The sequence below is a fragment of the Microcebus murinus genome, chromosome 2, assembly GCF_040939455.1.
Source record: "Microcebus murinus isolate Inina chromosome 2, M.murinus_Inina_mat1.0, whole genome shotgun sequence".
Taxonomy (NCBI): Eukaryota; Metazoa; Chordata; class Mammalia; order Primates; family Cheirogaleidae; genus Microcebus; species Microcebus murinus.
The window spans coordinates 402,095-540,583 of NC_134105.1; the positions used below are offsets into that span (position 1 = coordinate 402,095).

General features: G+C 54.4%; 6 protein-coding genes and 1 pseudogene across 13 annotated transcripts in view; 3 read left to right on the forward strand and 4 right to left on the reverse strand.

Moving 5' to 3' along the window:
* Nucleotides 1-2,947, forward strand: part of LOC105877362 (coiled-coil domain-containing protein 27) — a 13,104-nt gene extending 10,157 nt beyond the window's left edge. The window contains exons 8-9 of the mRNA XM_076010475.1: nt 1,234-1,338; nt 2,825-2,947. Of these exons, the coding sequence (XP_075866590.1) occupies nt 1,234-1,338; nt 2,825-2,947 (228 nt within the window). The remainder of the gene's footprint in view (nt 1-1,233; nt 1,339-2,824) is intronic.
* Nucleotides 2,948-3,886: 939 nt separating this feature from the next.
* Nucleotides 3,887-7,528, forward strand: SMIM1 (small integral membrane protein 1 (Vel blood group)). 4 transcript variants are annotated; one of them, XM_075993364.1, is made up of 4 exons: nt 3,898-3,934; nt 4,182-4,304; nt 6,341-6,527; nt 6,838-7,528. In XM_075993364.1, the coding sequence occupies exons 3-4, from the start codon at nt 6,418-6,420 to the stop codon at nt 6,962-6,964; spliced, it is 237 nt and encodes a 78-aa protein (XP_075849479.1). In that variant the 5' UTR covers nt 3,898-3,934; nt 4,182-4,304; nt 6,341-6,417; the 3' UTR covers nt 6,965-7,528. The 4 variants fall into 4 exon arrangements, with proteins under 4 accessions (XP_020136827.2, XP_075849479.1, XP_012631234.2 ...); XM_020281238.2 differs by lacking the exon at nt 4,182-4,304 and having other exon boundaries at nt 3,887-3,934; XM_012775780.3 differs by lacking the exon at nt 3,898-3,934 and having other exon boundaries at nt 3,941-4,304; nt 6,321-6,527.
* A 2,353-nt stretch (nt 7,529-9,881) lies between these two features.
* LRRC47 (leucine rich repeat containing 47) lies at nt 9,882-18,388 on the reverse strand. Its single transcript, XM_012775778.2, has 7 exons — nt 17,724-18,388; nt 15,001-15,459; nt 13,845-13,961; nt 13,077-13,192; nt 12,807-12,909; nt 12,369-12,458; nt 9,882-12,210 (listed from the first exon to the last, which is right to left on the reverse strand). Exons 1-7 carry the CDS (start codon nt 18,336-18,338, stop codon nt 11,962-11,964), a joined length of 1,749 nt encoding a protein of 582 aa, XP_012631232.1. The 5' UTR covers nt 18,339-18,388; the 3' UTR covers nt 9,882-11,961.
* A 7,400-nt stretch (nt 18,389-25,788) lies between these two features.
* Nucleotides 25,789-72,346, reverse strand: CEP104 (centrosomal protein 104). 2 transcript variants are annotated; one of them, XM_075993376.1, is made up of 22 exons: nt 71,991-72,346; nt 67,932-68,058; nt 60,500-60,673; nt 60,023-60,161; nt 58,658-58,720; nt 58,291-58,367; nt 54,266-54,434; nt 53,604-53,759; nt 52,090-52,317; nt 49,721-49,918; nt 48,924-49,091; nt 48,087-48,260; nt 45,558-45,734; nt 41,442-41,648; nt 40,930-41,037; nt 38,760-38,796; nt 38,530-38,596; nt 37,834-37,942; nt 34,771-34,909; nt 34,511-34,578; nt 27,480-27,570; nt 25,789-26,590 (listed from the first exon to the last, which is right to left on the reverse strand). In XM_075993376.1, the coding sequence occupies exons 2-22, from the start codon at nt 68,042-68,044 to the stop codon at nt 26,340-26,342; spliced, it is 2,913 nt and encodes a 970-aa protein (XP_075849491.1). In that variant the 5' UTR covers nt 68,045-68,058; nt 71,991-72,346; the 3' UTR covers nt 25,789-26,339. The 2 variants fall into 2 exon arrangements, with proteins under 2 accessions (XP_075849491.1, XP_012631231.2); XM_012775777.3 differs by having other exon boundaries at nt 25,789-26,301; nt 71,991-72,344.
* Nucleotides 72,347-72,457: 111 nt separating this feature from the next.
* Nucleotides 72,458-88,693, forward strand: DFFB (DNA fragmentation factor subunit beta). Of its 4 annotated transcripts, none has more exons than XM_075993385.1 (8): nt 72,458-72,705; nt 73,657-73,783; nt 77,330-77,518; nt 78,488-78,567; nt 81,098-81,268; nt 83,246-83,346; nt 85,786-85,943; nt 86,751-86,868. In XM_075993385.1, the coding sequence occupies exons 1-7, from the start codon at nt 72,592-72,594 to the stop codon at nt 85,895-85,897; spliced, it is 894 nt and encodes a 297-aa protein (XP_075849500.1). In that variant the 5' UTR covers nt 72,458-72,591; the 3' UTR covers nt 85,898-85,943; nt 86,751-86,868. The 4 variants fall into 4 exon arrangements, with proteins under 4 accessions (XP_075849500.1, XP_075849501.1, XP_075849499.1 ...); XM_075993386.1 differs by having other exon boundaries at nt 85,894-85,943; XM_075993384.1 differs by lacking the exons at nt 85,786-85,943; nt 86,751-86,868 and adding an exon at nt 87,120-88,693.
* Nucleotides 87,946-90,131, reverse strand: LOC142869575 (large ribosomal subunit protein eL32-like; annotated as a pseudogene).
* Nucleotides 90,132-95,825: 5,694 nt separating this feature from the next.
* Nucleotides 95,826-101,995, reverse strand: C2H1orf174 (chromosome 2 C1orf174 homolog). The gene is made up of 4 exons (XM_012775775.3): nt 101,857-101,995; nt 98,836-98,949; nt 97,417-97,878; nt 95,826-96,395 (listed from the first exon to the last, which is right to left on the reverse strand). The coding sequence occupies exons 1-4, from the start codon at nt 101,869-101,871 to the stop codon at nt 96,285-96,287; spliced, it is 702 nt and encodes a 233-aa protein (XP_012631229.2). The 5' UTR covers nt 101,872-101,995; the 3' UTR covers nt 95,826-96,284.
* Between the last annotated feature and the right edge of the window lie 36,494 nt (nt 101,996-138,489).

Genomic DNA, 138,489 nt, shown 5'->3' on the forward strand with positions numbered 1-138,489 from the left:
TCTCTCCTGTTTAAACCGGCCTCCTTCTGTCTGGCTGGGTCAGAGAGCGTCACTGAGGCCCCTGCACCCGCATCTCTTATGACACTGTTTCTAACTCAACAGCAGTCCCAGCGCAAATGCCTTGTGAGTGTCATTTTGTTGCCAAGCCACGTTGCTTGGGGAGAATTCTGAGGGCTCCCGCAGGACACAGTGCCGGGACTGATGCGTAAGGCCCCCGCAGGAGTGGGGAATCGAGACTGGACACCCCAGGTGACCGCCAGGCAGGGCGAGGCCCCGGTACAGGGACTAAGCCCCTCGTCCCCGTGGCGCCTCCAGCACCTGGCACAGTGCTCGGCACAGAGGGGGCAGCCAACGACTGCTGGAGAGAAGGAAGGGACCCTGCTCCTTACTCGGGGGCCCAGGGGCTTGTGACTTTCCTGCTGCCACTTCCACCCGTGCCAAGAGACAAACCAGACGTGCTCGCGTCTCGGGGGCGTTGCCCAGCCTCACGGCCTGGCTCGCACTTGGCGCCTCCGAAATCGTCAGGGTTTCTGGACGTTGAGGGCTGAGGAGCTGGGGCCAGGCCTGTTGCTGTAACTTGGGGGACCCTGTCTGAGGCTCCTGGGGCACAGGTTGGAGGGGTTTCCTCTGCAGTTTCCTGGGAGGCGTGATTAGCATGCCTCTGGGGAGGTGGGCTGCAGCCACACGCCTACAGCGATGTTTATGGCGCAAAGACCAGAAAACCTAAGGCCTGTCCACAGGGCCAGTTAGACGCTGACGCCCACAGCACCGCAGCCTCCTGGTCAGCAAGCAAAGGAGGAGGGGCCGCCAAGACGCCTGTTGAATGCCAAACGCAAGGGGCAGATGGAGCTCAAAGGACAGTCCCCTCCACCGAAGCTCCTCTGGGAAGTGGGGACGGTCCCGGGGTCGTGTGAGCATGTGCATTGTTTTGTTGTTGCTGAATTACGTGCAGGACTTACTTTTCCAATTAAAACAAAAACCAAAAAAACAGTTGTGAGGTAGGAAGTCTGTGGGCTTTGGTGCTAGGCCACCCTGGGTCTGGGTTTTGATCGGATACCTTCTCGCTCTCAGGCAGACCATACTGACCTCTCTGACCCCAACGCCCTGACAAGTGAGGGTGAGCGGTGCCTTCTTGGCCTGCAAAACGCCAGGAGGGGGTGGGAGGGTGCAGCCCAGGCACCAGGTGCTGCTCTCTGGCAAAGGCAGGTGACCGTGTCCTACCCTTGCTCACAGCTTGAGAGACTGAGGAACAAGATCATCCAGGCCACCTACAGCAGCCCTGGGGTCAAGGCCTCGAACAACGAGATCTCGGACAATGACATCCTGGAAGCCCTGCAGGTACCTCCCCGGCTAGCTGCCCCCACCCTGGAGGCCAGAGCCCAGAGATCTGCAGCCGGAGACGGGTGGGGAGGCCTGGGTTGGATTCAGGGGACCCCGCGCTCATCCTGCCCGCGTCTCCCTTTCACCGGGACCGCCAGGACCATCCTTTCTCTCTGCTCAGGCAGAGGGACCAGATCGTCCCTGAGCACGCACAGAACTGGCCAGCCTGGGCTGCTCTCAGCAAAAGTGACCAGCAGTGCCCTTTCTGAATGCCCTGGGGAGGGGACACCTGCTCCGTTCTCGGAGGTTCTCCCACAGCAGGAGCCTGGCCCCTCTGCTGGAATCGTCCCCTGCTGAGCCAGGGCCCGGCACAGACCCTCCCTTCTCGGCCTCAGCCTCCTCCCTGACCACGGGTGCCCAGGCAGAGGCTTCCAGAGTCAGGACGCTGTAGGGGATAATGCAGGCTTTGAGGTCACTGGGCAGGAGTGGGTCACCACCCACACCCTTGGGCAGCAAAGCTGTGGGCCCCTCTTTTCTCTCGGCCCTAGATGCTCCCCTCTGCCCTAGATGCTCCCCTCTGTAACCGGGGAGCATGCCTCCTGCAGGTGTCCTGGGACCCAGAGCTCTCTGTGGGGCCGAGCCCGAATACAGTCACTTCTCACCGCAGCTGCCTCTGTTCCCAAGTCCCACACTCCCTTTTGGGGGAGGGTGGCTAAGGACGCCAGCGTGCACCTGTGACCCCCCAGCACCCACGTTTCCCTGGGGCTGCTTCTGGCCCCTGTGGAGTGGGCTGGGCCTGGCCAGGATGCCCTGCAGGGCTGTAACAGTGGGGGAGGTCTCTGGCCTTGTCACTGCTGTCTGGGGAGGGGTGGAGCGGGAGAGGAGAGGAGGGAGATGGGGGAGCCAGGGAAGAACGCCTTTGCCTTCCTGCTGCTGCCTGACATGAAACAGCAACCTCGGAGGACACTGGAGAGGGATGGGTCAACCTTCCTCTGCACAGGACAGAAGGGACTTGAGGGACAGGTCTGCAGACCTCAAAGGTGTCCAGGAGTCTGGGGGTGGGGCTTACAGTGCCAGGAGCAGTGACAAGTGACATGCACTCAGCACTGCCCCTGGGAGCGAAGTGTCTCCTCCCACCTGGAGTTCTGTGACTCCATGTCTGGGTGGAGTGACAGTGACTGGGTGGGGCTTACAATGCCAGGAGCAGTGACAAGTGACATGCACTCAGCACTGCCCCTGGGAGCGAAGTGTCTCCTCCCACCTGGAGTTCTGTGACTCCATGTCTGGGTGGAGTGACAGACATTTAGACCACAGAAATCTGCAAATGCCACAAAGCAGAGCTGTTTTGCTTCCCTCCCCCGAGAGCCAGTTGTAGCTGTTTCCCAGCACACCACTGCTACAGGGAGCCCTCCTGGGGAGGAAGGGGTGGCGTCCCGGGCAGCCAGCCTGGATGCCCCAGTGGGGACTTGGGACGATCACCGTGACGGCTGTGCTTCTTGTCCAGAGGATCATCACGGAGAGAACTGACTACTACAACCAGCTGAAGCAGAAAGGGGTCAGAGTGCTTCCCCTGCACCAGTCCGACACCTCCTTGCCCGGCAAGACCAAGAAGGGGGCCCCCAAGTAGGCCCAGCCAGGCTCCCTGGATGTGGTCAGCCCCGCAGAGGCCTGGACCCAGCTGGGAACAGCCGTCCCTGACCGTGTCCTGCTCTCTGACTCAGAATTAAACCTTGGCGTTCGTTGGCACCGTCTCACCTTTTTCTCAACTAGGACCCACATAGGGGCTAACCATCTTCTGCAGCCTTGGGTTACATCCACACCCCTGTCACTGGGGGAGGCACCCGCTGCAGGAGGCCAGAGACAGGGTGCTCATCCCAGCTCAGCTTAGACGGGACACTGTCCCCACTCCTGCCCGCTGGGAGGGGTCTGGACCCCCCCTCCCGCCGTGGGGGCTGCTGGCTGGGGCGCTCTGGCTGGGGGGCCCACTTGGAAGACGGGTTCCGACCCATCTGCTCCTGGAAGGGAAGCCTGTGCGGAGACTTGTGTCTGGTCACCGACGTTTCCCCGGTGTCCACGTTGCACACTGCGGGGTCCCGGCACGCAACTGCCTGCTAAGGAAGGAATCCGCCCCGCACCTTCCCGCTCCTCACCCCACGTGTGCACGCGCCCTTCCCGCAGCAACGGGCGCCAGCGTGGGCCACTCGCAGGCGCCGCGCCCCTCCCGCCTGCGCCCTCGGAGCCCCCAGGAGGATGGTCCCCGCGTCTGGGTGCCCGGTCCCCGCGCTCCGGGCAGAGGGGCGGGGGCCCCGCTGAGCCTCTGCGCGTCCGGGGTGCAGACCAGGAACGGCGGATCCTCCGGTAGCCTCGCCGGCCGGGACCCCGCAACACTCCGGGACCCGCTGAGTCGGGGGCCGGGGAGCCTCGCGCCCACTGGCCCCGGCCCCGCCGACTGCTCTCCGCACGGGCCCCGCCCCCAGGTTAGCCCCGCCCCCGTCTTAGCCCCTCCCCGGCCGACTGCTCTCCGCACGGCCCCGCCCCCGGGTTAGCCCCGCCCTGCCCCGCCCCCGGCCGGCCCCGAGACGCGTCTGCGCAGCGGCGGGGGGCGCGGGCGCAGGTGAGCCGTGCGGGGTTCTCCGAAGCGTCCCGGTGCGGCCGGCCGGCGGGGGCGGTGGGCCTGGGCGCAGGCTCTGGCCCGCGGGCCCCCAGGCCGCCCCCGGCCGCCCGCAGAGGCGCCGCCAGGCCCACAGCTGCCCGCCCAGCTCCTGGCGAGCGCCCGGGACAGCCGCGGGGCCACTTTCCCTTCCCGGACCCTGGCGGGGCCGCTGTCCTCTCCACCTTTTTTTTTTTTAAAAAATGTTAAGGCTTGAGGCCTCTGCCGCACCTCAGAGCCCGACCTGCCCTGCTGGGAGGAGGCGAGGTCCGCTGGCCAGGCCCTGACCGCGCCCCGGCCCGGAGGCTTCAGCCCCCACGCGGGAATCTCCCTTGTAAGTGTGGGGCGCTCGGAGGCGCTGTGGGCGAAGGGGGCTGCGTGTGAGCCACTGTGTGCCAAGAACTTCCGGGCTCACACCCCTAGGAGGTGCTGGGACCCCCCCCCCCCCCCCCGAGGCTCCCAGGGCTTGGAGGGCTTCCCTGACAGGCTCCCCCTGCCACACCTGTGCCTGCCATGTGTCCTTGGGCAGATGACTGAGCCAGTGAGTGAGGGAAGCCCTCGAGAGCCCAGTTCTGGGCACCCCACTAGCTTTGGTGGCTTTGTCCACCAGGATGACTTGAGAGCCACATATTCTACGTCAGTCATCGAGTAACAGGAACTCGCTACTCTGGGCTTGGACAAATTGGGGTTGACATGGGGTTCACATGGAGAAGCCCATAGGTGGGCAGTTGCTGGTTGGATTTGGAGATCCGGCGTTATCAGGGCTGATGTTGCTTGGATGTCCGGGTAGCAAGGCGGCTGCTGCAGCTCCAGCCATCATGTCAAGGCAGCAAGGAGGTGGCTACAGTTTCTTTCATGGAAGCAAAAACTCCCCCGTCCCCCTGTTGTACTCAGGCCCTTTGCCCACAGCTGGGTGGGTGCCTTGGGAAGGCAGGGCCTGAGGGTATTTAGCCTGGGTCATAGCTGTCTCCTGGGGCTGGCGTATTGCTGCCGGGACAAGACTGGATTCTGCCCACCAGCAGGGAGGGGAACCTCTGGTAGGCAGCTGACCGCGGGTTGGCCAATAGCCGCGGGTTGGCCAATAGCCGACTCCTCAACACGCTGGGAAAGCACAACCTTAACTCCTGGCTCCCCCTCCCCCGCCTGAGGGACAGCAGGAGGGCGCCCCCCTGAAGCCAGGCCTTGTGGCTCTGGGACACCTCCCTTCTCCCCCTGCTTGCCCGGCTTTGGGGAGGGCAAGCACAGCGTGCCGTGCCAGGAGTTTCGGGGTTGGCTTCTTGCAGGTCAGTAGCCCACCTGCCTTTAAGCCTGTGTGTGCAGGATTACCTGGGAGAAAGGTCACTCTTCCCCGCCGCCGGGCGGGGTGGGGTGGGGTGGGGGGAGTCTGCAGCTGCCTGCCCGAGCACCCGCACAGCTGGGGCCAGATGCTGTGAGGGGACACTGGGGGCCCAGCAGACGGGAGATCCAACCCCAACCCCACAGCCTGGGTGGGGGCCCCAACACAGGTCCAGGGCCAACGGGAGGCTCCGTGTGGAGCACCCGGCACGGGCCTGCGGGCAGCCAGCAGTGGGACACGTGACAGCCGTGTTACTGCTCTGCTCTGCGAGTCCCCACTTCAGTCCCGACTCCTCTGCCTCTCCAGGCACTTGGGGTGCCTGGCACGGTGACCAGGGGGTTGGAGCCCAGCAGGGAGCTGGCTCCCCTCCTGCACCCGGCACCCACCGGGTCCCACTGCCTTCCTACCCCTGATGGGCCCAGCACTTAGCACAGTGTGACCCCCAAGCCCCGGGGACACCAGGCGGTGGTGGGGGGAGGGGCCACACTGCACAGGCTGAGGACACAGCTGCTGGGTTGCCGGGCCAGCGGGGCCAGCCGGGGCCTCCTCCCTAGACAGAGAGCGGTCTGGTCTGGCCTGGCCGTGCCAGCCGCCATCCCCAGGTCTCCCACCGGGCCCTGCCCATCCCTCTCCTTGCCAGCCTGCCCAGGGGCCAGTGGGGGCAGTGCTGGGGCCTCACCTGGCAGGGTCGAGGAGGAACTTATCAGGGCTGCCCGCAGCCTGGGCTCACTGAGGGTGGCACCAGCTGTGAGGCCTCCTCTGATAAAGGAAGGGGGGGGAGGAAGGCCCTGAGGGGAGGGGTGGCCTTGGGGGAGGGGGAGGGGCAGCCAACAGGAGGCCTCACATTCCTGAGGTCAGGGCTGGGCCACTTCTCAGCCTAGCTGGGTCGGAATTCCTCCTTGGCCTTCCTTGTCTTGCTGGTGCGGCCCTGGGCAACTGCTTAAGCACTCTGCAGCTAGGTTACCCACTAGGTCAGATGATACTATGCAGTGAGGACCCCCTCCCCATCCCCAGGCTGACCCTGTGCTTTGCAGCAAAGTCAGAGCCTCGACGCCTGCCTCAGTCTCCCCACCCGTGAAGGCTTCCGCCCCTCCCGCCGCAGCCCTGCAGCATGCAGCCCCCAGAGAGCAGCGTCCACTACAGCAGGTGGGATGACAGCAGCCAGGACCAAGTCAGCATGGCGGCCGTGTCCAGCACCGAGGAGCCCTCGTGCTGCCAGAGGTGAGGGGGCCTGGGAGGAGGAGCCCTGCTGGCCCCAGCAGGCTGGTCACTCCCTGTGTAGACACCTGCCTTGTCCCTGCTGCCCGCCTCATCTGGCCACGGTGCCCAGCCCTCTGCTGCATCCGGGCTGACTGCCCAGGGCCCTCCTCCAGACCCTGCTGGCTGCCTGCCCTCAGGACCACCTGCACTGGGGCCCACTTGCCCCGGGACCCACCCTCCCCCTGACCCAGCCCAACCCCCCCGCAGTCCACTCAGGGGGACCCTCCTGCACCCTGACCTGGGGCTCACCTCCAGGTGGTTCTCCCCCTAGGATCTCTCGGAAGCTGTGTAGCGGCAAGCTGGGGGTCACCATGAAGGTGCTGGGCGGAGTGGTCCTCTTCTGGGTCATCTTCATCCTGGGCTACGTCACCGGCTACTACGTGCACAAGTGCAAATGAGGGTGGCCCTTGTGCGCACTCAGGGCTGGCTGCCCACGCTTTAGGGCACAGGCTTGGAGGGACACCCTGTATACGCGGACCCCCCTATATACACATACTCCATAACACAGACCCCCCCATATACACAGACTGTCACATAAAGACCCCCAAATATACAGATGCCCCATATGAACACGCCCCGGTGACAAAGACCCCCGTATACACAGACCCCTCTCATATACGTGGGCCCGGAGGCAGACAGTGCACAGGCACATGCGCTGGCAGCCAGGCTCATGAGGACACCAGGGGCACGGCTGTCACAGGCCCAACACGGGGGTGCACACACCTCGCAGCACACAAGTCCTTTAACCACTTCGGTGCCAGCGTCAACTATCGTCGACAGCCACAGAGGACCGCGCGCAGCCGAGCGTCGACTTTAGCCGACAGCCGTGATGGGACTTTTCTAATTTTTCATTTATCAAAATAAAATTGTGAACATTTAAAAATAACCTAATGAAAACATATATGTATATGTTACCTATTCTGATTTACATGACAAGTAAAGCTGACTGTAAAGTAAAAGAAGCTTTCAGTGCTTTAAAGCTTTCCTGATCACACAAGAGCAAAACCGATGCGTCGTCAATGCACAGCACAGACTACGGTGCGGACTGTGAGTGCCGGCTGTGGGCGAGGTGTCGCGGCCGGTGAGCGCCATGCTGAAGTGGTTAAAGGACCGAGAGACAAACCCTAGCACGTACCACCACCCCTCAAAGGCACACGTGGCTGGGAGAGCTGGTCCCAGCTTCAGCAGAAGTTGCAGGACATGCCCAGGCCAGGCCCTGAGGCCCAAGGCCCTGGCCACAGCAGGTGGCCGACCTGTCCAAGCCCAGGGCCCAGGCCTTTCCTTTGTCGAGGCTGGGATGAGGGGTGCCCTCTGCAGACACCCCAAGCCCACCTCCCTGATGGCCCCCAGGGCGGGGTCCTTCCCCGTTTTCCTCCGTGTGCGGCCTGTGCAGAGCTGTCCAGGCCCTTCTCACTCCCGGTTGTGCAAGGATGGCTCCAGCGGGGGCTGGGTCCCCACCCACCCTTCCCCTGGGGACTGAGAGCAGCCCTGGAAGGTGCTTCCTGCACAGAGCCGGGAGGGGGCCTTGGCCCTTGCTTCCGGGCTGCCCACCTCGCTGGCTTGGCTGTGTCCCCCCGGGGGCCGCCACTGCCAGGGAGGACCCTGGTCTGCCTCTGCTCTGTCAGCAGGCCTGAGCCTGGGCAGAGGCATCATTAAACGTCCGCTGGATGAACTTCGGCCAGGTGTGGCCCCATGTGACTCTCGTAGGCCTATGGGATGGCCTTGTTCCTCCTGGGCAGGACCCCTGTCTGGCACTCAGCCTTGGAACCTGCCCCCTCCTGGCTGGGCCTTCTGGTGAGGACAGGGGCAGGCCTGAGGGCCAAGATGTGGCTGGACCTGTTCCCACTCTGGGGCCACCCGTGCTGGCCACCCCTGAGCCTCCAGTCCCTCTCCCTGGCCACCTGTCCCAGCCTCCGCGCTCTCAGCAGATGCTCCCCTGGGCCGCACACTTGGCCCTCGCCTACCCCAAAGTCTGCCTCGGGCCCTGCAGACCCTGGCCAGAAACACCCCTTTAGGGAAGTGTTCCTCACCCCAGGGTAGGGGTGGGAGACATGGGCAGCCAGTGTCCTCACGGCACGGAGAAGGGAGGCTGCGGGGTGAGATCGTCGTCAGGAGGCTGAGGCTACACTCACCCCCAGGCCAGGAGCCCTCCCAGTGCTCCTCGCTGCGCCGGTCAAGTAAACGGAGGGGCTTGGCCAGGGTGGGCTGGCAGCAGAGACTCCCCATCCCACCCACCTTTAGGGAGAGCAGGCCCACCTGAGGTCTGCCCGGGGCCAGAGGCCCGCTGTCCACTGCCCCAAGGCCCTGGCTGGGACGCTGAGGGGCAGTCCTGGGCTGGGGTCTCCAAGTGATGGTGCGTCGTTGGGAGCCCGCTGCGGGTCAGGGCAGTCTCTGGGCCACTGCCCACCCCTGCGTTGAGGCCCGGGAGGGCAGCTGGAGGCCTTCCCTGGGGCTGTGAACATGTGACAGAGGCTGCATGGCCTCCAGTGGGCTCTGGAGGTCCAGGGCTGGGCCTCTCCAAGGCCTGGGGGGCTCCGGCCAGGAGCCCAGTGAGGGCACAGGACAGAGGGAGGAGGGGTGCCTGGCCTAGCCTGGAAGGAGGGGACGTGACCTGGGAGTTTCTCCAGCTGGTGTGGCACTCGCAGGTGACACCCATGTGTCCTCGCACAGGCTCCTCCCCACCTGGTCAGTGGTGCTGCAGCAGAAGGCAGAGGCTGACACGGGGGTCTGCCCCAGACTCGGCCAGCGCACCCTGGGCCCACCCCTGGCAGATGCCCGGCGTGTTCAGCCGGGGACTCCCCTACCAGCCCCTGGCGGGAAGGCTCATTGGCTAGGCACACAGGTTGCCCACAGCTCCACTCAAGCTGCCTCAAGTGACCTCAGGCCCCATCCAGAGCCTGGAATGGCCAGGGTGGCGGCAGTGGCTCCGACCCACCCCTGGAGCTGTATGCTGGGGCTGGACACCGTCACAAGTCCTGGGCTTGGGAGCAGATGGGACAGGACCCTGCCAAGTGGCCACCCGGCCTCTCCTCCCAGGAGGATCTGCGGGGCAGGCTGGGTGCCCGGGCTTCTCTGCATGTGCCACCAGGCGAGTGTCCCCTGTGCCGCAGGCAGGGGCAGGCGAGGACACGGGCTTCTGTGACAGCAGTGAGGTGCCCCTCGAGTCCTGCTGGCAAGATCTGGGCTGGCGCACTGGGCAGTACTGCCCTCAGCTTCCCCACTTGTAAACCGCCACTGGGCTAGAGTGGACTTTTATGACGCTGCCAGCAGGGACCTCGGGACATACTGGTGGGGAAGGACCACTGGCCAAGGAGCTGAGATGTTATGAAATGTTTTTATTAGCAGTCAGATGGGCAAGAAAAAGAACCTCAAAGCGGTTTCTGCTGCAAGTTAAATATGTCTCCAAAATCAAACACATAACCGCCGCATCAGGAACGAGCATGGCAGGAGCTGGTGGCTTGTCATCAGTGAGGTGGTATCTGTTGCAATGAGGCGCTGAGCCCTCAGTCCCCGGGTGCCAAGAGGGCCTCTCACCGTCCCGTGCTGTACTGGGCCATGCAGAGAAGGGCGACCCCCGGAGCGACTATCCGTGGCCCCCAGGTGCTGAGCTCAGGCAGAGTCCTGGCCTGGGAATGCTGCCTCAGCCTCCAGCCTTGACTGCTCAACAGAGCGTCAGGAAATGACAAGCCGGGGCCACCAACACATGCAGACATGGGGTGGGTTTGGGGGCAACAACACAGAGACAGCAAAGCTGGCGTCTGCCGTAGCTGGCCAGGCGCGGAGCTCAGCAGCCCCCCAGCGGGACTGACGGAAGGCCTGGTGGTGACCTGGCGACAGGGCGGGGTCTCGAGGCGGCCCAGCCTGTGTCGTACAGGCTATGGACAAAGCACCGAGCACTGTCAGTTTGCCCACCGCCTGAAACCCCAGGCCTCTCTGGTCTGGGCTCTTGCAAATGCTCCAAAAAATCATCGGTCATTTCTACAGAACACAGAAATTATCCTTTTAGGTCAAAAACCACTGAACAGGAGACAAACGGTGTCATTAACAAACAACAGCAGGACAGGCAGTTTCGCACGCGGCAGCCAGGTTGTAAGGCAATGGGGCAGTGAAAGCCACCTCCTCTGGGGCTGGCCGGGTCCTCAGGACCCAGGCGCACTCTGCCTCCAGGGAGGGTGTGTGCGTGTGCTCCGGCACATGCACGAGACATGCAAAGACACAGATGGTCCATGACCGGAGACACACAAAACTGGAAACGTCTAGAATATAAAATGCTGAAGAACCACTCCTTTGGCATGTGCTCACTATGATTTTTGGCTTGAAAACCTACATGTCCTCTGGTCACTGCCATTGTCCCTCGGCTGGCTGACAACTACTTACCAACCAACAGAGCCGGTTGAACCTGCACGTCCACCTGGGGGGGGGGGGTTCTGTCTGTCACGGGTGCTACTGCGCAAAGGATGAACCTCCCGGCAGCCCCCACCTCTGCGCGGCCCCACAGCACCAGGCCAAGTCCTGCTGCAGCCTCCAGACCCGGGGGCCGCCTGCCGGAGGGTTGGAAGCGTCTCTACCCCCGCTGCAGCACTCCGACAGCACTTCTAAGAAAAGTAATTCTGCCAACTCTAAAGTCACATTAAAAAAACCTGTTTTTGTAGAAAGATTATGATCACTGCAAGCTTGAAAACACAATGTCCTTGCACATTTCCAAGCTCCAAACGGGCACAATATGATTTAAACAGATGCTACATCATAGAAAAATGATTGTGCAGTTCAAGAAAGTACACGGCAGTCAGCTTCCCAATTTGTAACCGGATACTCAAATCGATTACAGTCGTGCGTCGCTGAGTGTGGAAATGCCCTCAGAAATGTTCAGTGTTGTGTGAACACCATACCGTGTACTTACACAAACCAGACGGCATGTCTTTTTATTTATCTATGTTTTTTCATATGGAAAACCAAATGCCCCAGCACCATGACTGACTGTCAGCCGAGTCCCACACTTGGTCTGCAGTGTCAGCATCGAGGGCCACCTGTCAGGTCTGTCTACACAGCAGGCTCCACCACCATCACGGACCAAAACATTGCTATGCGGCGCACGACTGTACAGTGTTTTTTCCTGAAGTGGAGTTATTTGCTGTGTGTCTACATGATTCAGAACATTTTGAACAGTTAATTCCGATGTTTAGATAATTTAGTGAAAAACGGTAAGATCGGTTTGGTGCCGTAATGACAACATAGCATCACTCACGACAGAGTCATCTGGAAAAACAGAACAAAGAACACATACATACATCTCAAAGAACACGGAGGTGAAAACGAGGATGATGTCACCACGTAGAGACCTCTGTGAAACGGGCGAGACACACAGGGAGCTGCTGGGCAGAGCGCGTCCTGGCCGTCAGCGGACGACGGTCACGTGGGGGGCGGCGGTGGCCAGGTCGGCCTTGGAGGGGTACACGACCCTCAGGCCCCCCTCCAGGTCCACCACCCGGACCTGCTCCACCACCAGCAGCGACTGCCCGTCCTTCCCGGCAGCTGGGTTTGTTCTGGGACCCGAAGGCTGTCCAGAAACTGCGTCAGCTTCGGTATCTGAGAGTGCTCCTTCCTCTTTATTTTCCAAAGTAAATTTGTTCATTTCTGCCATTTTCTGTAAAGGAAAATATCTTTTTTAACCTAGGGAGGAGAGGTGACCCAGGGAAGACATGTGTAACCTGGTGCCACAGGCAGGAGGCGGCCCGGCCGCGCAGCCCGGCGGGAAGACGCGGAGCAGACCGCCGAGTGCCAGGAGACGCGGGGCTCGCTCACCAGAATGAGGGCGTCCATGACATCTTTACAGATCTGCAGGCTCGTGGCACTTGTCACTTCCAGGAACAAATCAGAAGTTGTTTTCTTAATCTTAAAAAAAATGAGAGATTTCAGAAAATAAAGTTACTGAAAGTAGACAACAGCAACTGCAACATTTATCCTGGAGAAAAATCTTATAAAACAGTCTCGTAGAAGCCAAGACTGCCCCTTTCCTAAGGAGAGATACAAACTGGGACGCCAAGCGCCCGACCACCCCCAGCTACCGCGAAGCACAGACCAGGCACGGTGACGCGTGCTCCGAGGAGCCAGGGCCCGCCCTGCGGGCGGCCTGCGTTTCCCACCGCACTCCACAGTGGGACCGCTGATAGAGCAAACACTCGTTTTCACTCTGCACAGAACAGCCCGGAAGACACAGCGCGCTCAAGCGCACCGCCCCACCTTTGTCTTCTCGCTGTTTGTTATGGGCGGGAACGAGATCACGTCGCCGTCCGCGTCCACAAGACAAGGGAAATTTTCTTTTCCATCCAGCAAGTGAAGGTACCTGTGTGGGAAGAAACATAAATCAAAGGCATGACTGTCAACAACACACCTAATGGATGTGCTGCACACACGGGAAGTTCTTTAGACACATTAAGTGTAACGTCAAGGGCGCACGTTCAACGGGCTTCAGAGAACGACGTTCCGAAGCCCGAGTCTGCACAGACCGACCTGTGCAGGCCCGAGACGCTCTGCCGCTTCTTCTGCTTCCGCTGCTCCTCCGCCTCCAGCTGCAGCTGCCGCACCAGCTCCTTGGCCTTGGCTTCCCTCCGCCCCAAGGGGACGATCTATCGGGCAGAAACCCACAGACTCCCCTAGGACCACAGGCACGGAGCCCGCCGGTCCTAACCCTAACCCTCTCGTCCATCTCTACGACAGGGAGGGGCTGACCGCCTCACCCCACGTGACCACATGACAAGAAGCCATATGCAGGCTGTCTTCAGAGGTCGGGTGGGGATCTGCCGTCCAAACACTCGCATACTTCTGAAGCCGAGCTTAAGCCTAAACCAGCCGGCTGATGCGTAACTGGGTTTCCAAAGATCTGTCTGATCTCAGTAGAGACAGGCTGGCAGGGGACCCCCCACCACCCAGGGATGCGGTGCACTGTGCAGAATTCAACACCCAAGAACGGCATCGCGACACAGCAACTCACGCTAAGGTCAACGCCACATTAGGGGTTTTGCAAGTGGGATATAAACGAAAATTTTTGGTTAAAAGTTAGTGCACAAACGAAGGAAACCCCTTTCAAATGACCGCCTGCTTTGCTGGCTATTCCGAAGAGTCATGCAATTGCTTTCAAAAGTAACTGCAGATGTGGCCTGTTTTATTATCTCCTTCCTCGGCTTTGCTAGCAGCAGTGTCAGAGTCTACTTTAAAATGCTTGGCTCGGCCACCAGAATATGCGTCTCTGGAGAGACACCACGGCAAGCGCTGTGGCACCTTGAGGTCCTGCGGCGGCCGGGCTCCGTACAGCAGGGGCCCTTTGACCGTGTGGAGGTCGTGGGTTGCCATGGTGGCCGCTGTCCGCTTCTCACACAGATCTTCGTGGAGCTTGGTCTAAAACACAAAAGCAAAGACAAGCAAAGCTTTCGTTTGCCCTGAACCATGGCCAGGAGTCTGCATTAGACCCTCACCCAGGCCTGCATGGCGGGGGACCCTCCCGATCCTCAGGCCTCTCCACATCACCAACCTTGTCACCTGCCTTTACAAAACAGCTCTTTCCCTGACTCCTGGCCAAACAAGTTTTTTGTGGAATTGTCATCAGAAAGCTATCTTATCTGTTTAACAGCAGAATTTCTCTAATTCTAAAACACAATAATTGAGATTTCAAAGAGCCCATCTTGAACTAAAATTTAGCACTGAATAAATATAAGATTTTAAAATGAAAAATCACCTTAGCATGTTTTTTTCCCAAAATGCTGGTTTTTAAGTTCTAAAACCCTGTTTGATTCCTCCCCAAACTGCAAGGGCTCCGAGGACAGCAACACGGGGCTTCCACGAGGCCGGGCTGCCTCCCGGGAACACTGGGGCTCCCCCCACCCTTTCTTTTCACCTCTGTGAAAAGCTGGGCAGGCGTGACAGAAACAGAACAGACTGGGAAGGCAGTCTGGCCAAAACCTAAACAAAAACTAAACAATTCACGTAAGAATGTGCTGGCAAAAGTTGATGATTTGAATGCTATCTAAAACCAAATGTATATTTATTTGCAGACCTCTGGAAATCTACCAAAGTATCAGCGGACTTAAGCAGTGCCAACTTTCAGCGGTAATAAAGCTGTATGCAGTAACGAGGATGAACTATGAACAATGTCCCTGGAGGAGCAGAGGGCGGAGGGTGCTGTCGATGGCCGGCTCACCCGCTTCCCCAAGCCCCTGCTGTGGACTTAGGACGGGCCATGAGGCCTCCTGGGCCAGCAGGGCGGATCCTCCCTTGAGCCTTCCTCACCGACACCCCTCTGTTCCGGTTTTCAAAGTGAGGAAACTGAGGCACGCGGACACCCTGCTGAGCCCCGCACCCTAGGCCTCTCCCTCGGACGTGCTGGCCGGAGGCATCCCGCTGGCCACACCCTCACCCCCTGAGCATCCCATGCACCCACCTGTGCGGCGAGGAACCGCTTGAGTGCGTTTCCGGGCTGCAGGTCCATGCCCCGCACGATGGCCCCTACGATGTAGGGCCGCACGTCCCTGACCTCAGGGCTCACCCTGACCGTCAGGGGCGCCGGGTTTTCAGAGACGTGCAGGACCCTGAGCAGCAGCCGACCTACATCTCCCGTGTCCGGCTCAGCCCCCTCACCGCCGTCCCGCCTGGGCTTCCTCTCCCGCCTCTTCCTGCGGCTCTCGTCCTTCTCCGCGCCTTCGCGGCCCCGGCCCTTCCCACAGCCGCGGCGTCCGGCCCGCAGGTACTCCAGGATGGACCGGGTCTGGCAGTCGCCGAGCATCTTCTCCAGCCGCTTGTCTCGGAGCTTGTTCCCCCGGAAGTTGATTTCCTTGAGCTTGGGGCAGTCGGCAAGCTCGGCCGGGATTTCGCTTAACTGGTTATTGGAGAGGTCCAGCGTCTATGAAGAGAAACCAAGGACTCCTCAGACGACCTGGACTCCGGGAAGAGACCCCAAGGCTGTGACACCGTGCATCTGTGACTTCCCCCAACTCTGGACCCCGCAAGGACGTCACTGTCCAGGGAGCTCCTCCAATGGGAAGGAGTCAGCAACATGACCACAACCTCTGTGAAGCCTCTTTCTGACTCACACACCTCACGCCTGTAGTTTGATTACAAGTTGGGTACCACAGCGACATTTGGACCAGTCGTTAGGTTAGAGAAAGAGAGGTGGCAAGGGAAAGGGATGTCTGGTTATAAAACGTGAGCTCACTCCAGGAGCAAGTCAGTACTGCTTCAGGTGGGCAACAGGATCCCAAAACAGTGCTAAGATTTTTTAAAAAATTAAACAAGCTATTAATTAAAAGAAGAAATACAGCAATATCTCCAAACAGCATCACTCTTTCTCACACCGAGGCTCGAGGTCACCAGCAAATGCGCGTAGCTCTCACGTGTCACGTGGGAAAGAAAACATGACTTGGCTTCACTGGGGATGGGAACCCCTTTCTCTCACCCAGGAGAGGGCCTGGGCCACCCAGGAAGCCCCTTGGCCCATGAGAAAGTGCTTCCTGTCACTGTCACAGATCAGAGGCAACAAAACGTGCAGCTGGCATCCCAGATGACACGGACAGCAGAGCAGCACCGTCCGCATTCACAGGGCGTCCTTCGAGCCTGGGCAGGGCAGGAGGGCTGCTCACAACAGCAGTAGCAGCAGCCTCCCTACCGTCCCCTCTGCCAGGGGTGGCCCGGCTCCCCGTTTCCTGATCTGGTGCCCAGGCAACTGTCCCAGCAGCAGCCTCAGCCCAAGTTAGGCACAGGATCACACGCTTCTTTCCCACATTCCTCTGGGGCTACTGGGAAGCTGCCGATGGCCCTGCTGGGCTATGCTAACCCCAGACCCTCTGTGAGAGCCCCAAGACAAGGCAACATTGCATGGGCCACCCTGAATTCAGCGCTGACACTCAGTCTGTGTGGCCAGCAAGTGCTGGTCACACTGGGATGGAGGAGAGAGGCGGGGGTGGGGGTTGGATTTAATTCTGAACAGAGAGGAGTCGGGGGCTCCAGTGACTCAGAAGACTCCATCTGCTTGGGCTGGTACGAGGATAAGCGTGGCGGGACTGTCAAGCCCCAAGTGGAGGAGACCAGAGAGGAATCTGTGGGAGCTTCTGCCTCAAGCAATCAGGCTGCTCAGAGCCCCCAAAGGGACAGCAGAGAGGAAGAAAGGGGATGCCGTGAAAGCCAAACAGGATCAGTGTAAAAGAGGGAACAGTGCCCTGCAGGATCGGAGAAAGGCTGGTGGCTCAGACAAACCCAGCAGAACTGTCACCACTTTGTGCCTTCCAGGCAGGATGGGTTGCAGCGGGTGGAGGGGCCTCAGCTCAGGCCTCCCTCCCATCCTGCCAGGCACAAGGCAGGGCCTGGCTGCCACGGGAATCTGGGTGGCCTGGCAGAACATCACGAGCTGTATCGTCCCCAGTTTCCCCAGCCAGCACGCTCCCCACCCTCTCTCAGAGCCCTGACTCCAGCGTGTCACAACAAGTCTGGGCTATACAGCAGCAGGGTGGAACCAGCTGGGGCCGCCAGCTCAACAGCATGGCATGGCTGCCTGAGAGCCACATGAAGGCCAGGTGAGAGGTCCCCGTGCAGCAGGCTGTCCACAGCTGTGTGCACCCGCCAGCTCTGGAGACTTCTGGCTGCCCTAAGGGATTCAGGTCAATAGGCCTGAGAGCTCCACTGGGGTGAAGCCTCATTACTACATGAAACCCCAGCCAGTGGGGTGTTCTTGCCTCCACCGGCCCCAGGCACGTCACATCAGGCCTGGAAAGCAGCAGAGGCTGGGGCAGCTTCAAGTCTGCGACCTATTCAGAAAGTTTTCCCAAGAAGGGCCAAGTGGGCTTCTTTCAGGGACAAGAGGGAACCGCTAAAGATCTGAGGGGCATGCCCAGTTTGCTAACAGTGATGAACTGGCGTGGCAAGTGTGGAAGTCCAGGTGCAAATGCAATTGCGGTGGCAGTTCAGAGATCACCGAGTGTGTGACTCTGGTCAGGTGGAGGGGGAGTTGGGGACGACCTCCTAGAGATGATGCCACTAGAGCTGGCTCCTTCTGGCACAACAAGAATTCCCCAGGCCCAGGGCGTCACCGGGGATAGCTCAGCCCCGAAAGGGGTTCCCTCTCCGGGGCTACTGCAAGCCCCATCCCACCCTGCCCGGGCAGCCCCCGCTGACCTTAAGCGAGGCCAGGTGGGCAATGTCGGGGCTGAGCTCTCGCAGGCAGTTGTCAGCAGCCGCCAGTTCGCTGAGCAGGGGCAGCGCGCCGGGGCTGAAGAACGCGGCAGGGAAGGAGTCCAGGCAATTGCCGGTGAGGTTGAGGCTCTGCAGGCGCGGGGCGCAGCGCGCCAGGTCGGCGGGCAGCTCGCGTAGCCGGTTGCCGCTGAGGTTGAGGCTCTGCAGCTGCGGGAGGCCCGGCGGCTCGGCAGGGCCCAGGCCCTGGCCCGGCGGCAGCGCCTCCAGCGCGTTGCCCGACAGGTCGAGCACCCGCAGGGCGGGCAGCGGCCCGAGCTCCGGGCTCAGGCCGGGGCCCAGCGCGTTGCACCGGAGCACCAGGCTGTGCAGCTGCGGCAGGCCCTGTGCCAGGCCCGGCCCCGGCGCGCGCAAGCTCCCGCAGCCGCTCACTTCCAGGTAGTGCAGCAGCGGCAGGGTGAAGAGCCGCGGCGGCAGCCGCCCGCCGGCCGCCCGCACCCGCTCCTCCAGCCCGGGCCCGGTCAGCAGCAGCTCCCGCCGCCGCTCCCGCTCCGCCAGCTCCAGCTCCGGCCAAGCCTCCGACACGGCCGCCGCCGCCATCGCGCTGCAGCCGCCCACAGCCACCCTCCCCGGGCGCTTCCGGGGCGCAGCGTATCACTTCCGTTCTGCGCCGGAAGAGGCCATAGAGAACACGCCCGGCCGCTAGCGAGCCGCAGTGTGTGCCATAGAGAAGAGGGTCTTCCGTCGCGAGCGGCCTGGGCCTCCCATGGGGCGGGGTTGGGTCGGCTCGTTTCGCTGGGGAAGTTCTGCACGTTTCCTGGACGTGACGGGCGGGACGGCCCCTCGGCGCCCGGCTGTGAGCTCTCCGCTGGCCACCCTCGCCGCGGCGCTCGGCGCCGGCCCCGCCGCCCCTTCCCGAGCGCCCGCCCTCCGCGCCCTGCGGACCCGCGAGGCAGAGGCTCGTTCGCTCGCACAGAGCTTTCCAGGAAGATTACGCGCGCACACGTAACCGGGTGGGCTTTGGTGCCAGGGGTCTGTGTGTCTTGTTATGCACACACATGTAACCGGGTGGGCTTCGGTGCCAGGGGTCTGTGTGTCTTGTTATGCACACACACACGTAACCGGGTGGGCTTTGGTGCCAGGGGTCTGTGTGTCTTGTTATGCACACACACACGTAACCGGGTGGGCTTTGGTGCCAGGGGTCTGTGTGTCTTGTTATGCACACACATGTTACCCTGGTGGGCTTCGGTGCCTAGGGTCTGTGTGTCTTGTTATGCACACACGTAACCGGGTGGGCTTTGGTGCCAGGGGTCTGTGTGTCTTGTTATGCACACACATGTAACCAGGTGGGCTTCGGTGCCTAGGGTCTGTGTGTCTTGTTATGCACACACACGTAACCGGGTGGGCTTTGGTGCCAGGGGTCTGTGTGTCTTGTTATGCACACACACACGTAACCGGGTGGGCTTTGGTGCCAGGGGTCTGTGTGTCTTGTTATGCACACACATGTTACCCTGGTGGGCTTCGGTGCCTAGGGTCTGTGTGTCTTGTTATGCACACACGTAACCGGGTGGGCTTTGGTGCCAGGGGTCTGTGTGTCTTGTTATGCACACACATGTAACCAGGTGGGCTTCGGTGCCTAGGGTCTGTGTGTCTTGTTATGCACACACACGTAACCGGGTGGGCTTTGGTGCCAGGGGTCTGTGTGTCTTGTTATGCACACACACACGTAACCGGGTGGGCTTTGGTGCCAGGGGTCTGTGTGTCTTGTTATGCACACACATGTTACCCTGGTGGGCTTCGGTGCCTAGGGTCTGTGTGTCTTGTTATGCACACACATGTAACCCTGGTGGGCTTCGGTGCCTAGGGTCTGTGTGTCTTGTTATGCACACACACGTAACCGGGTGGGCTTTGGTGCCAGGGGTCTGTGTGTCTTGTTATGCACACACATGTAACCAGGTGGGCTTCGGTGCCAGGGGTCTGTGTGTCTTGTTATGCACACACGTAACGGTGGCGGGCTTCGGTGCCAGGGGTCTGTGTGTCTTGTTATGCACACACATGTAACCGGGTGGGCTTTGGTGCCAGGGGTCTGTGTGTCTTGTTATGCACACACGTAACGGTGGCGGGCTTCGGTGCCAGGGGTCTGTGTGTCTTGTTATGCACACACATGTAACCGGGTGGGCTTTGGTGCCAGGAGTCTGTGTGTCTTGTTATGCACACACATGTAACCGGGTGGGCTTCGGTGCCAGGGGTCTGTGTGTCTTGTTATGCACACACGTAACGATGGCGGGCTTCGGTGCCAGGGGTCTGTGTGTCTTGTTATGCACACACATGTAACCGGGTGGGCTTTGGTGTCAGGGGTCTGTGTGTCTTGTTATGCACACACATGTAACCAAGTGGGCTTCGGCACCTGGGGTCTGTGTGTCTTGTTATGCACACACATGTAACCCTGGTGGGCTTTGGTGCCAGGGGTCTGTGTGTCTTGTTATGCACACACATGTAACCCTGGTGGGCTTCGGTGCCAGGGGTCTGTGTGTCTTGTTATGCACACACACGTAACGGTGGCGGGCTTCGGTGCCAGGGGTCTGTGTGTCTTGTTATGCACACACATGTAACCCTGGTGGGCTTTGGTGCCAGGGGTCTGTGTGTCTTGTTATGCACACACATGTAACCCTGGTGGGCTTCGGTGCCAGGGGTCTGTGTGTCTTGTTATGCACACACACGTAACGGTGGCGGGCTTCGGTGCCAGGGGTCTGTGTGTCTTGTTATGCACACACACGTAACGGTGGCGGGCTTCGGTGCCAGGGGTCTGTGTGTCTTGTTATGCACACACACGTAACGGTGGCGGGCTTCGGTGCCAGGGGTCTGTGTGTCTTGTTATGCACACACGTAACGGTGGCGGGCTTCGGTGCCAGGGGTCTGTGTGTCTTGTTATGCACACACATGTAACCGGGTGGGCTTTGGTGCCAGGGGTCTGTGTGTCTTGTTATGCACACACATGTAACCAAGTGGGCTTCGGCACCTGGGGTCTGTGTGTCTTGTTATGCACACACACGTAACGGTGGCGGGCTTCGGTGCCAGGGGTCTGTGTGTCTTGTTATGCACACACATGTAACCCTGGTGGGCTTTGGTGCCAGGGGTCTGTGTGTCTTGTTATGCACACACATGTAACCCTGGTGGGCTTCGGTGCCAGGGGTCTGTGTGTCTTGTTATGCACACACACGTAACGGTGGCGGGCTTCGGTGCCAGGGGTCTGTGTGTCTTGTTATGCACACACACGTAACCAGGTGGGCTTTGGTGCCAGGGGTCTGTGTGTCTTGTTATGCACACACATGTAACCAAGTGGGCTTCGGCACCTGGGGTCTGTGTGTCTTGTTATGCACACACGTAACGGTGGCGGGCTTCGGTGCCAGGGGTCTGTGTGTCTTGTTATGCACACACACGTAACCAGGTGGGCTTTGGTGCCTGGGGTCTGTGTGTCTTGTTATGTACACACATGTAACCCTGGTGGGCTTCGGTGCCAGGGGTCTGTGTATCTTGTTATGCACACACATGTAACCCTGGTGGGCTTCGGTGCCTGGGGTCTGTGTATCTTGTTATGCACACACATGTAACCCTGGTGGGCTTCAGTGCCTGGGTTCTGTGTGTCTTGTGTACAGGTAATGGCAGTGGGCTTTGGTGCCTGGGGTGTGTGTCTTATGCACACACACATGTAATTATGGTGAACTTCGGTGCCTGGGGTCTGTGTGTCTTGTTACACACACACAAGTAAACTGATGCAGGTCATCAGTTAACAGATCACTTGGGTCTTGGTATGTGTCTAGTGACTTGTCTCTGATTAACGGACTTCCTTATTTTAAAACATTCCAGGCCTTTAGGCAAAGCTTCATTTCTTTAACCAGTTACAAAGCAAAGAATCTTTAAACCCACCTATAGCCTATAGCCTGTAATCCATGTTATGAAATGTCCTGCTTTTTTTGGGCCAAACCAATGTACACCTTCCATGTATTGATTTATGACTTTCTGTGCAATTCCTGTCTCCCTGAAATGTATAAATCAAAACTGCATCCCAACCACGCTGAGACCACTTGCTCAAGGCTTCTTGGGCGTAGCTCTCAAGAGCCATGGTCACACATATTTGGCTGAGAATAAACCTCTTTAAATTATTTGACAGAGTTTGGGTTCTTTTTCATTGACACTTGTATTTCATTATTAGTGTGGAATCGAACAGATTTTAGTTTTAGGAGCTGGATGTAGCCTGCAGACCTACAGCTGCAGTCTGCATGTCCTTGCTCTTGGGAACCCTGCAAGAAATTTCCTTAATGAATGGTCTGTGGGACCAGCCCTTCCCAGGGACCTGAGGCCTTCACCCTCCCTCTTGCCTAAGGAGTCCAGGGGTGGGGTCCTGAGGTTATTTTCTTTTACAACTTTGTGAAATGTGGTATAGACATTAGGCATATGATTGGGTACGCATGGTAGGCAGAATGGTGCTCCCCAAGATGTCCATGTCCTCGTCCCAGAACCTCCAGGACATCCAGTTACAGGGCAGAGGGGAATTAAGATTCCATATGGAATTAAGGTTGCTAATCAGGTGATGTTGAGGGTGCCCTGGGTTACCTGGCTAGACCCAGTGTGCTTACAAGGGTCCTTAAGAGCAGAAGCGGGAGGCAGGACAGGGAACCAGATGTGGAGCAGGGGGAACAGTACACAGCCCTGCACTGCTGGCTTTGAAGGTGGGAGACCAGGCCAGGAGCTCAGGAGCGCAGGTGCCTCTGGACGGTGGAAAAGGTGAGGAAGTGGACTCCCCTCTGGGACCTGTGGAAAGGCTCCAGCCCTGACAGCACTGATCTTAGCCCATCGAGACCCATGTCAGAGTTTTTATCTACAGAACTGTGAGGTGATAAATTTGCTTTAAGCCACTAAACTGGTGATAATTTGTCACTGCAGCAATAGAAAACGAATGCAGCAACCATATTCTGAAATTATTTACCACTTTTCATTTACACTTTTTAAACCAGGCTAGTGAGGTGCATATTCCTTCTTAATAATATGTAAGAATTCTCATTTCGGCGATACTCATTCTTTATGGGTTATAAATATTTTCTCCCAGTTTTCCATTCCTTTCAGGTGTCTTTTGATGCTCAGTTTTTAATTTTAAGATAATCAAATTATCAATCTTTTATAGTTGTCCTTTTTGTCTTATTTAAAAAAATCCTCATCTAATTCAAGAACAGAAAAAAATTACATGTATTTTTCCTATTGAAAGTTTTATGCCAGCCAAGGTGGCTCACACCGGTAATCCCAGCACTTTGGGAGGCCAAGGTGAGAGGATTGCTTGAGGCCAGAAGTTCAAGATCAGCCTGGCAACATAGTGAGACTCCAGAACCTCTCTCAGGAAAAAAAAAAAATTAGCTGGATGTGGTGGCGCACGCCTGTAGTCCCAGACATTGGAAGGCTGAGGCAGGAGCATCACTTGAGCCCAGGAGTTTGAGGTTACAGCGAACTGTCATTGGGCCACTGCACTCTGACCTAGACAACAGAGAGACCCTGTCTCTCTAAAAAAAAAAGCTGATAGAAGCTTAAAACCCTATAAATCTACAGACGTAATGCTGACTTTGTACTTATTTGAAAAGCAAAATACCCTCCTTCAAGGAGGGAAAAACACATGCAGAGACTATAAAGTGTAATCCTCTACTGGGCACAACTAGGGAACTTACAGAACATTCTTAATTTATTCTACAGGATGAAGTTGGTCAATAATTTTCTCCATACATAGCTTAAAATTGTTTAGCTTCTTCAGCAGTGAACCCATTTTGACAAATAACTTATTTTAGGGGCCAAATTCTCTCAAGGCAACCTAATATTCACTGCCTCTTTTCTCAGCAACTTTCAATCTGTTTTCTAAGGTTTCTGAGCTTGTACTTGCATGTTTATTAAAGTAAATATAATTTACAAATTGCTTGTTGATTATAATCTTGAAATAAAAGTGACAAAACATTTACTGATCTTTTTATTATATTAATATACTCAGGTGAATTAACCCTTAAGCCCTAAAACAACAAAAATATATTACTTATTTTATAATTCTGGTCCTTCAAATAAAGACAAATAGAAAATTATGTTAAAACATTAAAAAGGTGCAAATTTTCATTAAAAGTATTTACATTTGTATTCTAATGCCAAATTTATAGATACAATTCTTTTAAATTAGATTTAAATTAATTATTCTTAAAATATGAACATAATAGAAATAAATATTAAATATCCACAACACATTCATGAGTGAAAAATTCAATTATTAGTGTTGCAAATTTAGATATTTACTTATGAATGGCCAAGGGATCTTACAGTTCCTTTTAATTTTTTTATCCTTTATTCTTGGTCCCTTAAAGTATAATCACTCTGTAAAGCTCCGAGTAGCTACTGACTGCTGCCAGAATCATTTCGACATAAACACGTGATTCTTCTGTAACCAGCAAGAGAGTAACCTGTTTTAAATGAGCCCAAGTTTGTTAATCAACAGAAATGAAGTATTTTTACAAATATCTTAAGTTACAATATAGAGAAAACATTACACATTTATTTTTTTAAAGTTTTGATTGGAGAGAAAAGAATAATTCTTAGTTAACTTTTCTCTTTATTGTTCTATTTAAAGAAGTGTTTTATCTGTACTTTAAAAATGAATTAGAAAATTTGAGGATCATTTTACAAACATCTTGGTGTCTGTAGTTTGTCTAATAAACTTTTAAATTATTTCTCCTGTTATACTTTAAAGACTTTTAGTCAAGTGTATTTTTAGAGGTTATTTTCCTGGTTGGTCTTATTCTCACTCGGTATTTTCAGTTGACCATACCAGAAGGGGTGGTTTACCAAAGACGGATTAATGCAATCATGGTTACTAACATATCCAGGGAGTACGCTGCTCAAATATCTGTTAGTGCTTGTATTTGTTTCACATGGTTGGAAATTAAAAAATATTCATATCCTAACTGCATAATACAAATCTCATCAACCCCAAACATTTCTGACTGGCATTGTGAAAGTCTGCCCACCTGACACTCAGGAAGAAGACACAAGCCCTGGTCGCTGGGTGGGGGCAGGGGAGAAGTGACAGTCCCTCAGTCTGCAGTAGGCGGCACCTGGGGAGCAGATGGCGGTGGACGAAGACGGCGTTTCCAGGCGGTTTCGGACAGACCCTGACTCCCTCTAGCCGCCTGGACGACGTGTGTCTAACAAAAGTCACTGGGAGGAAACTCATTTCCACAGGACCACAGGACGGGAGGGTAGGTTAGGACACGCTGAGGAGATGGTTTTCTGAGGTTCAGTTTCACCGTTTTAAGCAAAGTTTTGGTATTTTAAACATACTATGGACTGTTTGAAAAAAGTCAACTTACAGTTCCAATTACAATATGCATTTGAAAGGGACCAGATGACAGACCCAGACCAGAAAGATTTTGAGCCTGTGGACCTGCACTGGACACTCTGCTCATTAAATAGAAGTGGACGATGTTCCGGGCCAGCATCTGAACTAGGCTGTAAGAGAGGCTTGTTCTGACTGACACGTGGCCGGCCAGGCGAGGACAGGGCAATCGGGTCGTTTAACAGTGTTTTCTTTAGGGATTCTAAAGCGTGGAGAATTTGAAGCACCTCTGAGCAAAGGCATGACACAGGCCTACATCGGTGTCAACCTCAGTTCCAGGTGGGGCTGCGGAGCTGGGGTCAGGTGGGGGTAGTGTCTGTGGCAGAGACAGTGCTACTTAAGAAGCATCTGGCAAGGTATGTGCTGAAGTGGGACCAATACTTGGTAACTACTTTGTAAGATTTTCTTTTGTACCTTTATTTGTTGTGGCAGTGGAGCCGTGAGTTCTGCAGATACTGACACCCCACACCCGTGACTAAGTGCACCCGGCAGAAAGCTTAGCAGGCAGGGCCCGCAGGGAGAAGGCGGCGCGGTCAGACGCCTGTGCACGCCCACACTCCTGGGACACTGCCCAGCTGAGCCACAGCCCTGCGGAATCTCCACCACGTGTGACAGAGACCAATATGCAAAAGGTTCATGGTAAATTTTTTATGGAAATTGTTCCAAGGAATTAAGAAGAGCGGATGCCACACGTGTGCTGGCCTGCTTGGTGGCTGCGGTGCCTCCCATGTAGTGACGTCTGGCTCTCTCCAGACAACGGCTACTCTTCTGTTTCTGACGAAGGCCTGAGAAAGTCAACCTGAAGCTTAACACAGTGTGGGGAGGTCCTGGCCCTGGGGCACAGGCTCTTTGGTCAGTTTCACACACGTCGTCTGCAGGAGAGCTGACAGGACGTGACACACGAGGCTGTGCATGGCTGGGAGCCGGGGGGCAGTGTAGCCAGGGTACGGGGCGCCACGGCCAAGGAGGAGAAATGGTTCAGGATCCGGAGACTCGCTTAGTCCCATGGACACAGACGGAATGGCTGTTGTCATCGCTTTGTGTACGTCCTAACAGAGCTTTTACTCAGGCCTCCCCTTGGGGTCGGGATCTTGCTTCCAACCTTCGATCCTGAGGAGCCTGATTTGGCTACTGCTGGGCCTTTCCCTGCAGCAGAAGCACAGGGCTGTGTTAGGAGGAGGCTTTTACAGTGGATTAGACACAAACCTGTGAGCCCAAGGGGCCGTGACAGTGGCTGTCGCCCATCTCCAGGAATCAGGGCTGAGGCTGGTGGGGTCAGCATGGTGGACAGCAGTCACCAAGTCCACAGGGGCCCAGCTGATGGTGGCAAGCGTGAGCAGCAGCTGTGCTGGCCAGAAGGAGATGCACACGGGGGCCCGGCAGAGGGATGAACACCCGGCACAGGGGCACAGGCAGGCAGAGCAGAGCCGTTCACCTGGTGACAGCCCCAGAAACAGCAAATGAACAGCCCCATGACCAGAGATGACCTTCCTGGCCAGGTGACTGCAGGCAGGCCGTCTCTGTGAGCTTTCACTAATGGAAGAGGTTGGGATGGGGACATGTGGGCACCAGGCACACCCTCAGCACAGGGCCTGGCACCAACACACGCTGACACCCCTGCTTTATTGTGTAGGGATCACTCCTCAAATAAAGTTCTGTCTCCAAAGGTCTTTGTTCAGGAATAATTTTCTAATGGAAAATAGCACGTTTTCCTGCAAGGCATCTTAACTCTGACGTAAAACAGTTAAAGTTATGATGTATGGTTTAGGTGGTGGCATCCTCCATGGGGCTATTTAACATGTTGTTTCTAAAAACTTTGGAGGCCAGGCTTATTGGCTCACACCTGTAATTTCAGCATTTTGGGAGGCCAGGGTAAGAGGATGGCTCGAGGCCAGGAGTTTGAGACCAGCCTGGGCAACATAGGGAGACCCTGTCTCTACCAAAAATAAGAAAAATTAGCCAGGCATGATGGTGTGCACCTGTAGTCCCAGATACTTGGGAGACTGAGGCAGGAGAATGCTTGAGCCCAGGAGTTCGAGGTCACAGTGAGCTACAATCGCACCACTGCACTCTAGAATGGGTGACTCTAGACACTGAGACCCCATCTATTAAAAAAAAAATACTCTGGAGTTGGTGAGGCAGGAAGAGGGTGAGGCTCAGAGTGTCCTGAGAGTGCCCAGCAAGTCTCTTTCATTGCTACTGATTGGCTTCACCTGTGAGACATGTGGAACGAACAGCGCAGTTTGGTGCATGTGGGAAGAACTGGACGCTCTTTTGAGTAGTCAGGATGGAGGCCTGGAGACCCCCCGCGCACCCACCCTTACCTGGCTGCGCCGCCTGGGCCTTCTGCAGAACCTGTGTCTTGCGCAGGTTCATCGTGCAGCCGGCAGGGCCCATCAGGTGAGCTTTCCACGCCTACAATGAAAGAGGAGGCCGGGGCTGTTAATCAGGGCGCGGAGGTGGACCTGGCGTGCTTCCAGACCCGGGACAACTCGCCGTGCAAGACAAAAACGAGAGGCAGCTATGCCGGCAAGAGCCCTGGAGGATGGCTCTCGCCGTGTGCGGCCCTCACGTGTGCCTTAACCGCTTCTGTGCAGGGTCCACCTCGGGGAGCACCCGCTCCTGCAATCTGGGACACAGGTACCTAAGCACAGCAGGTGAGACGTTCTCACGCAAGACGGCGCAAGCCTGCTACACAGGCGCAGTTTCAGCACGGACAGCAGAAGGCCCGCGTGGGCGCTGCCCAGGCTGGGAGACAGGCCCCTCCTCCCTCACGCAGCTGCACTCCCTCGTGGGGTCTCCAGTCCTCGTCTTTGCTTCTCCTTCCTCACGCCACACGCACACACACCCCTTTTCCTTAGTCACACCACACGCACACACGCCCCTTTTCCTTAGTCACACCACACACGCGTTGCCCGAAGGGCGTGGTGCCTACAGAGGCCTGATTTCCTCGGCAGCCTGCTCCTCTCCCCTTCAAGGTCATGTGTGAGCCATGCTGTCCGCAGCCAGACACAAAGAGGCTGCCGCTGACCCCCAGGCCTTCCCAACACCTGTGCTGTCCCAGTCTTTTCCCTCCTGTTTAAACACCGGCCAGGCTGCTGCTCTAGCCACTGCTCCGCGCTGTCTCTCGTGCTCTACGGGATCGTCACGGTCCCTGCTCCCCCATCTGTCTTCCTCACCAGCCAGCTCCATGTCCCTAGCGCTGTGGTGCCCCCAGCAGCACGGGGCACACTTGCTCACCCCTCCTTGGTGGCAGGGGACAATTACCCTGATAGCCCCAATTTTTCCTCTTCCCAGCATAAAGGTGGGGTCTCCCTGCGCCCCCTTGAGTCCTGGTGGTGGCTCACTTTGGCCAATGGGGTGGCAGATGGGGGAAGGCTGGGAGGAACGGCGCCACCATTGCCATGGGAGAGCTGCACCCGGGCTGGCTGCTGGGGTCGGATCTGGGAACAAGACAATCCTAGAGCAGCCGGCAGCTGGCACCCCAGACACAGGTGTAAGCCTGGTCAGGATCTGCAGAGCCACCTGGCCCCTGCAGCCTGTGCGGACAGCGGAGCGAGCAGGTTGTGGTCGCCGGGGACGGCAGGGCGCTGGACGTCTGTGACAGGCTGTGCCCGAGTGGCCTCCTGCCCGCACTTTGCCATTGACACCTTTGCCATCTACCTTTTCCTTCCCATCCCCCCAAGGCTCTCCATCCTCTCTTGTTTGGGACAGCTCACCGGTGTCATGGTCACCACCCCTCACACACAGACAGACCCACGCTGCCACGGGCAGCCCCGTCTGTCCGAGCCCCTGACTGCGCGACTGCTCCCCTTCAGCCTCCCACTCGCCACGCCACGCTGGAGGGCCCCTCAGAGCCTGTCCAGAGGGGAGAGCGCTCTGCTCCCACGTGGCCCATGCCTCCTGGTGGCGCCTCCCGCCTGCACCCTGACCGCTCTGCTGCGGCCTGTTCTCGGCTCTCGCAAAGCAGCGACAGCACCTGGCGATGAGCCGCGTCACTCAGATAACGTCACTCCTCTGCTCCTGCCCTGCTGAGACTGTTCCTCCCACTCACCTGAAGAATAACGGTCAACAATTCTTCATTTCCTGCTATGTACTGCTATGTATGGTGTCCTTTGCTGAAGAGGTTTTTAGGTTTTTAAATTTAATAGTTTTATTATAAAATGTCATTTTTATTTTTATTTTTTTTGAGACAGAGTCTTACTGTGTTGCCCAGGCTAGAGTGAGTGCCGTGGCGTCAGCCTAGCTCACAGCAGCCGCACACTCCTGGGCTCAAGCAATCCTCCTGCCTCAGCCTCCCGAGTAGCTGGGACTACAGGCATGCACCACCATGCCCGGCTAATTTTTTCTATATATATTAGTTGGCCAATTAATTTCTTTCTATTTATAGTAGAGACGGGGTCTCGCTCTTGCTCAGGCTGGTTTTGAACTCCTGACCTCAAGCAATCCGCCCGCCTCGGCCTCCCAGAGCGCTAGGATTACAGGCGTGAGCCACCACGCCCGGCCTAAAATGTCAGTTGTTAAAGTGTGCAGTTTGGCAGTGTTAAGTGCATTCACACCATACTGCAACCTGCGACCAACCTCCAATCTTCATCTTATAAAACTGAAACTCTACCCCGCAGACGTTCTTATCTTTGCTGTGACTGAATTTATCAACCTTTTCCATCAAGGTTTAAGCCTTCTTTAAGAAATCCCTTCCTGTTCTGAAGTCACAAAGATACTCTTATCTGTCTCGTCTTCCACTTTTGAATTCTGAGTCCGCCTGTGATTTCCTTGTAAGCCGTGTGGAGCGCGAGCGTCCAACTGCACCGTCCCCACCTGGCATCGTCACAACAATTCCAGACCTAAGACTTAGCACGTAAGGACTGCAAAGCAGATGTCATAACTATGTGTAAGGATTTAGGTAAAAAGATGATCTTAATGTCCATCAGCTGATGAACGGGTAACAAAATGCAGAACAAAGTTCCTGCCAACACATCTGAGGACATGGGCAAACCTTGACACCACCAGGCGGGTGCAACCGGCAGGACACGAACGGGCACACGCTGGATGATTCTATTTACGTGAAAAGTCAGGAATGGGCAAATCCATAGAGACAAAAACTAGGTTGGTGGTTCCCCAGGGCTGGGGAGAAATGAGGAGACAGGCAGGGCCAGGTTTCTTTTGGGGTAATGAAAACATTCCACAGTTGTGTGGATGGCTGCACAACTCTATAAACATACTAAAAACTGTTGATTTTTATACTTTGAAAATGGGTGGACTCTAAGGTATGTGAATTGTATCTCCATAAAGCTGTTTGGAAAAGATGATCTTGGTGAATCCTGGCAGAGAACTTGAGCCTGTAAAAAACTAACCAGCCAAATGCAGATTCTAGGACTGAAACGTACAACATTAAAAATGGAAATTCACTGAACAGAGGATTGGAGACAGAGGGAGAAAGGTCAACGAACCATCCACGTAGAACAGAGAGGAAAAAGACAACAGCAGAAACAACTCAGTGACCTGAGACAACACCTGGCAGTTTAACATCCTGCCCGTGAGCGGAGTCCCCGCAGGTGAGCAGGGAAAACGTTTGAAGAACTAATGGCAAAACAATTTCCAAATATGGTGAAAAACATCCACTTTCAAGCAAAGTGCTCTGATAACATATTTCAGAAACCACCGTCTCTCTCTTTGCCATTCCTTTTGCTTGTCCTGCGCTGACGATGGGTCTGGTTGTCACCTGCTGACGATGGGTCTGGTTGTCACCTGTGGCATGTGTATCGTGCCCTGTAAACCTGTATCTTGCTCTCGCCCTACTATCCTATCTTCCTCTCCTCAATAAACCTCATTTTCATGCTTGCCTGAAAAAAAAAAAGCAACAAAGAAACTACTGAAAGGCAGGGACAGGGTAGGAGGATGCAGGGTGTGGAGACCTCACGAGTCATGCCTGTCCAAGGGCCCTGCCCTGCGACTCGCTTCCATCCAGCAGAGTAAGGCACAGGTGACAGGAAAGTCACCCTTGGCTACTTGATGCTAGCTCAGAAGGATTCGCAGTGACAGGGCCTCCTGCTGGCCTGAACACCTGGGCTGCGTGGAGGAGCCCATGGGGCAGGGGACTGTGGTACCTCTGGGCACTGAGTGTGGCCCCCAGCTGATGGCCAGCAAGAGCTCGGGGACCTCAGACCTATGACCACAGGAAATAATCTGCCAGCTGCTGGAAGGAGCCCACAGGTGAGACCAGCCCAGCTGATACCTGGATTGCAGTTGCGGGAGACCCAGAGCAGAGACCCTCCAGCTGTGTCCAGGTTTCTGACTCAACAGCTGTGACTGTTATCTGTGTGTGTCGCTGGGTGTGTGGGGACATGTTACTCAGCATGGATAACTAAGACCTGGGGAAAACGATGGTAAGGCGAGTAAGTGGAAGAGGACATCAGCTCACATCAGATGCTGGGGACAAGCAGAGGAGGAAGGAAGGGTGGCACCTAGCTCATCTTAGTGTTGCTCCTAGCAGGAAACCAACAGACAATAACCAACAAAGAGGGGACTCCGGTGTTACGTGCAAGTATCAGTATGGGCAACAATTAATGAGCACACAAGGGCTCCTAAACTCTAAAGATAAACTGAGGAAGAGAGAGTGTGTGCACATGAGAGTGCTTACGTCTGGAAAAAAGGGGGATGATATATCATAAAGAAAAATCATCCTCTGTGAGTAGGCGGGGAGGTAACTAGGGCAGGGACAGCAGCTTCGATTCGGGCTTCTCTGGAGGTGCCTGACTATAGACTTGAAGCCATGTATCTTATATAATTATAGAAATTAATTTTTAAAAATCCCCTAAAAATGGAGTATCAAATGAAACAGATAAACCTGTGCTTACAGTTGGTGGCGCAGCCCACTGGAGCTCTCCCAAAGGAGCTTCAAGCACAGCCACTGGACCCTACGTCCCTGACGGAACCCCTGGTCAGGAGGACAAGCGGGACAAACCTCATTGCAGCAGCCACCTCACTGCCGTGGCGGGTGCTGCCATTCGAGGCTGCGCTACGGCAGAGCGGGCCACAGCTAATGAACCGTCTGCGACATGCTACTTCTGTGTCTGTGGGGCCTGTGGGAACCGGGCTCTTGAGGTGCAAGACATGAGACACAGGTGTGAGAGGGTCGAGCTCGAGTAAACAAGGTGACTGCGCCGTGTTCCTCCCGGCTCTGTCCACCGAGACGCCCAGCAACGCCACCCACCCTACAGCAAGGAGCGCGCGGCCCCCAGTGCCGCCTTGAAACATCACTTCCTGCTCAAGGGAACCGGGCCTCCTTGATGAGGGGGCTGATTCCAGGCTGGGGCGGAAGGTACCAAATAGGTGGGTGCTGTCTGAGGCCACGCGGGTCACATCAGAAGGCTCAGGAGCCAGCTGAAGGGACTGTCATCGGCCAGAGAGGGCACGGTCCACACACCACTAAGGACAGTAACTGCAGTGATGGGAACACTTCAAATAGTTTAAATCCAAAACAAAAGCAAATTAGCGACCACTGGAAGATACTAGTGAACCAACTTACTATTTTGGAAACTGGTAAACAAAGGAAAATAATTAAACGGGCCTCCTGCCTTTCCAATGCAAAGCCTAGCCCAGGGTCACCAAAGAGCAGATGAGCTTCTGCTTGGAGAAATGAATGAAGCAAATGAGTGCAGGAGGAGTGACAGAGTGAGATCACGGGGCTGTGCCATTCCTAACAAGCTGTTGGGTCTCGGCCTGCACACCGGTGGTGGCTGTCATGGCGCACACCACGCACCCCCGAGAGAGGAGCCTGCCACTGCCTCGAAGGAGCCACCCAAAGAGAAAAGTCAAACCCGTTCACATCTGATGAGGCCTACAGACCCCACCTCCACTCCACAGGAAATACAGGGGACGGAGGAACACCTCCATGGGGGTACAGTCAGCAAATCGAGACGATGGAAAACCCTGTAGGAAAAATGGCCTCTTTTCCTCGTCAAAGTGTAAGGAAAAAGTGTAGGAGAAAGAACCTATTTAAAAACATGTCAACCAATCCCAGTGTGTGAGCCTTCCATGGGTCCTGGTAAACAAGTGCTTCTGACACACGAGACAATTGACAATGTGAATGAACAAAGCGGGGAAGGCTGAGCTAATGCTGCTGTGGCCGTGTAGCAAAGCCCTCATTTTGCGAGCTCTGGACTGGAGCATGTACAGAGGAGCAGTGTGCTGTCTGGGTTTGCTTCAGCACAGCACGACAGGGAGCACGGGGGGGTGGGTATAGAAGAAACCACCCTGGCTAAGTCGACAGTGACTCAAGCTGGGTGACTGGAACGCGAAGGGCACCCAATGTTTCTTTTACTCTTATGTGTGCTTTGTGATGCATCTGAAATTTTCCCGTGGAGGCAGACAACTGCACAAAGGAGCAGCGACACAGGGCTGAGAGAGTGGCTGGGGCAGACTGTTTTCCCTCTGTTTGGCATATGAGTTTCTACGGTCAAGAGATAGCTGCAGAGATGGCTGCTTTGAGCCACCTTGCTGGTACCCCACCTCAGAAGGCGGGGCAAGGCGAGCCCAGCAGCAGGATGCAGTGGGTGGACCACAGGTGGCAGGAGCTATGGGGGGGTGGAGTGAAAGCTGCTTAGCCAGATGCCGTCTCCAAAACCGGGCCCCAAGCAGGCCCCCAGGGCTCACCCCGTGCCTGGCACCAAGAGGTCATCGTCAGCCTGTTGTGTTGGACAGAGCAGAGAGCCACCACAGATGTGGAGCCTTGGGTCCCCTAGTCTGTCCTTGACGCCTCCAGCAGCAGAGAAGCAGAACGTGTGGGGAAGGACAGGGTAGGCATGGAGGAGCCTGCCCCCTCCCCACCAAGTCTGCTGGGTCACACGCACAGCTTGTGCTGGGACAGGGAGGAGAGCTTAGATAGGAAGTACAGCTGTTAAGCCAAACTGGGCTCCAGTTATTAATTAAAAGGGACCAGAGTTTTACGGAATCTGGCCAAGATGCCATTTAGGGCCCCAACATCTATATGAAAGCCATGACCAGAACAAAATAAAACCACTCCAAGCTCATATCCCAATGAGCTGAGACTCCTTGAATAAACTGCTTACCAATGTCATGGAAAAATCACCTGAACATGTAGGTAAATGGAATAACTGTTCCCAGAATACGCAATGTGTTTTACTTTGGCTGTGGTCCAGCACTAACAACAACAATAACATCATCATCATCATCATTATGTGTGTCAAATTACTTCATCGTCATCATCGTCATCATGTGTGTTAAATTACATCACCATCATCATGTGTGTTAAATTACATCACCATCACCATCATCACCATCATGTGTGTTAAATTACTTTCCCGTTGCTCCCTTTCCTGAGTGAGGCACTCACCTCTTCTCCAGGTGTGAAATTCTCATGGCACAAAGGACATCGGTTTGCCAACGTCTCTGACTTGGCTGCTGAAATGATTTCAGAAAGATTTTGTTAGTCAGGAAACTTGAACGGCAAGGGGAAGACAGGACGCGTCACCTGCCTGCCCGTCGGACGCTCTGTGACCGCGCCCGGCCCTTGCCAGCCCCGCCGGCAGCTGCACTTTCTCCAGGGAGGAGGCCTGGTGACCAGAGGGCACGGAGCTGAGCAAAGGCACTCACGGTTGCAGTCCTTGACCTTTATGTGTCTGGGCAGCTCTTCCTTTAAAACAGCCTCGCTGCAACGATAGCACTTTCCAAACCTGTCTTTTTTGTCACATTCCGTCAGCAGGTGATCCGTTAGGCTGGAAATCTCGACCACCTGGATTTCGAAATGCAGAAAGAAGCACGTTGCTGAGAATTCTGAGGTGTCCTGCCACGGACACCGACACGTGTTCCCCATGCCTATGCAAACCCAGCACAGGTTTTCTGTGCTGCCGCTCACACGTGAAGGGGGACCGCGGTCTTTTATCTTTGGCACTTGTCCAGAGCGTCTGGAGTCATTCATTACACTTCCCTGAAGACCCTGCGTCCTTCCTTTCCTGTCACCTTAGCATCATGTAAAGGTCACCCAAGGTGTGGGATGGGGGAAGTGACAGTAGATCTGAGTGAGACACTTGTACTGGGGGCAGAGTAGCTCAGTGGTTAATGTGTGGCCCTGGGTTCAAATCCTGGCTTCTCACTCTTTCTAGGAATGTGCATGAAGAGGGCTAAGAGGCTGCCTCGCCACTTCAGCAGGAATGACTCCATGCCGAGGGCCTCCACACAGTGCTGGAGATGCCAGTCGTCCACACGGGGCTTTTAAGAGCGTGCACTGCTGATCTGAGGAGTCGCCTCTCAGAGGGCAGGATCTGCCCATTCAAACTCTTCCCTGTAAACTTGAGAGTCCCAAGGTAAATGAAAGAAGTTCATTCTCCTTTCAGTTTTCCCTCTTTATTAAAATAAGGTGCACTGGTTTGGATACGGTTGTTTGTCCCCACCAAATCTCACGTTGAAAGTAACCCCCAGTGTGGTGGTGCTGGAGGCATTTGGGTCATGGGGTGTGAGACTATGACTGATGCATATATAGGTTTTCACCCACGGTTTCCGGGTCATAACTCCCATTGCTCTTGTTATGATGTTGGGCGCTGCAGGCCTGAGAAGCAGAATCTCTCTGACCTCCTCCTGCCCTCCTTTCACCTGCCCAAGGCAGGACCCCAATCTGACTGTGGGTCGTAAGACCCTCATTCCAGAGAGGGTCCTGCCCCACACCCAGGAGGAAGGATGCTGCACAGGGAGGCCAGGAAGAGTCTGAACAGATGGGCCTTGTTGGGTGTCCCCATCCAGTCTATCAGGGTTAGACCGTACCCTTTTGTCCTGTCACAGTTCTACACAGTTGTCAATCATGCCTAGCCAATGAAGTCTCCACAACAGGCCCAAGAGGATGGGGTCCGGGTAGGTTCTGGAGAGCTGAGCACACGGAGGCTGACAGGAAGGTGAGCAAGAACTTATCCACGTGCTGGGAGAGGGGTGCACCCCAACTCTATGGGGACAGAGCTTCTGCGCTTGGGGCCCTTCTAGACCTCACCCTATTAATCTCTTCGCCTGGCTGTTTGCTTGTATCCTTTAACATTCTTCGCAATACATTGGTAAACGTGTTTTCCTGAGTTCTGTGAGCAGCTCTAGCCAATTAATCAAACCCAAAGAGGGAGTTGTGGGAACCCCAACTTGAAGCCAATCGGCCAGAAGTTCTGGAGGCCTGGACTTGTGGCTGGTGTCTGGGTGGGGCTGGGGAGGGTGGCAGTTTGGGACTGAGCCCCCACCCCGTGGGATCTCACACTGTCTCCAGAGAGGCAGCGTCAGAATGAACTGGAGGTCATGCAGCTGGCGCCCACTATAGAAACAACTGCTTCCTCGGTGTGTGGGGAGAAACCCTACGTTTGGTCACACAAGTCTTCTGTGTTGATTGTTGTGGAGTGAGAAAATAGAAAAATTTCTTTGAGTGTTTTTAATTTCCTCTCACAGGGCAGATCCCTCATGAATAGATTAACCACCCCCCCCAGCTCTCTGCTGTATTAGCTCCCTCAACAGCTGGCTGTCAAAATGCGCCTGGCACCGCCCTCTCTGGCCATGTGATCTCAGCACACCCTGGCTCCCCTTGACTTCCACCACTGCAGATGTCCAAGCTTGAACTTTCCAGCCACCAGAATCACAAGACCAATAAACCTTTTTTCCTTATCAGTTACCCAGCCTCCAGTATTCCTTTATAGTGACACAAACGGACTGAAACAGAAGACCCATCGCATCACAGAAGAGATTAACATTTTAGGCTGGGGAAATATTTCTTAAACAGGACACAAAAAGCATAACCATAAAAAAGACTGGTAAGGTGGACAACACTACGATTAAAACCTCTGTTCATGAAAAGACACATTAAGACAATGAAAATGTAAGGAGTAGAATGGGGGAGGATGGTCACAACACATGCAACTGACAAAGGCCTCACACCCAGGTGTACAAAGAAGGATTACAAATCAACAACAGAAAGGATGGACAACCCAATTTAAATGGGCAAGAGACTAGAGGTGTTTTAGGGAAAAGGACAGCCAGTGGCCCGAGGACAAATGGATGGGTGCTCCGCCTCACTGTTGTGGGGAAACGCAAACTGGACACTGCCAAGCAGCACAAAGCACTGCCACTGTCGTGCTGCGGGCACCAGCCGCTCTCACAGCTGGTGGTGGGCTGAGCTGGCAACACCCTCTGGAGCATCACGTGGCATTGGCCATAGCTGGCGTCAGCGTACCAGCAACCACGGCCAGGCACAAACCAGGAGTCACCCACGTGTGCTCAGAAGACGCAGACCAGAACGTCTGCATAACACGTCTTGAACGTTCTTCATGACAGTCCCAAACTGGACAAACCAGATCCCACGAACAGAGTGTGGATGAATAAACCGTGGTCTGTTCAGACAACGGACACGACAGAAAATGACCACGCACCGTGAGACTCCATGCCTCTGGGGCGCAGAGAGCAAGACACACCACTGTGTGGTGTCAGCTCAGGCGCTGAGGACGGTGGGGAGGAGCTGGGTGACCGCGCTTCCCGTGTGAGATCTCCCGAGCTGTAACCCTTAAACAGGCGTGTGCTGTGTACGCTCCAGTGACTTTCCTCACAACTTTTCCTCTGAAAATGCTAAGACTTGGGGTATGTTTGTGAGTCGGGTGTTCAAGCTCCTGCGGCGGTGAGGCCCCATGCCCACGGCCTCACCTGTTTGCAGTGGTTGCATCTGGCCAGCATGAGACAGTGCTTCCAGTAGTGCAGGTCCAGGCCTTCCTCTGTGAAGGATTCATTCCTTTCTCCACAGAAAATGCACAAACTGAAAGGAAGCAGAAGAGTAGGAAATGACGCAAAGCTCCAATTCAAATGGCCACTCTGCCCCACCGCATGAGCAACTCTCCCTAATCCCAGCAGCTCCCACGCTGCCTGCCGCCGCATTGCCTCGTCTGCGTGGGCCGCTGGCCTTCCTCAGGGGATGGCGGCAGAGGCTGGAGGGGCCCTCTGTTAAAGCTCCCCAAAAAGAGTCTTCACCAAGTAGGTGTTAGAAAGAAATGAGCTGAAGGTCCCTTCAAATTCTAACTTAGCATGATCAAGCAGAAGGGATATTTTAAGTCATAAGACAAAGACAAAGACATTGCCCTTAAATTCCTTATAGATTCGTTTTGGCCCCCGTACAGCAAAAAGGTATTTTGCTGCTCTGATATTTGCGCCTGTAACAGCAATTTTGACAAACAGGCTGGAAACTTCTGTTGGGGTAAAGACAGGGGAAGTTATCGTGACTGATAACATGCTGATTAGTTCAGAAGGCAATTTTCCTAGCCTTTAAATTGCTGGAACGAGCCAGTTAATTTACACAATCACAAAGACCCGGGTTCCCGAGTGGGCAGCCTGGGTCGGCTCACTCACTTGTCTAAGTAGTGCTTGTCTGCGATCTCCGGAGCTTCGGGCGGGGCCGCTCTCCTTCCTTGAGTGTCTGAAGAGATTAAAAGGAAACAATTTAAATAACTTTTTGTAGAAATTGACTTCCAAAATTTCAGTAACCAGTTTGTTGTGAACCATCTAAAAACATCACACACGTTAAAAAGGTGGCATCGTTTTACATCAGGCCCTGCAAGGTCTGGAGCGCAGGTACGTACCCTGATTCTTCGGCTTCACAGCGCCACATTCTTTCTCCTGAGACACAAAGAGAGAAAGGTCAGGGACAGAGGGCGGCACTGTGGGCAAGAGTCTAGCCAGGGTATGTTTCGATTCTGAAAGCACATTCCTAGCTTTAATTTTAGAATTTCTATCAACAAATAACAAAGCTTTTGGAAAGAGATCTGGAGGCTCCCTCCCCTACCTTTGTTTGTAAGCCCCACCACCCATGGAAACAGCTCCAGCTGAGGCCACCAATCTCCTCCATGTCACCACTTGTCACCACCCTCTCACGTGGCTCAGTGGCTCGCGAAGTGGTTGGTCCCCCCTTCTGAGTCTGGCCCCCAGGACACCTGGTTTCCTCCATCTTCACTGGCCTCTCCCTCAGACACGCCTGGCTGCCTCCACAGGACTCTGCACTCCCATCTCTCCTCTCTTCGGTCTGTGCTACTCTAGTGGCCTCTTGTCCAGAGCCCACGTTCCTCTCTGCATAAACTCCACATTTCTAAAGCAAACCCGCCGCTCTCCCTCCCAAGCCTGCTGCGGTTCAGTGTCTTCTCAGATCACGGAGTCCTGTCCCGAGACATTCAGGCCACGAAGCCTGCAGAGCTGTGACTCTTCTTTCTAGCCTCTCTCAGACCCAGCAGCAAGTCCCGTAGGCTCTACTTCCAAAACACAGGCAGGATCCAACCGCTTCTCACCATCTCTACTGCCAGCACGGTCATCTCTTGCCAGGACTATGAGCATGGCGTTGAAAGGGATCTCCCTGTTGCTCCTCATTCAGGGGCCAGATGGACCCTTTGACGCCACGGTAAAGTGACTGACTTCTGTCCAAAACCCTTGGTGGATTTCTAAGCTACTCTTCCTACAGCTCATCTCCAACGTCCAAGCTGCTCCTCATGCCCCAGCTGCACGGCTTCCCTGTTGTGCCAGGCCTGTGTCTCTGCCCACTGCCTGCTATACTTCCGGAGCCCAGACAGTGCTGGGCACAGAGCAGGGCTCAGCAAACACTGAGTCAGTGAGCAGGGACTGCGAAGGCGGTACAGGAGAGCTGTGTGCTGATCGTGCAGTCTGTCAGCACAGGTGACCCAGGACATGTCAGTCCTGGTAACAACAGCTTCTGAGGTGGCACTACACCAGGAGCCACAGCCGTGGGGTCCTGGGTGGGCTGAGGGCAGCAGTCTCTTTAGCTGCTATGGTTGTTTCCTCACGTGTGTACCATTAGGAATAACAATTAGCATGTGCCTGACCCGCTTCCAAGGTCGCTGTGAATCTGCCACCTGAGCCAGGGACGTGCCCTGGGTCGCAGGCCTACCAGCCTCCTCCTCCTCACCTCTTCTCTCCTTTTCTTATCATTCTGACGTTCTGGCACTTTGCCATAGGAAGGCTCAACATATATTCAGGCTGATTTTGTTTTTTTCCTGTTATTATCCATTTCATTTTAAGACAGTTGTGGTAAGAACACGCACCGTGAGATCTGCCCCTGCCAGCTTCCTGGGTGCGCAGCGCGGTGGTGCTGACCGCAGGTGGGAGGCCACCAGCACCCGCACAGCTGAACCTCAGGCACTGGGTGGCAAGTTCCTGTCTCCCCACCTTTTCTTTTATTTTTTTTAAAGAAGTTTTCTTTCCACTTAAGAAACTTCATCACAGTATCAGCGTTATGAAACAGATTTAAATCCCAGAGGCAGGGCAGTTGAGGCGGCACACGTCTACATCCAACCAAGCGACATCTGAGTACGACGTCGTACCCCACTGAGTACGGTGCCTCCCGCAGGCTCACGAGCAAGCGCTCCCTGAAGCAGAACATTAACCTGACACCTGCCTCTTTTAATGCACTGAAGTCAGGTCTTCATATTCCAGCTTATTTTTCTCCTTTTCCCCTGAAGAGGACTGGGGTGCTGAGGAGGAGAGGAGTTCTGTGCCCGCGAGCCCCTCCCTGAACACCGGCAGCAGCCCCTGCCCACTCCAGTCTGGACAGGAGACGGAGCAGGCAGTTCTCAACTGCCTGAATCTCATCTGATTCCAACTACCTATGGAGCACGTCTTTGAAACAATAAAGAATAAAGATATCTTCTTGCATAATCCCATGAAAAGTAGAACAAGTACATTATGGATCTACATAACAAGATAAATTTCAATTAAAACCATATTGGTGAAAGGTTAACTTCCAACCTGGACTTCAGCCTCCATTTCTTTCAGTGCTGCCAACTGCTCTTGCAAAGCTTTTATTTGTTCTTTCCTTTGTTTTTCTGCTTCTTGTGTAGCTGCTTTTTTCTGTGCCTGGTAAGAAAATTATTTTCCCATTAGAATAGCTTTTTAGCATAATCTTAGAAATTGGGAGACAAATTATGGCCTATAAATTATGTTTCTTATATAACATTCACTAGGATTAATAATATAATTAGGGTTAAAAGTAAATTTATCAGATTAGTTTGATATATATTCCCTGACAGATAAAACTGCAGGCGTCCTCACGGCTGTCTCGTTACTGTTTACTGCCTGGAGCCTGCGGGTCTCACAGGCAAAAACTGGAAGGGCCAGGATCTGAACTCTGAAACCAACATTCTCAGCCACCATGCCTGTGTTTCTGGTGTAAATGGCTCCTTAAAATTATTTATTTGTTTATGTACTAAGTAACTTCTTAAATATAGCATTAGATCACAAATTCATGAAGGTTAACTTACCCTAATTTCAGCATCTGTGGGTTTGCCATCTATTTTAGCAAATCCCTCAAAAATTGTTTTGTAGAGAACATTCTTGCGTGTGTTGCTGTCATCTGGAGGAAGGTATTCTAGAATTAAAGTCTGGTGCTGTTTATACATGTCCAAAATAATTTTAACCGCTGTTTCTCGAACCTCATATACTCTATGCTCCAGGGCACTCACTGAAAACTAAAAATAAAGTTGGGAGGGTTTCTTGTTGTTATTGATTCTTAAAATAACAAAATCATTTTTTTCCAGCATAAAAGAAATATAAGTACATCATAAAAATCTGAAAAATAAAGAAAAGAAAAAAGAAAAACAACAGGCCCAGAATCCCATATATTAAGATACAGAGAATTTTCATTAATTGGCCTTGCACACTTAGTTGAACTCAATTTGTTTTGCTTTTTTCCACTTAACACATTAATAAGCATTTCTAACATTATGTCCTTCCATAAACTTCATATTAAGTATTACAAAATGTTCCAAACATACAGAAGAAAAGGCATAATGAACCTCACGGATCCACCGCCCACACGTAACCAGTGTCAGGATTTCATTAATACCCTTCTTGTGTGGGATCACTGTTTTCAGGAAGCAGGCACTGTGCTGAGGTGGGGTTCCCTCTGTTCGGCTCCCGGGCCACTGTCGCCCGGCCTCTGTGGAGGCGCCCGCTCCCCTCAGGCCATGGACGGTGTCCTGCGCGTGTCGGTTTCACCTTTTAAAGATCTGTGCACGTTCTTTATCTTGATCTATTTCTTTCAACGGCTGTGTGGTGCTCTGCGTAAGGACGTGTCATTATTTGTCTGTTCACAGGTGACATTAGCGTGGGCATCGGGACCTCTCAGCCCCTGGGCGTCCTCACTTCTGCCAGTCTCAGCCTGAGCCAGGCACGCTCGGGTTCCACCCCAGACGTCGTCATTTCCAGTGACCACACCATCTCTGAAAGTCTGATCGTCACTTCCTACCTTTCCGGGTCACTTTTTTTGTACTCCTTCCCCGACAATTCTTTGACCCCACAGGACCTTCGGTCCATCCCCGCCACCTGCTACCATCTTTCCACCATCTCTCACCACCCGCCAGTCTTAGTGGCCCTCTCTGTCCAGCTTGGATATCCAGGCTGGCATTACAGTGCCTTCTGGCATTCACGTGCACCCTCAAGATCCTGGACCCTTTCTCCTTCCTTTGCATCGCAGGTGAAGCGGAATGTGCCTGCGGACCTCAGAGGCATGCTGGCTGCTTCACTGGGGACTTCTGGCCACACGCGCCAGGGGCCCAGGTGCTACTGCGCAGCATTTCTCCGTCAGCCACTCAGACTCCAGGGTGAGCCTCTCCTCTCCCTTCTCACCTCTCCAACCTCCGTCACCCATTCTCAGCTTGGCACTGCCCTTCTCCTGTGTACAGCATGACGCCCTGCCCCGCTGTGGCCAGCCCTCCTGCTGCGTGCTGAGCCCAGCGTCTCGGGCCACGGGAGGATCCGGCTCCTACTTTCATCAGTTCTTTCTTCTTTCCATTTGGATGGTTCCTACCAGCATTTAGATGGACCAGAACACAACTGTGTGCTCAATAAACAAGTTTCCTTCTCTTCCATGGTGCTCCACTGTCTTATACTTTTCAGTCCCTGGCAGGTGAGTACAGACTATCTTGGTCAACATGAATGTGGGTGGCAGAGGCTTAACCCATGGCAACTTCCCATGCACAATCCTCTAGTCATTTTCCTTTATTCAGGAGCCTAGGAAGTCATATGTGGGGGCTGGTGGCATCACACTTGAAGAACACTAAGCTCCTGGATGACTACACGGATTAGAGCACTGTATCCTTGCAAACTGCACTGGACCATGGCGAGAGAGCAAGAAACGCGTGTGGTAGCCACGGGCAGTTTGGCGTTTGTTACTGTACCATGGCTTCCCGGAACTAATGCTTAAACTGCTACCTTGAAGTGGAATTTAAATATGTGCGGCAGGAGAGATGCTGATGCCACGTTATGCAGGGCAAACAGTCACAACAGCTCTGGCCAATTATACAACTCAGAAAGCAGAGCACGAGCTAACTGAGCTGGTAGCGCCAGGAGGAACGGACAGAAATAATTAGGGTATCGGTGTGTTTGGGCTAAAACTTGACAGGCTCTACAAAAGCAAGAGATGAGCTGATGAGAGAACTGGCAGTTTGCAATTAGAAATGAAAAGACTTTGGTCCGCAAGGTGGCTCACACCTGTAATACTATCACCTTGGGAGACCAAGGTGGGAGGATCACTTCAGGCCAAGAATTTGAGACAAGTCTGGTCAACATAATGAGACTCATCTCTATAAAAGATGAAAAAATTAGCTGGGTGTCATGGTATGTGTCTGTAGTCCCAGCTTCTTAGGAGGCTGAGGCAGGAGGATCACTTGAGCCCTGAAGTTTGAGGTTGCTGTGAGCTAGGCTGACTCCATCACACTCCAGCCTGGACAACAGAGTGAGACCCTGTCTCAAAGCAAAACAAACCCCCCAAAACACAGCTTTTGATTTAGAGTGAGAAAGAAAGAGAAAAAAACCCGAAAACAAAACAAAAAAGAAATAAAAAGACTTTGTTTCTCTGAGCACAAAGAGACACACTGGCTGGTCTGAGCAGAGAGTATCAAGATCTAACCTGTGTCCAGGGGAGATCTCTCAGTGCTGTGTTGAAAACAGCCCGTGGGGGGCGGGGAGAGTGGGACAAGGATAAAAGTGGAAAGTCCACTGAGGAGTCTGTGACAATAATCCATGCGAGAGATGATGGTGGCTAGACCTGGGTGGCAGCAGTGCAGGTGTAAGATCCGGTCAGGTTCTGGATATATTTTTAGGGAGAGCCCACAGCATTTGCTGATGGAGTTTGACATGAGGGTAGGAATCAAAGATGACTCCACGGTTTGCGGCCTGGGCCACTGGAAGCATGGAGCTGCCCCTTGCTGAAACGGGCCAGGCTGGGGAGGGGCAAGCCGGGTCTGATTCGGACGGGGCAAGCCTGAGGCTTGGGGCAGTGGTACAGGCCAGGGACATACACCTGAGAGTCTTCAATGAACACACAAAGTGCAGCTGGCTGGAATCACTGAGGGAGGGGACACGCGCACACATCGTAAAGAAGAATCAGGCATGGATGCTTCAAATGTAAAAATCAGGAAGATGAAGAAGATCCAGCAAAGGAACGAGGATGACGAGGCTCTGCGTGCTGCAGGGGACCAGGACGGCGTGGGCTTCTTTCCTTCTGAGTCTAAATCACACCGCTATTAAGAAAACATGATCTGGCCTTTGTGACTATACATTTTATTATGTCAGGTCCAAATTCAGGCATCTGGAGTCAATAGATATATAGACTCAACAGAGGAGAAAGGCTGCGTTCAAGTACGTCACAGCTGCCTCCGCCTCTCGGCACGAGTGCAATGAGGCCAGACAGCTGATCGCGGAGCACCGAGAGCATCACAGTGTGAAGCGTGTTATCTACATGCCTGGCCAAGAGGGTGGCTACACAGTCAGGGCTACATTTTCAACATGTCTGGAATCAGGAAGTAAGGAATTTTTGATTGGCAGAAAATTTCTCTTCTAACTTCCATGGTTTCATTAAGTTGTCTGAAGCACAAAAAATACATACACTTACACTTTACAGGCCAAGCATCCCAAATCTGAAAACCTGAAATCCACAATGTTCCAAAACCCGAAACTTTCTGATTGCCGACATGACACTCAAAGGAAATGCTCCTTGGAGCATTCTGAATTTGGATTTGGGGTGTTCAACCACTAAGTATAATGCAAATATTCCAAAATTTGAAATCTGAAACCCTCCTGGTTCCAAGAATTTTGGATAAGGAGTATTCAACCTGTACTTGATATTCTCTATTCCTGCAGTTGCCACCTCTTACTCACAAATGTTTCTTACGCCTTGTTTCCCACTGTGGACGAAGATCTGTAGGCACCATGCACCAACTGATGGAGTTACAAACGGTGGAAGTGTAGGTGTCCTCCTTTGTTAGATGGGACAATGGCTATTTTTCTGAAATCTCTCATTCATTCACTCAACAAACACCAGCTAGACACTGTGCTCGAGGCACGGTTTTAGTGCTGGGGTCACAGTGGCCACTTACCTTCATCACGTTATCGACAGTGAAGCCAGAGGTCCTGGTGCCCAGGTCTTTGAGCAGCCGGGCCAGGAGGTCCACCTGGCTCATTGCCAGATGCACCGAGGAGTTTGGCTTCAGCGGCTGCACCAGGTAAGATGGAATGATCTGGAGATACTTAACTTCCTTAAACAAGGCCATTTCCTGTAAAAGCCAACATAATTTGTTAATTCCTACTGGAAAATGCTAGAGGAAATTTAGTACAATTTAGCATGATCTTCAAACTAAACATCGAAGGAAAAAATAGGGAAATATGAAATGATAGTGACAAATGGCAGTAAAATCATCAATCTATAAGCTCATGTTTCTATTTAAAGCATATTAGCAATTAGAAATGAAAACCTGGCCTGTAATCCTAGCACTCTGGGAGGCCGAGGCGGGTGGATTGCTCAAGGTCAGGAGTTCGAAACCAGCCTGAGCAAGAGCAAGACCCCATCTCTACTATAAATACAAAGAAATTAATTGGCCAACTAAAAATATATACAAAAAAAAAATCAGCCGGGCATGGTGGTGCATGCCTGTAGTCCCAGCTACTTGGGAGGCTGAGGCAGGAGGATCGCTTGAGCCCAGGAGTTGGAGATTGCTGTGAGCTAGGCTGATGCCACGGCACTCACTCTAGCCTGGGCAACAAAGCGAGACTCTGTCTCAAAAAAAAAAAAAAAAAGAAAGAAAGAAATGAAAACCTGAAGCTTAAGAAATAAAATCATAATCACCTGAAGATTACTGAAAGCTTTACAGAAAACATAACCAAAAACTTGGTTTCTGTTCTCAGTATTACTCAACCCAAATAAAGGTTTTCTAATTTCTAGAATTCTAAAAGAAATTAGTTTTGCTGCTAGAATCATCATCATTTTAGTATTTATTAAATGTCAACCAAGAGTATAACAATGTATGATTCTCCAGTTAATACAACTGAAAATATGTAAGTGATACTACCTATTTTAATATCTCTAAACAAGTCTTTCTATAAATAAGATTTTTATCATTTAGTTAGCCAGATAAAGAGGAATAAATGATAAAATGCTAAAGCATTTAAGTTACAATATAGAAAGAAATCTGTTTTTAATAGGCCTGTAGGTCATACCATCTAAAATAATCTCTCATTTTGCATAATTAATTCCCTATTTGGGCCTACGAATGACTCTGTACAAATGTAAAGGGGAGGAATAAGAGCATTCTTGGATAAGATGGAACAGTAAACTCCTTAAAGGACAGAGGCTGCAAACATATGTCTATGCAAAGTCAGCTAACTGGCACGCTGGTGCACAACATGCATCTTAACCCTGCAATATACTGCTTTAAGATTACCTCAAACAGAGAGGAAATTTTTCACTAACTAACTACTCAGAAATCAATATGGCTTAAAAATAATTAAATGAAGCAATAACATGTTCTGATTTTCAGCATATCTTTTGAAAGACACCTCCAAATTCTAGCCATCTTAGAAGTATGTTGTAGCAGCTCGGCATCACAGCACTTACTTTTTCCTTCTTATTATCATTACTTATTTCTCCTTATTCATTTTTCCAGAAAATCAAACTAGATCCGTGGTTCTTCATATTTTGAAGAAATGGCCCTTTTGAGAACTATGAAAGCTTTGAATTCCTTCCTAAGAAAGATTTGCACACCCACAAAATTTTGTATAAACCTTTAACAAATTCATAGACTTTCTAAAGCCCAAATGGGGACCCCTAAGAACTCCTAGACTAGATGAATTCATTAACTAATTTAGAGACAGTGAAATATATTCTCACACTACTTGGTATAACTGTGTGCTCCAAAACTCTTATATACATTTATCTATATCTTAATATCTCCCAAAATATTTAGTCTAGAGGAGGTACATTTGGTCAAAGAATGAAAACATTTAGATTAAGATAGTTATACATTTCTCTACCCTCAAATTTTTAATTTTGATATAGTTTCCATGTATTTTTATTTATTAAAAATATTAGGCCAGGTGTGGTGGCTCGCACCTGTAATCCTAGCACTCTTGGAGGCTGAGGCAGGAGAATCACTGGAGTCCAGGTGTTTGACACCAACCTAAGTAAGAAAAAGACCCCACATCTACCAAAAACAGAAAAAAATAGCTGGTATGGTGGTGTGGGCCTGTAGTCCCAGCTACTCAGGAGGCTGAGGAAGGAGGATTGCTTGAGGCCAGGAGTTTGAGGTTGCTGTGAGCTATGACAATGCCATTGCATTCTACTAGGATGGCAGAGCAAGACAATGTCTCAAAAAAAAAAAAAAAAAAAAAAAAAAAAGAAGTAAAGGCATATGTTGGATAAGAGAAAGACTGGAAAAACCAAACTCTGCATTTTAATCAAAGTTTATATCTAAGACAAAATTTACCTTTTAGAGCATAAGGACAACAAGATAGTGAATCGTTAAGGATAACTGATGAGTAGAGACAGAATCGTGCAGGGTATTAAGAAAGTCAGCTATCTGTAGGAATATGTTTATTATCTATGGCTGCAAACTCTACGACGAAGTTCAGACCTGAATGAAATTTACAGCCATGATTCGGAGGCGGGCAGAAGAATCCCCAGTCCTGGAGAGCAAAAGGGGGGTGGTCCTCTCCACACAGTGAGTGGTTTCAAGTTTACTCAGCCTGTGTTTAGGGATGTACTGTGTAATGATCATTTTCAACAACTTCAAAGAAGCCTGAAAGACCTAAGAAAAAAGTGACAAAAACAGATGAGCTGTTGCAGTGGAATTCCATCAAAAGTAAACATGAAGTTTACTATTAGTAATAAAAATGAACATCATATTGAAAACTGCATCTTATCTGAAGGGTTGAAAATGGCAAACTGCTTTCTAAATGCTGTGCCCTCCATACAGAGGATCTATGCTTTTGCTGCACTGTGCCGCAGAGCGCTCAACACATTCCCTAGGCACCAAACACCCGACTCTCTTGCTTCACTGGGTGGGCTCCTACATGGAGGTACACAATGGTGTGATTGTGGAATTTTCATTCTTATGGCCTATTCAGAGCTGTAAAAATTCGGTAGTAGCTCCCAAGCTCCACAGGTTTCATGAAAAATAAAAACATAACCTGAACGTTTGTTAGTGGTGGTGAATCAGGCCTCTGCAAACACCTGGCTCTGAAGACCACGGAAAAGCTGACGCTGTTCAGGACCACAGAGGCTGACTCAGCAAAGACAGACTTCACAGACCCTTCATTTACACTCACTCGCACGATCTATTTCTTGCTAGAGAACATTAATTCTTAGTTCTATCATCGAGCTAGAGGTGGCGACTATGCCAGCTGGCCATCTCTCGTGCTATGTGACCTCATCCATGGATGCTGCAGCCAGCGCCAGCTGGGGCACTCACTGGGCTCACAATGTCCTTTATGGCTCTTCTGATGAGAAAGATGGATGCTCTCAGCGTGCTCTTTAAATCTTCTTTTGGTGTTCCAACAGGAATTTCCATCAGCTTCTTATACAAAGCGAGCAGCGCGTCCTCGCGACAGGACCACACCTTGGAGTAAGCCCCGGCAACCTGCCGCAAAAGAGGACTCTCGCTTCACTTCCAGTTACCATTTCACACCACACACCCACCCTCCAGATAATATATGATTTGAAGGCTTTTTTTTTTAAACTAGGAAGAATCTTTTCTAAAAACAGGAATTTTACAGAATACTTATATTTATGGAAATAATTTTTATGAGGAAAATTAAAGACCATTAAATATGGAATATTTATATTCAATACTCTCCATTAGAATATGGAAAGTATTAAAAGCTCCACCAAGAGAAACATTTTACGGCTGAGAACCGGGGGAACAAACCCACTGGGCTGTCTCTAGGGAGAGGCAGCCATTTGGCTTTGCTGTTCTTAACTGGAATCAGTGCGTGTTCAAGAAAAGGGGCTGATGTTTAACACCAGCTCTGCAAATACCAGAAATGCCAAGTCTTCAATGAATACTTGTTCATAAAATCTCTTTAGCTCATGTTTTTGCTGTTTGACATTATTAATAACTAACAAAAGGCTTTCTAATTCAGTAAGAACAAAGCGAAATCAACAACATTACAAATACAAAGCCTTGGGCGTGTTTCCTTCCTCACGTGTATACACACATATGTGCGTGTGGACATGCTATACATATAGCTTCTTTCCCCTTTCATTTACCAAAGTTTCGCCTAACACTTCGATGGCAGTGCTGGCCTCTCTCAAGGCCTTCTCTGTTAAGGGCTCCGGCTCCCCTGAGACGCCCTCTCTCTGAGCATCACCGAAGTCTGCGTCACTCATCTCCGGCTCTGTCAATGCTTCTCCCTGTTGCTTGCGCATGGCTGGAAGGGGCCGCTCGTCATAGGGAAGGGGCTCCACCTGCAGTGAGTGAAGGAAAGAGGACAGCGCTGTGGAGCCGGGGGTGTTCTCCACGCTACCCTTCTCCCACCCCAATGTGATGCTCACCAGCAGGCGATTGCGCTTGCTTGTCTGGTCCGAAAGATGTTGTTTTGCTAAATGTCAGCATCATTAGGTTAGAAAAACTAATATAACAAATAGGATGTTACTGAAAAAAGGAGATAAGACTTTCTTTTCCTTTCTAAACTCATTATAAGCTGGAGGCGGTAGCTCATGCCTGTGATCTTAGCACTCTGGGAGGCCGAGGTGGGAAGATTGCTTGAGGTCAGGAGTTTGAGAAGAGTCTGAGCAAGAGCAAGACCCCATTCTCTACTAAAAACAGAAAAAATTAGCCGGGCATGGTGGTATGGGCCTGTAGTCCCAGCTATTTGGGAGGCTGATGCAGGAGGATCTCTTGAGCCCAGGAATTTGAGGTTGCTGTGAGCTAGGCTGACACCATGGCACTCTAGCATGGGCAACAAAGCAAGACTCTGTCTCAAAACAAAATAAAACAAAACCCTCATTATAGGCCTAATGAAGAAAAGCAATGTAAGTTATGCCTCAATTACTGTCCCCCATTTCAGTTCAGTTGACATAGAGGTTATTAAAGTAAAGGCTATTATGTTATTTTTTCTAATAAGATCTCTGTTGTTAATATTTTCCTAGTTTACTGCTTAGAAATAAGAATCAAGCCTGCTTTTAATAAATATGTTCATTATCATGGGGCCTTATATTTAAAACAGTAGTCAAAGTTAAAGACTCTTTAAACAAGCTTTCTCTGCAGTGCCTGCTAAAACTCTGGACAGACAGTTGTCTATTCCAGTCCCCTATTACGCCAACAAATGTTTACTGAGCACCTAATTCACTCCAGCACTGTTCTAGGTGCCCACATACAGCAACAAACAAGACAGACTTCCTGCCCCCTCAGGGCTCGCTACCTCGTGGGGGAGACAAAGGTGCACAACTAAGCCAGTCAACGTGTGGCAGGAGTCAGATAACTGAGAATAGAGCGAGTGAGTCCTGATTCATTTTCTGGAGCAGGTGTTACTGTGACGTGGAAATGAACAAGAGTAAGTATTCACTCTTAACACTTAATAAGATACTGTGCATACAACGTGCGAGAATAACTTTCTTATCTTCTAAAACTCACTCATAGTTATAAAAAACTTTAATGAAAAATAAAGGTAAAATTAGTCTATTAAATTGAAGTAGTAAATAAAATATAAAAATTAAGCTATGGAAAAGATGTGGCGGGTGCTGCAGTGACTGCTCTAAGACAGGACACGAGTGAGGCGAGCTGACCAGCTCTGCTGCGGACACTCGCTGGGCCAGCTGCCACGCCTCCTTCCTTCCCCGAGTGGAACCCAGGTCCACCTGCCAGAAGCTGAAGGCCCCAAGAAGATGCTGACCAAACATCATACGTCCCTCCTTGGATCCTAGCTGTCACTTCAAAGGCTGATCTAATCAGGGCAAACCCGAGGACTCCTGCTTAGAATGGGACACCGTTTGGTCCCCAGATGGTACAACGTACAGTTTGGGGTGTAGAGCTACCATGACAGCAGCCAGCCCCACGGTGACAGGGAACCTGAGAAAGACAGCTGAATGACAGGAAGAAACCAGGTTTCTGATGATGCTGTTGAGCTACTGAATCAATCTAGCCCTGAAACCCACATGATCTCTTAACAGCTACAAAAGCCAACGAAACCCTCAGTTGCAACACAGAAAGTTCTAACAGGTATAGTAACTATACACAAAACTTTACTGAGGTTTTACTGTGGTTAGTTCCTGTGTTAGGCATTTTGCAAATATTGCCTCTTTTATTCCTTGAACAATGTTTTAAGCAGATGTTTACATATTTTTATAGAGACAGAGGCTCAGGATGAAGAATGGGCAGGACCACAGGCTGACAGGCACCGCAGGGGGCAGGCGCGGCAGGTCTGACTGCAGACAATGTCTCCCACACGAGGTGTGGCTAATAGGCTTATTGCTCATGTTATATTCTACTCAGTGCTTAGTTCTCCTAGAACGGAGGCAGCTTGTCTGTGTGGTGCGCTCACATATCCCATGCCCCGGAATAGCACCAGGCACGACACAGGTCCTCAATAAATATCTGCCGAATAAAGTGAATACCAACCTGAAACCAAGTTACCTACATTGATCTTTGGATGAGGATCTGTGGCAGGCAGTAACTGGTCTGCTGCAGAATGCTGAGGAGAAATAGGTACGGAAAACGACGGCGGCTTTTCCTCTAGGAAAGGTTCTGCAAACTTGATTTCTGTTTCTCTTTCTTCCAGCTGTGGGAGCGAGGGCCCTGGCTTTTGGTGGCAAGGACTACCGGAAGGAACAAGGGGCTGCAGGGGTAAATCTAAAGGTCTTCGCATCTAGAGGAAAAAAGGGACAATTAATTTCAGATGCCGCTACCATATGACCTCATTCTCCCAGATGAATAAGACTTTAGAAAGGCTGTGCTGGAAGAGGATCCTTGGCACAATGGGAAGTTGCAAAATAAAAGAAAAACTTGCATAGTGATAATCTATGTGAAAGTCCTACACAGTCACAGCGCACTCACCTCACTTTTCTCTCCATGGTTACTGTGTGGACTACAGAAGTGACAAACACACCCAAAGTGCTAGCATAGAAAGGAGCATTTGCACAGGGGCACAGCAGTGCATGCGGCATGTCCACATAGGTGCCCTTGGAGAAGCAGGGCAGTGGGGACGAAGCACCTGGGCTGGAGAGCACCAAATCCAAGTAGATTTGGATCAAAGTCCAGTGCTGCTATTTACTGTGTCTGCAAAGACAAGTGACGCTGTGCAATCCCAACAAGCAAAGCTGACTGCGCACTGTGCACTGGGCGTGGTGCCAGGTGCTTCAGACAGGAGGGCTCATTAATGCTTACTGGGTTGCTTTTTTTTTTTTTTGCTGGTCAAGTAAAACAGTGGGAGCGGAGAAGGAACAGAGGAATCCATAACTAGTTATGATCAATTAGTTGTAAACACCACTACACTTAGACTAACCAATGCTTACTGTTTTTACCCTCACTTAAACTGAGGCAGAGAGCTGAGAAGCATTAGTCTGCGATCACATAGCTAGAATGGTGAAACCTGGATTTGAACCCAGGCAGTCCAGCTCCAGAGTGTGCAGTCTCAACCATTATCCTGTGTCTCAGGGCCTCAGCTCCCTGATCCGTCATGGGGGGTGAATACCACCTGTCTGCATGAGTTCCAACAATCAGAGGCAGAATTCCTCATGTGGAACACCTTCTCCACATGCCAAAGTGTTACTATCTCACTTCATCCTCACAGCACTGAGGGGAGACGGGGCAGGGATATCAGTTCATTTCACAAACGAGGAGGCCGGGAATGAGAGCAACTCTCAGGCCAAAGTGGCAGGGCCTCCATCTCCCCGAATCCTGACTCATTCCCGTTCCCTTATTGTGAATCCTCCCGAGAGAAGGTGCCAAGGGAAACATGACCTGACATAGGCACACAGAACTGAACTGATCTGTTACAACTGTCACCTGAGCATTACAAAATCTTTGCGTTTCATCATGAAATCGACACCCAGTTTTATGAACACCGCAGCTGAATCTCTCCTCCCCTAGGTGTCCATCCGCCCACTCCAGAATCCTGCCCTGGGCCCCTCACCTGGTCACCTTTGCACCTACCAGCTCGGCATCCATGAGGCTGTGCAGCTCCAGTTGCTGGTACACCTCAGCGCGGTACTGCTCCATCTGCTGCTTCTTCTCTTTGGCGAGATCGTAGTCTTCTTTCTCCACGGCACAGCGCTTTTCTACCTCATACCTCCCGAGACGCTCACCAACCTGAAGCACAAAGTGGTAGCTTTTTGTTCCAAGTTTGGATCAACTCACGTCAAGTGCAAAGATAATTTTTGGAGTAATGCTTGAACAGCAGAGGCAACGACCACATAAACATCCCACAGGGAGAAGGGAACAAGTGCAAGGAAATGGGACCATGGGCAGCATTCGTCCAGAAGGTCCAGCTGCTTGTGGCTGTGCCAGCGTCTGAGGCCCATGAGTTCATAATGACTTTGGGATGGCTCGTTTTCCTCCCATTTCAGTACTAAGGGTCCCAGCAACAAAGCGGCTGATGGCACCTGAACATGAGTCTGAAGAGGGAAAGCACATGCTTCCACTGACAGTTTATGGGGCTCCTCTGTCCATAACTGCATCTCACTGAGCTCTTTGAACTCACACTGACTTCACAGCCTTTAGTAACCTGCTACTTTGTTTTAACATTTGGTTATGATAATTACACATAAAACTTATCATAAGCATAAAATAGGAACTGTTTTCTCCAGAAGCAGTACCTTTTGCAAATCAGCAATAGCTTGTTTTAGTTTCTTGGCATAATCATAGCGCTCCTTTTGGACGGCTTCACGTTTTCTTTCATCTAATTTGCGTATAATCTGTGCAACTTCTGGATCTTGGTACATATCAAAAGCTAAGTCATCTAGTGGAGAAATATAGTCAGATGTCCTAAAGGGAAGAAATGAATATTTCAGAGCTAATTTCAATCTAGCAGGGAAGCCCTGTGGGCTCAGTGCTGAAGATGCACAGCGAAGACCCAGCGCCCACCCCCAGTTGGGCCATCTCCTGCGTGAGAAAGGGAGGCTCAGAGAAGTCAGTGATGGGCTTCAGGTCATGGAGCTCTTAAGTGCAAGCAGGTCTTTCTCACTCTAAAGCCTGTGAGCTTGCATCAGCTGAACCCCACTTCAGGGCACTGAGCCTTTCTTTGGTGCACGTAATCGTTCATCCGCTCAACAGGTATTCCAAGTGCAGACTCGGGGCAGGGTTGGTTACAGGGAATGGGGATGTAACAGTGAATGTGACTCAATTGCAGAGTAGGAGGAAAAATAAAAAAACCCCAAACAGATGGATGACCAGGCCCCACCCTTAGAGAGTGTGACGTGGTGGGCCAGGGCAGAGTCCAGGCTTCCGTATTTGCGACACCAGCACAGTACTTTCCATGCACACTGCACGTTAAGAACTGCTACCACCGAGCTTTCGCCTGGAAGTGTTAATGCCTACATGCTATCAACCGAGTCCTACAGGAGATCAGAAAATTTTTTCAGAAATCTAAATGATCTTTTTTTTTTTTTTTCCTGTAAGAGACATGATCCTATTCTGTCACCTGGGCTGGAGTGCAGAGGCACAATCATAGCTCATGGCAGCCGTGAGCTCAAGTGATCCTCTTCCCTTAGCTTTTTGAGAGTAGCTGGGACTACATGTGCCTGCCACTGCACTTGGCTAATTTTTCTTGTTTTATTTTATTTTTTTGTAGAGATGGGGGTCTTACTATGTTGCCCAGGCTGGTACTGAACTCCTGGCCCCCAGCAGTCCTCCTACCTTGGCCTCCCAAAGTGCTGGGATTATAGGTGTGAGCATGCCTGGCCTAAATGAACTTCTTAGTTACCTGATTAAATATTACCTTATTCTTCCTTTCAAGTTCTACAGTAGGGCAACGGTCGGCTTTCTTCTGGGTCTAGAATTTAGAATAATAAAGCTAGTATAACCATGCAACAAAAACTCTAACAGAGGACAATTTCAAAGAATTCTAGTCTGCTCCATCAACTACACAAAATAAGCCAGCTGTTGGCTATGACTTGGATATCCTTATATATAGGTAAATTTTAATTAAAATACTATTTTCACATAGATTTAGTTGATTTGTATAATACTAAATTCAAAGGGGACATGGGAATACGTCACCCTTAAAAATCCCCTGGGCCGGGCGCGGTGGCTCACACCTGTAATCCTAGCACTCTGGGAGGCCGAGGCAGGTGGATTGCTTGAGGTCAGGAGTTCGAAACCAGCCTCAGCAAGAGCAAGACCCCGTCTCTACCATAAATAGAAAGAAATTAATTGGCCAACTAATATATATATAGAAAAAATTAGCCGGGCATGGTGGCGTATGCCTGTAGTCCCAGCTAGTCGGGAGGCTGAGGCAGGAGGATTGCCTGAGCCCAGGAGTTTGAGGTTGCTGTGAGCTAGGCTGACGCCACGGCACTCACTCTAGCCTGGGCAACAAAGCGAGACTCTGTCTCAAAAAAAAAAAAAAAAAAAAAAAAAAAAAAATCCTCTAGTCTCTCTTCTGACATTCTGCATGCTGTGAAGGGCACAACCAGAGCTCCAGCCAGGCTGATGACCAGGATGGCTTCGGTAGCTTTGAACTGTGTCAGGTAGTCCCAGGGATGATGGAACAGTGACGCATTTTAGTGTTTCTACAAGACCATGTTAACTATTTTCAGAAACACATATTACACCCTTAAGTCTAAGTCACTTTGCCTTGATGTCCCAGAGGTGAAGACAGAGACTTCATTTGATTACAAACTCCTACAGGGGCTGGGCGTGGTGGCTCACACCTGTAATCCTATCACTCTGGGAGGCCGAAGGCGGGTGGATCGCTCAAGGTCAGGAGTCTGAAACCAGCCTGAGCAAAAGCGAGACCCTGTCTCTACTAAAAATAGAAAGAAATTAGCTGGACAACTAAAAATATGCATAGAAAAAAATTACCTGGGCATGGTGGTACATGCCTGTAGTCCCAGCTACTCAGGAGGCTGAGGCAGTAGGATTGCTTGAGCCCAGGAGTTTGAGGTTGCTGTGAGCTAGGCTGATGCCATGGCACTCTAGCCTGGGCAACAGAGCAAGACTCTGTCTCAAAAAAAAAAAAAATCCTATAAAGAAGAAACGACGTCCTGTGCCATCCGTGTCCCAACGCCTGGCAGCTGAGCAGTGGAGTGCCATCCACCCACTCTGACACAATGCCCTGGGGTGACAACTGGATTCTCACGTCTAGTAGAGCCCCACGCTTGACAGCTACACAACTTCCCCAGCCCCTCGCTTTGCCCATGAAACCCAGGGCACAGGCAGGGCAGGCAAGGCACAGGCTGCCATCCCACTGGCTGACTGGACTGGGACAACTGATCTAACATATAAAACAACAGAAGGAACTTTTATTGGAGATAGAGTCTAAAATGTATCCATGAATTTTGCTGTTTCTGTTTTACTGGCATGAGCTTCAATAAGTACAGAAACCGAGCGCAGTCATGGTGACAGTGCTGACGAGAAGTGGAGACACAGCTATCTGCTTATTAGTGCTCTTTGCCCCCGAGGGTTTCAAATTCCCTTTCGAAGGTAAGGGGTGTTGCTATCTTTCTGTCAGGCGAATGGGGGACCGGAGGTGGAGACCGAGAAGCGTGTGTGGGCAGGCACGTAACTTTCACCTGAATGGTCTCCAGGCACTTTCCCAGCACGCCACACCCACAGTACCCACGACAGCCCTCGGTCTGCACCTCCTGCCACACAGCCCCTCTCCGGCTGACAGGTCCTTGGCCAAAACCAGCTGTGCGGGGACAGGAGGGGCTCTGTGGGAAGAAAGGCTCACTGTTGCCAGCACGCACACTCGGCAAACAGCGAACAGATCCTGAGCAACCACAGAAGAGAATCTACGCCACATTTCGTGCAAACAGAAGAGCCGGGCTCAAGTACTAGTCACTCCGTGCTGGCAGTTTGATTGTACGCAGGGAAAGCGAAATCACACCAAATTGGAAATGTCTATTAAGATATTTTAAAATGTTTCATCTTTTATCAGGAAGCTGCTATCAGAGAAGAGGAGCCAGGAATGGCTGTTCATTCCTCTTCTCTTCAGATGTGGCACCTCTGGAAGGGGTGCCCATGTGTCGCCCACAGTGGGCATGTGCTGAGGTTGCTAAGGGAGCTACTGTCCCAAAGAGGCACCCAGGGACAGAGGAGTGACCAAGGACGGTGCAGTAGGGCTTTTTAGCTCCTCCACTGTGGACCCGCCAAGGGTCCATACACTGCTAGAAAAAAAAAGGCAGCAAAAGAAATAAGTGTCTACAATTGTTAATGTGAAGAATGCTTTAATGGGTAGACGGGAATTAGTAAAAATTGTGTTTTTAAAAACTGATATGATTTGTATTTCTCACTCCCCTAAAGAATAAACTTTTTAAAGCAACCATAAGATGACATCTCTGATAACTGTTAATTTGGGTCAATTACTACCTCTGATTTTTACCTATGAATTTGCCTGTGCAAATAAAGTATCAAAGGATGGCTGATAGCTCTTTTTTCTAAATGTATTTTAGGAAACTTCTATTAATACTTGAACACAAGAAATGAAGCAGTCTCTTAGGACAGTAAGGGAGGGTGTGCTAAATAAAACAATGGCCTTAATCGGCATGTAAGTTTGAGACAATCCAATCAGTGGCTTATCCAGCTCTGCACTGAATGTAGAGGCTCTCAAACCCAGAATCCCTTGGAAATGACCGACAATCCCGTGATTCTGAGGACAGGTAAAGGCACTTGCTCTTACCCAGTGTAAGTTCCTTCTAGAGCTGGATCCTCTGTGTTGTGCCCAAGATAATGGTCAAGCAGCTTCTCTCTAGAGGTCTTTGGGAGCAAAAAATCTGCTTAGTATCTCAGAGCAAGCAAGGAACAACAGATCTTGACTGTAAGAATACGTGACAAAGTTGTCTGTGATTCTGGTCTTTTGGAGGGACAGCTAAAACTGCTGAGTAAAAGAAAAGTTTAATGTACTATAATTGCTAAAAATCATCTGATGGCATTCACTCATCAATTTATAAAGATTTTTGAAATGACACTTTTTGTAGTGCAAACAAATGATTCCCTCCTGTTAACCATACAGTTTCTTCCTTAGGAATTAAACTTCCCACACTTACAATATTGCTTTCATCACTGAAATCTGCAGGGTCTCCAATGATATTTATCGCAACCAAAGCAACCTAAGAAAGAGTTAAATCAACAGAAATTAAGTATAAAATGTTTTGATGACTTAACAAACTCCGACCTATAGTATTATCAAATGGGATGATGTATCTCAAAGTGCATTAATTATAAAATGGTATGCTAATGTACAGAATTATTAGTTTCTTATTTATGTAAGTTAATATTCTAACACTGAACCAATTGGCTATTTTAACCATTTAAAGGATGTTAATAATAGCTAAAAACCCTCAAAATTTTAACATAGCCTCATGATAAACCATCTACTCAAGGTTAAGTATGGAGATCATATTTATATGATCTTAGAAATCAGACAGTGAAATTAAAAGCTAAATTAACATAGGGTAGTTTATCCAAGTCAGTGTTTCTCACCTAAGGAGGAAGTTACTTTGCCATTTCTTCCCCTCTCCTTGAGAACCACGGTGGGCTAGCTAGGTAACCAGGCCATAGCTGGTGAAGACATGGTGGGGGGGGAGGAAGGAACAGAGTGTAGGACTCAGTCTTCCAGTTTCCTGTCAGGTGATGCTGCCATGGACCACACAGCACAGCTGTACCTGAGAGCTCTCCTCCAACTCACGTACTTGCTCTACAAACCCGATTTGTTGGAACGCTTGCATTCTTCTTAGAGGGGGAATTGTAGGAAGTATTGTAAGTATTTCCTAATTAACAAGATTGCTTTGGGCACAATTGATTTCTATTACATTAATCATGTGGGGAAAAGAAGAAAGGGAAGGAGGAAGAGCCTCCCTTAGCAGTTTGGAGCTGGAGAGATTTGGGATTACATGCGTATTCCATGTGTTCCTGATTTCACCAGGGCATGTGTCTTGTGAAGGTTTAGAAGGTTTTCTAGATCAACACAGTCCAACGTAAACGGCACTTGAACATTTGTCATTTTAAGATTTCTAAGTAGACCCATTAAAAAAATCAAAAAGAAACCAGTGAAATCTATTTTGGTAACATAGTTTAACACAACATATCCAAAATGTTATTGCTTCATCATCTGTAATTGATATAAAAATTTTAACGAGCTTTTATATTCTTTTGTACTGAGTCCAAAGTCCGTTGTTTGGTGACACTGGCGGCAGCTCTCATGGGCACTGGGCCGGTTCCTGGTGGGCGAGAGCTGCATGTGCCCAGAGGCTGCCGTGTTGGACAGCACAGCTCAGAGAGCTCAACCTTTTCCCAGAAAGGATCACCTCCTACCAGACAATCTTGAAAACACATCTAAGAAAAGATATATGATTGCATAGCCCTACGAAGAGGGTGGGCAGCAGAATCAAAGGGAAGCTGACTCATCTTACCTGATTGTATATGTTGTACTTGTTGACGTGGTTTTCGTGAAAAATCAGTTTAAGGAATTGCCCGACTGCATCTACATAAACTGATTTTAGTTCCCGGGCTTTACATCCTGTCTTTTCATTATCGCAGAGAGACACATACCTGAAAGAAAAGACACACTGGAAGAACTGTTGATTTGAAAATGTGCTGTTCTATAAGGTGGCTCTGCTGCTCCTGCATGCAGTAGGTTCAAACAAAAGCTAAGTCTGGAGTGAAAACCTGGGGACAAACCCCAGGAGTCAGAATCTCAACAGCAGAATTCACAGAGATGATAATGCTGCTTATTAAGCATTTTCAGTATGAAGCAACTGTGTATTCCTGAATCGAACAGAAGGGTGTAATGTAGGACCAAAGCAAGGGGCAATTCAGTAACTTTTAAGAGCTCTGAGGCAGAATTAGTCAGTCTAAAAGCTGATGTAAATGTTAAATTTCATTCTTACCCAAGTCTTCGAAACCGCTCTCCTTGATATGGTACAAAATACTCAGGCAGGCTTTCACTAATGTAGAACTCAATTTTACTTGCAATCATATATTGGTGAGCAAGTAACTGTAGTTTTCTTATCCGACATCTCTCCACCATTTGAAGAACAATTTCTTGTGGAAACTGGCAAAATCTGAAAACAAATACACTTTTGTTTTTTCTGACCAATCACTGCAGACGGTTTCTGTATGATAGCACCTCATTCTTCCAGGTAAGAAGCGTTAACCAAACACCTGCTGTGAGCGGATGGTCCGGGAGTCCTGACAGTACAAAGATGACTGCGACACTATTCCCATTCTCGTGAGATTTCACAGTCAGAGTTGAAGCTTGGAATTACGATTCGATTTAATCTGCCTGTAACCCTATGTGAATCGTAGTTTGGCAGCTAGTCAGTGGTTTGAAGCCTGAAGTTTATCATGAGGTCAACGAATCAATTCTAAGAGGCTGTACTAGTGGGCAGAGCCAAAAGATTTTCCACGGGAACCCAAACACTTAAGGAAAAGCGTTTGCCCATCAATACCCAAGGAGCACCTACCCTTCACAATCAGCGGTCAAGAGGGAGCAGCCTAGGCTATGGCCCATGTTAGTGCTGTCAGTTTTGCTTAGAGGTGACAGGACACACTAACAAACTAGCTAAGAATCAGTTAGAGAACCACAGAGACCAGCGGAGACCTGGCATGGCAATGAAAGACCCTGACCAGGCACTCCCCAATGTTTGCAGGACAGCAAACACCACCCACGTCCAGCTAACAATGGGGTGAGGAACTGGGGCAGGCACACAGAGCAGGGGAAGCTCCCAAGGATGAGGGCCGCCAGGAAAGGTTTCTCCCATCTCAGGTGTCACCACCCTTGGTGTGTGTAGAGACGCTGCCAGGGCCTGCATTCCCACCTGCCCGGCCACACCTGGCCTCCTCTCCCTCCCCAAGCCGCAGCTGCTGCCTACCTGCCCACACTTGACTGGGACAGGGGCCCCTCTACAGGAGGTTCTTCTGCCCAGGGAGCAGCCCCCAGCTGGCGGGCCCACCTCCCCCACTTGCCCAGCTGCAGTGGACAGAGCCTGCTCAAGCGTGGGCCCACCTGCCAGCCTCCTTGAGAATTTGGCTCCTCAGTGCAGCCTGCAGATCTCTTGACCAGATCATTCCAATCAATACACAAACACTCTAGAACAGGTATCCTCAAACTTTTTAAACAGGGGGCCAATTCACTGTCCCTCAGCCCGTTGGAGGGCCGGACTGTAGTTTAAAAAAAACTATGAACAAATTCCTATGTACACTGCACATATCTTATTTTGAAGTAAAAAAACAAATGGGCATGGTACTGGCACAAGAACAGGAACATTGACCAGTGGAACAGAACAGAGAACCCAGATATAAAACCATCCTCATATAACCAAGTAATCTTTGACAAAGCAGACAAAAACATACACTGGGGTAAAGAATCCTTATTTAATAAACGGTGCTGGGAAAACTGGATAGCCACATGTAGAAGACTGAAACAAGACCCACACCTTTCACCTCTCACAAAAATCAACTCACTCTGGGTAACAGACTTGAACCTTAGGTGTGAAACTATTAGAATTCTAGAGGAAAATGTTGGAAATACTCTTATAGACATTGGCCTAGGCAAAGAATTTATGAAAAAGACCCCAGAGGCAATCACAACAGCAACAAAAATAAACAAATGGGACCCAATCAAATTAAAAAGCTTCTGCACAGCCAAAGAAACTGTCAAGAGAGCAAACAGACAATCCACAGAATTGGAAAAAATTTTTGCAAGCTACACATCTGATAAAGGGCTGATAACTAGAATTTATCTAGAACTCAGGAAAATCAGCAAGAAAAAAATCAAACAACCCTATCAAAAAATGGGCAAAGGACATGAACAGAAACTTCTCAAAAGAAGACAGAATAATGGCCAACAAACATATGAAAAAGTGTTCAACATCTCTAATCATTAGGGAAATGCAAATCAAAACCACAATGAGATATCACTTAACTCCAGTGAGAATGGCCTTTATCAAAAAGTCCCCAAACAATAAATGCTGGCGTGGATGCGGAGAGATAGGAACACTCCCACACTGCTGGTGGACTGCAAACTAGTTCAACCTCTGTGGAAAGCAATATGGAGATACCGCAAAGCAATACAAGTAGATCTACCATTTGATCCAGCAATCCCACTACTGGGCATCTACCCAAAAGATCAAAAGTCACTTTATGAAAAAGACACCTGCACTCGAATGTTTATAGCAGCACAATTCACAATTGCAAAGCTGTGGAAACAACCCAAGTGCCCATCAATTCATGAGTGGATTAATAAAATGTGGTATATGTATACCATGGAGTACTACTCAGCTTTAAGAAACAACGGTGATATAGCACCTCTTGTATATTCCTGGATAGAGCTGGAACCCATCCTACTAAGTAAAGTATCTCAAGAATGGAAAAACCAGCACCACATTTACTCACCAGCAAATTGGTATTAAAGGATCAATACCTCAGTGGACATACAGGAGTAACATTTATCAGGTGTTGGGAGGGTGGGGAGGAGGAGGGGATGGGTATATACAAACACAATAAGATATGCAGCATTTGGGGGATGGACATGCTTGAAGCTCTGACTCGAGGGGGGAGGGGGAACATGGGCAATATATGTAACCTTAACACTCGTACCCCCATAATATGCTAAAATAAAAAAAAAATAGAAAAAAATAAAATAAAACGGGCAAAAACACTCGCATGTGGCCCCCGGGCCATAGTTTGAGGATGCCTGCTCTAGAAACACCCATTTTAAGTGCACCATCCTGTGATCCCACATTCCTCTCCAGGTGCCCCCAATTCTGCATGCAGGAGTTGTCTGTAATAACTATCACAACTTCCTTGTGACCCTTCTCCCATCCCGCTCCTGGAGGGGCTGTCCCATGCTGCCCACGGTTACTCATGTGAAGGCCACCATGGACCTCCACGACGCTGAGTGCAGTGCTTCCTTCCTGGGGCTGAACTTGCTCAGTCCACATACCTACCCACGTGCCTCGAAGGGCTCTGCCCAACCCAGTGCGTGTGATGCCAGCCCTTCCTGCTCTTCCTCCTACCTCTCGGGCTCCCACCCTTCTGTCCAGCCGTGGATGTGTCCCAAGGCTGGGTCCAGGCTCCCCTCTTCTCTCCACATACCATGGGGGATCCTGTCAGCCCCATGGCTTTCAAAACGTTCTGCTCATCAGGGACCCCAACCAGGTGCTGCCCTGAGTCTGACTCCTCCATCTCTGGTGGGAACCTGATGTTCCCACACAGACCTGTAAAAGAACCTCTGCCCTACCCCTGCCCAACCCCCCCCTCAGTAACAGCACCCTGCCCACCCGCCCGTGACCCAGGCCTCATCCCGAAGCTTCTAGCAGGACAATGAGGTGGCCCAAACCATTGGTGGCCCTCCCTCCTTCACTGCTGTCTAATCAATGCCTGAAGTTGTACTTGGCAGGTGGCAAGTGCTCAGTGACTGGCAGTGGAAGGGCCCAAAAAGGGAGGGTAAAGGAAGGACTATCCGGCCAAATGGGCCTGAGCATGGGAATTCCAGGCAGAACACTGCATAGAAGCTAAACTTAGGGGCCTTGGAGGTGAGTGGGGAGGATGGAGCCAGTGGGCTTGCATTCTGTCATTTTGAGGGCATGACAGCCTGACTTTTCCTAACATCAAGTCACCAGAGGCACATTTGGGCCAGGAGGGCAGTAGCAGACACTAGGAAGCTAAGAAACTTCTGAAATGAATATTCTTCAGTCTTTCATGTAGGTAAAGTGCTGCTTCAGATGTTCAAGGTCTTTACTGCTTCTAAATGCAGGGCACATATGTTATAATTTGTGGTGAGATTATTTCAAACATAAGGACAATTAGCAATCTATTATTAAAAAAACTTTATTACTAAAAATACCCCAAAATTCCAAAACTGTTTAAAGAGAATCAAGGTAACCGATAAAGCTTTAAAGTTGTATAGTCCTGTGCCACATACATCCCTTAAGATTATAATACTGTATCTTTATTGTACCTTTTCTATATTTAGACCTGTTTAGATACATGAACACTTCCCACTGTGTTAAAACTGCCTGTGGCATTCAGTGCAGTAACGTGCTGCACAGGTTGTAGCCCGGGAGCAGTCAGCCACACCACACGGCCTGCGTGTGGAGTGGGCTCTGCCACACAGGCTGTGTCAGTGCCTCTGTGACCTCACCCCACCCCCGTTGCTGCTAAGGCTCTGCCATTTGGGTGAATCACGATGAAATGCTGGCAGCACGGAAGAGCTAAGTCGCAAATTCTCACTTGTTTTCTGTGCAAAGGTTGTATCTGGAGATTTTTTTAGTTTTGTGATTGTGCTCTTATGATAAAAGATTTTGTGTCTAATTGCTTTTATACAACACCAGGCTTTAACAAAAAATGTCTCTTACAATTTCTCTTGAACATGTGTTCACCTTTATAAAAGTGTTCATTATTTGAGTGTTTATTCAATTTTGAGTTTTATTATTTTCCTGAAACATTTAAGTCTTTTTTATCTCTGTTGTTGCTGAGGTGTATAGCAGGCTATACTGTCTGGGTTTGTGTCATACACTCTATGATGTTTCCAGAATGATGAAAATGCCTAATGATGCATTCCTCAGAACGCATCCTGGTCACTAAGTGACACATGACTGTACTTTTAAAAGTCCTTCAAGAAAAGGGCCTATGATTTAGCCGTTCAAATGTAGCTATAAAAACAGTTTTAGATGAATCAAATACCTTTCAAGCTGAATATAAAGAGAAACACCACATCTAAAAAGGCTACTATGTAAGTAGCCTTTCAAAATAAATTGACAGCTACAGATTTCTTTTTGAATAAAAATAATTTGGCAATTAAAAAACTGATGCCCAGAGGCTAAAGTGGTTGGCGTAAACTTTATGCTCTCTTGGAAAAGCGTCTCGCTCTGAAGAGTTCAAGCTCTTCAATTCCGAGGCTGTGCGGATGGTACTGGGGGACATCCCGCCAGCCCCGGCGACTACCCTGGACGTGCCTCGCGGGGAGCTTTGTCTGTCAGTGCCTCCGAGCACACTTTCTATAACCGGTGGTCACAGGCGCCTTGTCCTGTCTTTAGACATCCTGTTTGAAGATATTTTCCTTTGCCATCCTGTGATGTGTTTGACCTCAGGGAAGTCAGGAGACCCCTGAGCCAAAGCCAGGGGTGGGTCTGTGTGGTGACCAAGGACACACAGATGCTTTTCTTTGGTGCAGCTTCTGAAAGCATGTCACTGAAATGAGTTATGCCCTTAAAGAAACACCATGTCAACACACAACCATTTTAGTGTTATTTTTTAAAATATTACCATAAAGATACCCTGTCTGTATATTTAAGAACCTTTAATCTACACATAAACTCTGAACAAATGCAGTTAGCATAAGGGACGTCTGCCGAGGGTAATGAATGCTGTGGGTGGGGATGGCAGATCCATGGCTCCACCTGCCTGGGGACAGGTACAGAGGTGATGTGGTGAGCCTGGGAGGAGAGGGGGCCTGCCTGGCTGCCCCCGTTGGCTTGGGCTTGACCTTGTTAGCACTACCCAGAGGCAGGAGGGTCAGCCGTGTATGGGGCGGTATCAGCAGCTCCCCTGCCTGCAATATCAGCTCTCCCCGTGATGAAGGTGCTATTTCATTGCCAACAGCTTTCCTTGTGTTTCATTTCTCAGTTCATGCAGAACTCACTGCAGGGAGATGTAGGGAAAGGGAGTCTTGTTTGTTGGGTTCCCTCAAAAACTTCAAAAGGAAAATAGGTTTTAATTTTAAATGTGATTTATATTCAATTTCAGCAATATATCTTCTGAATAAAAGCAAGATACAATTATGAGCGAATTTAAAATGTCATACATATTTACATATTCATGAGTTAGGAATAAATTATAACTTCTCAGACTTGAAAACCAGTCACAAAGAATACCATTTTGAGAAGGCGGAGATGGAGTGGGTGAGTTTGTGTCACATGACTGAGGGCAGAGGGCAGGAGTAAGTGGGAAAAGCTGGCTCAAGCTACTCAGCAGAGAACTATGACGACCTTTGGTGAAGAAGAGAGATCTCTCAGGAAAAAGCAACAGACGTTAAGAAAGACTTAAATGTTTCAGGAAAGTAATCAATCTAAACCAGGTGTCCTCAAACTATGGCCCTCGGGCCACATGTAGGTGTTTTTGCCCATTTGCTTTTTTAATTCAAAATAGGACATGTGCAGTGTCCTAGGAATTTGTTCCTAGGAATTTGTTCCTAGTTTTTTTTAAACTATAGTCCAGCCCTCCAACACAATGAGGGACAGTGAACTGGCCCCCTGTTTAAAAAGTTTGAGGACCCCTGATCTAAACACTCATATAATGAACATTATTATAAAGGTGTACACCTTTGTGTGTACAGAAATTTGAAAGAGACTTTTTTTGGTTACAGCTTGTTGTCATATAAAAGCAATTAGGGCCAGGCGTGGTAGCTCACGTTAGTAATCCAAACACTTTGGGAGGCCAAGGTGGGAGGATCACCCGAGGCCAGGAATTTGGGATCAGCCTGGACAATATAGTGAGACCTCGTCCCTACAAAAATTGTTTAAAAACTTAGCTGGGTATAGTGGTGCATGCCTGTAGTCCTAGCTGCTTGGGAGACTGAGGGAAGAGGATCACATGAGCCCAGGAATGAGTTCGGGGTTGCAGTAAGCTATGACTGGGCCACTGCACCTCAGCCTTGGTGACAGAACGTGACCCTGTCTCAAAAAAAAAAGCAGACGCAAAATTTTATCACAGGAGCCCACTGTAAAACTAAAAAATCTGCAAACACAACCGTCACACAGAAAGCAGATGAGTATGTGCAACCCAGCACGTGGTCAGGGAGTATGATCAGACAATTATGGGGGATCATTTCTGTTCCTTATTCTTTTATGTATTAGCAAATTTTCTTAAGTGTGGATGAATATTATCAGAAAAAAAGGGTCCATAAATTGTCCTTAATAATAAACAGAAAGAAAAAAATCCACCATAGAACAAAATGTCTGACACTGCAGCACAACCTGACAACCTGGTGGTCCCCATGTCCAAGTTACAGTAAAATTCGAGGCTCAGAATAAAAGGAACCCCACGCCCTTCAGAATGCATTTTTTTTAATACCATGATTTTTTAGTGAACCTGAGTTTGCTCAAAGTTTGATACCATCATTTTGAGGGTGGGTGTTGTGCCTGACATCCATCTTCTCCTCATTCGTAAACAGCATCTCAGTTTTCCATCAGTGGCCCTCCCCTTCCCACCCCAGCTCTGGTGGGGCTGCCCACTCGCCCCAAGCTGTCCCCCTCAGTCCCACACAGTGGGACCCAACGGTGCTGCCCAGCCCACGCCCTCAGCCTGCCCAGCCCTTACCTTGGTGACCTCCACCCACTGACAGTCGGCGCATGAATCATGAGTTCCCGGGCACTGAAGCCGTCTTCGTGTCCGGATGAGCTGACAACTACAAATCCAATCTTGTGGGGCATTCTGCACGCTTTGGCTGTTTATAAGAAAAGGAAAGATTTCTTTAAAGTGATTTGCCTTGCTAATGTACACAGTAATTCACCAAGTATTCAGAATTTTTTCATCACTTTGAAAAAGTCTAGTTTTTTTGTTAAACACTTTTTATAGACACTTCTAATTTTACTTAAGATACCATTTAAATTACATTAACTTTTCCTAAATATTTATCCCAAAAATTTGACCAGTGTTGTGGACGGAATTGTGTCCACCCACACGGTATGTTGATGTCCTACCTGTGAATGTGACTTTATTTGAAAACAGGGTCTTTGCAGTCATAATCTAGTTAAACTGAGGCTGACAAGGGTCCTTACAAGAAGGGGTCAGAGATACAGACATGCACAGGGAGCACACCACGTGACCACAAAGGCAGAATGGAGTGATGCACCTGCAAGCCAGGGAATGCCCGGGGTTGCCAGAAACTACCAGAAGTTGGAAGAGGCAGGGAAGGATGCTCCCCTGAGCCTTCAGAGAGCGTGTGGCTCTGCTGTCGCCTGAGTTTCAGGCTTCTGGCCTCCAGAACAAATTTATGCTGTTATAAGCCATCTTGTTTGTGATACTTTGTCATGGCAAAAATGTTTTTTGCTAGTATATAAATACAAACTTGTTTGTATTAGTTAGGAAACTAGTCCAACCAGTAAGTTAACTAGTTATACAATAACAAGGCAGAAAAGGCAATTTAAGCTCTGACAAAATAATGATTACTAAATGAAAATGTATAACTAAAAGGAAAGCAGGAACTATGGACAAAGTACAAAATTGTTCACATAGAGTTGGGTTGAATGATTTACATATAGGATATATTTAAATATTAGTTGAATGTTTTTTTTTTAATGTCATGATTTTTTAGTAAACCTGACTTTGCTCATAGTTCGATACCATCATTTTGGAGGTGGATGTTGTGCCCGACATCCATCCTCTCCTCACTTGCAAACAGCATCTCAGTTTTCCGTTGGTGGCCCTGCCCTCCCCACCCTAGCCCTGGTGGGGCCCACTCGCCCTGAGCCGTCCCCCTCAGTCCTGCCTGTGTGGGCCACATTTCCAGCCTTGGTCGTTCCATGAACTCTACATCCCTCCACAGTAGCAGGTTCAGGGTGGGAACATGAGAGTGTGAGCCAGCTTTGACTGATGAGACTCAAACACAGGACTTTGCTGGGCCTTCCGGGAATGCGAAGTTTTCTATCCCCAGGCCTGCTGGAGGCCACCTGGTGGGGAGGCCACGTGCAGTTAACCCAGGGAAGCAGTGCCAGCCAAGGCAGAGCCACCCTCTGAGCCCTTAGACTCAGCCATAGTTAAAGCCTAATCTGCTCATGGACCTGGTTACTTCTCATTCACTAAGCCAATCAAATTCCTCCTAAGTAAGCCAATTTGAGTTAGGTCTAAATCATCAGCAGAAAATAAGACTGTTCACTAAAACAGAGGATAAAGAAGAATCCATCAGAAAATTCTGGGATAAGATACGCTATGAATTGAAATTCTCAACATGAGGTAACATAAAAACATACCCCATATGAAACTACTTGTTTTGACAAGCTTGATGCCTGATCTAGATCTTTCTTTCATTTTCATTGAGACTTGAAGAGGACCACTTCAATAAATTAAGTGTTGGCTGGCACTTACTGATGTTTCTTGGAATGCATGAACAAAAGCATTAAAATGAGAAGGACAGGCCACTATTAAGGATCTCAGTTATTTCTTACACAACGTCCATCGCAGGGCAGCACTGTGCAGGAGAGCCACACGCCAACAGCAAGCTGATGAGCATGGGCATCGCATTAGCTCATCACTGGTCCGCTGCCTGCCACACAGCCCCAGCTGTGTCCCGGGCACCCCATGCCAGAAACACGTGGCCTCCTGCCCCTCACCCTCTTTGTGATCCACCACTTCTGGGTTGCCTGGGCTCTGAGCCCAAAGTTATTTTTCCCTTGGCCATGACACCTCCCCTGACCACCCCACCCCCAACAGCATGCCAAGTCTTGGTGATACTTATTTTCATCCCACCATCCTTTTTTTTTTCCTTGAGACAGAGTCTCGCTTTGTTGCCCAGGCTAGAGTGAGTGCCGTGGCATCAGCCTAGCTCACAGCAACCTCAAACTCCTGGGCTCAAACGATCCTTCTGCCTTAGCCTTCCAAGTAGCTGGGACTACAAGCATACGCCACCATGTCCGGCTAATTTTTTCTGTGTATATTAGTTAGCCAATTAATTTCTTTCTATTTATAGTAGAGATGGGGTCTCCCTCTTGCTTAGGCTGGTTTCGAACTTCTGACCTTGTGCAATCCTCCCACCTCAGCCTCCCAGAGTGCTAGGACTACAGGCGTGAGCCACCACGCCTGGCCACCACCATCCTTTTTAAAGCGCTGCCACAACTGTCTGCCTCAGACTCTCGTCCTGGGCTCCTGCCAGAGGGACATGCCTCAGGGCCTGGTTCTGGTCATGACCCAACTCAAGACTCTCTAGGGATTACAGTGTCTCTGCCCTAATCCAATTTGCTTTTCCAGCCATCACTTTTTGTCTTGAACTCTGAAGTCCAGCCAAACTTAACTAAAGCTCAAAGTTAATACCTGTCTGCTCTGAATTCTTCTCTGATCATCTTTAAGAGCAGGTGCAACTCCCTATCCCACCTTTAAAACAGCATTTGTTCTCAGGCAGTTGGGTTCCAATCTCTGATTTTAACCAATACACTCTGCTATGGTGCTAAGTCCTAAATATGGGACATTTAAAGTCAAATAGAAAGGTGCTTCCACTATTCTATGTTGCCCCAGTAAATCCAAAACAAAGGGCTGGCCTTTCAGAGCCAGGCAGAAATGCATGGGCACTGTAGAGGAAATGTCATCACCTCAGTTTGATATTTGAAAAGGATTCTCTTTTTAGCCCACCCCCTCCCAAAGATCTTCTGCTTTGTACCCTAGGGTCTCCATTGTGTAAACCCTCAAGGGTTACATGAGATCCCAGGGGGTGTCACTGAAGGATGCTATTTCCAGGCTTTATAAAAAATTACCATTAGCAATTTGGGAAGAACAGAAGCTCTCCTGAATGCCTAGTTCTCAGCTGGTCTTCCTCACCAGAGGTGTGTGGATTCCGGCTGTCCATCGGCACCCAGAGAGTGCCAGACTGCGACCTCCCCAAGCAGCAGTTGCACTCTCTTCCCTCACTACACTCCTCCTGGTACTGGCACAGTAAAAGGTAATTAACTATGAATTAAACTGAAACTCATTTTAGCAACTTCCAAACGTGCTGTTACCAGACTAGGAAACAAACTTTGTTTCCAGTTTTCTTTTTTAAAAAAAAAAAAACTTAAATGTTACACAATTAAATAATGATGTCTGGTCAAGTAATCTTAAGGATTGAAAGGGCTTCAGAGAAGCCTGAAATTGGAGAGGAAAAGGATCAAAATTTAACCTATACAGGGCCAGAGCACCATTCTCCAATCTTTTGATCCGTAGGACACGTTTAAACTGGTCCACTACGAGCTATGCGTCCAGAATAGGAAAAGCCGGGGCAGGAAAATTCCGTCCGGCGCCAAACACAGGGGACCCACTGGGAGGCGACTCGCCGAGGGTCTCAGGGGCGGCGGTTCGGCGGGGACGCGGCGCCGCCGTGGGCAGGACGCGCCCGTGCCCACGCGGGCAGCATGGGGAGCACCAGGCCGGGCAGGCGGGCAGGCCTGACACCGACCCAACCCTCCGGACACCAGAACCCGAGACCGCCCGGTCCGTGGGCGACAGCGAGTCCGAGGCCCGAACCCCCGCCGCCTGGGCTTGCAAAGCACGCCCAGCTCCGGCCCCGCAGCGCCGACCGGGGCCCCGGCCAGCCTGGGTCTGGGCGAGCCGCGGGCGCCGGGCGGCCCTCTCCCTCCGGCCCCGGCCCCGGCCCCGGCCCCGTGCGGGCTCACAACGCCGCCTTGGCCGTACCTGTTCAGGGCGGAACGGTCCCCCGGCGGAGCCCCCGCGGCGGAGGGCGGCGGCCAGGGCGGTGCAGCGCCGCCGCGGCCACAGGCAGCCGGCCCGAACTCTCGGGCCCGGGGGCGGGCAGGTACCGGCCCTCCACGAACCTCCCCGGCGGCCGCCACTGCCTCCGGCGGAACTCAGGTGGCGCCTTCCCCGCCGCCCCGGGCCGCCCTGCGCCCCCAAGCCGCTGCGGCGGTGGCAGCCGAGGAGCAGCCCCGGCCGCCTCCGCCCATCGCCCGGGCCACCGCCGCCGCTCTCATGACAACCAAGCTCAGCCCGGGGCCGAGAGCCTCCGCGCGTGCGCGACCCCTCTCTGACCCGGCCGCGCCTGCGCACAAGGAGAGGTTTCCTGCTGCTTCGGGCCTGGGGCAATGCAGTTTCCGGGGGCCGCGCCTGCGCACAAGGCGACGCGCGCCTTTGCTTCCGGGGCCTTCTGGGTAGTGTAGTTTCCGGGCTCGGCGCCCGGCCTGCGCCAGCCCCGCGGAGCCCGCCGGCGAGACCCCGGTGGCTCAGGCGACCGCGGGAGCGGCGCCTGCGGGGCCCGGAGGCCTGGAGGACGCTTGCAATGCTCCCGAAAGCCAAGAGCGTGAAGCTGCGGGCCCTGCGCAGCCCGAGGAAGTTCGGCGTGGCGGGCAGGAGCTGCCAGGAGGTGCTGCGCAAGGGATGCCTGCGCTTCCAGGTGCGGGGCCCGCGAGGCCTGCGGGGCGGGCGGGCGCGCCCGGGAGCCCTCGCCGCCACGTGCCGTCCGCGGGAGCCGTCTGGACCCCTCCTTCCCTCCGCCGACCGTGCGGGTGGCGACGACTCTGCCCGGGCCCAGGGTCCCTGGCGGCAGTGCCCGGCTGGCGGTGCTCGGGGACAGGGCCCCTCTCCAGCCTCGCCCCGCGCCCCCTGTGCGATGGCGCGGTCGGGCTGGGTGGGCTCCAAACCCCTGGGCGGATTTCAGTCTCCACTCTCTTTCCTTGCTGTGCTTGTTTTCTCAGGCCAGTGCTAGGTTTGCCTGTGTGCCTGTGTTGTTGTTGTTGGGGGGGGAGGGGAGTTGCCATAACAATGCCTAGAACTTCACACAAGGCCTGAAAAAAAAAAAAGCCTAAAACAGACCAGTGTGCAGTAACAGGGAACCAGATCTCGGCAAGCCAAGAGTGTATGTGCCAGCCACGCGCGTGCCGGCCGCGCTTTTGCAGAGGCAGTGAGTCATTTTCGGTCAGACGGGTCGGAGCCGGGTCGTTGCAGGCCTGTAGTCTCAGATAAACCGAGCGGGTTGAGACAGGAGTATCGCTGAGGCCAGGAGTTCAAGACCACGCTGGGCAGTATAATAAGGCACCCCCCTCAAAAAAAAAAAAAAAAAAGTCTGTGTAGTGAATTCTGCAAAGCAAACAGTCACCACTTGGTATATATTTTTAGATGACTTTTAATATTTTAGAACGGCCTGCGGTCAGGTGCTCTTGTTTGGACGTGCTGGTTCTTGCCAAAAAAAAAAAAAAAAAAAAAAATTGGTGTAGCACACAGGCAGCGTCCAGAGACAGGCTCTTTACACTGAGCTCCTTCTTGTTGGTGAGGCCTCCATATGAAAAACGCTGTCTTGCTGCCCAGAGAGTGGCCGCCTGAGACCCTTCCTCCCCCTGCCCCGCAGCTCCCGGTGCGCAGCTCCTGGCTGTGCCTGTACGAGGACGGCACGGAGCTGACCGAAGACTACTTCCCCAGCATCCCGGACAATGCCGAGCTGGTGCTGCTCACCTCGGGACAGACCTGGCAGGGCTGTAAGTGGCAAGGGCCTTGGGGGTGGCGGGAAGCTGGCCCAGTGGGCGGGCCTGGGGGGCTTAACCCAGGTGCCAGTTAGGAAGGGAGGGGCCCCCTTTACTCTCCCCTCCAGTCTCAAGGTTGAGGCCCTCTGGAGTCAGAGGTCAGGGTCAGGGTCAGTCAGTGGTCAGGGTCACGTAGGTGGCCAGGTCTTCAGTCCTCTTGTGCATGAGCACAGTTGTTCAGTTGGTTGTCTTTTTAAAGAAAATTCTTTTAATTTTGTTTGTGTTCTTCTGAGGCATCCTAGTAACTCCCTAGGGCAAAGGGAGGGCTTGGGATTGGGGACCACACAGTTTTGTGGGTAAGGTGGAGCCAGAGAGAGATGTCACTTGCATCTGCCGGGCTGTGCCTCTTTCTAAGGGGACGGGTGGTGGCTCCCACGATGCTCAGTTTCTTAATGGTGTTTACTTAAAGGCTGTCCTTAGGGATCGTGTTTGGGGCAATTGCTTTGAGTGGTGGTTCTGTAGGGGTTTCCATATAAAAGCCCCAGGACACAAGTTTTGCCTTCCAGAACAGCTGGATGGCAAGTTCTGTGCGGCTTGTGTGAGTGTCCATGAGGGAGAGGTTCCAACCCCTGGGACAGGCACGACACCATCGTGTGCCCTTCCTGGGAGGGTTGTCTGGCTCCTGTGCAAAGGGGGTTATGCTTCAGGGACACTTCTGGTGCCCTGGGAAGGACGTGGGAGCTTCTGGGACTGGAGGGCGTCCTGGCTTCTCTGCCAACGGGGCAGAAAGAGGGAAGCCGAAGGGTAGTGTCTGTGTGGCGGGCGGCCGTGGTGTTGGGGCTGAGCTGTCAGCAGGAGGGGTGGCGCACCTGGTGTGTGCTCTGAGGTTGCAGGCCCTCTGTGTCCATTGGGTCTTGTCATTCTACAGGAGGCGGCCAGATGGCATCACTGTGATGCCATCTGGGATGGCCCTGTGGGAGCTGGAGCAGGAGACCATGGGGTATTGGGTGGCTTTGGATGTTTCCTTTTCTTTCCCACTTCTTGGTACGGTTGAATGAGAGCAGAACAGGGTGGTCTCTCCGTCCCCTCTCCACTGCTCGGTCTCTTCATCTGTCTGTCTTTGTCCCTTCTCTCTGGTGCTTTGTCCCGCTCTCTCACTGAGAACACCAGTCCTTTTCTTTGTAGACTTTTAGAAAATATTTGAACTGTGTATTTAGAAACAATGATAGATTTGTAGGAAGCTGCAAAGAAAGTCAGGAAGGTCCTGTGTGGCCTTCACCAATTCCCCCAAAGGTGACATCTGACATAACCGTGGTACATTCTCAAAACCAGGAAGGTGACATTGGTGCAATGTGTGTGTATTGTTCTGTCAGGTATCCCCAGGTAGATTCATATGACCAGCACTGCATTTGAGGTACAGACTTCCCCCATCCTTCACCACCAAGTTTCTCCCTCACGCTGCCCCTCTGTATTCCTCTCCCTGAGATCCATCTAAGTTGTATGTATCAATAGTTTGTTCCTTTTTTTTTTTTTTTTAGAGATGGGGTCTCACTCTGTCACCCAGGCTGGAGTGCAGTGGTGCAATCATAGCTCCCTGCAGCCTCAGACCCCTGGGCTCCAGTGATCCTCCTGCCTCATCCTCCACTTTAGCTGGGGCTACAGGGGCACACCACCACATCTGGCTAATTTTTAAATTTTTTGTAAGGATGGGAATTATGTTTTAATAAAGCTATTCCAAAAAAAAGAAAAAAGAAAAAGAAACTTCTAAACTGTTTTGCAGAGTGGCTGCACCATTTTATCTCTCTACCAACAATGTACAGAAGATCCAGTTTCTCAGCAGCCTCACCAGCCTTTGGCATTGTCACTATTTTTTGTTTAATCATTTGGATTGGTGTATGGTGATACCATAGTTCATTGTGGCCTTGATTTGCATTTCTCCAATGGCTAATGGCACGGAACATCTTTATGTGCTTATTTGCCATCTGTGGATGCTCTTCGTGAAATGTTTCTTCATATCTTTTGCCCATTTTCTAATTGGATTTTTTTTTTTTTTTTGAGACAGAGTCTCGCTTTCTTGCCCAGGCTAGAGTGAGTGCCATGGCGTCATCCTAGCTCACAGCAACCTCAAACTCCTGGGCTCAAGCGATCCTCCTGCCTCAGCCTCCCGAGTAGCTGGGACTACAGGCACGAGCCACCATGCCCGGCTGATTTTTATATTATATATATTAGTTGGCCAATTAATTTCTTTCTATTTTTTTATGGTAGAGACGGAGTCTCGCTCAGGCTGGTTTTGAACTCCTGACCTTGAGCAATCCGCCCGCCTCGGCCTCCCAGAGTGCTAGGATTACAGGCGTGAGCCACCGCGCCCGGCCTTCTAATTGGATTTTTTGTAACCGTTTGAGTTTTTTTTTTTTGAGACAGAGTCTCGCTTTGTTGCCCAGGCTAGAGTGAGTGCCGTGGCGTCAGCCTAGCTCTCAGCAACCTCAAACTCCTGGGCTCAAGTGATCCTCCTGTCTCAGCCTCCCGAGTAGCTGGGACTACAGGCATGTGCCACCATGCCCGGCTCATTTTTTCTATATATATTAGTTGGCCAATTAATTTCTTTCTATTTATAGTAGAGATGGGGTCTTGCTCTTGCTCAGGCTGGTTTCGAACTCCTGACCTCGAGCCATCCGCCCGCCTTGGCCTCCCACAGTGCTAGGATTACAGGCGTGAGCCACCGCGTTCGGCCACTGTTTGAGTTTTGAAAGTTTTTTTTCCCCCTAATACACCCGGATATGAGTTTTTTGTCAGATATGCAGTTTGTGTGTATTTTCTCTTCTTCTGTAGCTTGTCTTTTCTTCCTCTTGCCAGTATCTTCCCAGAGCAAGAGTTTTGAATTTTGATAAAACTCGATTTGTCAATTATTTTCTTTTATGCTTGTGCTTTTGGCATTAAGTGGAAGAACTTTTCACCAAGCCTTTGGTCCCCAAGATTTCCTCCTATGTTTTTCTGCATCCATTGATATGATCGTGTGGCTTTTCTTCCGTAACCTGCTGATAGGGTGGATCACACTGATTGATTTCCAACTATAGAACCAGCCTTGCATTCCCACTTGACTGTGGCGTTTACACCTTTTTATCTATTACTGAGTTCTGTTTGCTAACATTTTGTTGCGGTCCTTGCTAGACTTTCACTTCCTATTAAGAGCTTGCTGGGAGAGCTCACTGCTTTGGGGAGTTGTGAGAAGACTCCGGGAGGGAGCAGGAAAAGTGATTTGCAGGTCTGGAGTAAGGTCTGGCGGGAGGGGCCAGAGAAGGGGCGGCTTGGTTCGGAGGAGAGGCCTCAAGGAAGGGCAGCCGTTTGCAGGGTGGTGCTTTCATGTTCCAAAGCACATCCTCACGGCGCCCTGACAGGTGGTTGCCAGGTGGGGTCAGGGCAGGGACGAGGGCCTGGGGACAGTCCCCAGGCTCTGAGAGGTTAGGACAGAGATGTGGGCAGAGAGAGACTTCTCGTGGCTGGGGCAGCACGTGCCTTCCACTGGACTGTACGCCTTTCTGTTTGTCCCCCCATTGGTGGCAGACGTGAGTGACATCGGTCACTTCCTCAGTGTGTTTCACCAGCCGCACGCGGAGGTCATCCAGGCTGCCCGGCAGCTGCTGTCGGACGAGCAGGCCCCGCTGCGGCAGAAGCTGCTGGCCGACCTGCTGCACAACGTCAGCCAGAACATCGCGGCCGAGACCCGGGCGGAGGACCCGCCGTGGTTTGAAGGTGCGTGTGGAAGGGGCTCTGGGCAGGCCGAGCTGGCAGGGGAGGGCTTCCTCGCGGCCCGAGGGGCCAGGAGGAGTTGGGTCCTATTTCAGGTCCCAGAGCCCCCCAGTTTGGGGCTCACCTGGCTTCACGGGGTGGGGGTGGGGCCTCTGAACAGAAGGTGCTCACAGGAAGCCCCGGGCCTCGTGGGAAAGGCGTCCGGCAGGAGCTCACGCGATGGGTCAGAGTCCCGGGCACCCCTTGCATGGGCCTTTTTAATTATTTTTTTTAATTGTGGTAAAATACCTAAAACTTAAAATTTACCATCAAAACCAATCTTTAGTGCATATTCAGTGGCGTTAAGCACATTCTCATTGCTGTGAACTGTCACCACCATCCCTCTTCAGAACCCTGCTCATCTTCCCATCCTGAAAGTGTCCCCATTAAACACTGACTCTCCATCCCCACCAGCCCCTGGCAACCCCCGTTCCACTTCCTGTCTCTGTGATTTGGTGACTCGGAGGCCTCCTGTGGGTGGTTTCGTGCAGGGTTTGCCCTTTGTGAGCGGCTAGTTCCACTCTGCACAGGCCCTCAGGTCACCATGTCTTGGCAGGTGTCAGTTCCCTTCCTTGTCTAGGCTGCGTGACACTCGTATGTGCACGCCACATTTCCTATTGATTGACGCTTGGGTTGCTGCTGCCTTTTGGACTGGCCTTTGAAGCCATCTGTAGCCAACCCCGACAGACTGAAACCCTCTTGGAAAAGCGGCTGAGGGCTAGCCAGGCTGAAGCCCCTTGGTGGCATTTGAGATGCTTCCAGAACAAACAGAACCTAAACGCACTGTGTACGTCACTCTCAGAATGCTCCGCAAGATGCTGCAATCTGCCCCTCGCGTCCTGGCCCGCTTGGCACCTGGGCTGCGCAGGGCACAGACCGAGAGGCCCCTGGCCTGCCCCATGGACTCGGGGGGTCTCCTCCTTTTCCTTGCAGGCTTGGAGTCCCGATTTAGGAACAAGTCTAGCTACCTGAGATACAGCTGTGAGAGCCGGATCCGGGGTTACCTGAGAGAGGTAAGCCTGTTGTGTTAGAGGTAGGGCTGCTGGCGGGTTTGGGAAGGCCAGCTGTGCGGGCTCAGGAGGCCCCCGTCCTCGGAACAGCGGGCAGTTGGCAGGGCTACCACGCCTGCGCCTGCACTGCCGAGCTAAGCCAGCAGACGAGCGGGGCACCTGGAGGAGCGCACGGCGTCACCATCGCACTGCTCGGCCTCCTCCTGCAGTTGGTGTCGGGCTTCCGTCCTCCCCAGCGCAGGGTGCTGGTGTCCCCTCTGGCCTGGCTGGCATGGGCAGTGCCCGGCCAGGGTGACACTTTCTCCTTCCATCGTGTGTTCCCCTGTTGTATTGCATGGCAATACAATGGCCTCTGAACATCTTCATGCATCGGGTGGTTCGATTTTGACATGAACTTAAGATCTTCTCTCTGTCCGCCGTTCTCTCCCGAGGGTGCCCCTTTCCAGCACACGCATTTACTTTCTGTCGTGTGGTGCAGCGCAGTCCCCTGACCTCTGAGAAGCAATGGAAAGGCGGGATGGCGTTTGCCGAGCTGAAGACTGCTTGGAGGCACTTGGGGTCGTTGCTGGGTCTGAGCTCTGGCTTTTTAAATAGACCAGCCCCTTCCTTCCCGGGGAGACATCGGACGCTGAAGGATGTGGATTTAAGTGTGATGTCGCCAGCGGAAACTGCAGTTTCCCTTTGGAAAGAAGTGAGCCCTCGGGCCCACGCCCCACCGTGGTCTCTATTCTGCTCCCTTCCAACAACAAAATAGACCAGACGACAATTGAGGAGCAGGGTGGAGAGCAGGAGCTGCCGCAAACAGCAGGAGAAGTGTCCCTGCTCTGGGGGGTGCTCAGTCACGTGGGCCTTGTGCCCCCACCGGATTGGGTTCTGTGCCGTCCCTTCAGATCTTTTTGGACGGGACAAGAGGAGGGATGGGTGTCCCAGCAGCACAAGTGGAGTGGGTGGGTGGCCGAGCACAGCCTGGGGGCTCTGCGGTCTGTTTTGTTTTGTTTTCTTTTTTTGAGACGCTGTTGCCCAGCCTAGAGTGCCGTGGCGTCAGCCTAGCTCACAGCAACCTCAAACTCCTGGGCTCAAGCAATCCTGCTGCCTCAGCCTCCCCAGTAGCTGGGACTACAGGCATGCGCCACCATGCCCGGCTAATTTTTTCTATATATATATTAGTTGGCCAATTAATTTGTTTCTATTTATAGTAGAGACGGGGTCTTGCTCTTGCTCAGGCTGGTTTCGAACTCCTGACCTCGAGCAATCCGCCCGCCTTGGCCTCCCAGAGTGCTAGGATTACCGGCGTGAGCCACTGCGCCTGGCCTCTGTGGTCTGTTTTTTGCAGCATGCTGCCTTATGCCCTGTGGGTGGTGGGGAGCTCCGAGGCTATTTTGTTCCTTCACCTTCCATCCCCCACCCTGATGCTCCGTGCCCTGCCATGTATCTCAATTTTAATTTTCATGGTGGAAAGCTGGACACTGTGCTCCCTAGAGGAGCTGTGGCATGGAAGGCACCTCAGGCTGGGGAGATGCAGGCCCTGCCCCGCCCTGCCTGCCTCCGCCTGGGTTCCTGCTTGTGGTCTTTGTTGGACCCGGGCTGTCCCCCGCCCCGGAGCTCTCCAGGATGTCGAACACACACAGTGCTGTGGCACCACTGTCCTGCTGTCATCCCGCACCTGCCTACCGCCCACGGGGAGGCTGAGCACAGAGCTGGTGTCGTGACCTGCTCTAGCTCGCAGGGCGGGGGATGGGGATGAGTGCCAGGGCAGATCGGGGAGAGGACGCCCAGAGCTTGAGTTCATCATTTGTCCAGCTGTGATCAAAGCTGGCAGAGGTCTGCAGGGCCAGGCAGCCACGCTGTAGGTGAGGGTCACCCCCTCAACTGTCACGTGGCTCCTTGGTCTGCAAACCCCTCCACCTCCCTCCCCTCCCAGAGGTGGAGCCAGCTCTGCCCCTCTTCTGTCTGCCACGTCTGAATGTGGGTTTCGTGTTTACATAGCATGACACACCAGGCCACATCATGTCACGTCATGCCATGACATACCTTTAGCCTGTGGAGGGCGCTGCAGAGGCCCCTGGGTGGCATGTTCTGTGCTGGTGTTGCCCCACATGGTTGGCGTCCCTGTGCCCATGGCCTACCCCACTCTGGGTGGCACAATTGCTAATTTTCTGCTGTCTCCTCTTTTTCTGCATTTCCTCAAGGTCTGGGTGATGGTCCTTGCTCCCCTGAATTTCCTAACCTAGCTCACGGTATTCATCCTAAGTGTAATAGGTGTGGGCCCTTCTGCTCCCCACTTTCCGCCTGACCACAGCGAGACAGCCACTACCTGACTCGTTTCCTCCAGTTCTGACGCAGCCTGATGGGCTGGTGTCGTGATTCCCTCCACGTCCTGGGCTCAGAGCAATTTCCCAGGGGACAGCTAAGCGGGTCTCGACCCTGTGGCCACAGGGGCGGGGTCTCTGAGGGCCGTGGAGTTGAGGATCGGGAGCCCGGCGTGGGTTTGGGCCGTGGCGCGTCAGGCCGTGCGTGCTCCTTGGTCTTCCAGGTGAACTCCTGCGCCTCCATGGTGGGCGCGGAGGCTCGAGAGCAGTACGTGCGGGTCCTGGGCTCCATGTGTGAGAAGCTCAAGTCCGTGCAGTACAACGGCAGCTACTTCGATAGAGGAGCTAAGGCCAGCGGCCGTCTTTGTACACCGGAAGGCTGGTTCTCCTGCCAGGTGAGCTGCTTTTCTGTGTCCTAGGCAGCCCCCCTGGGGCAAGGCAGGTGAGGACGTTCAGCCCTTGGCTGCCTGGGCAAAGCCCCGTGAGGGGTGCAGCTCTCACGTTCACAGTGAGGGCAGGACTGTGTCAGGCCTCACGTGCCTGGGAGTCCCCGGGGAGCTTGTACGGGGCTCCCAGGGCTTCTGTGTCTGTAGGTCTGGGCCGTGTCTTAGGTCAGCTCGGGCTGCCATGACAGATTACAGGAGCTTCTATAGCAGACATTCATTTCTCTTCATCCTGGAGGCCGGAAGTCAAAATCGAGGTGTTGGCAATTTCGGTGTCTGGCGGGGGTCCTCTTCCTGGCGTGTAGAAGGGACCCTCTTGCCGTCTCCTCTCGTGGAGGGTGGAGGGGAGAGCAGATTCTCTGTGTGTCTTCTCATAAGGGCTCTGGTTCCACCGGGGGTGGGGGGGGGCACCCTCTGCTCTCAGGACCTCCCAAAGGCCCCACCTCAACACCATCACCTAGGGATTAGGATTTCAGCACATGAATTTTGGGGGGACAGAAACATTCAGACCATAGCAGTGGGCCTGAGAATCTGCATTTCTGACAAGTTCCTGCCCAGGGACTCCACTTTGAGAACCGCTAGTGTTTGGGGGGGAGTGAACAGGTGCAGCTTGTGGGGGTCTCGGGAGGGTCGAGTTCAGCATGCAGGAGCAGCGGCACTCACTGAGGGCTCTCAGAGAAGGACAGTTCAGGGCTTCTGAAAAAAGATTCTGTTCCCCCTGGATGAGCTTTCTAGGTGACCGAGAGTTCTGGCATTTCAGGAATTGTGGCTGCGTGTGGCATTCTGGGCACTAGTTACGCTTGACTGCCAGGCAGCGTGGTATTGGCCACACAGGCAGACACCCCCAGGCTCTGGCCAGGTCACAGGAGCACCATCTTGAACAGGTGCCACCAACTCTTGGGGCCCAGGGCGCAGTGTCTGGAGGCTGGAGCCAGTGACCCGTGCGGGACGGGCGGGGCTGTTGACGCTCATGCCTCTTTCCCGCTGCCTTGGCGGGTTCCCCTTCTGTGCCATGTTAGGCGTGTCCAGCCTTGGGTGGTGATGGCATCAGGGGCTTTGGTGAGTCTCCGGAGCCCGCCCCGGTGTGGAGAGGAACCAGGGGGCACCTCTTGCCATTTACAACTGCAGTCACCTCCCCAGTAACGTCCCCCACCCGGGCGGCCTTCGTGGAGCCACTAAGAGGTCCCAGCCGCAGGGGCTGGGTGGTAGATGTGGCCTCTTGTGGCTCCTTATTGCTGAAAAAGGCTCCTGGCTGCCACTAATGGGCAGATTCTTTCCATGGGTGATGGACTCTGACCATAAATGTACTTCTTCCTAGTTAGCTTGACATCCAGACTTTCCGATGAGCTCGCCTAGACACTCGCTGAGTAACGCCAGGCTCGGGCTGTGCAGGTCACCCCTGGCCTCAAGGAGGTGCCAGTGTCAGGGACGGTGAAAGAGATGTAAACAGGCAAGGGCAGGGGCACAGCCAGTGTCCTGGGGTGTGGTGGGCCAGTCAGGAGGGGAGCTGGGGAGGAGGCAGAGCTTTGGCATGGGGTTGGGCGGGGGTGGGCTGGTGGGAACAGGTGGCCATGGTGCCGCAGCAAGGTGGCCCAGCCTCCGTGTCAGGATTGTAGGGAAATGTCGGGGAGCCCTGTGGCACACAGGTCCTTGTTTGCCACGTGCTGGCCCTGCCCCAGGCAAGTCAGCACCTCCTCGGCCTCGCTCCCATGAGGTGTGGCTGCTGGTGTGTGATCACAGGGGTGAGGGGGGCCGGAGATGGCAGGTCTGTCCCAGCGTAGGTGGTGAGGTACTGAGTGAAACCGTTGACCGGGGACTCGATCCCCGCAGGGCCTGCCCGGGGGGTCTCAGTAAGACCACTGGACTGGGTGGTGGAGACAGCGATGACAGACTCACTTCCTGGCCTCCTCTTGCTCTCTTGGCCCCCAGGGCCCCTTCGACATGGACAGCTGCTTGTCGAGACACTCCATCAACCCCTACAGCAACAGGGAGAGCAGGGTCCTCTTCAGCACCTGGAACCTGGACCACATGTAAGTGCGCTCTCCCAGGAGGGTTCGGGAGCGGCTGTGCTGAGAACCTCATTCACAGGCCAGAAGAGCGCCCTGCCAGGGTCCCGTCCCCACCTCGGGATGTTACAGCCAGGGAAGGGCCTCGGGGCGGGTGTGCACTGTTCTTTCAGTGCTGTGTGACCTGGAGTTCCCGTCCCCTCCGTTCCCACCCAGGTGGAGCTGGGCCTCGCCTGCCTTCCCCAAAGCGCAGGGCCCGGGCACAGAGTGCCTTGTGTGCTGGAACCAGGATGCGCCGCGACAGCGGGTGCTCTTGGCGTGCAGGGCTCTTCTTGCTGAGCTGGGCCCAGCACCGGCCGCGGCCAGCGGGGTGGTTTTAGTAGCTACAGGAGCTCTACGGCACTAAAGGAAAGGGCGGGATGGAAAACGCCATTGTTTTAAACTGGGATACTTCCCTTAACCATACTCGTGTCCGCACCCTTGCTTCATAAAGACAGAGATCTTCAAATGCCCTTAAAATGGCTACACAGGTTGCGCATCCCTCATCCGAAATCTGAAATGCTCCAAGGTCTGAAACTTTCTGAACTTCGACGCGATGCTCAAAGGAAGTGCTGGTCGGAGCATCTCTGTTTTTCAGATTTGGGATGATGAGTCAGTGAGTGTAATGCAAATGTTCCCAAGTCCAAAAGAGTTCCAGACCCAAAACACGCCTAGTCCCAAGCATTTCGGATAAGGGACGCACAGCCTGTGTCACTTTTTGGAATCAGATTTTTGTAAAAGTGTAAGAGTGAATCAAGCCTTCTGTGCCAGCCCCTTTCCTCGCCCCTGGGGAAGCACCGTTCTGGAATCTGCACGCCCTTCTGATGCCTGTCATCACACCCTCGCCACGTGCCTGAGCCTCACACGCGTACACATGGCATCCTGCTCTGTCGCGTCATACCGTGCTTGTGGGGACGCGTTTATAGAGTTGGTATATTTGTTTGAACAGGCGCAGAACACTTTATTTTTGAATAGACTCTAATTTTAACTTTTGTTTCCATACTGGTGGGCATTTACATTACTTCTGATTTTTCGCTTTTGTAAAAAACCCTGGGATGAGCACTCAATACGGAATGAACCCGTATGGTCTGGTTCCACGTTATTTAAAGTGTGGTCACTTTCAAAGCCTCAGCGGCATCTGAGAGCGGAGTAGGAATGCAGAATCTCAGGCCCCGTCCAGACATTTCTCGGGTGCCGGGGATTTGGATTTGGGTGTGTGCAGTCCAGTGTGGGAAAGGCTGCCCTGAGTGACCTGTGACAGCCACCTCCCCTCTCTGAGTGCTGAGAGCTTGTGCGAGTCCACGGTGCTCCACGTTCTTGACACCACTTGGTGCCATTGTACTTATGGCATTTATCCTGTCTGATAGGTGAGAAACGGATTCTCTTGCTTTAATTTTTATTTTCCTGATTACTGGGAAATTTGGTTATCTCTTTACATGTTTATTGGCCACTTGTGTTGTCTTCTTGTGTTGCCATTAAGGAATATCTGGGGCTGGGTAATTTGTAAAGAAAAGAGGTATGTTTGGCTCACAGTTCTGCAGGCTGCACAAGAAGTGGCACCAAGCGTCTGCCTCTGGGGAGGGCCCAGGCTGCTCCCCGTTAGGTGGAAGGTGAGGGGGGCGGGTGTGTGTGTGGAGCATGGTAAGAGCAGAAGCAGGAGAGAGGGGGGTGCCAGGCTCTTTTCAACCACCAGTTCTCGCGGGATCTAAGTGGGACGCACTCACTTTGGGGAAATGGCACCGCCATTCATGGGGGACCCAAACCCCTCCCACCAGGCCCCACCTCCAACACTGGGGACCCAATTTCCATAGGAGACTGGGGGGAGGGCAAACGAGCCATATCCAAACACAGTGGGTGTCTTCTATGTTGCTTTCCTTTGCTCATTTTTTATTGGGTTTTTGTTCTTATTTATTTGTAGGCTTACTTTACATATTCTGGGTACTAATTCCTTGGTGACTATTTATATTAGAGGTATCTTATACGATTTTGGCTTGTCTTTAATTCTGTGATGCGTTTTATCATGACGAGTTTTAAATTTCAGTGTACTCACATGTACCTTTTCATTTTTGTGTGTTAAGAAGTCCTTCCCCACCCTGTTCAGCATGAAGATGTTCTGTTTCGTGCTTTGCTGGTGTCTTTATAAAAAGGGGAAGAGAGTAACTCTCTCCTCCCGTCATGTGAGGATACAGCAGGCAGATGGCCAGGAAGAGCCCACACCAGGGCCCGGCTGGCACCTTGGTCTCAGACGTCCAGCCTCCAGAACTGTGAAGAAATAAATGTCTGTGGTTTAAGCCCCTAGTCTGTGCTGTTTTGTTACAGCAGACCAGGACACTTCCCACGTTGTTCACTAATTCTCTCTGCAGCTCCAATGCCTTTCATCTGTCCTGGACTCGGCTCCAGCTTTTGTGTCCCCTTTAACGACAGGGACTGTCTCTTGAGCGTCCCTGGCCTGCATCAGGGCGGGAACTGCGGTGTGGCCCTGGCGTGTAGCTGTCCTGGTGGATCAGGCATTCGTTTCTCTCGTCTCTGCAGCTGAGGAGCCCCTTCTGTCTTTTGATCTCAACTATGTCTTTTTTTAAAAGGTGACTTTTGTTCGGTATTTCTCTGCATTAATGGGAGAGGGGTCCGCGCCAGCCGGGCCAGAGCCCTGCTGTGGGGTCTCTAACCCTGTCTCGTCAGTTCCCCAGTGCCTGCCTACATGTGTTGACGGGCCTGTGAGTGGTTTGCTTGTGAGTGGAACGGCTTCACACAGAGCAATATCATTTATATATATATATTTTGAGACAGGGTCTCACTCTGTTGCCTGGGCCAGAGTGCTGTGGCATCAGCCTAGCTCACAGCATCCTCAAACTCCTGGGCTCAAGCGATCCTCCTGCCTCAGCCTCCCAAGTATGTGGGACTATAGGCATGTGCCACCATGCCCAGCTAATTTTTTTCTACATATTGTCAGTTGGCCAATTAATTTCTTCCTATTTTTAGTAGAGATGGGGTCTCACTCTTGCTCAGGCTGGTTTCAAACTGTTAACCTTGAGCGATCCACCCACCTCGGCCGTCCAGAGTGCTAGGACAATATCGTATATTTTTAAAACAGAACCACAAATATGCAAATAGAAGTATGAAATTGTCACTGAAAGATAAACATCAAACCCTTAGTAGTGATTACCTCTGGGGCGTAAAGAGGAGATGAGACCAAGGGTGGTAGGCACAGGTGACTGCAGCTTTATTTGTAAGGGTGCACTTCTAAAATTTTCAGTCAATAGCAGGCATTTTTTTTTAATAAACCTATACCTGGTTAAAATGTGGAAGCAAATGGGTCAGTTCTCGATGGCGGGTGACTACGAGTGATGGGAACATGGTTGACTCCCCCTTTTCTTCCTGTGTATTTTCAGTATTTTGAATGCCCGCAATGCCCGCAAATCAAGCTTTGAGGTCAGGCTCTGCTGGACAGACGCGGCCCCCCGGGCACGGCCTGTCGGTGACGGCGCTGGGATGAGTCTGGGGGAGTCGCGGCCAGGGCTCCCGAGACAGCTCCCGCAGCTGCTCCTTCCCCGGGCCCTGGTTCTTCGGGATGTCTCCACACGAGGCTCCCTCCGACATCTCATTCTCCACTGGCCTTTTCCTGTGAACGGCAGAACGCCCTGCGCTTAGCTGTGCCGGCCGAGCGGGAACCGTGCTGTGAGCGTGTCAGTGGTCTGATGGGAAGTGAGCCCGTGGCGCTGTGGCGGCAGAGCACGACGATCTCTCACCTTGCTTTGCAGAATAGAAAAGAAGCGCACCATTGTCCCCACGCTGGCCGGAGCCGTCGAGGGACAAGACGGAAGGGAGGTAGACTGGGAGTATTTCTACAGCCTGCTTTTTACCTCTGAGAACCTAAAATTGGTGCACATCGCCTGCCACAAGAAAACCACCCACAAGCTCACCTGTGACCCCGACAGGATCTACAAACCCCGGACAGGGCCGAAGAGGAAGCGGCCGGCTCGCAAGTCCCGGTGACGCTGTGCTCGGGTGAGGCCTGCTGTGTCGGCACAACGTTAACAGGTGCTAATTTTTTTTTTTTTTTTTGGTCACTCCAATAGTTCCTAGAAAAAAAACTTAAAACATATCTCCTCCTAGCACTCTGGGAGGCCGAGGTGGGAGGATTGCTTGGGCTCAGGAGTTCGAGACCAGCCTGAGCAAGAGCGAGACCCTGTCTCTACTATAAATAGAAAGAAATTAGCCAAACAACTAAAAATAGAAAAAAATTAGTCGGGCACGGTGGCACATGCCTGTAGTCCCAGCTACTAGGGAGGCTGAGGCAGGAGGATCGCTTGAGTTTGAGGTTGCTGTGAGCTAGCCTGACGCCACAGCACTCTAGCCCAGGCAACAGAGTGAGATACTGTCTCAAAAAAAAAAAAAAAAAAGGAAAGAAAAAACGTATCTCCTGCAATTCTGATTTCAGTATATTTCTGAATCTTTTTTTGTGCCTTTTGAGAGCCCAACTCCCAGAGGGCAGCTTTAGGCTGCTCACGGAACGTCTGTGGGTCATACCGGCCTGCCGGGAGCAGGAGTTGTCTTTGAGCTCAGGGATCCTTCCGTTTTCTGACATCACCGGCATTCTGCGTGCTCACGTGGTATGGGCTCCACGCCAAACCGCATCACGGCTGGCCTTGGCCGCCCCGCCTGAGGGACGAGCGGTCTGTGTGTGGGCCTCTCCTCCCGCAGCACACGGCAGCTCCATCCTCCGGACTCCTCTACGTGCCCCCGAGAGCGGCACGCAGCTTTGGCAAAACGTCTGTGCTCCGTCCGGAACTCGCAAGGACACCCCCGCCGCTGGGCCGTCTATGGCGGCAAAGTCTGAACCCTCCCAAGTCCACAGCGGGCGACTGCTGGTTGTGGCGCCACGTCGAACCACGTGAAACTGCTGTTTCTCTAGGTTAAAAGCGGTCGATGTCATTCATTTCATGCATGTCCAACCTAATACGAGGACAGAACGCAAACCGTGCAGCAGTTGCGGCGTTCACGAGAGGCGCGGCCGTGAGTGGAGAAGGGAAGTGCTAGGCGCCCAGGCGGCTTGGCTGTGTAGAGTGTGAAGAGTGTGATCCGTTTGTCTTGCAAAGGGCAGGCTTTCGTGTCTTCCACGTGTGTCAGGCCAGTAATCCTGGGGACGTGGTGGGGGGAGACTGGGTGACAAAGGACTCATTTTCCAAATCGTGTGTTTTATGATACTTGAATTTTTTGAAATGAGCATGTGTTTTTCAACATTAAAAAATGTGCTTTTTACAGTCATTTGTCATATTTGAACTTTTACATTGATTCTATAATCAGGAAAAGCAATAAAGATTTTTTAAAAATAGACATGTCAAAAAAGTGTGTGCTCATTGAGAGTAATGAAAACAAGGATGGAAGTAAGGGGTCGGTGATGCTCTAAAAGTTGCCCTGGGCTGTTGCATTTCTTCACTGGGATGCAGCCAGTCCCGCGGGGAACGGGGACAAGTCCCGCCGCCAGCACACGCTGTGGTCTGGTCTGGTCAGGGATGTGTCAACAGTGGGAGAGTCGGGACGCCTGGTTCCTCTTCTCGCATGCCCTCGCACGGGCCGAAGAACTCTCCGAAAGCCAGGGGATCCTGCCTGTGTGGCACCGAGGCTGGGCTGCACGGCCTCTGAGCCCTTCCGGCTTGGTCACTCCAAGTTCAGGGACTGAGCTGTCCCCTTTCCAGGCAAGCGCGGGCACCTTTCAGCGTCTCTGCGTCACGGGCTTTCCCGATGGCAATGCCTCCTTCTCACGTGGCGGTGCCACCTTGCCCGGGACACACAGGTGTGCTGTCCCCTCTGCCAGATGGCTCCGAGGTGCCACCCCCCTGCCCACGACGGGGCCGCGACCGTGTGTCTGTCAGGACTTCTGCCGCCTCCTCCGCTGTGGAGCCCTGTCCTCTCTTCCCCTCTCCCTTCCTGACCCCAGTTCTCCTTTCTGCAGCAGGCGAGACGGCAGCAAGCCACCCTTGTTGGAGCTGTGCGTGGAGAAAGCTGTGGGCAGGGTCGCCAGGCTCTCCTGGCTGTGGCACAGTCGTTTTGGTCGTTGCTCTTTTTTTTTGCAGTTTTTGTGGTTTTATTTAAACACAAATAAAATGTGCACATGAGCTATCCGTCCATTTCCTTCGCTGCGCAACCTGGCGTTGGGGTTGGTGACCCTGCTGGCCAGCTGGGCTGCTCTTTCCACAACCGCTTTGCAGTTCCTGCAGGAAACATCACGAGCGGTCTCTGCACGTCAGCAGCACTCCCGGCTCCTTGACGTGCTGGACCAGGCACTTCCGGGAGCCACTGGGCAGCCTGTGCTCTGTTGCTCCCATAACCGGTGCTGGGCGTCGGGGCCTGGCCCTTGAATCTTCTCGAGCCCTGCCCTGTTGTCAATACCTCTGGGTTCCTGCCAGCTACGTGTAATTTTGACACACGAGTCTGACTGGTGCCAGATACACTTCTTGGTTCTCTCTTTGCTGATCTTGGGCTTCACGGGGGGTTTTGGACTGCCAGCTGCGCAGGCGCGCTGAGGAAGACAACGTGGCCGTGGCATTCTGCCTGCTTGCGAGATCCAGGCTGGGCGAGGACGACTGTCGCAGCCGAGAGGTGTCTGTAGTCAGGAGTTAAGTGGCCCAGGCCCTCGGGCTCCCAGGGTGGAGCAGGAAGCCGAACCTCTCTGCAAAGTAGGAGTTTGTGGTTCTGGGAGCTGAGAGCATGGAGTCTTATGGCCCGTGGGCTCGAGGGTCACCTCCTCCCAGAGGTCTTGGTGTCAGTACCATGCGTGGAAAGGAAGACTGCAGTGGGGGGGGCCTCACCTCAGACAGCTCCCCCAGACAGCATGGGTGCAGTGAACACACCCGTGGTCCCCGGGGAGGAGGGAGCACAGCACAGACAGCCGGCGTTGGCCGGATGCAGTGGAGGAAGAGCCACTGGGGAGCCGGGGTGGGGGCGGGGAGCTGATGCTGGGGCCAGACGCTGGGAGCCGGGGGCCGGGCAGGGCAAGTCAGGGTCTTAGGAAAAGGCCACCGTGGCTGAAGGGCAGCGAGCGGCAGGTGGGGGACTCAATGAGGAGAGAAGCCAGACGTGCTGGGACGGAGGCGGGTGGGAGGGTCTGCAGAGGCACAGCCTGGAGACGCTGCGGCCTCACTTCCAGACCACAGTGAAGTGCAAATGTCGCAAAAAAGCGAGTCTCATGAATTTTTCTGTTTCCCAGTTAATGTGTCAGTTATGTTTACACCATAGTCTGTCAAGTGTGCAGCAGCACTATGTCTAAAAAACCAGTGTCTATACTGTAATTCAAAATACTTTATTGTTAAAAATGCTACCGATCATCTGAGCCTTCAGTGAGCCACCATCGTTTTGCTGGTGGAGGGTCCTGCCTTGATTTTGGCCGCTGCTGACTGGTCAGGGTGGTGGTGGCTGAAGGCTGGGGTGGCCGTGGCGATTTCTTAAAATAAGACAACTGTGAAGTCTTCCACATTGACTGACTCTTCCTTTCACAAAAGATTTCTCTGTAGCGTGCGATGCTCTTTGATAGCCTGACCCTCAGAACTTCTTACAAAATTAGAGTCAAGGCCGGGTGTGATGGCTCACGCCTGTAACCCTAGCTCTCTGGGAGGCCGAGGCAGGTGGATTGCTCCAGGTCAGGAGTTCAAAACCAACCTGAGCAAGAGCGAGACCCCGTCTCATCTACAAATAGAAAGAAATTAATTGGCCAACTAATATATATAGAAAAAATTAGCCAGGCATGGTGGCGCATGCCTGTAGTCCCAGCGACTCGGGAGGCTGAGGCAGGAGGATTGCTTGAGCCCAGGAGATTGAGGTTGCTGTGAGCGAGGCTGACGCCATGGCACTCACTCTAGCCTGGGCAACAAAGCGAGACTGTCTCAAAAAAAAAAAAAAAAAAAAAAATTAGAGTCGATCCTCTCAAACCCTGCTGCTGCTTTATCAACTAAGCTTATATAATATTCTAAATCCTCTGTTGTCATTTTGACAATGTTCACAGCATTTTCACCAGCTGATTCCGTCTCCAGAAACCACTTTCTTTGCTCACCTATAAGCAGCTCCCCATCTGTTCACGTTTTATCATGAGATCGCAGCAATTCAGTCAGATGGCCAGGCTCCACTTCTAGTTCTCTTCTGTTTCCACCACACCTGCGGCGACCTCTCCACTGGCGTCTTGCACCCCTCAAGGTCATCCGTGAGGGCTGGGATGAACCTCCAAGTTCCTGTTAATGTTGATACTTTGACCTTCCTCCATGAGTCAATGGCATCTAGAATGGCGAATCTTTTCCTGGTTATCAATTTACTTTGCCCAGATCCACCAGAGGAATATTACGTATGGCAGTTACAGCCTTACGACATGTATTTCTGAAATGAGAAGACTTGCAAGCTGAAGTTACGCCTTAATCCATGGGCTGCAGCACGGATGCTCTGTTGGCAGCCTTGAAAACAACATTCATCTCCTTGTCCATCTCCATCAGAGCTCCTGGGTGACCAGGTACATTGTCAATAAAGGACTCTTTTTCTGATCAGTAGGTCTCAAAAGTGGGCTTAAAACATTCAGTAAACAGATGTGCAGTCATCCAGGCTTTGTTGTCCCGTTTCTAGAGCACAGGCAGAGTAGATTTAGCATGACTCTTAAGGGCCCTAGGATTTTCAGAATGGCAAATGACACTGGCTTCAGCTTAAAGTCACCAGCTGCATTAGCTCCTAACAAGAGAGTCACAGCCTGTCCTTTCAAACTTTGAAGCCGGGCACTGACTTCTCCTCTCTAGCTATGGAAGTCCTAGGTCATATCTTCCAGTAGAGGCTGGTTCGTCTACACTGGAAATGTGATGTTTAGTGTGGCCGCCTTCACCAGTGCTCCCAGCAGGGTCTCCTGGATGCCTTGCTGTGGCGGCTGCGTGAGCACCTGCTGCTCCACCTTGCGCTTTTACAGTACGGAGACGGCGTCTTTCCTTAGACCTCAGGAAGCTCTGCTAGATTCCAACTTTCCTTCTGCAGCGTCCTGACCTCTCTGAGCTTTCACAGAATTGAAGGGAGTGCGGGCCTCGCTCTGGATTAGGTTTGGCTTAAGGGAATGCTGTGGCTGGTTTGATCTTCTATCCAGACTAGTAAGACTTTCTCCGTATCAGCAATAAAGCTGTCTTGCTTTCTTACCATCAGTGTGTTCATGGAGTAGCACTCTTAATTTCTTTCAAGAACTTTTCCTCTGCATTCACAACTTGGCTATTTGACACAAGAGGCCTGGCCTGGCTGTGACATGCCTTCCTCACTAAGCTTAGTCCTCTCTAGCTTTTGATTTAAAAGTGAGACGTGCAGCTCTTCCTCTCACTCGAACACTTAGAGGCCATTATAGGGTCGTCAACCAGCTTAATTTCAATACTGTCAGGGAATAGGAAGGCTGGGCGGGGGTGGGGGGGAATGGCAGGTCAGTGGAGCAGTCAGAACACACACATTTACCAATCAAGTTCACTGTCCTCTATGGGCAGGATCTGTAGTACCCCAAAACAACTACAATAGTAACATCAAAGATCACTGATCACAGGTCATCATAACATAGACAATAATGGAAAAGTTTGACATACTGTGAGAATTACCAGAATGTGACCCAGAGACACGGAGTGAACACACATCACAGGAAGACGGCATTGGCAGACTTGCTAGAGGCCGGGCTGTCACAACCTTCAGTTTGTGACACACGCATCTGCCAAGCAGGATAAAGAGAAAGCAGTAAAAGGAGGCCCGTCTGCAATTCCAAAGGGCGGGAAGCCACTGGGTGTAGGGAGGGGCCTGACTCATGTTTTAAACCCGTCCCAGTCCAAAGAAAGGCCTGGGTTCAGGACAGCTCGACTCCTCCTCGGGGAACCTTGGAGCACTGGGAGTAGCTGCCTGGGGGGCTTCTGTCTGCCCAGGCTGTGAGCCCCTGAGGTCCTCCTGTGGGTGGGTGGGTGGTCCATGCCTACGAGGCTGACCCCAGTGACACCCAGGACACCGAGGCTTGCCGGAGCTTCCCTGCTGGCTCCTGTCCTCTCAGGGAGAGCGAAGCAGGTCCCCATGGACTGCACCGGGAGGTGACATCAGGAAGCAGCGCCCTGGACTCCGCCCCCTGCCGTCCTTCCCATCGCTGACGTCCGCCTGCACCCTTTGCTGTGATAGACCGTGTTCTGGGTCCTGTGACTTCCCCTGTGAATCGCTGAGCCTGAGGCTGGTCTTGGGGTCCCAACATGGCACACATGAGGAGAAAAATACAGTTTATTCTGGTTGTCAGTTTTGTAGGAATATGTTTCACGAGGCAAGGAATACTTACGGGATGAGTCTACTAATAGTCTTTTATACTGCTCAAGCCCTCGTATGTAATTTTATAACATTAAAAATTGTTCCTAAAAATTCAGGTTTGTAGCACGACCTGGCCTCCTACATCAGCAAGCTGGGCCAGGTGCTCACTTTACCTGCCGGCAGACACCTAGGCGGGGCATCTGCTGGAGAACTCACAATTAGTGTCATTTGACGATGCATTTTAAAATGCTTTTTGAAATCTCATTTTGTCCCCAGCGCTTAATCTCCCTTGTCTTGTATTTCTAGCCCTAAAGTCCTCCCGAGAGGGCCCCACACTGAGGCGCTGTCTTCTGTCGTGCGTTCTGCATCTGTGGGCACACGGTGGCCTCTGCTCTCGGTCCCTGCACTGCCCCGTCCCCTCGCACTCCACAGGGCTTTCAAGATGCCACCTCCTCTGTGCCATTTCCTACACAGGACACCTGTGTTTTCTTACAACACTTCACTCTCCTTTGACAATGACCTTCAGGGATTTAGATCCACCGTCTCTGCCACCTGCTCAACACCTGGGAGATGCCACGTGGAGTTTTTGGTACTCCAAGAAAATTCTCCAAATTGCTGCATGAAATGATACATCTTTGACTTCACAAGCCACTGAGGCCACAGGCACCTAAGGAAAGGGAGGGCCCGGCCTCATTTTAAGCTGCACCGCCAGTTGGAAAGGGAACAGCAGTGCACTTTGGGCCCTTCGAAAGACTGGCTTTAAAGAGTCCAGGCAGATGAGGAAGATGTTTCCACCTGAGAATGTTCATCATTGCAGGTCACAAACTGCAAGTGGGCCAGTGCTCACGCCTGTAATCCCAGCACTCTGGGAGGCCGAGGCGGGAGGATTGCTTGAGGTCAGGAGTTCGAGACCAGCCTGAGCAAGAGCGAGACCCCGTCTCTACTAAAAATAGAAAGAAATTAGCCGGACAACTAAGAATATACAGAAAAAATTAGCCGGGCATGGTGGCGCATGCCTGTAGTCCCAGTTACTCGGGAGGCTGAGACAGAACTGCTTGAGCCCAGGAGTGTGAGGTTGCTGTGAGCTAGGCTGACACCACGGCACTCACTCTAGCCTGGGCAAAAGAGTGAGACTCTGTCTCAAAAAAAAAAAAAAAAGCAACAACAACTGGGGAATGAAGAGGGGCAGCCTCAGTTTCCCTTTTGCAGTCTGCGGGGGCGGCGACACTGCCTTGCTCCCGCAGGGCACGGGTGCAGGACGGTGCAGCTCACTCAGGTGGGAGTGACAGGGTCCCCACGCTGGAGGCGGCCCCGCCACCGCCGAGACAGGTGCTGTTATTAGCAGCCATGCCCGCAGCAACCTCGAGTTGTGAATCACTTCCCCTGGCTATCGTAAAGTGACTTGACAAGCAGCATTTTCAAATTATAGTTCATGCATCAATAAATCACAGAGACATTCACAGCAGGTGAAGGTCACGGCTGCTGAGGGAAGGATCACACTGGAAGCAGAGAGTGACTGCCGGGGGAAACTGCTTCCAGAGAGGGCAGTTTTTGGAAAGGGAGCAGAAAGATTCCTCACAGGGCAACTACATTTTGCTCCTAATTTATCTGTTGTGTAAAACACTCCCTGTACTTCAACGGACATTTTCACAGAGCTGAATCTAGCTGCTGCTGTGACTAAACCAGGAGCGCACAGTGGCCCCCAACGGAAGGCTCTCTTGCTCACCCATGAAAAGTCCAGGGTCCTCTGCATCTCAGGCAGCTTTTCCTCCTTGTCCTCGGCCACCCAGGGACCTAGGCTCTCTCCTCCCGGGTGCCCCGCCCGGCCTCTGCGTGCAACGGCGGCAGGAAGAGGCAGTGGACGGAGCACCCCCAAACGGCTCCTCGTCACGGGGTGCTCCTCAATGCATGCGGGCTGGGCCAGTCCCTGTGGGGCAGCGCGGCGCTGGGACCTCTGCAGCCAGGAGGCGCAGGGCCCCCACCACCGGCCTCCACCACACAAGGCCACACAAGAGAAGGGCGGGGCCCTGCCCCAAGGGCGACTCCTGCCTCTCCCGCTGGGGATGCGCCCAGAGGGGGCCCCGCCTTGCCAGAGCACTTAAGACTGGGAAGAGACTCGCGTGCACACTGCTGGGCTCGCGCACACCCCCGACAGGAGCACAGCTCTCGGACGTGAGACTCCCTCAAAATATTTTCAAAATATATTTTATTTCTTTCCCGTATGTATTTTGCAGAATCTCCAAGGTAAACATTAGCTTCGTATACAGAAATAAGGAGAGTTCTTTAAGAACTGGCAATGAATTAATCACAATGATCAAATTTTGATAATGGAAGATAACCGTGCGTGTCATCAAAGCTAATGAGCCGAAGCGAAGGGTTGTCTCCACAAAAGCCGCGCTGAACCCCAAGCCCCTCAGCCGGCGCGCCATGTCACGCGTGCACGCGCGTAAGAAAGGACACGGCACAGACGGCGCTTTGCCCTCTCCACGACTTTAGTGCACGGGCTGGTGCCTGGCGCTGACGGCCAGGTGTGCAGTGATTAGGACACATTCTCTCGGGGACACATTTTCTATAAATCTCGTAACGTGCTGCGCTGCCAGGCTGCCGACCGCACGGGACATGAGGACGCCGACCTCTGCATTTGTTCTCTACATTTCTGCATCATCGTCATCGTCATCATCATCTTTGGCTCTGAAATGCATTTTTCTGAATTCTCTTCTGCTCATTGAAGGGCAAGACGGAGACACGGGCGGCAGGTCCTTGGGGGGAGAAAACACGGGCTCCAGTCACAGCTGCACCGAGTGGCGCCTGCGATCGCAAGTCGCCCCGTCGTCAGCCCTGGCCTTGCCCGAGTCCCTGCACTCGAGTCCAGACGGGAGCTTCCTCCCCGCTGGCTTGGCCAGGTGAGGAGGAGGAAGGGGTGGGTTTGCAGCCACATCTGCAGCAGTGGCAGCGCGGGCTCGACATCCGAAACCCACACACCCCACGGCACAGAAACACACCTGGGCTGTGTGGGGGTGGAGGCCCCGCCCACAGAAACACACCTGGGCTGTGTGGGGGTGGAGGCCCCGCCCACAGAAACACACCTGGGCTGTGTGTGGGTGGAGGCCCCGCCCACAGAAACACACCTGGGCTGTGTGTGGGTGGAGGCCCCGCCCACAGAAACACACCTGGGCTGTGTGTGGGTGGAGGCCCCGCCCACAGAAACACACCTGGGCTGTGTGGGGGTGGAGGCCCCACCCACAGAAACACACCTGGGCTGTGTGTGGGTGGAGGCCCCGCCCACAGAAACACACCTGGGCTGTGTGTGGGTGGAGGCCCCGCCCACAGAAACACACCTGGGCTGTGTGGGGGTGGAGGCCCCACCCACAGAAACACACCTGGGCTGTGTGTGGGTGGAGGCCCCGCCCACAGAAACACACCTGGGCTGTGTGTGGGTGGAGGCCCCGCCCACAGAAACACACCTGGGCTATGTGGGGGTGGAGGCCCCGCCCACAGAAACACACCTGGGCTGTGTGGGGGTGGAGGCCCCACCCACAGAAACACACCTGGGCTGTGTGGGGGTGGAGGCCCCGCCCCCCGGGCCTTTCCCAGTGCCTGAGATTCTCAGCTTGGGAGAGGAGGGAGTGCCCCAAGCAGCAAATGTTTCATCTCCTCCTCTTGGGCTAAAATCACTAGCTTACATTTAATTTTGTGTCTCGGCACTATTTACATGCAGCGGGCTGGGAGCAGGCGGCGTGCTGCCCGGGCACCACGCGAGGAGGCCGGCGCCACGCTTACCTGCATGAGCTCGACGTTCCCGAAGAACCGGCTCACTGGCATCGGCTGGCTGCTGTCGTCGTCCAGGAAGACGCTGCCGTCCATCTGGAGCAGCGGCGCCCGCGCTCCCTCTCGCCCCTCGGAACCGCTGCCGGGTTCCTCTGCCCCTGAGTCGGCGCCGGGTTTTGGGGCGGCCGGGCCGTCTTCGGTCTCTGCCGGGCAGGCGTCACTCGCGACAACGCAGCGGCCCAGCGGGGGACCCGCGGCCTCGGGTGGCGTGGACACGCCGGCCTCGCTGCCCGGAAGCAAGGCGCCGTCTTCGGCAAACGCCGTTTCGCAGCCGGCCTCGGGGGCCGCTTTTGGCAGAGCAGCACTGTCACTTTTAGGGACGAGTTTCTGTAATTCTGCCTTTACAAGATGACCTTTGTCACACTTGAACTTCTTGGAAGTCCGCCTGTCTGTGGCTCTGTGTGATGAGGAGGTCTGCCGAGAAAGAAGAGCGTAAGGGAGAACAGACACAGCCAGCAAGGGAAGGCCTCATCCCAGGGCGTTTCTTCTCACGCCCGAGCTGATGGAAGCCCTGTAACCACAACTGCAGCAGATCTCACCGTTCCCCCCCACGGGACGGAATCCAGAGTGACGGCTGGGAACGGGTCTAGACACACCCAGCCTCACTCCCACGCGTCCAGTTTTTCCAGGGGTGTGATGTTTCCTGAGGCTAATTCGGAAGCGTGTGTTTATGTGCTGTAAATGACAGTAAAATGACCCAGCTTTCCTCCATTCCTCTTGGACCGTGAGCTCCAGGATGGCAGGGGCTTTGCTTTTTTATTCGCTGAACAGTGCCTGGCATGCAGTAGGTGTTCAGCAAGTACTTGTTAATTCACTGCAACAGAATCCTGCCGAGCCTCTCAACTAGGAGCGAGAGACACTGCGCCAGGTGCCCGTGTCCGGCCAGGTCCCCGCCCCAAGCCGCGGGCTGAACGAGCAGGTCTGCTGTGCCAGCGAGGCACGGAACTAAGGCCCTGGAAAGGACGCTGCATGCCGTGGAGTGGGCGGCGGGAAGAGGTCCCTTTCCCAGCCCTGCTTACCTTTCTGGCGGAGCCGTTAGGGCTGAGGCAGAGAGCCATGCCCAACATCACTTCACAGACTGCCTGCCGGCGGAAGGACCGCAGGGCGCCACCCGAGCCTGGGTCTCTAAGGCACATACCCCCCCCAACCCCCGCCCCCGGGCGAACGCTAGGACGGCAGCCCCTCACTTGGCCGTGGGCCTTTCTCTGCGAGAATCACAGCACCGTCACCTTTCCATCTGAAATGGTCTCCCTCTGGCAGGCAGGCCACATTTGGTGTCTCTCTCATGCAACGTGTCCTGCGGTGACGACTTTGCATAAAAGCAGACCCCTGAGCCGGGCCCCTGGCGTTCCCCGTGGGAACGAGGCTCACCAGACATGCTGTCTTGGCCGACGTGGAGCCAGCGGCGTCCTGGGCGGAGGCCAACCCGGCGGCTGTGCAGCTCCGGGCTCTCAGGCGCGCTGAAGATCGCACTCCCCCTGTGAGCTTGTCCAGAAAACGCTCCGAGTGAAAACACGCACGCGCACATGGACATTTCCCAACTAAAGAGAACCTAGACGACCCCATCCCCCATGTTGTACCACCTTCGTGGAAGGACGCCTGAGGCCTGAACGTGCAGACGCAAACACAACTGCCTGGGCTCACGGGACAGGAGCTACTCTTCCCGTGACCTTGGAGCTTTGGGACGGTGTGTCCCCCATATCGTGGGCGTTTCTAGGAACCACCAAGTTCCTAGAATTCAAGTCTAAGTGGAGTCTGTGATGAGGTTCCAACAAAAAAGTATGAAGCGCACAAGGAAACATGGAACTTGACCCTGGAATAAAAGCAGGTGGCAGAAGCTGCCTGTGAGAGTGATCAGATGTTGGACTTCTCAGAAAAAGACTTCACGGTAGCCGTTATGAGCAAGTGGAGGAGTGAAGGGGACAATGCGTAAACAAAGAAAGATATGACAATGCTGCACCAAAGAGACTATCAATAAAGAGACAGAGATTATTAAAAAAAAACAAAAAACCAACAACAACAAAACCACATGAGCATTCTGGAGTTGAGAAGTGAAATAACTGGAACGTAAAGATTTACGGGAAGGCTCAGTAGCAGACATGAACTGGAAGGAAGCAGGAGCAAACCCGAGGCTAAGTCCACAGACCACGCAAGCTCAAGGACAGAGAGTGAAGGATGAAGAAAAATGAAGAAAGCTTTGGAGTCACCATTAAGAGCACCAACACACGTGCACTGGAAACAACAAAGAAAGGAGAGAGAAAGAAACAGGAAAAATACTCAGAGAAATGATGGCTGAAAACATCCCAAATTTATTGAAAAACAATAGCCTATATACATTTAGGAATCGTAATGAACTGAATTACAAGTAGGATAAATGCAAAGAGATCCACAGACAGACACATCATTGTAAAAATTCTGAAAGCCAAAGATAAGGACAAACTCTTGAAAGCTTAAAGAGTAAAATGATTCCTAACTTAGGAGAGAACTTCAGTAAATGAACCACTCACTGACTTTTCAGCAGAAACCAAAGGAGGCCACAACACGGTGAGAATATTCAGTATCCAAAAAAACAATCTGTTAACCAAGAAACCTATATGCAGCAAAGCTATCCTTCAAAACTGAAGGCAAAATAAAGACATTTCCAGATAAACAAAACCAAGAGAATGTGTTGCCAGCAGACTCACCTTATAAAAAATGCTAAAGGAAGTTAGTTAGGCTGAGAGTGAGTGACCCTAGACAGTAATTCAAAACCACACAAAAAACCAGAAAGGACTAGAAAGGGTAATTATGTTCTCTTAAAAGATAGTTTAAATGCATCAGCTTCTCTTTTCTTAACTGATTTAAAAATCAATTGTAGGCTGGGGCGTGGTGGCTCACACTTGTAATTCTAGCACTCTGGGAGGCCGAGGTGGGAGGATTGCTTGAGCTCAGGAGACCAGCCTGAGCAAGAGGAAGACCCCATCTCTACTAAAAACAGAAAAATTAGGGCGTGGTGGCGTGTGCCTATAGTCCCAGCTACTTGGGAGGTTGAGGCGGGAGGGTCGCTTGAGTCCAGGAGCTATGCTGATGCCACTGCATTCTAGACGAGGAGACATAGATTCTGTCTCAAAAAAAAAAAAGAAAAAGCAGTTGTATACAATAATACATATATGATAGAAATACACTATATTTGCAATAACAAAACAAAGAAGGAGCGTGGGAGCAAAGCCATCTTGGGCTAAGGCAACGACTGCAGATGGTAAAGTAATAATGTTAACATTGTATCACTGAGTTTGTAACATTAACAGATGTATAGATACAACAAAGTATCACAAAAAGTGGATAAAGGGAAAACAAACATATAAGAGTAACATTTCTTTATCTCACTGGAATTAACTGGAACAAATCTGAAGCTGATTAAGATGCATATGGTAAAATACAGAGCAACCACTGGGGACAAAAGCAAAAAATATAGCGAAAGAAAACCAACTTAAAATGCTACATTAGGAAATACTTGTGCAAAATAAAATATTCACTTTAATCCAGTTAAGAGAGGAATAGGGGAACAAAAAAGATTTGTATAAAGAAAACAAAAAGTAAAATGACATGTAAATCTCATTACTGTATATTAATGACACTACGTGTGAACGGGCTAAACAATTCAATCAAAATCAAAATCAGCCTGGATTTTGGAAAGATCCAGGTGTCTACAGGAGACACACCGGGTTCAGAGACAGAAACGTGCAAGAAGTCGGAACTCACAAGGGGTCACTCCAGTCCGAGAAACCAGGAGAGCCCAGGCATAGCTCTGAGCCCCCCAGAGGGCCAGGGTCAGGTCCCCTGTGCAGAGACCCCTCTCTCCCTAAGCCTCGTCCCCACCAGTGACCCTCACCACGTGCCCCGCACTGGCACCCCATCAACCCCCACCACCCTCTGGGGTGGACCCCTCATCGCCCCATTTTCTTGCACATGGCAACTGAGGCCATGCTGAGGGCCTGGCAGGTGACCTCCCCTGGGGCGCAGTAGCACCCATGTGGCCTCCCCCTAGGGGTCAGCCGCACCCAGCACTACCCAAGCTGACTAGCTCAGGGAGACTAGGAGCCCCTTCCTCCTGGGGGTGTTGTCTGGCCTGCAGCCCCTCCCCTGGGGGTGCGGTCTGAGGCTCCTCTTTTGGGCATGGCCTGGAGCCCCTCCTCCTGGGGGCGTGACCTGGAGTGCCCGCCTCCTGGGGGCGTGTCCTGCAGCCGCCCCGCCCCACGGGGCGTGTCCTGCAGCCCCCACTCGCCGGGCGAGGCCGAGGCGGAGGCGGCCTCTCGGCCCGAGGCGTCCCGGGGCCTTCTGAGTTCCCCAGACAGCGGGCGACCCGGAGACCCGCTTGGCCCGGCGCAGCCCCGGCCGGCCAGGGGCTCTCACCTTCCGGCTCCTCATGAGTGTGCGCGGGCCGCCGCAGCCAAGCCCCGCGCCCCGGCCCAGCTTCCCCGGAGCCGCACCAGACACCCCTCGCCCCGCGTCGCCGCGGCGTCTGACGTCAGCAGACAGCCGGCCAATCACGGCCCGGGCTCCCTGGGCATGTGACCCAACAAAGCTGACTCTTCACGTAAACGGGCGGGAGGGCGGTTCAGAGAACTTGGGCCGCGGCCGGCCATGTTGGTGAGGGGCGCACCCCTCGGTGCGTCTGTGTCCGGCATATTTGAGAAGGGCGGGCGGCCATGTTTGCGTGAGGCCCTCTGTTCGTTGCCCGTGTCCGCTATGTTTGAGAGGGGCGGGCGGCGACATTCGTGAGGGGCTCTCCCCATCGGTGCACCTGTGTCCGGCACGTTTGCGAGCGGCGGGCGGCCATGTTTAACAGGGCCCCTCCCCCCCCGTTAGTGCACTTGTGTCCATCATCTTTGAGAGGGGCACGCAGCAACATTCGTGAGGGGCTCTCCCATCGGTGCACCTGTGTCCGCCATGTTTGAGAGGGGTGGGCGGCCATATTTAACAGGGGCGCCCCCCTTCGGTGCACCTGTGTCCACCATCTTTGAGAGGGGCGCGCGGCGACATTCGTGAGGGACGCTCCTCGTTGCGCCCGTGTCCGCCATGTTTGAGAGGGGCGGGCGGCCATGTTTGAGAGGGGCGCCCCCTCACAGCCCTGGCCCCGTGTCCGCAGCGGGCGGGAGGGAAGTGCTGCTCTAGGGCCGCGGGGGCTGCTCTCTGCCGGCCGGGCCGCCCCGTCGCGGTGGGAGCCGAGCTCGGAGCGGGCCCGGCCCCTGCCGCGGCGCCCTGGCGGCCACTGTGGGGTCTGGGGAGTGCCGGGCCCGGCCCTGCGCGGTTCCCGTCCGCCGCGGGGAGCGACGCGGCGCTGGAGCGGGAGCGTGAAGTGGCACCGAGGGCCCCCGCGCGTCCTGGCTGGGCGGGGGCGACGCCGGCGCGCCAGTGCGCGCTCACGCTCACATGCACGCGCACGCACGCGCACACACGCACGCACACGCATGCACGCACGCTCGCATGCACGCACGCTCACGCATGCACGCTCACATGCACGCACGCACACGCACGCACGCTCACATGCACGCACGCTCACACCCCCTCACGCGCTCACACTCGCACCCCGCACACACGTACACACTCTCAAACTCACCCACATTCACAAACTCACACGCACACGCACGCTCACACGCACTCCTACGCACCCACTCACACTCAGCACACGCACGCTCATGCTCCCATGCACACACATTCACATGCACTAATGCTCACCGACATGTGCACACTCACAGAGTGACGCTCACAGGCTCACACACATGCCCACGCATTCACACATGTTCACACATGCGTGCATACTCACATACACTGGCACTAATGTACACGCACACATGCTCACATGTTCACACACACATTCAGGTGCATTCACGTGCACATGCTCTCATACATGCTGACACACTCATGGTTACATTCACACTCATGCTCACATATTCATGGTCACATACACACGCTTACACTCAATACACATTCGTGGTCATACATTTACACACATGCTCACACATTTCACACACAAGTTCACATGCTTGCACATGTACACTCATGCTTACACATACTCACATACATGCTCATGGTCACACGCACATGCTTACATTTATGCGCACATACGCACTCATGATCACATACTTATACACACACTCATATGCTCATATATGCTTACACCCTCATACATGCTCTCACATGCTCACACACTCATACGCATGCTTACAACACACGTGCTCACACATGATTTCACACATGCTGACATTCATGCTCACACATGCTCATGCTTGCACACAACCTGGCATTCATACAACATGCTCACATGCTCTCACATGCTCACACATTCATACACACACACAGTCACATGTTCACTTCCACACATGCTCACACTCTCACACTTGCACACTCACACGCTCCCCTCCCTGTCTGCTGGGCCTTCTTCCCCCAGCCCGCGGCTGCCCCCAACTCATTTTTGGGCGCGCTTGGAGGGGACTAGACAAGTGTGTGAGGGCAGGGGGTCCGTGTGAACAGGAAGCTCACGTAAGCGCTGCCAGCCGTTCAGGACACCTGGAGTGATGCTCCGCACACCACTCACCTGCCCCATTCCCCCGAGACAGGGCTCACAGCGAGCTGGGGCCTGCGGTTTTGCCTCGGAGTTCTTGATCCTGGCAGCCGATCCTCGGCCCTGCAGGCGCGTGTGGTCGTGCGCGAGCACCACGCATCCTGGCGGTGCCCAAAGGGTCCATCCAGGTCCGACCTTCCTGCCCTCGTGTGCCCCGTGCCCCCACTCCCAGGGGAGCATGTGGGTGGCATTTCCAGCCTCCCCACTGCTCAGGCCTGACGCTGGCCGACCCTTGCTGGTTCTGGGCTGGCAGCCCGGCGGGTGGCCCCGTTCTCCGCCCTGCACGCCCGCAGCAGAGGGAGAGCCCTGACCGGCAGCCCGACCCTGCTAAAGCGCTTTGGTGCTTCCCCGTGGCCAGGACCCAGACCACAGTCCCGGCGTGGCCTGTGAGGCCAGCACGTGCCGGCACAGAGCAGCTCCGGGACAATTGCCGAGCGAACGTGTGTGGTGCCTCAAGCTCGCCGGCGGCCACTTCTCCCTCCCTCCTGTAGTCGTTGTCCTGCCCCCACCTCTGCTGTCCGTGCTGCCCCTCAGCCCCAACAAACATCAATGCAGCTTAAATTCCACGTCCTCAGGGGCGTTACCGGATGTACTGCCACCCTGCGCAGTAAAATCTGCCTGCACAGCCCGTTCAGCTTCTGCGCTTCCCCACCAGGACACGGGGGCAGGCTGGGCTCTTTTCTCTCCCCCATCCTAGACTGCGGCATGTTCATTCATTCATTCAGCACAGGCCTGCTGAGCGCCCGCCGGGTGCCAGGTGGGGCACAGGGCTGCCGTGGTGGTGGGCCTGGGCCAGATCCTGTCCTGCGGGAGCTGTGTGTCCAGCAGGGAGGCAGGTGTTGGAGTCACCACCCAGAGAGCCGTAAGTGTGCACTGAGACAGGAGCCGCACGGGAGGAGCCCCTGCTGGGAGGGCACCTGGGGGATGTCCCCTGGGGCTCCCTGGAGGAAGAGGGGAGCAGGAGGTGACCCGGCCACCTCTTCCTCATCACTCTCCAAGACCCCAGCGCCTGTAGGGCTGACATGAGGAAGCAGGCAGCACGTTGTGACTCGTGGCGAGCGTGACCTCGAGCCCAGGGCTGGACGGGGTGGGAGGCATGACATGGGTGGCCAGCCATCCTGCTTCCTGCAGCCCGCCCTGCTCCCAGGCTGCGTGTTGAACCGCGACATCCTGGAGGAAGCCATAGAACCCAACGGGGCCAAGGCCGACTCCTTGGCACGTCCCTTTGAGTTCCTCGTGTCCCGTGCGTTTCTTCATTCCTGATCCCCTGCCCCGCCCCCCTAGGGTCGGGCACCAGGAGGGGTGCTCGGGACGGCGGCGTGTGAGGTCTGCGTACCCCAAGCACGACCCGTCTCCCATGAGCCCCCGGAGGGCAGGACCCGTGTGCTGCTCACTGACACGGACCTGCTCGTGGCTACTCAGACATTTGTGCAGCGGCGGCTGGTGTGGTGACACACACAGAGGGGCCCTGGGCTCCGGGGAACTTTGTATTCTCGCCCACAGCACAAACTCGCTGCTTAAACACCAGCGTGTCGCAGCTCAGTATTTGCCTTTGACAAACACGGCAGGGCTGGGGAGGACGTTGGAGGGAAGTTTCACTGGCGAGCGGTTGTTGGGTAGATTCATTAACCGAGGCCGAGGCCAGAGCAGGTCTCGCCCTGCCCACGAGTGTGGCCCCAGGACAGGCTGCCCTGTGCGTTTAAAGAACAAGAGAGGGGGAGAGGGAGGCGGGAGAGAGAGAACAAGTGAAAAAGAAAGCTCACACCTTCTTTTTAAATGTTCTCTTTTAGTTGACCCGAATAAGCGTTTTCTTAGTAGCCCACCCTCTCCTCCCCTGTCCTCTGCCTGACCCCTCAGGAGGACAGCGTCTGCATGAACTTGCAGCGGTCCTACTAGGTGCGAGGGGCTTGAAAAGGGCCGCGCAGGCTGAGCCTCTTGGGGCTGCCCGAGGGGAGATGCCACGAATTTCGCGGAGCCAGGAGCGTGGCGTGGCAGTGGTCTCTGTGGGTCAGGTGGGGTCAAGACAAGCTTGCTGGGGTTGGTGCTGCCAGCACTGGGCTTTAAGTGCGTGGGGAATGTCAGCGCCTGGGGCGGGGAGGAGGGCGGGCAGGGCCAGGACGTGGACGTGGGCGGCCGGGAGCCCGGCGCCTCCCACTCCGGGGTGGGGGGGCTCTCGGGCTAAGCATGAATGGAATTCTTGTAGCCTACTTTGCAGACTAATCAATAGTCTGTGACATTAAAATGTTTGAGCACGGCAGGCCATTTTCTGCTTCAAACATCCTACAACCTGCTGGGATCAGGGCACCGCGGCCGGTCGATGGCACCTGCTCCTGCTTCAGTGGGCTCCTGACGGAAGTTTGTTAACCGTGGCCTGACTCGGTGGGCCCGCAGGCCTGCCCCGGGATCCTGAGAGCGTCCGCCCAGGCTGACGGTCCGTTCTGTCTCCTCTTCGCCCCTTCGGCGGGAGACTTGGGGGGTTCCTTATTCAGTTCCTTGATATTGGTTTTTCTTTTTTCTCATTCACTTGTCTTTTAATTCTTGGTTTCTGCCTTTTATCTGCAATTGTGCATGTTCTAAAAATCTGATTGTGCTTGTGTTTTAGTGATAGCAACTCAAAGTCACTTTGGTGAGCAGCGTAGACGGTACAAAGGGACACCTTATCCACCCACGGCCACGTCCCACCGACGTGGGCCCGTGGCATTGCACCGGGGCAGACCAGGAGCTGCCCCCGGACATCTCCACGCCCTGCGGCCACCACTGGGGTCCACTCGTTTCACTCACCGGACATTAGTTGCGCCCCGTGAGCGTGGGAAGGCCGCCGCAGGCCACGTGAGACACGCCCGGCTTGGAGCTGGCCGGCATGGCTCCTGCTGGGAGGGCCGAGCGTCTCACTTGGGGGGGTCCCGGCGCACGGCAAAGCCGGCGAGGAAGACCGCGAGGCAGTTGAACTTCGGGAAGTACCACAGTCTCCGCCTGCCCTGGCAACGAAAGGAGCGTGCTCCGCCGGGGTGCTAATGGAACTGCAGATCAGAAGGGAACATTCAGATCTGAGCCCCCGCGTCGTCCGGCCACAGGGCTCCCGAGCAGGGGGCCGCGTCGCATCTCTCTGCCAGCTCCCGGCGGGATCACAGAAGTGACGGCCTTTGCACAAAAGGCCTGGGATTTGCAGAGCCTGGCACAGGCTATGTTTCCAGCTAGATGGGGGGAAAAATGCCATTTGTGAGAACCTTTGGGTAGACAGGAACAAACCCAGAAAGCACCAAAGCCCTATTTTGAGAGCCCCTCGCCTTGAACGCGGGTGGCGTGGGGAGCGGCCTCGGAGCACGTCAGAGGCGAAAACGAGGTTCAGATTGAGAATGGGGACCTGTGAGTCAGGCTCTCGGCAGACCCGCCTCTTCCCCCACTCACACACGCTCCGTGCCCGGCTCCCTTTTGGCTCACTTGGCCGAACATCAGTGGCACGATGGGGGCAGCTGCCAGGGAAACGGGTTTTGCCCATAATGTGATGGTCATTGACGGGCAGTGGTCTTCCCTCCGCACAGGTAGCCTCTCAGCCGTTCAAAAGAGCAGCCACTGACAGGTGTGGTTTTGCTTTCGTAGGTGCGAGCTGCAGGGGTTTTACTTACATCAGCAGCGTTTGCTTCAGAAACAGGACTCGGTCCGGGTGGGGTCCGCCCTGCTCCTCGGGCCCCGAGAGCGGAGTGGCGAGTGCCCGTCCCTGAGCTCTCTGACTTCCCCTCTGCACGAGGAATTTCCTCGAAGGGCGTTTGCCTACTCAGGTCCCTGTGGCTGGCTTCCCCGTCATGCTGTTTCCCGGGAATCAGAGCAGATTCAGGTCAGTGCGTCTCCAGGCAGCTAAACGCTGGGTAAGCGGTGCTGTACCAAAGGTAAGCGGCACGGCCGGGGTCACCTGTCGCCCGTTCGCAGTGGCCAGCAGGTGTGAACTAATGTCACGGACATAACCTGGCTTCTCGGGTGGCAGCGGTGCCCGGCTGGCTCGCTCCCCGCCCCTCCTGTGATTGTCGAGGGAAGCGGCTTCAGTTGTCTTGCCCTAGCGCGAGCCGCCCGCTGCCGCGTCTCCGCGGAGTCCGGGCACGAGACAGAAGCGGGGCTGGAGCCGCTATCTGGTCTCCACGCGGGTCTCGGGGCTCCTGGGCGTCCGCAGCAGCTATGGAGGTTGGTGTTTTGTTTCTGGTTTTACAACAGAACCGTCTGGAATTTTTAGACTTTCTCTAGCTAATTCAGCCAGAGGCGAAAGGTGGGGATGATTTTTTTCCTTGGATCTCTCAGTTCCGGGGTATATAAACGTTAGCTTTCCAAAAGGTGGGATTATACCAGATCAGGGCGTTGGGGAAAGGTGCTCGCTGCTCGTTCTCTCAGTTTCCGTCTCCTGCAGCTCCAGTCAGCCAGAGCCCAGGCCGGCCACAGAGTTAAAGGGCAGTCCCTCCAGGCCTCACTGCCGATCCTTGCGTCTGACAGTTCCCTGGGACGCACGACACTCACCGAAAGTTGGTTCTGCTCACGATCATGGCTTCTCCTGGGGAAAGGGCACTGATCTTGCTCAAGCACGGGAAGGGAGGCGTGGGGCAGCGTCCAGGAAAAGCACACAGAGTGCAAGCTCCTGTAGTCGCCTCCCCGTGGGCTAAGATTGGCGCCATGTACACAGCGTGGCCAACCAGGGAGCTCCTGGACCTCGGTGTCCGGAGCTCGCTAGGGCTCCACCACGCAGGCACGACTGAGCGCCTGGCTCCCCGCGTGGTCAGTCTCAGGCTCCGGGTGGACTGATCCCACGTGGCCCAAAGCCGCCACCCTCAGTCACGTGGTCGGCCTTTCTGGCGTGGCCGGCCCCACCGTAATCACATCACTGCACCTGCGGGCAAACAGTGACACTCCCACCAGCCAGGACATCTTAGAGGTCAGCTCCCAGCAGCTGAGGACAAAGGTCAGGCCTCTTTTTTGACAAGACTAAATTTTTGCCCCTTGCACTCTTGCACACACAGAAGCACACAAAGGAGAAAATGAAAATAAAACGTCCCCGGGTGGGTCCGTACCACCCTCTTCCTGGGCTGGCTGGAAGTTCCTTATCTCTTTTTTTCCTGATTTCTGTAGAAATTCCCTGGAACTAATGCCTATTGTATGTACCTGATTACAAAGTAAAAGGTTTTATAGAACATTCTTCTTCTCAGGAAAAGGAGGCACCCTGCCTTTTTCTCAGTGAGAGAGAAATGTTCCCTTGAATAATTTTTTAATTTGCTAAAAAACTTTTGATTCTATTGCTAGGGGGATGCAACCTTCCCGCAGAGAGGCTCGCGGATAATGTTGTTTTAATATTTGCGCTGCTTGAAAGCGAGGCCTGGCGGGCCCAGGGAGCCGCGCCGTGGGCATTTGTGAAAGGACTCCCCGCTTTTCACCAAGGAGACGAAAGCGGGTCCCCAGGCTGGGCAAGCCCGGCCTCCTCCCTCCCCAAGACCCCGGGAGCCCGGCCACGTCTCCCACACGGAGACCAGCCTGCCGTTTACTGCAAAATGCATCGTCCTTATCCCACAGAGACGCTGCCGTTGTTCGTTTTTCCTGGGCTTGTAAAAAATCAAGCATTTCAAGGTGAGCAGAGTTTTGATGGCTCTGTGCACACAGCACCTGAGACTGTGGCTCTTATTGTCACCTGCGGGGCAGAGGGCTGCGTCCAAACGGTGGTATTTTGGGCCTGAAGCTCCATCCCAGTGGGGCTGTTCCTAGCACTGGCTTTCTAAACTCTCAGCGCCAGGGACGTCTGACCCCTTGAGACAGCAGGTGAGCCTGTGGTCCAGGCTCGGAATTCCCAGGTACCTCCTTTATCCCGGGGGGCTCCCGAGGATAGCGTCAGAAGCTGCTGGTGCCCCAGCCTGGCACACGCGGCCACCCCAACCCTGGGACAGCACCAGGCCCTGACCTTTGCAGAGAATAGGGTGTCCCCCTGCAAAGGCGGCAGGCCCGGGGGTGGAGGAGGCGGATGTTCTGGGGCAGGAGGAAGCCCTGGCTGACGACCAGGCTGTGCAGGAGGCTGTGGGCCTCCTGGGCCTCCTGGCGGCTCAGCCCTGCTGTGACGGGGACCGGTGTGAGGGCGTCCATGTGTTCTGCGAGCACCTCCCCTCGTGCCCGCACTGCTGGAAGCCTCTTCTGTGGACCTTCTCTCCTGATTCTCCCAACAACCCTGCCAGGCTGGTTCTTTCACTGCCCACATTTGCAGCTGGGGAAACTGAGTCACGGAGGGGGCTGTAACTTGCCCAAGAGCACACAAGGCAAGGAGGCGCTAAGGTCAGGATTTGGACCTAAACGCCTCCTCACTTCACCCCAGTGAGTGTGGGTCTCTGCAGGGCCAGCCTGTCCCCTGGGGAGGGGCCAGGTGCTGACCCGGCGCTGGGTGAGGGTGACCAGCTGGAAGGACTCCCCCTTGGTCTTCTCTCCCAACCGAAGCAGCCTGGTGTCTCTGGTCCCCGACACCAGGGGGCAGGGCGAGACAGGAGAAAGGGCAGCGGGCGCTTGCAGGCAGCGCGGCCTCCCGGTCAGGACAGCGGCCGGCCCTGCCTCCCAGGCGGCCCTGGCGGAGGGAGCCCGGGCGTGGGTGGGCCGCTGAGGGGCAGAGGAAGTGGCTCCTTTTCTAACCGCCCGCCAGGACCCTCCACCTGGCGCAAGCAGCAGCTGCCTCTGTGGGAGACATGAACTCCCGGCTTCTCAGGCGTCCAACGCCTTGGCAAGCGCCGGGGAGTGGAATCGGCGTATCGAAAAATGCACTGGCGGGGAGCGCGGCTGCCTCCAGCGAGGGGCTCATCACGCAGGGAGCTCGCCCGCCCGGCCGCCCCGTGCTGGGAGACCCGAGCTCCGTGCCCGCTGCTGTCTGGTCTGGAAACTGTTAATCCCGAGTGACCACCACTCCCTCCATTCCTCCCCAGCCGTGTCTGAGCCGGGGAGGGGTCTGAGTGTGTCCTGTGGGTGCTGCGTGGTGGGTGCCACGCTGCTGTGCAGGGCTTTGCCCCACGGGGCCTCCTGGGTGGAGCTTGTCTTGTCCTAAACACAACACGTGCTGCCTGGGGGACCTGCCCCTGTGCCGTGTGTGGGAGCCCAGCCCCTCTGCTGGGTCCCTCAGGGGTCTTCTACAATAGGACCTTGCCACCGAGGGGCCACGCCCCGGCCCCCAGACCACTGAAACGGGCGGCCCAGCAAGAATCGGGGTGCAGGCTGGGGTGTCAGGCTTTCCCTCTGTTCTGCACTCACACCTCCTTGGGCGTTTCTAGACAGTGCCTCATCTCTCCTGGGGTCACCAGCTCACCATGTGGAGGGAGTTCAGGCATCCGCTGGGCCAAGTCCCTCCTTTGCAGGTGAGGAGACTGAGGCCCAGTCCTGGTGTCTGTCATCTGTGTTCTGTCTCCTGTGGCTGGGGGCGGGGGGGAGCTGCTCACCTGCTTGTCCCCTCTGCTCCCTGGCCTGAGTCACTGTCTGCAGCCAGCAGGAGAGGACCCCGCTGGAGAGTTCGTGTTGCTGTGGCGACGTTGGTCAGGAGGAAACAGACAGGGCCCTTCGCAAGACCAAGTGTGCCCACATGTGTGACCCAGCATTATTCTGGATGTTTCTGCTGGGGGCGGGGGTGGGGTACAGCTGAGACTGACACTGGAGTGGGCAGACTTTGGGGGAAGCAGGTGGGCCTTGCCCAGCCAAGTGCCGACCTTCGGAGAGCCAGACACTGACCTGCCACGCAAGGAGACTTGGGCGTGACCCTCAGCACCGGCCCTTCCCGGTCTCCAGCCTGCCGGCCGCCCTGACCGCACGAGTCGATTCCTGGCACAACCTCTCTGTGTGCACAGACAGGCCCCAGCTTCCATGAAGGTCCCACCTACAGTGTTTGGCTCTGGGTTGGTGTTTCAGCTGTGTCCCCTGATGGCGAGTCCGCAGGCAGCCCCCCGCTTCTCACTGCTGGTGCAGCGTGCGACGGGCTGCAAGGCATTCAGCACGCTCTGGCGAAACAGGCTTCGCGCCAGGCGGGTGTGCCCAGCCGCAGGCCAGCGCAAGTGTCCCGAGCACGGTAAAGGCAGGCGAGGCTCAGCCGTGGTGTTCAGCAGGTCGGGTGTACCAAACGCGTTTCCGACTCACGGTGCTTTCAGTGTAGGATGGGTTTATGGGGTGCAGCCCCGTGGTAACCCGGGGGGTGTCTGTGCACACATCCTGCCGGCTCCGCTTATCTGGGAAGCCTCGCAGACCAGGCAGAGAGACGGGCGCTGGGGAAGGGCTGAGACGCAGCCGCGCTTGGACCATGTCAGTGACAGCTGTGTCGGGCGACCTCCCCAGACCAGGAAAACTTCACTGCGCAGCATGCATGTCCCTCGCCCTGTCCCGGGGCCTGGGGTCCCCCTTCCTGTCTAACCCCGAGACAGGCCTGTAGTTTTCCCAGCATTGTTCCGGCTACGGCCCCTCAGTCCTGCTCCGGCGCCGGCCATGGCACCCCAGCTCCTTCCCCGGGCCCTCCGATGCCCCTCGTGGCGCTGCGGCGGTCACAGGCGTCCCCGACTCACAGATGCCCCCAGCGAGGGAGAGGACGAGAGAATCTTGACTCTGGCGGTTCCTGGAGGGTCTGTCGGCCCCTCCCTCCCACGGGGCCCGACCTGCAGTGACCCTCCCCATCCCGAGAAGTCAGGCACGTGCCTCTCTCTCCCCCGCCAGAAGGCTGGAGCGTCTGCCGTCTGCTCGCTGACACCACCCCTGCCTCCCAGAACCTGCGTCCCGGACGGGGCTTTGCCAGCGGGTGAGCGCGTGAGGTTCCAGGGAGTGGAAGCGGAGCCGTGACCCCCGGTCCTGGGGGGCCGCTGTGGGGACAGCCAGACACCACGGTCAGCACGGTGGCTGCAGCAGGCCCTCCGTAGCGCCCGTGCCAGGTGAGGTGCCACGTGGGCCTAGACACACGTGGCCTCAGCTCCTAGGACGCCCCTGGCGTTCCGGCTTCCCGCCTGGTCCCAGGCTTCTGGCTGGAGGGGTTAGTGGCTTCCCTCTGCCGAATGCAGACCCTGCCTCCCTCCCTCAGCCGCCCCCACATCTGTAAAAGCCGTCATTCCTACATGGAGCCCCCTTTCCTGGAATTCGTGGAGTGGCTCTGTGTTCTTGTCTGCACCCAGACTGGCACCGGCGAGCCATCTGCAGGGCTCGGGGGCTGCTTGCAGAGGCCACGCCAGCGTGGAGATGTCGCTCCTGTTGGTTGGTCCCAGCCTCTCCTGCTGGCAGCGTGCTCCGGGCGTGGTCTCTGTGCCACCAAACAGAAGAGCAGATGGAAATTTCTGGTGCCCCTGGAACAGAGAGGGCGGGTGTGGGGCGAGGGGAGCTTCCTGCCACTCCCAACGGTTCCCTCCCAGTGGCCGTGCCCTGGGCCCTCGCTGCTCCCCATGAGCGGGTGAACCTCCTGGTCCTGGGTGATGGCCTTGGTCCACCTTTGCCGACTGGATGCAGACAAAATCTGAGAGGCCACGGACTGGATGGGCCCCACCAGACGGGGGCGAGGCGGAGGGTGAGAGCACCTGCCCAGCGGCTCAGCCTCCCCCCAGGCCTGCACGCCGACCCCGACCGCCAAGAGCCGGCCCAGCCCAGCTGCACGCGTGACCACAGTGAGTGTGCGGTTCTCTGTCTGCCGGCTCACTCGCCGTGTTTCCTATTTGGTTCAAAACTTGGGTGGGGGCCGGGCGAAGTGGCTCACGCCTGTAATCCTAGCACTCTGGGAGGCCGAGGCAGGCGGATAGCTCGAGGTCAGGAGTTCGAAACCAGCCTGAGCAAGAGCGAGACCCCGTCTCCATTATAAATAGAAAGAAATTAATTGGCCAACTAATATATATAGAAAAAATTAGCCAGGCATGGTGGTGCATGCCTGTAGTCCCAGCTACTCGGGAGGCTGAGGCAGGAGGATCATTTGAGCCCAGGAGATTGAGGTTGCTGTGAGCTAGGCTGATGCCACGGCACTCACTCTAGCCTGGGCAACAAAGCGAGACTCTGTCTCAAAAAAAAAAAAAAAAAAAAAAAACTTGGGTGGGAAGAGGGGTGACGTTATCAAAGACCTTGACGACAGGCAGATTTTAAAAGAGCATTTTAAAGCCATCCACTGTCTGTCCTCCACTTTGGTCTTTCCCTGTTTTAAACAGAACACGGCGGCTCTGGAGGCCGGAAGCTTGAGCTTGAACCTGGGCTCTGCCGCTCATTAGCCGTGTGGCCTGGGGGTCCCTGAGTAAAATACAGATAAAAGTCCTTTTCACTGATGTTTTCAGAATGAAATGAGAGCGTGGATGGGTGAGCAAGTGCTCTGCAGACTCCAGAGCAGTGTCATGCTCTGATCCTCGTCACCAAATCGCACACGCCCTCCCCTCTCCACCCTGAGCCCGGGGTGAGTCTGACAGCCAGTGTGGCCATCAGGCTGTGACTGCCTGCGCCTCTCACGTGTGACCTTGGTGGGGTTCCTGGTGCCACCCGGGCAGCTGCAGCCTGGACACCCTGGTCCACAGACCACGTACGGACCAACCGAGGCAGGAACAGGGGTTCGGCTCGTGGCTGAAAACCTCCCTTCCAAACACGGTGCGGCTGTCAGCCGCTTAGAGGAAAAGTGAAGCAACAGCGGGACCCTTTGCAGAAATGCCACGCCCTCGCTCCTGACGGCAACCGGAGGACGACACCGGGTGGGAACTCACAGGTGTCCACCTGCGTGCCAGGTGACTCAGGAGAAAGGGGCTCTGAATGGGAGGAAATTTAGAAGCCGTGGAGACTAACTTGGTTCACTTACATTTCCTTTTTCTGTGTGTACAGTGAGGGAAATACGGCAGGAATCAGTCTCTAAGTCTGAAAGAGTTTCTAAAAGGATTTGAAAACAAAATTATAGGTGATAAGAAAGCACGGTGTTAAAGTTTCACTGGCGGTATTTTTTATCCTTTCTCAGTTCTCTCAAATAACGCCATGCCTTGGACTGATGCCCTGTGTGATTTATTCCAGGCAGATTCTGACAGATCCCAGTTACAGTTTTAGGCTCAGCTCTGCAACTGCCGCCGTGTGAACCTGACCACATCATTAATCCTTTTGAGCCTCAGTTTCCATATCTGGCAGTGGGGATGACACCTGTCCTGGCCCTCTGGGTAGCAGGTGACAGGGACTGCAGGGTCGAGGCAAAGAAAGGGATGCAGACTCTGTGACCACAGACCCCGGGGCCCAGCCTGGGTCTTCCGTGTGGGCTTCAGCCTGCAGTTCCAGGAGGGGGTGAGGCTGGCAGAAGCTCAGGGCCGCGTCCTCCCCACCTCCCCATTCCAGCCACCTCGGAGGGAGCCTGCAATCGCTGCGCTCTGATTGGGCCATGTGCCCTGTCGGGAGCCAATCATCAGTGCCGGGGAGGGCCGGAGCTGATTGGCCAGGCCCGCTGGGGGTGGAGTCAGCTCCCCGGTGAGGATGCTGCAGACTGGACACCCCAGGGAAGGAAGCCGCGCTGGGTGCGGAAACGTGGAAGTCCACTGCGCCGCTCATACGCACAGAGAAGGCACGTGCTGTGCTCGGCAAGCGACGGGCACTCGGGGGCCTCAACAGACTGAATTCCTCTCCCATTTAGGGTCAGCAGCTCCCTGGGGCTACCCAGGGCAAGGTCGGAGGGTGCCGGCACTCCGAGCGCCCTCCTTCAAATACTAATACGACGGAGCCTCCTGTCCCGCAGAGACAGGCTGGTCGGTGCTCCTCCTCCGGGGCTTCCCCTGTGCAGAGGGCCACGTTAGGGCGCCGAGGAAAACGCTGGCCGGCGAGAGCCCTTCTTTGCCCCATGGGGTCGGGGAGTCGGCATGTCGCCTCCCTTTTCAGGATAAGCACCTGCGCTTCTGCTCCCGGGAATGAGAACCGGTCTCCGGAGGCACTTTGCTGACATCCGTGCGGCAGAGTTCCCAGGAAACTCGGCTGGCTAACGGCCCAGGTGGGATTCTCATCCACGTCCACCCGCGGCAGACAGCCCCGAGCGCTGGAGTGACGGCAGGTCGTGACCGCGCAGAGGGGGCCCGGAGCCTTCCAGAGGCGTTAATGACACAGGGGATTTATGTCTAGGGTCACCACCCCTGGGCTCGGCAAACAGGAGGCAGGGGGCCCCGAGTTCGGAGCACGGGGCACCCCAGGGCTCCTCGTCCTCCCAGCGAGACGCCCCGTTTCCCTCCCTCTGGGCCTGTCGGGAGATCCGCCAGTGACAAAGGGCTCGCCCTCTCCGGGGCTATTTGTGGCTTTGCCGCTCACGTGGGTCTCCCACGCGGTTGGGAGGAAGCCTTTGTGTGCCAGGAAGGCGTCAGCGAAGGAATAACTCCTGCCACTTAATCCCAGCCCACGGCACCAGCCGCCTTCGCAGGGACAATCTTTTCCCTTTTCCCAACGGGGATGACAGTCATCCGTATCCGGACCCCTGCCGTGCTCAAGAACAGCGGTGGCGGATGGTGGCGCTCCTCCCTGCCCAGGGAGATGATCCTCTGCAAGGGGCACGGGGTGGGGGCCCAGGGGCTGGGCGCGTCTTGAGACCACCGCGTTCTCCCTGCCACTTTACCCGGTGACCGGCGGGGCAAAGGTCGGTGGGTGGCTGGCTGGGGCACCAGACAGTGAAGGAGGAGTGACCTCAGGAGCTGTGCGCCTACTCACGCTCCACGGGTGCTTTGATCGACAGATGGAACTACGGAGAAAGATCCAAACGCGAGCCGCCTTCTCTGAGCTACACAGGGGCTGCCGCCAGCTCCACCGAGCCCCGGAGGAAGAGATGAAGGCGCCCAGTTGTCCAGTCCTTGTGGCGCTTTGCGCTTGTAGGAGCGGGTCCCTGCCCCGGACTTGCCCCGGGCATCTTCCCAGCCTGCCGCCCTGGGCTCTTGGTTTCTGCGCCCACACCCTGCAAGCTCAGGTGGGCTGGGTGCACTCGGCACGTCTGGAGCGAGAGGTACCTGGGCCTCACACCCACCTGTGCCACCTGCCCCCAGCTGTTCACTGAGCAGCACCTTCCCCTGCCCAGTTCTTCGGGTGTGAGGCAGCACTGGGCACTGGTGGCCTGAGGGCCTTGGAGACGGGCAGGCAGGTCTCCTAAAACCATCTCGATCAAGCTTCTCAACGCACCAGCCCTGGCCTCTGGCAGGGAGGTGATGGGCTGGAGGGGGCCCAGGGAACTTTCTAGGCACAGAAAAGTCCTGCTGTGCCTCTTATTTCGGGCAGCAATTACAAGAAAAGGTGAGTGGCTGCCTGTGAAGTGCCAGACGGTACCTGGCGCATGGTAAGCGCTCGCAGATGGTCACCTCCTCCTTCCCCAGTGTGCAGATGAGGAAACCGAGGTGCCAAAGTGCCAAGCAACTTCCCAGGCCCCAGCCCTCAGCACCACGGCCTGGACGCTGCCACCTTCTCAGGGTCACACCTGGGTGACGGTCAGGACTTGGTGTCCTGCCAGGTGGCCATCTGGGTCCTGCTGTCCTCATCCTCCCCAGTGACTCACCAGGGTCTGGGCTCATCCTTCGACGTCACGTGGTGCGGGACAGTGGGTAGACTCCACTCTAGGGACAGGAGCCAGATGCAGCCCCGGGTCAGACCATGACGGGGGGTGGTGGTGTGGGCCTGGCCTCCCCCAACATCCCAGCTCCTTGCAGGGCACTCGGGAGAAACCGGCTTTGTCATTTTTCTGCACCAGGTGATGTCTGGAAACGCCAGCTGCCCCGAAGTTGAGGCCCCTGGGCCCGTGGGGTTTGCGGCCTCCTGGCCTGGGTGGCGTCTGTTTGCTTTGAGAAGGGGGAGCCCGGTCCCCAGCTGGCCTGCGGTCCAGGGTCATCTGGGGACAGCCTTTCCCATTGTGCTCCACGCTGCCCTGGTGATGGACAGATGGATTATGTAAGACACTTGCAGAGTCTGAGGGATTAAGAAAGTTTGAAGTCGTTGCAGACGCTCTGACAGCTGCCGGGTGAGCCAGGACGGCTCCTCAGACGAGGCCCTTTTGAAGTCAGCCCTCCCGGGGCCTCGCTGGAGAGACTGACCTGGGGTGGCTGTGGGGAGAGCCAGCCAGGCGGGACGGCAGCAGCTACTGACCCCTTGGCTCCTTCCTCCTCCTCGGGGCCCCACCTCCCCGCCCAGTGCCCGGCCTAAGTCACCTGCACCCCCCGCCTGGGAGGCGCCCCCACAAACCCTCCAGACTTTTCTTAAGCAGCATCTCTGCACCTGGCCTTGCCTGCCGACATGAGTGAGGAGTGACAGCTAACTCCTCCAGCTGTCAGCACCGGGAGAAGAACAAGGGACCTGGAGGGGACATTCCCAGCGGTGGGAGGAATGAGGCGCTCGGGTTTGGAGAGTCTCGGCCTCCGTCTGGTCCGTTCTTCCTGCTGCTTGTCTTGCAGCGAGCTGCCACCACCACCAGGAGGTTCCACGGCCCCCAGCCACGGCCACAGCTGCGTCCCATGCCTGCTCCCTGACCGCGTCCCTCCTCTGGCTGAGGGGCTCTGTCCTCCCAGCCACCCAGGCCAGAACCATCAGAGACACGGCCACTGGCCACTCGAGTGAGTCCCCTCCTGCCCTCCACACGCCACCCCCAACCTCTGTTCCTGGCTAGAGGGTCCCTCCATGAACCATGCTGCCCGGGACGTCCTCACTGCCTCCTGGGTCTGAGAGAATCGTGCCAAGTCTCTCTCCAACCGGATGACAAATGCCTTTCTTGGTGGGGACCATCTGGAATCCTTTCCCAAGTCCCAACAGTCTGTAACCAGGTGCCACATTCCTAGAAGGTGCTTGATGCTGGCTGAGCCCAGTTCGATGACGCTGTCCTCCTGGACACCTGTCCTGGCCGCGGGGTGGGCTCTGCACCTCGGCCCCCCAGGCCTGCCGCAGGGCCCTCTGCACAGAGGTGACCTTGGTACCTTGCTCACGTCTTTTCCTCCATCCAGACCTGGGGCTTCCGGAAGGCAGGGCCGAGTGACACTCCAGCTGTGCCCCGGGGCTCAGCCAGGGCCACTTCTGCGCTGGAGGCTTGGATGGAACTTTCTGGGGAGCTCGGTTCTCTCTCTCTGCGGTGGGTGCTGGGACTGGGAGGTGTCTCTGCTTCATTTCGAGTTCTCCAAGATCGTTGGCATGTCACCCGAGTCCTGCGTGTCATCCTGCCAGCCCAAACCCCTCCCTTCACTCAGAGCCAAGTCCACACCCTCTCGCCTGTGTACCCCTCGCTGAGCTGTGGGCGCTGCGTCTGCGCCCTCACGCCATCTTTCCTTAGAGACGCAGTCACGCTCCCACGACGGTGTCCCCACTAGGCCCGGGTTTCCCGGGGCAGCTACATGGCCAGAGCTCTCCGTGTGCAGCATGTTTAGCTCGTGCCACTCCCGTGTGGCCCTGAGAGGGCAGGTGCAGCTCCAGGGGTGCGATCCACAGACTTGGGGAGACGGTGAGGGAGGGGTGCTCCGGGCACCCGGGGGCTGCGAAGCCGGGGGGAGGGAGCAGATTCGGAGATCTTTGGGGGCAAACAGACACGAGTCCCCAGGATACACCACTGTCCTAATTTGGGAGGTGAACTCAGGCACTGAGGGGACAAGCCGCCTGCCCACAGAGCCAGGACGTGGTGGGGGGTGTGTGGGCTGGCCTCGTGGAGCACCCGCGTGGCCAGCCTTGCCCCCTTGGTTGGAGGAAGCTGGATGAGGTCACTGTGCTAGTTCCTGCTGCTGCTGAACAGATCACCACCAAGTCAGGGGCCTGAAGCAAAGCAACTTCGTTCTCTTGGGGTCTGGAGGTCGGAAATCTATGGTGGGTCCTCAGGGCTGTGTTTCTCCTGGGGATTCTAGAAATTTCCTTGCCTTTCCAGCTTCTAGAGGCGGCCACTCTCCTGGGCTGTGGTCCCCCCTCCTGCGGCACAGCCAGCCCCGGAGCAGCGTCTCTCCCACTTTGCCCCCACCCCTCCCGTAGGGACATTGTGTGACCACACTGAGCCCACCGAGAAGATCCAGCATGATCTTCCCGTGTTGGTCAGCACCCTCCAGGGAAACAGAACCGATAGGATACACGCTTTTCTCCCCATATGGCTATATATTGATATCGATCTATCGATCCATCTATCTGGATATGAAAGAGGAGACTTACCGTGGGAATTGGCTCATGTGACTGCAGAGGCAGAGACGCCCCACCATGTGCAAGTGAAGACCTAGGAAAGCCTCCGAACCGTGGGGCCGCCGGTCTCCTGGGTCTGAAGGCCCGAGAACCTGGAGCTGTGACGTCCCAAGGCCAGCAGGAGACAGATGTCTCAGTTCCAGGAGAGAATGAGTTTGCCCTTCCCCCGCCTTTCTGTCTGTTCTAGCCGGGCCCTCAGCACATCGGAGGGTCCCACGGGTGGATCTTAACTCCGTCTCCTCATTCGCCGTTGATCTTGTCCAGAAACATCCTCAGGATGCACCCGGGCATGAGGTGTTACCCGCTAGCTGGGGGCCAGCCCCGTCAACTTGACTCATAAAGTTATCGACTTTGGGGGTCTCGCTCAGCTGACCGCAGCCCCGTGAGCTCTGCTTAGGGGTGTCCAGTGTCCTCCTGTGCCGGGGAGAACGGGGGAGCGGAAGGAGGCCGTGCAGTCCCAGGCAGAGCCCCGGCCGCCGAGCGCCGCTCAGCACCGTTTGCGGGGATCCAGCTGCATCTGGCTGCGGAGGCTGCTGCCCCAACACCTGCCTGCAGTAGAGAAGGCTGCTCCGCAGAAGCTCATTAAAGACGAACACACGATGTTGATTTCTAGCAAACTTAAATTACCTAAGCTGCTGTAAGTGCATAAATATTTCATGCTAGCATTTATTAAGTTCCTTCTAACAGGACGTCTGGCTGTACTGCCAGGGACCTCTTTGGACGCCTCTCTGTGGTCTCAGCTGGGACACCCCAGGGGACCCCTCCTGGCCCTGCCCAGGTGCCTGCTGGGTTTTCGGGGCCATGCTTGGGCCCAGCTGCCAGTCACCGGGCCCTGGGGCGGCCTTCTGATGCCACCCTGGGCACAGTGGGTGATGACCGGGACCCACAGGAAATGCAACCAGGGGGCGATCGCTGGGCGGGGGAAATTAGAGCCATGGCATTTGGGAACTTAGCTTCTTTCCTGCTACTCCTCGGAAGCCGGTGGCGCCCATGGCTTCTGGGGGGGATGCTGGTGGTGGGGGCTCAGCTGGGCCTCGTCTGTGGCGTGTCTGGTCTGCTGGCTCCGGAGGCGCCTGGGTAGCAGCGACGCCCACGGCTGGCTCTGCGTCCTCCTCCGTTAGACTGCCTCCCCTAAAACCGGTAATCTGGAAGGACCATCTCTGTCCTAAACAATGGTCCGCCTGGCGGACAGGGGGGGAGCCATAAACACACAGGGCGTCCGCGGGGCCACAGGACACCCGCAAACCCAGCTGTGCCCCACTGGGGCCCCCGTGTGACCGCCCCCATCAGAGCCCCTTTGTGACGCGAAGGCCCCTCCTAACAAGCTCTTCGGCGAGAAAAGGCTGTAGCGCCTAGCAACCCGAGGGGCTACGGGGTGAATCATGTCCCCCCCAGATTCCTGCGTTGGAGTCTTACCCCAGCCCCCCAGAAAGTGGCTTTACTTGGAAACAGGGCTGTTGCAGGTGTAACCAGTTAGGGCGAGGTCATTGGAGTGAACCCTGATCCAGCATGACTGGGGTCCTTGTAGGAAGGGGAACACACGCACGCACGCAGGCGCGCACGCACGCAGGCGCACGTCCGCAGACGCACATGCACGCACACTCGCACGGGCACGCACACGCGCATGCGCAGTAAAAGCAGAAGGCAGGGGATGCATCTGCAGAGCGCGTGCGGGGGGGACTGCGGGCGGCCCCCTGGAGCTACGCGGAGGCCTGGCCCAGACACCCCGCACGGCCTCCGGGAGGAGCCCGCCCTGCGGACGCCCTGACGTCAGCCTTCCGGCCTGCAGAACCGTGAGTGTACACGTTTCTGTTGTTTAAGTCGCAAACGGAAACAGCTGATTCCGTCTCTTGCAGGAGGAGGGAAGGAGCGCCGGCAGGGGTGTGGCTGTGGGCGGCGCGGGGTGGCGTGCCTGCGGACAGCTGGCTTGGGTTTGGGGGGCCGCTGGGGCTGAGGAGCCCCATCCCCGTCTCCGCGGGCGGTTCTCCGCGGCCACTCACCATTCCCACGCGCCCGGCGCTGTCCAGGGTGCTGCCCGGGCTCCAGCAATCCCCCTGCGCATTGCACTCTTACTTCTCTTCTTCTGGGACTCCGGTGATGTGACTGTTAGAACTTGTTTCCCCTCGGTCATCCTAGAGGTTCCCGAATCTCTATATTTTCCAATAATTATTCTCTCTGTTAAGATTTGACAATTTCTGTTGATCTAGCTTCAAGTTCACTGACTCTTCTATTATTTCTGATCTACTTTGAGTCTATGCAGCTAGTTTTTTTAAAAAAATTACAGTTATTGTTTTTTGCGGTTCTGAAATTCCCACGTGGTTTTTCTTTTTGTCTTCCACTTTGCCAAGACTCTATCTTTCCTTTTGTTTCAGGCGTGTTTGCGATTGCCTGTTGGAGCGCTTTTATGATAGCTGCATTCACATCTTCATCAGATAACCCTAAAATCCATGTCATCTTTTCATTGGCAATGTTTGTCTTTTTTTATGTGAGTTGAGATTTTCTGATTCTTTGTATGCTATATAGTATTGGATTATACCCTGGGCATTTGGCGTGTTCTGAGACTCTGGGCTTTGTTTAAATCCTTTGGAAAATGTGACATATTTGTTTAGGCAAGCAGCAAACCTGGTGGAGTTCAAGCCTCATGTTGCAAGTCACCTTCTGTGGGTTGTGGTTCCAATGACAGGTCAGTTTTCAAAGGCCTTGGAGCACCGTTCAGATCTTTCCCGCACGTGTGTGCTATCTAGTAGTGGATAGTTCAGTTCAGGTGACTCAGGTCTTGACGTCTTTGCTGTACTGCCTAGGATCAGTCTGTGCTGTGTGCAGCGTGGAGGGTGAGGCCAGGAGGTTGCAACTAATTTTACTAATTTTGTTTTCCAAAATTTTCCCATTTCTGCAATCTTCTCGATACTCTTTGGTTCATTTTGGTGCTTTGGCCAGAAATCTAGGGCTCTAGTTGCACTGCTCTGAACCGTACTTCTGTGACCATGCCCTTACCTGGTGCCAGGTGCTGGACAACAGAAGGAGGAAAGAGAGTAGTGGGGTTTGCCCTGCCCTCGGGGATCACATATCCACTGGCTGTCGAGGAGGTTTCCCTTCCTCCAGGGTTTCGGCTCTTGTGTGTCCCTGTTGGTGCCTCTGCCAATGTTGCCACGGGATTTGTTGAGGGCTAGAGTGTGCGAGCACAGAGAAGGGAAAAGATGTGGACTTTCCACTTTTCCTCTGAGCAATAGGAGACTGTTTTCACGCTCCTGGAGCCGGAATTAGAGGGCTTCCCCTAGAGCGTCCTCTGTCTGTGCTGACGCCCGTGTTTGGGTTTCAAGCTGTGTTGCGTGCAGGCCAGGTGACACTGGAGGAAAACAAACCGTAAAGTCACTGCTGACTTGGTGGCATTTTGAGATCTGGTTTTCTTTCTGTCCATCTGGCTGGAGTGAAAAGGGCAGAGGAGCTGGGTCTGGGGTCTCCTTCAGCCCCCTGGACTTGCAGAGGGCCGGCTGTCCGGGGAGCCCACAGAAGGACAGTGTGTGCTACTGGGGTCTTCAGGCACCCGCTGAGCACACGTGAGTGATTCTGTGCTGCAAAGAGACGAATTCACAAAGGAGAAAGAGAAAATGTTAGGAGACATTACAGCTGAGGACATGGGAACCCCAGGACAGCAATATGGGTGGGGGCTGCATCCCTGACGCTGCAGCTGAGTCAGGGCCACCCCTCCCTGGCACCATGGAAACAGTGATGTCAAAAATAACTGTTCTCGGCCAGGCACAATGGTTTACGCCTGTGATCCCAGCACTCTGGGAGGCTGAGGCGGGAGGATCGCATGAGGTCAGGAGTTCAAGACCAGCCTGAGCAAGAACGAGACTTCATCTCTACAAAAAAATAGAAAAGTTAGCTGGTGCACTCCTGTAGTTCCAGCTTCTCAGGAGGGTGAGGCAGGAGGATCGCCAGAGCCCAGGAGTTTGAGTTTGCAGTGAGCTATGATTGCACCACGGCATTCCAGCCTGGCTCACGGAGCGAGACCGTCTCAAAAACAGAAACACAAACAACCATTCCCTGTAGCAGCGTGCTCCTTCCATGCTGCAAGCATTGTCAGGTATGAGTGACAACGTCCTGGTCATGGGGTTGTGTCACCACACTAAATTCTCGGGACAGTCCTGATAGCCAGGTTCCTGCTTTCTCATTTTACAAACAAGGACAACAAAGGCTTGGAGAGACCAAATAGCGCAGCCAGGAGGAGGATTTGAGCCGGGTCCCCGTCCCCAAGCCCACACTCTGGACCCCTCAAGCCCCTGACGTGGGATCCTGGGGAACCCCCAACCCCTCCGCCCTCAGCCCAGGACACACGGCCACACGCTGCTTTTACATCCCAGAAACCAGGTGGCATCTCCCCTCCTTGTCCTCCTCCTAATTGCTGCTGTGCGGCAAAAAGTGCGCAGACAGCTGAGCCCCTCTCCCTACTTCCTGCTCCAAATTTCACAATCCCCCTCTCCTCCTGGATCCAACAGAAGCAGCTGCCTCTGCTGCTCAGGCCTCCCAAATTCACCACCCCACGAGTGCTCGGGAAAATGCAAATAAAAGTGAGATTATGATAGTTTTCGTAAATAAGCAATGCAGCAACTCAAATCTGATTCGGGCCGTCAGCCCAAACCGCCGGAGAGACACTGATGTTGAAATATCTGCTTACGTTCTCGTGGAACGTTTATTGAGAAGCGCCGGGCTCCAGTACGGCCTCCATGTAAATTATTCATTATGGAATTCAGACGAAACGCCGAAGGCCCTCCCACCGAGGGACTGCCTCTTTTTTGTTTCATTTTATTTTTTTATTGCCGCTGATGAGCGAGTCTTGGCGTGTAAGGCCACGGGCCAGGCAGGTGGTGTGATTACCGGGGGAAACAGATTGCTGTGGCCAGACGGTCCTGACCTCATGCTTGCGTCTCTTCGGGGAAACTTGGCTTTTCTCAAAGGATTTTCTCTGCTGGGGGACCACGTGCTGACGTCTTCTCCCGGCCTGCGAGCCCTGGTTTCCTGAGAGTCACCGGGACGTGTGAGTCCCTGTCTCTCCTGCTCTCGTACCTGGCGAGGAAGCTGGTGGCTCCCGTCCGCACGGCCCTGGATGCTCACAGCACACCTGGCGGCCCCAGGCTGGTGGACGTGCTCTGGGAGGGTGGGGCAGGTGTTATCACCATCGGGTTTGCTTTAAACTAGGGGATGAAAGCTCAGAGATTATCATGGGCTGAATTGTGTCCTCCCACATTTGTGTGCTAAGTCCTAACTCTCTGTCCCTGTGAATGTGACCTTATTTGGGGAGAGGGTCTCTGCAGAGGTAATTAATGAAGCTAAAATGAGCTCATTAAGGTGGGCCCTGACCCAGCCCCACTGGCGTCCTTCTGAAGAGGGGAGATTTGGACAGAGAGCCAGGGAGGGACGCCTCGGAAGGAACCCACGCCGCCAACGCCGCCATGGTCTCGGGCTGCTGCCTCCAGGACCAGAGAGAACAAACTCCTGTTGTCCAAGCTGCCAGGCGGGCGGCACTTTGCCACGGCAACACCAGGAAACCAATGGAGATGAGGTGACTTCTCGGGGCTCACGGAGCCGGATTCCATGTCCCTGCTGCGGAGTCCGGGCTGCTGGTGTCTTTGGGTCAGAGGACGACGGCCGCCAGTCCCACGACCCCACCGGCAGCCAGAGCGCAGGGGAGAGGCCCTCACGCGGGACTCTGCTAGTGCCTTCGCTCTTCCACTTTGACGAGCTCCGTACACATCTCTGTACATATCTGTGGAATTAGTTTCACGGTGCACAAAGGAACACACGAGTGCATGAGCACCTGAGTCTCACTTGCTCATGTGACACTTTAGACACAGTGCTATCCCGACGCCAGCCCTGTCGGTGTGGTGACGAGATGTGACAGGTCCCCACTGCCCGATGAAGTCCTCTAGGGCCCTGAGGCAGCCGCCGGGGGTCCGGCCAAGGTCCCTGTGCCCTGGGGGAACAGTCTCCAGGGCGAGGTGGGCCCCTCTCCACCCACAGTGCCAGAGCCTCTGGGGCCCGGCCTGGGGACAGCTGGGGTCTGTCCCCCCGCCAGCCCCGGACACAAGGACAGCTGCTGAGAGGAGAGAGGGTCCGGGGAGGCCGCCCAGAGCTGCGGCTGCTGGGCAGCCTGGGACTCGCCTTCCCTCCCCAAGGCCTTCCCCAGGGAGCCAAGCCCGGGTGTGGCCGGGCACAGCTGGCTCTTCCCGTGCTCCTCAAGGGATCTTTAAGGGGTTCTAAAATTTCCGTATTTTAGCATTGTCAGTCACTTTGTTTCCCCTTAGGGAGAAACAGGTGATGCTTTAAAAAATTTTTTTTAAAGCCAAAAAACGGTGAAATTTATTAGATTTATGCTGCAAATATCGAACGTGTCACAGAGGGGCGTTGGGTCCTGAGAACCTTCCGGATCTTAGGCTGGGACACGAGCGCTCAAGCGGCGGCTGGGAGCGAAGCAGGGAAGGGCTGGGCCTGGCGCGGAGCCCGGCGTCCCAGCCAGCGTGACGCCGCCCCTACGCGGCCTCCACACGTGGGCCTTTTAGTTTCTATCGTCCGCTGACACTTTCCGTCAGCGTCTTGTTGAAGATTCCCAAGTCGCCCCAGAGCTTTCCGGGGTCCCCTCAGCCTGGCTGCACCGAGCCCCCTGGCTGTCCCTGGGCCTGCCCCTCCCGTGGTGCCGTCTGCGGGGAGCACCCTTTCCCTCCATGCTTCCCGGTAACCGGCCTGGCCCCGGCCATGGGGTCCGCCCGGCCGTCTCCCCGTCCTCCGCTCACCCTGTCACCCCCGTCCCCTCCCCAGACCCGGAGTGCCGTGTCCTGCTGTGTCCCAGCACCTGGGGGCCTGGGCACGGGGCTGTCGCCTCCCTCCCAGGGCCTGCCCTGGATTCGCTCTGCCGGGGCCACTGGCCTCTGCGTGGACAGCCCTCCGGTCTCCACGGACCGGTGGGCTCTGGGAGGAGCGGTGGCAGCGCCGGCATTTTAAAAAAAATCCGTGTGTTCGGCGCTTCCCTGTCTGTGCAGCGCTGCCCTTTTCGTTCCCTGAAAAGCACAGCGTTAGGGGAGCAAGGGAGGGAGGGAGGGAGGGAGGGAGGTCTTGCCGCAGCGGCAGCGCTGGGGAATGGAGCACGGGAGCCTGCGACAGATGCGCCAGGTCCCCGCACACCTGTTCTCGTTTGTGTGCAGCAGGGAGCTCTCTGTCTGTGTTCCTCTGTCTCTCTGTCCCTCCCACGCGTCCCCCGTCCCGGGCCGGGCTCCCAGCTGTGGTCCAGACCGGAGGGAGTCCCGGCTGCCCTCCTGGACGCGCCGTCCTCCGAGTCCTTCGCTTCCAAAGCAGCAGAGAAGGCGTGTCTGGGCGCCGTCCCCCCACCCGCCGCGCGTGAGCTCGCGTTCCGGCTCTCAGGCCTCCGTGCCCGCAGGGTCCTGGTTCTGGCCCCTGCGCGGTGGCGGGAGTTGAGGGCAGAGGGGTGGTCAGAGACGGCGCAGGCGAGGTGGGCGGGGCGGCCCTGGACCCTGCGTCCCTCCTGGGCCCTCGGGGCTGGAACGGCAGCCGCTGGGTCCGTCCCGGGCTCCTCTCCTCTGCCGACGAGCAGCGATGTGTGATAACACGTTCTTGGAGCGCTGCCTCGCCATCTGTCTCCTGAGCTAGATCATCGCCCTCTCGGAGAGAGGAGTTCCAATTTGCAATTGTAAATTGCCTTTTTCCCCTTCCCTTTTCGCTCCACATGCAGTGACTCTGATGGCTTGAAGGGGCTGCCGTGGTTTGGGGTGAGCGTGGCTTGTTTTCCTAGATGTGTTGTAAGTGGGGCTGGCCGGGGGGCTCGGGGCACCCAGGGCCCGTCCAGGTGAGCTCAGGAGCAGCGGGGCTGCAGGCCCACAGGGCATCTGGCGAGGGGTTTCCCTTTCCGGTGATGTGGAGGCCGTTCTGCAGAGGCTACCAGGAAACCTGCTGGGGCCTGGGGCAGAAGCAAGGTCAAAGTCAAGGGTACTGTCCAGCGGGAGTTGAACTTGGTCTAAGGCCTGCAGGGGGTGCTGGGGGTGCCCTGGGGTTCGAATAGGCCCCAGAGGAGGGAAGGGTCTGGGAGTCAGAGGCCCAGGAGTTGCTGTGTGGAACCACAGGTGTGGCGGCCTGTCCCCCTGGGTCTCAAAGGTGTCAGATCCATCTCCAGGACGTGGGCTGTACGCCAGAGGGGCTTCGCTCAGTTTTGTTTTTGTTTTTTTGAGACAAAGTCTCTCTCTGTCGCCCAGGCTAGAGTGCTGTGGCGTCTGCCTAGCTCACAGCAACCTCCAACTCCTGGGCTCCAGTGATCCTCCTGCCTCAGCCTCCCGAGTAGCTGGGACTACAGGCACACGCCACCGTGCCTGGCTAATTTTTTCTATTTTTACTTGTTTGGCTAATTTCTTTCTATTTATAGTAGAGACAGGGTCTTGCTGTTGCTCAGGCTGGTCTTGAACTCCTGAGCCCAAGCAATCCTCCCGCCTTGGCCTCCCAGAGTGCTAGGATTACAGGAGTGAGCCACCACGCCTGGCCACTTTTTTTTGTTTTTTGTTTTTTTGAGACAGTCTCCCTTTGTTGCCCAGGCTAGAGTGAGTGCCATGGCATCAGCCTAGCTCACGGCAACCTCAAACTCCTGGGTTCAAGCAATCCTCCTGCCTCAGCCTCCCGAGTAGCTGGGACTACAGGCATGCGCCACCACGCCCGGCTAATTTTTTCTGTATATTAGTTGGCCAATTAATTTCTTTCTATTTATAGTAGAGACAGGGTCTCGCTCTTGCTCAGGCTGGTTTCGAACTCCTGACCTCGAGCTATCCTCCCACCTTGGCCTCCCAGAGTACTAGGATTGCAGGCGTGAGCCTCTGCGCCCGGCCTCCGGCCAGTTTTTGAAACCTCATTCAGTGGTGGCTCCCAGGCCTCCCAACAAGCCCCTCCTGAATCCTCACGTTGCCTGAGATGCCGTTTCCCTCACGCCCCTCGTCCCCTGCCCCACCCACACACCGTCTTCCACCCCCTCCCAGCCTCCTCCTCCCATCCCCGGGTTCTGGGTTTAATTTCAGCAGACACCGGCTGTTCCTCTTCCCGCTTGGGATGAGAAGTGGCAGGAATGTCACATCCTCCCTCCCCCTACCCGCCGAGGAAAGCGGGAATCGATAGGTGACGCGCAGGGTCCGATCAAGCCCCTGAAAAGCGTGCGTCTCTCCGTGTCATTCCAGCGTTGATCTCAGCCGGGGCGTTCACAGCGCTCCTGACAGCTGCGTCTTCCCCCAAACAGCGTCACTTTCAGAAAGGGAGAGAGGACTCCTGCAGCCCTTGGGGGAGGGGGGGTTCTCAGCCCCAAACCCGGGCCGTGGCTCTGGCGTGAGGTCAGGGCGTGGCCAGGCTGATGGAGGAGCCGAGTCCTGAGCTTGGCGCTCCCGATGAGCTTGCGTCTGGGACACTCCCCTCTGCCGTCTCTTTCGTGCCATGTGGATACCAGGGCCCGGACTCCAGGGTGCGTGGTTGGTGCTCGCTGGAGCCAGGAGCCCCGTGTCCCCCGGTGTCGTGTGCAGTGGCGGCCGTGAAGACAGCCCTTCGACCCGGTCCTCCCCGGAGGGTGGGGTTCCACCACCCGGGCGCCTTGCTCCACGGGCCGTTTCCCGTCCTGGTCTCGAAAGAACGACCAGAACGTGACCTCGGCGGCCGGTGGGTCTGCGTCTGCGCCCTGGCCCTGCCCTTCGCCTGAGCCGCAAGCTGGGGCCGCGTCCGCTCTGCCCAGGAGGTGGGCGGAGGAGCGCGCAGGGCGCGAGGGCAGCCCTCGGCGGGTCTGGCCCGCGGCACAGGCTCGGTGACCGGACGTAAGAACGTGCTGTGCGCTTTCCCCGGGCAGCCGCTGTGCTCTGCGGAGCCCGTCTGCGCGTCTGGGCCGCGTTAGGCCGCTCCCCAGCAGGTGGGCGGGAGTTTGCTGCACACGTCCGGGCCCGGCCTCCCCCTGTTCCCGTCAAAGGCCGTCACAGGCCCCGTCCGCATCTACTCGCGACTGCCCGCCCGCCCCGGGGCGTTCTGCCTTGACCCACCCGCTGCGCCCTCCGGTCGGCCGCTCACGGGCCTGTGGTTGTGGCCGTGCCTGGCTTGGCGTGGAGCCACAGAACGGCTAACGCAGAGACAGGGCCGGAAACGCCTCCCGCGTCCGCGGCAGCGCCGTCCGCAACCGCCGTGGCGTGGAGCAGCCGCGACACCCTTCGGCAGGCGAGCGGATAAGCACGCTTTGGCACGTCTGGACAACAGAACATTACTCGGTGCTAGAAATAAACGAGTTATCAATCCTCAGAAAATAACACGGAAAAGCCTTGCGTGGATGTTACTAAGTGAAAGAAAGGATGTTACTGACATGGATGTTACTGACATGGATGTTACATGAAAGAAAGGATGTTACTGACATGGATGTTACATGAAAGAAAGGATGTTACTGACATGGATGTTACATGAAAGAAAGGATGTTACTGACATGGATGTTACTGACATGGATGTTACATGAAAGAAAGGATGTTACTGACATGGATGTTACTAACATGGATGTTACATGAACGAAAGGATGTTACCTTACAGGGATGCTACTAAGTGAAAGATGATCCAGAAAACCCGCGCTCCGCGTGATTCCAACCCCGTGGCCTCCTGGGAAATGTAAAAGGACCGGCGGTTGCCCGCAGCTGGGGGGTGGAGGGATGCGTGGGCAGAGCACAGAGGAGTTTGGGGCAGTGGCGCTCCTCCGTGTGGCACTGTGACCGTGGATACCTGTCACTAGACGTTTGTCCAGATCCACCAAACGCTCAGCGCCGAGAGAGAGCCCCGGTTAGGCCGTGGACACCGCGTGATCGTGCTGTGTCCACGCAGGGCGTCAGTTCTGACAGCCGCGCCACCCTGGGGGGAGACGCAGAGTCGGGGGCCGTGTATGCAGGGACAGCGGGTGCATGGGGACTCCCCGTACCTTCTACTGTTCAACTTCACTGTGAGCCCAAAGCTGCTCTAAAAAAAGAAAGCACATTTAAAAAAATAAAGGCAGCCAGAGGCCAGGTCAAGCTCTGTGATCAAGATACGAGGAGGAGGAGGAGGAGGGAGAGGGATGAAAAGATGAACGGGACAGTGGGGGTGGTGGGGGCTCTCCACTTTGCCCTGCGAGAGGCTCTGCCACAGAGACAGCAGGCCGAGAGCAGGGACAGGAGGGCAGGAGAACGGCCTTGGACGGGGACTTGGATCCACGACCGTTTTCCTCCAGGGATCCGAGTGAGCTCGGTGCCCCTTTGCGCTCGCATGCAATTCTCATCGAGATGGGACCGCACGCCCTCCCGGCTCGGGCCCGGGTTACATTTGCAAATTGAGTTTAATTCCTCTGGGCCAGACAGAGGTGGGGATGAATACAGAAATTATATGAACTGAGAGTCCCTCTGGCTTGACAGTGTCATCGCGTGGTGGCCCCGCGTGACGTCTCCCTCCTCACGTGCACCTGCTGGGACCTTCGCTCCCTCCCTCCCTCCCCCAAGAGCAGCAGCAGATCTGGGCGGGTGACTCCTGCAGAAGGAGGAGCTGCTTGCTCTTCGTCCTGCTGAACAGAGCTGTGCCTGGGGCACGTCCCCGTCTCTGCCTTTGTTTCCGCAGTGCGGGTAACGGAGCATCAGCGGCATTTGATGCCCACACCAGTAAACACACTTTTATTTTTATTTATTTATTTATTTTTTGAGACAGAGTCTCACTTTGTTATCCAGGCTAGAGTGAGTGCCATGGCGTCAGCCTAGCTCACAGCAACCTCACACTCCTGGGCTCAAGCAATTCTGCTGCCTCAGCCTCCCGAGCAGCTGGGACTACAGGCATGCGCCACCGTGCCCGGCTAATTTTTTCTATATATGTTAGTTGGCCAATTAATTTCTTTCTGTTTTTTATAGTAGAGACGGGGTCTCGCTCTTGCTCAGGCTGGTTTCGAACTCCTGATCTTGAGCAATCCGCCCGCCTCGGCCTCCCAGAGAGCTAGGATTACAGGCGTGAGCCACCGCGCCCGGCCACACTTTTATTTTTACACATGCATATAGAACAAATTGTGGGAACTGCCACAGGACGCTTGCAGTCAGGACGGACAGCCGTCTGTCTCTCGAAGACATACACTCTCCTTCCGAACTGCGGAGACGCTACCGGGAATCGGCTTTTCAGGCAGGGACCACGTTTCCCAGCCTCTGTCCCACCTGGGTGGGGCCACGTGCTTGAGTTATGGGTAAAGCAACGTGGGCAGCAGTGGCGTTCTCCGCTTCCAGGCCTCCCTGGTACGGCCTTCGTTCCCTGCCTTCCCCATCCCGTGGGTGGACCGGGCTGACCCCGTGACAGACCCCTTTGCCCAGGAAGCGGCCCCGGAGCTCGTAGGGGGCTGCGCATCGGTCGGGAACGCTCATTTGGACTTTATCTGAGCAAAACCCGAAGCGCTGCCGTGTCAAGCCGCTATACGGTGTTTGGGTCTGTTTGACTGTAACAGTCAGCATCACTTTCACTAATTCACACTGTGGCAGGAACTTCTGCTAGGTGTAGGTGACAGGCACTGTCTTTCCTCCTGAAATAGAAATTCACAACAGCTCTGCCGAAGGACAATAGATTAAAAAAAAAAAAATCAGAGCTTCAACGACTGGAGTTTCTGTTTCTGCAGTGAACTTCTTCTCACCCAGAGTGGAGGGGACTTCTCTGCTTGAGTTGCTATAAAATACCGGCCCAGCCGCCATAACCAAGGAGGGGGTGTCCCAGTGGTGGAAACACGGATGCTCACATCTCTCACATGTAACAGTCCCAGCGAGAGCCGTCCGGGGCCAGGTGGAGCTGCATGCCGTGGAGGGCCCAGTCTCCTGTCTTGCTGCCTGCCAGGCCCGACAGGGGGCTTGCCTCTGGGTCCAGTGTGGCTGCCCCAGCTCCGGCCGTCATTTCCACACCCCAGCCAGGGGCAAGGGGGAGAACAAGGGGAGCGCTCGGGGACGTGGCCTGGGCGTTACACGCGTGGCCCTGCTCAGTGCGTTGGTGGAATCTGGTCGCGTGGCCGCAGACAGCTGCAGGGATGTGGGTAGGGGGGTCCGGGCCGCTCGGCCTGGGGGCCGGCAGAAACGGCCGTACTGCAGAGGGGAGTTCTCGCCTTGGTCACTTCGGGCTGCTATGGCAGGTCACCACAGACTGGTGACAGCAGACACCTGTTTCTCGCAGATCTGGAGGCTTCGGGCTGAGATGAGGGTGCTGGCGGATCCGGGGTCTGGCAGAGAGTGACAGACAGAGACACGGATTTAATCCCAGCAGTTTGAGGCTCAGGCAGACGTGGAAGGGGAGCCGTGAGGGCCATTTTTAGGGAGCCCAGAGGTGCAGAGAAGCCCCGCAGGTGTCCCTGGCTGCTCTCAGCACCCCGAGAGAGAATAATTGTCAGGAGAACTCCTGGAAACGCCCGGACCGTGGCTGTCTCTGGGGGATGACACCGCCTTCCCCTCCCCCCCAGCCCCGCGCCGGGTGTTGGTGCCTCTCGGAGCCGAATCAGGCCTGGAGCCGCATGGGGGGTCTGGGCACCTGGGAGGAAAGTAGGGGTGACAGGGCTGGCGCCGGCGGGCACAGGTGGCCCCATCCATGCTGTGTCTGCTCTGTTCTCTCTCCTCCGCAGCGGGACTGGTCCACGGGGAGGATTTATGACTCAGAGGGCTTCCCGGCGGCGTTTCTTCTCCTGGACGACTTGCTCCCAGTGGGTACTGGCTGCCTTGACCCAGGACTGACCCCCATGCAGGGCTGGGCGGGGCGGGCGTGGGACGGACACGGGCTGCAGCCTGGCCTGGCTTCGTCCTCGCCTGCTCAGGCTCTTTGCCTTGGTGACCTTCTCCCTTCTCTGCGTCCTCAGCTACCGCCGTGCTCCTGTCAGCGCTCGGGCGCGCTGCGACACCCGGGCCTGGGAAGCCTCCCACCACCCAGCCCCGCCACCCCTTTCTCTGCTCCCCTCTGCCCAGGAGTCCTCAGGAGAGCGGCCGGCTGCCTTTCCTTCCGTGTTCCCGGGTCACCCGGCCACCCGCCCACCGCCACGTTGCCAGGGCAGCCCCGTGTCCTCCTCCCGTCTGACCCAGCAACACCGTTCACACGCCGGGCCCTTCCCCGGGCCGAGGACCTCCCTGCCTGCTCCTTCCTCGGGCCTGTCCCTATTTCCACTGCTCTTCTCACGCCCCACTTCCAGCCCGTCCCTCCGCCACATGGCGTGGCCTTCCAGTACACTGAGGTCCGTGGACCGCGTTCCCCAGGCCCCTTGATGTCAGGCCTAGCCGTGTGACTTGTTCTGCCCAAGAGAGTGGGCGGAACAAGTCGCACGGGCGGTCCTGTGGCCGGCCACGTGAGGGACGTGGCCCTTGGGTGGTCCTGTGGCCGGCCACGTGAGGGACGTGGCCCCGTGGCTGCCATTCCCAAGCGAGGAAGCCCCGGGGAGGCCCAGGCGACCCGCAGCCGCCCGGCAGAGGCACTGACCTGCATCAGAGAGAAATCCCTGCCTGCAGTCGCGACCCACTGAGTCTTGGGGTGGCTTGCTCAGCAGCGTCCCTGTAGCAGGGGCTGACGGATACGCGGAGCAACTGAGTTTTGTTTTTATTTTTGCCACAGTAGCGCGGCTCTGCGTGTCCCGCCCGTGACAGATGTCGCATCACTTCTTCCTCTGACAGTCTTTCCATTTTCGGTTTGTCATTTCAAGAACGCGGAGTCATTGTTTATTCCTCCTCCTCTTTCTTCCCCCTGCTGTCTCTGCGTCGTCGAAGTGATTCCTGAGTTTGTCTCCCCACGGCCACTGCCACCCCCGGCCGGGCTCCCCCGCCCCACTGGGACCGCCACCCCAGCCTCTACCTGCCGCCCCGGGTGCTGCCGGCCGAGCCCTGCGCACCCCGCCTGGGTCCTCCCGGCCACGGCTTCTGCTCACTTGCCTCCCGTCACCCTCCCCTCGCACCTGTGCTTCCCTCCCGGCCCCTCCTGTTTCAGTTCAACCCAGTGGCCCAACTCCCGTGCCTGGAATGTTCTCTTGCATTCCTCTGCACAGCGGGCGCCGCCTCCTTGCCTGGCATTTTCCCCACAGACCATCTCCCTGGAGGAGAAGGAGGAGAGATGGCAACTGCTGCCAACAAAGCACAAATCCGGGCTTTTTTATTCAAAAGGATTATGCAGAGGGGAGGCAGGGCACCGCTGCCTGAGTGCTGGGGCCCCTGCAGCTCAGTCAGCCCTGGCCCTGCAGACGCAGAGGAGCCCCCGAGAAATCCCAGCTGCGATCTGGGTGGGCGGAGGAGGAAGTTCCCACCAGCAAGGTCAGGCCGGCAGGGGAGGAATCAGGGAACTCTTGTCCCCAGGGTAGGGTTCAAGAACTCAAGGGGGACAGGAAGGGTGTGTTCGGGGCACATGACCTGGAGCACCTGGCCTCTGCCGGCCTCAGCTTCCCCTTCTGGAGCTGGAGGGTTTTGCATTAAAGAGGGGTCCACTCTCCCCACCTCCTTCCAAGCCCAGCGTGCCTGGGAATGTCTTTGTCCTAGTCAGTGTCTGCAGCCTCCCAAACGCTGGGCCTCATTCACGTTCTCCCAGGAGGACGAAGGAGGGACCCAGGACTGTGGCCTGGCATCACCGTAACGCATTTGGTTCAGCTTGCTCCCTGGGCCTTGGAATTTCTTTGCTGCAGACAGCTGAGGTGTCCGCGCTCTTTCCTACGACACGGTTGTGTTCAACTTTCCTGCCTCTTCTCCCCTCGACCGGGTTGCTTCTGGGGTCAGGGACTCTGTGTGAGCTAGGCTTTCCCCCAGCCGCCCGGGATGGGGCCCCGTAGTCAGCAGGTGCTCAGTATGTGCATGCGCCTGGATTCTGTTTGATCAGAACTGCACGTCCACTGCGCAAGGCACAAATGTGGGAGTCGGGTTTGACACGCTCAGGCTCCACGCCGTGGTTGTGTGTGTGGGAGGAGCCCGGGGAGTCTGTCACTCCAGTGTCCGTCGGGAGGCGCAGGAGGACCGATTCCTTCCCGTGTGCACCCGGAGGACGCAGCTGTCATTTTGATCCTCCCTCCCTCCCTCCCTCAGAGAGTCCTGGAGGTGCTTTCTCTTCCCCTTTCCTCTGAACGTGGCGCTCACCTGGAGGATGCAGGTAGACCTCCCGGAGCAGAGCTCACCTTTGCAGCGTCAGGGCGGTGCCGCTGCAGGGGGCTCTGCTGGGGGACGCCGCCCACGCCGCCTTGCGCACGGGCCAGCTGCAACGCCGTCCACGCCCGCTTCGTTGCGTCTGGGCTCCTCCCTTCTGCTCAGTCCTTTGGGGAAGCAGCTTCACACTCAGACACTCGGCAGACAGCGGCCCTGCTGGCCCTCCTGGTGTGGGGCGGGGCGGGGACGGCGCACACCCCTGCGTGGTGCAGGACAGCGGGGCGCGGGCAGAGAGAACCGCCCGTCAGCCGTGCTGTCCTGCTCAGGGTCCTTGTTTGGCGGCCCCAAGCCCGCGGGGCGGGCGTATTTCCCACACTTTGCAGACGAGGACTCTGGGGCTGGGAAGAGCTCTGGAGACTCGCCCCAAGTCCCACGGCTAGCACACGTCAGCACCAGGATTCGAACCCTCTCTCCAACGCCTCTGTGCATGCTCATGCGTGTGTATGCGTTCATGGGTGTGTTATGCATGAACACACGTGCACACACATGCATGTATGTGAGCATGTGTGCCTGTATGCACGTACATGGATGTGTGTTTACATCACACTACCTTCCGTCCCTTGTTGAGCGGCCGACCTGGCTGTGTGTGCCCCGGAGTAGATCAGGACACGCAGGGCAGCCCCGAGTTTTGGGTGAGGACCCTGGGACGCCCTCGGAGCAGGAGGAGCTTGGCAGGAGGAAGCTGTGTCCTCACCCCCTGGCCCTGGCACGAGTAAAATCTCTCTCCCCCAGCCCATCAGTGGCCTGGGGCTACTGGCAGCCTCTGACCTGCTGTTGGACCTGGGTCCCCCGGCCCCCGCACCACTCTAGGCCTGGGGGCACAGCACGGGGTCTGCAGACGGGGGTCCCTGGGGGCTCCTGTCCCCAGGCACCATCTTAAGTAAGCCCCTCCTTCCACTGTGCGGTTGTTTTTTATTTTACATCCTTCAACGTGGGACTGGGCTGGCCACACCTTGAGGGCCGGCACCTGCCGATAGCCCCGTGGGGACAGAGGTTTTGGGTCACTGGCCTCTAGCTGCGTGTCCTGAGTGCCTCCCTCCCAACCCTGTACCCCCCGATTCCCCCCCCCCTTTCCTAGATGCATTATTTATGTCCAGAACACCCATCTGCCACCCCGGGGTGGGATCCCAGCCTGGGCCGGGCCAGGGCCCGTGGGCCGGGCCGGGCGGGCTCCTCTGCCTGCAGGTTGGAGTGAGTTTCTCCAAACTTGGGGCTTAACAGCCCACCTTCCCCTTGCTGGCGTGTGACTGTCGTTTCCCGCACAAACCAAACATTTTAAACCATCCTCATTTAATTCAGCTAATTTAGGAGGAATGGCAGTGATGATTTGCTCAAGTTGCTGTGTCTCTTTGAGACATTAATATTCTGATTCCGAGAGGGATCTGTCTGAATTCCTCAGTTACAGATAATGCAATTATATTTCTAAATTCTTCCCCTAAATTAGTACAGATGGTTAAAAATACTCTCGCCTTTTAATTAATCTTTTGAACAATAGTCTTATGAATACAAATGGATCATTATCCCCTTCCACAGATGTTGCAGGGGGAGGGAGGGACAGTCCGGACTCCACTGTGTCCTGTGCCCGCAGGTGCAGGTCCTGGGGCCTCGGCGGGGGGCAGGGCGGGCCTCAGGGAGGTTGGGGGGTCGCTGACCCCGGGTGGAAATAAGCCCCAGCCCGCTGTCTTCCCTGTCTGTTCTTCAGCCCTGTTGGGCCTTCCATCATGCCTTTTGCCTCACGTGGGGCTGAGAGAGCCGCCCCTCGCCCGAGGAGCCCCGGGCTGTCCCAGGACCCTCTCAGCTGGGGAAAGGGCATCTTAAGGATCTTTCAACCCTTCCACGACGGTTCCACGTCTCTCTTCACCACTTCCCGGTTTGCTTGGGACTCTTTTGTCCTCCTTCTAAGGTGAAGCCCAAATGTTTCCTCTGCTGTGAGGCCACCCTGACATTTTCCTGTGTGTGTGTGTGTGTGTGCACACATGCATGTGTGTGCATGGATGTATGTTTTGTAGAGAGCTGTGTGTGTGTGTGCACACATGCATGTGTGTGCATGGATGTATGTTTTGTAGAGAGCTGTGTGTGTGTGCATGCATGTGTGTGCATGGATGT

Bases quoted from the DNA above. Each gene is read 5' to 3' on its own strand.
- SMIM1 (XM_020281238.2), top strand. From the start codon at position 6,418: ATGCAGCCCCCAGAGAGCAGCGTCCACTACAGCAGGTGGGATGACAGC. The intron at 6,528-6,837 runs GTGAGGGGGCCT...TTCTCCCCCTAG, and splicing joins GAGCCCTCGTGCTGCCAGAG to GATCTCTCGGAAGCTGTGTA.
- LRRC47 (XM_012775778.2), bottom strand. From the start codon at position 18,338: ATGGCGGCGGCGGCCGTGTCGGAGGCTTGGCCGGAGCTGGAGCTGGCG. The intron at 13,193-13,844 runs GTGCCACAGCGC...TCTGCCCGATAG, and splicing joins GGCCGCCGCAGGACCTCAAG to ATCGTCCCCTTGGGGCGGAG. The intron at 12,459-12,806 runs GTGGGGCGGTGC...ATTTTTTTTAAG, and splicing joins CAAACAGCGAGAAGACAAAG to ATTAAGAAAACAACTTCTGA.
- CEP104 (XM_075993376.1), bottom strand. From the start codon at position 68,044: ATGCCCCACAAGATTGGATTTGTAGTTGTCAGCTCATCCGGACACGAA. The intron at 60,162-60,499 runs GTAAGAATGAAA...CTTTTCTTTCAG, and splicing joins GAGCGGTTTCGAAGACTTGG to GTATGTGTCTCTCTGCGATA. The intron at 48,261-48,923 runs GTGAGTGCCCCA...CTTTTTTCTTAG, and splicing joins TAAAGGACATTGTGAGCCCA to GTCTTTCAGGCTTCTTTGAA.
- DFFB (XM_075993383.1), top strand. From the start codon at position 72,592: ATGCTCCCGAAAGCCAAGAGCGTGAAGCTGCGGGCCCTGCGCAGCCCG. The intron at 73,784-77,329 runs GTAAGTGGCAAG...CATTGGTGGCAG, and splicing joins GGGACAGACCTGGCAGGGCT to ACGTGAGTGACATCGGTCAC. The intron at 78,568-81,097 runs GTAAGCCTGTTG...TTGGTCTTCCAG, and splicing joins TCCGGGGTTACCTGAGAGAG to GTGAACTCCTGCGCCTCCAT.
- C2H1orf174 (XM_012775775.3), bottom strand. The intron at 97,879-98,835 runs GTGAGCCTCGTT...CTTTCTCGGCAG, and splicing joins CGGCCAAGACAGCATGTCTG to ACCTCCTCATCACACAGAGC. The intron at 96,396-97,416 runs GTAAGCGTGGCG...TCTCCCCCCAAG, and splicing joins GGAACGTCGAGCTCATGCAG to GACCTGCCGCCCGTGTCTCC.